Source organism: Agelaius phoeniceus, chromosome 1, assembly GCF_051311805.1.
Source record: "Agelaius phoeniceus isolate bAgePho1 chromosome 1, bAgePho1.hap1, whole genome shotgun sequence".
Taxonomy (NCBI): domain Eukaryota; kingdom Metazoa; phylum Chordata; class Aves; order Passeriformes; family Icteridae; genus Agelaius; species Agelaius phoeniceus.
The window spans coordinates 131,887,174-132,031,352 of record NC_135265.1 but is presented as its reverse complement, the minus strand read 5'-3'; the positions used below and the strand labels follow the sequence as shown (position 1 = coordinate 132,031,352).

The 144,179-nt window shown below is 40.2% G+C and overlaps 3 protein-coding genes and 1 non-coding gene across 5 annotated transcripts in view; 2 read left to right on the top strand and 2 right to left on the bottom strand.

The window, feature by feature from the left end:
* The window catches only part of LAPTM4B (lysosomal protein transmembrane 4 beta), a 59,606-nt gene extending 9,871 nt beyond the window's left edge, over positions 1 to 49,735 (top strand). Inside the window, exons 2-7 of the mRNA XM_054635671.2 lie at positions 8,013 to 8,124; positions 15,153 to 15,226; positions 15,847 to 15,969; positions 23,812 to 23,910; positions 30,472 to 30,567; positions 47,716 to 49,735. Of these exons, the coding sequence (XP_054491646.1) occupies positions 8,013 to 8,124; positions 15,153 to 15,226; positions 15,847 to 15,969; positions 23,812 to 23,910; positions 30,472 to 30,567; positions 47,716 to 47,790 (579 nt within the window). The 3' untranslated portion in view covers positions 47,791 to 49,735. The remainder of the gene's footprint in view (positions 1 to 8,012; positions 8,125 to 15,152; positions 15,227 to 15,846; positions 15,970 to 23,811; positions 23,911 to 30,471; positions 30,568 to 47,715) is intronic.
* A 14,083-nt stretch (positions 49,736 to 63,818) lies between these two features.
* On the top strand, positions 63,819 to 132,121 carry MATN2 (matrilin 2). Of its 2 annotated transcripts, XM_054636076.2 has the most exons (27): positions 63,819 to 63,932; positions 73,432 to 73,593; positions 88,546 to 89,115; positions 93,114 to 93,236; positions 96,545 to 96,667; positions 102,269 to 102,391; positions 106,352 to 106,474; positions 110,392 to 110,514; positions 112,730 to 112,852; positions 113,701 to 113,823; positions 113,983 to 114,105; positions 114,391 to 114,513; positions 114,600 to 114,722; positions 114,935 to 115,057; positions 117,237 to 117,359; positions 117,454 to 117,576; positions 117,670 to 117,792; positions 117,961 to 118,083; positions 118,282 to 118,404; positions 118,539 to 118,661; positions 118,827 to 118,949; positions 120,901 to 121,314; positions 123,802 to 123,954; positions 127,938 to 128,009; positions 128,508 to 128,612; positions 128,856 to 128,951; positions 131,784 to 132,121. In XM_054636076.2, exons 2-27 carry the CDS (start codon positions 73,467 to 73,469, stop codon positions 131,834 to 131,836), a joined length of 3,804 nt encoding a protein of 1,267 aa, XP_054492051.2. In that variant the 5' UTR covers positions 63,819 to 63,932; positions 73,432 to 73,466; the 3' UTR covers positions 131,837 to 132,121. The 2 variants fall into 2 exon arrangements, with proteins under 2 accessions (XP_054492051.2, XP_077043764.1); XM_077187649.1 differs by lacking the exons at positions 127,938 to 128,009; positions 128,508 to 128,612.
* Positions 132,122 to 133,565: 1,444 nt separating this feature from the next.
* On the bottom strand, positions 133,566 to 137,439 carry RPL30 (ribosomal protein L30). Its single transcript, XM_054636091.2, has 5 exons — positions 137,320 to 137,439; positions 137,182 to 137,231; positions 136,197 to 136,342; positions 134,976 to 135,106; positions 133,566 to 133,734 (listed from the first exon to the last, which is right to left on the bottom strand). The coding sequence occupies exons 2-5, from the start codon at positions 137,200 to 137,202 to the stop codon at positions 133,685 to 133,687; spliced, it is 348 nt and encodes a 115-aa protein (XP_054492066.1). The 5' UTR covers positions 137,203 to 137,231; positions 137,320 to 137,439; the 3' UTR covers positions 133,566 to 133,684.
* On the bottom strand, positions 133,973 to 134,107 carry LOC129131531 (small nucleolar RNA SNORA72). The gene has a single exon (XR_008535683.1). It is a non-coding gene; the product is annotated as a small nucleolar RNA SNORA72 (small nucleolar RNA).
* Positions 137,440 to 144,179: the final 6,740 nt, after the last annotated feature.

Sequence of the window (144,179 nt, the reverse complement as noted above, 5' to 3'; positions counted from 1 at the left end):
GGAGACAGAAACCTCTCATGTGCATATTGCACAATCTGTCCATCTATTTTTTAAAATAAATTTAAGCATTACCATATTTCACTAATAACAGACCTCTTGTGGTTTGGGTTTTAAGCTTATTAAAAGATTGGCAGTAGGCAGTAGTTGAGTCATTTGTATAGAAGAGTGCTGGTAAATTATTCTGGACTTCCTATATCAATTGAATCAGCATAATCTTTAAAGTTCAGTGTTGAGTGTCATAGCAATCAAAGCTGAAATTGTGTATATAAAAGCTGATTGAAATATTTTATGCAGCTTTCTATTATATGCTCTCTATAATATGGACTTTGTAATTTGCTAGTCTGAGCCTGCCTGGATGATTCTTTGCCTTCCCCTAAGTAGTATGGAAAAATAGTGACAAGAATTACAGACTCTACCCTAACTTCTCTAAATTAAAGAATATAAAATCCTAATTGCTACTTCTGATCTGACTAATGCTCTTCCTATTCCAGTGCAGTATTTCAGATAGCAGCTAGAACCATGCTTTGAGAAACCACACAGAGAGAAAGAACAGCTTGTTCAGGGACAACATTTTCTTTTATTATCCTGTAATGTTAAGGTTGGGCAGTCACCTGAAGCAGGAAGGCTTATATTTTGTTTTTCAGATCTTTTGTGATATGACTAAACGCTTGCATTTCCTTTTAGTAAATAAATCATTTTTTTCTGAATTCCTTCAACCTTTTGGCTTCAGTAATAATGCCTGATAATGAGTTTCACTGGTCAGAGGAGTGAAGGATTCCCTTTTAACCCAAGTTCAAGTGTCCCTCCCTGTTTCTGTTCAATGGAGCTGTTTTGCTCCATTGGATGAAAAGATAGGATGAAAGTTGAGGGTGTCTGGGTTTCTAACTTGGACCACTCATTAAGCTGTGCATCACTAACACATCTGCAGCTTGTCCCCAGGCACTGGAAAGTTGAAGCATTTTCATTAGCATGAGGCAGAAGGCTTACACAGCAGGAAAAAGAGAGAGATGTCTACTCTGACAGCCAGGGCTCTCCTGCTCCTCCTCTCCTGGGGTTCACACCATGGCTGTGCTGTGCTCAGATGTAGCTCCTGTGCCCCCAGAGGGAAAGGGCTTGAATCACTGCTGGGAGACTTGTCAAGAAACATGGGTACACAGAAGGGACATCTTGTCTCTTGTTCCTTATGTGCTATTTGCCTGCTCTTCATGGCACTCAGCTTAAAACCTTTATTGATGAAATTGCCTCCTTGTTTCTTCTTCAGTTGGAGCTCAGAAAAAGCCCCCAGTGAACACTTACAAACACAAAACTTTGCCTAACAGGGAGACAGAGAATGGACAGAAAAATCTTCCTATATGGGACAATAAACCCTAATTCATTATCCACACTAACAGAGAAGTTTGGGAAATGCACCCCAGATAGTGCAAATCTACCATGAGCTAGTTAAATCCTGACCCTGGTTTTTTTTTCCTTTTTGAGTTCCTTAGAGTTCTTTTGTCCTTTTGATGAACAAAAGTGTTCTTGATTTTATTAAGATCTTCTATGCCTAAAGAAAAAAATGAAAATATGCAAAGAACATGCCTAGTGAAAAGGGAAAGGTAGATAGGGAGAATTAGACATTGAGATTCTTAAATAGACATTTTCCATTCATTCTTACTTTTTCTGATAGTGATACTGACTTCAAATATCCAAGTGCTGGAAAATACTCTTCTGTTTAGTTTCAAGGAGCAAAAGTAGTTTAAGACTGATGTTTTGTTTCTATAATTTCTGTAAAGAACAGAGTTTTTTGGAGACAGAGAAGTGGGTACAGGGCTTCTGCTTGAGATTTTCTTAAGTTTTACTAAAAATCTTTAGGATTTCTTACTGCTAAAATTAATGTCCTTGGCAATTTGCTTCCTTAGTATCTCTGTAGAGGACAACAAACTAAACCATGCCAGTTTTGTGGGATACTAAAAATATGCTAGAACTCCATGTGCCAGTTCCTACATATTACAGGGCTTCCCAGTGTCATGAAAGCAGCTCTGGAACTGTAAAAAGGGGCACAGGCAAGGAGTTAGTTCACCACCAATGCTGAGATTTAAGGAGAGTGCTTAAGTGGATCTCTCTTGAGTTCAGTGAGGCTGAAAGCAGTCACAGAATTAAAACTATATAAACATCTTTCACCACTCATAACACTCAGACTGCTACATGCATGGATTCAGTTATATATTGAACCCTCAACAGAAATAAAGCTGGGGGGAGCTCTTCTTTTTTCCTGTAAATATAGGTATCTCTCTTCACTGCATTAGAAAGCCTTGGGAGAGCTGCAGTAGAACATTTGTAGAGGGGAACCTGTAGACTTCAATAGAAACATCACTCTGTTTTTAATGCAGTGTATTGATTTAAAGTGAGCATAATATTTCTTCTTCTAAACTCCTTTAACAAAGCTATTTTATTTTGACTCTTGACTGAAAGCCATTGTAGCTCCTGGCAAGCCATTGTAACTCCATTCTTTCAGTGTTTACAGACATTTGTGTAAGTTGCTGGCCAAAGCATTTCTCTGTCTGCTTGAATTAGGGATCATCAGTAGATTGGTGTTAATGGCATGCTCTTAGGAGCTACTGGAACTAATTTTATTTTAGATAAGCTGGGACAGATAGCATGCAGCTGCACTTCTACAAAAGGTCTGAAATGATAGTGATGTTTGTTTTCTGGTCACCTGTTGCTGCAGTGGTTTCTGACACTGCTCCCCTGCATTTTATTCCCGTGAGTCACCAGAGTTCACTGCTGACCTGTAACCAATGACATGGAGAAAAGATGACTTATTGACTGTAGAAGTCTGAAATTTCCATGCATTATATAATTTATAATTGCTGGGTGCTTTCTGTGGAAGACATGAGGTTGTGTCCTTGCATCCTAAACACTGGGCATCCTCTCCAGCAGAACTGCCTCACATTGTCCCTAATCTGCTGGTTCTTTGTCACAGTGCAGGTGGAAGCAGCATTGGTGGCTGGTGGTCAATCCCAGTCTCATCACCTGCTCCTGCTCATGCCTGCATGCACCTTCCTCACACAGCTGTTGTTGTTTAAAGTGGCTTCTACTCAAATCTGAAATTATGTTTTATAAGCCCACAGCAGGAACTCCAGTTACTGCTCCAATATCTGGATGTCTCTTCCACAATATTTCCTCTTTCCCCTTGGCTTCATACATTTTGTGGTTTCTATAAAGCATTATTTATTATTTTCTATAAAGCATTATTTGTTATTTTCCTCCCCTTCATTGATTAAAAAAGTGGATGTAATTCCATCTGGCTGCCAGAAAAGTAAGATTTTGGATTTTTTAAAGATAATTCTTTTATTTCCATATCAGAATAAGGGCACAGTTGGGCATTTTTAGGATTTTCTGTAGGTTCTTTGTCCAGTGTGTTGTTAGGGCACTCTGAACACCATCCTGCAGGGACTGAGCCCAGAAGTGATCTGATCACCACCAGCCCCAGCAGGGCAGGGGATAAACCAGGGGGGCCAACCAAAAGCAAAGAGGGCTGGGGCCAGGGCCACAGCTGGAGAGAAGCTGCAACCTGCCTCTGCAGGGTCCTCCCAGGGAGCATGGCTGGGCACTGGCATGTCTTGTACCACTGGCACAGAGACCCCAGGCTGCCCTGGATGGGGTCCTGGGCCATGGGCAGGGGTGTGGAGAGGCTCAGGTTGGGGCTGTGCAGGTCAGATAAGGCTGTGAGTGTCCCTGGAGCTCCTCTCCTGAGCCCCTGGCAGCACTGGGTGCTCTCAGCTGTAGGACCCTGTGGTCACAGTTCTGACTTGATAGTGCAAAGTCTTGCATTTATTCTTATTGAGCACCTGTCATGGGCAGAGTGGGAGCTTCAGATAAAGTTTATTAAAGAAACCCTCCTGTTGAGTTACAGGGTGTAGAAAGGATCCCCTTGCTTTTTAAACTCCTCCTAGAGGAGTCTTGGTGTGGCTGGATCCAGTCTTAACCCCAGACTTCATCAACAGTTTATGTCTAAAGGATTATATAGGTATAACTGATCCTTTATACAACTTTGTCCCACAGGATAAAGGACAGCAGACCAGATATGTTTAAATAAATAAATATAATGGTTTTATTATAATAATGATTAGACTAAACTATCTTAACCAGAATTATTATATACTATAACATAGTATATTATTAGATACTATAACACAGTATAGGAGATATAACAACTATTATAGTACACCATGAAGCAATATTGAAACAATTGTATTAAAGCTAGCAAGAACAATTAATTGATATTTAATTGTTATTAACAGATTGATATTACCCACCCATATCAGTGACCAAGGGCCAGTTTCTTTCACTCAGCCTTGAAAGGTAACCTTGAAGGGCATCCCCACTCAAGGGAGAGGTCCCCACACATGCACTGCAGGAAGGGGTGTGGTAGAAGGCCCTGCTGTTCAGTTTGGAGCTGGGTGATTTTCTGTCAGCCATTCTGTCTCCAGGCCAGCTGTGTCAGCTCAGAGCTTTAGATAAACTATCAGCAGTGGCACTCGTTTGTTCCTTTATCCAGGTATTTTTGCAGGTCTGCCACATTTTCATCTCACTATCAGAGTGTTTAACTTTGGGATTGAGTCAGACTTGGCTTCAGCCATTGTTCAGCACCAAAGGCAGCATGAATTCCCCCTCTTTGTTTACCACTGACAGCTTGGAAAGAGGACACTGCTCAAGTTATTTTACCCCATTCCAGGGAGAGCATCCTGCTGCTCCCACTGCTGTATGGCCATGGACACGTTTCAGTTTCTCCATCCATGAAAAGAGGACAGAGTGTCTCACTGGGAAGGTACAGGGTTTAGCAGCTTCCTGCAACTTTGCATGATTAAAATGCTTTCTAAGCATTGCTGATTGGTTGTTACACTATTTGTTGCTGAAGAAAGGTAAAACATCTTGAAGGAAATTTTGGCCCTATCAAAATTCTTTTCCTAGAATGGAGATTTCAACTCTCATACTAACTACATATACCAACAGGGAATAATTTTTTATGCTCTTGTCCTTGATTGTGTGTCCTTGGAAAACATTACATCAAGAAGTTTTTAGACAGACAGAATTTATGCATTAGAGCATTTTTCAAAATTCAACAGTCACATCACTTTCAAAGCAAAAGGAAAACCCTAATGAACACAATACACCCAACTGTGCACACATTTCTGGGAGAAAGAGGGAGCAAACAAACACATGGTGTATTTCACTTGCACTGCTGACAGCACAGCTGGAAAGTGCTCGGATGATTATGAGCATCTCAAGAGAACAAACTGATAGAACAGAAAAGTAATGCACTAAAGAGCATTAGAGAGATTCCTACTGACTGCAGCAGACTTCAGATCAGGCAAACACAATATATGTCTTATACAGAATTTAAGGCAATGCTGACAATCACATAATCTGAATCAGGACATATCCATAAGGAGAAAGTAGAGTGTGTAGGTCAGTATTTTATGAATTTTCATGGCTATATCTGTACTCAAAAATATGTCTTTAAATAGCAACACTCTATGCATTTATGGTTTCTGATTGCTTGGATATTTTGAGTAGTCTTCTTAGGTAACATATTTATTCCTGGCTTATATCTTCCAGCTTTCCACAAAGGAGTATAAAACAAGAACTAAGTTGTGATATGGAGTTATACATGATGTTAAAACCCAGTAAGATTTATGGAATGTACTTTGAATTTTGATAGTCACCTGATGTCTTCAAAACCAAGAGAAAGACAAGACCATGCTACAGCATTCCCCACACAGTTATTTAACTATTCTATGTAAAAATGCAGTAATGACAATCTCTAACCCCCTCCAGACAATCTCTATCTGCTTCTTTTCTTATTGTTCACCACACTGTCTAACTTAAATTTTCTTTTGCTATAATTCAGATCTGTTTACCCAGTGGATCTGTTGCCTTGTTCTTTTCCCCCACCTTTCTGCTCATAAAAGACTGAGAGCACCTCCCCCTACCTTTTCCTTGCTAAGCAACCCCTGGTTTTTCCCTACCTGTCCTACATTCCAGATGTCTCACTGCCCTCTGTTCTGATGCAGGATCCTCCCCAGGGTTTTTCCTTGTACGTTTTAGAAGGACTTTGAATCCTTTCTGCAGAGCCCATGGAGGGCAAGTGGGAAGATAGTTTATGCATCTAATGCCCAGGTTTCTGCAGCCCTGCCCAGCACCATGTAGCCACAAAGCTGAGCTTATGGGATTCCACTGAGTTGTGTTCAGTTAATTCACTGCCACACTCAGACTCTTTTCTGAGCAATTGTCACTTACTCAGTGTTTTTGCCTCAAATTCTTCTGAAGTTCTTCACAAATGTGTTTCTCTATGCTTTTTGGTGCTGAATTGTGCTCTGTTGTCTGAATTCTGCTCTAGTTGGTCAAAATAATTGTAATCTTATTTCACAAAGTGCTTACAACTTGTCTGCAAATTAGAGAAAGGTAGAGGTTACGAGTGACTTAACGAGTCTCTCAATGATACTGGAAAACCCCAATCAATAGATCTTTGCTGGCTGTGAGGCCTTAAATCTGTCACAGCTGTTCTTTCAGTACAGTTATCCAGCTGGCAGGGCATTCACCTTCCTGCACATCCAACCAAACCAGGTTTTCCATGCTCATTTGTGAGAATCTCAAAATGTCAAAAAGGGAGCTAAGATGCAGAGATGTTATCTACTGCTTCTGCCCTATCCATAAGACCTCTTGGTCTGTCAGAGAAGGAAAAACAGATAAATTACTTACAGTTTGTCCTTGACAAGCCCGTGGTGATTGTCACCATACAAATTTGAAGTGTTAATGGGAAGACTGCTTGATTATGTCTTGTTATTTTGTTCTCACAGTCTATCTAGCAATTCATTACATGACCTTCCTGCTTTGAAATTGCATAAACTGTGCTTGCTCTTTTCTTGTCTTCTGAACTCAATCTATTCTCAGCAGTTTTCTAAGATTGCTAACAGATCTGGTATCAGCTGGACTTGATGGAATTTACCTATCAAAAAGGATTTATCTTACCTGAGAAATTCTCTAGCCTGTTATGTCTTGAAATAACCTGTGCTACACCTACACCTTCTTGTTGCTGTTAGTAACCTGTGATCAGATTAGGATGGCTTTGAAGTGAGAACCAAAGCAATGAAATCCATCTTTCCAAGCGTACTGTTTTCAGCTTTCTTCTTTCCATTTTCTTCTTCACCAGTTATCTTCCTAGTTCTGCAGAATAAGCTTTTAGCCTGGCTGTATTATTTCATGCTGAGCAATCTTCTTTTCTGCAATTAGCTCTCTTCACTTCAAAGCAATATGAGCATTTTGTTCAGATTTGTTTTAAAATACAGCTCTTGGCTACCAATCTGTCCATAGCTGATGGTTGACAATCCGCTTCTGCTGGGTCACTTGATATTCTTGGCATTTAATTCACTTACTGCATTTCATAGCCAAGGCCTTGGTGGTTGTGAATGTCCATCTGTGCCATATGACACAGGAATGGGAGCATCAGACACGGGGCTCACATTGCCACCCCCCCAGGCCTCCTCATTTAGCAGCTCACCTGAACCAGCACCTCACTCGTGGCCTCTTAAAACACAGCCCTTTCCAGTAATTGAGCTCCTCTTTGGTCATCTAGCCGTTTTACAGGGTCTGTCCCCAATTCTGGTTCTGCCATGCTGATAGTCCTTGATTACAGCACCCATTTGTAATAATCTCAAAAGGACTGGTGGATGTGATAACATGTGTTATAGTCTGAAAGAGCAGCAGTAACTTTTCTGGTGTGGAATAGAGTGAATGAAAAGAGGCAATCTACATTTTGTTTAATTTTCATGCTGCTGCTGCTGAGGGAAGAAGTAAGTCCTGTTTACCATCTTAAAGAAATTAATTACAGTGTTAGTTAAATACTACGGTTGTACAGTTGGAAAACAGTCTCTATGAGCTGGTGTGAAACATGGTGGGTATGTGCTTCCCAGAGGTTTTTCATGGATTACTTTCACAGACTGATCCTTTTCCCATTTTCCTCTCTGTAGATTATAAATTCGGTGGTCTTGCTGATTCTGCTGAGTGCCCTGACTGATCCTGACCAGTACCACCTGACAAGTGCTGAATTAGGGGGTGAATTTGAATTTATGGATGATGCCAGTAAGTACAAATTCCCTAATTACTAGCACTCATTGCTGCAGCATTTATGTAACTGTCCTATCATTTCAGTAATTACTGTCCTTTTAATTATTGCTTCACCTCTGTATCTTGCAGATGCATTTTTATTGCGAAAGGTGTCATGATACAGTTTAAACTTGTTTCCTAGTAGTAACCTTATCTGCCACCTACCTATTAGTAATCAATCCATCTGCTCTGCTGTGTCCTGACTTGGCAGGGGCAGAGCCAGCCCTTGGCAGGGAGATGTATCCCTGAGCATGGTGCTGAAATCCCCAGGGGAATTTTGCAGGCCAGGGGGAGATATCCCCAGGGGAATTTTGCAGGCCAGAGGGAGATATGGAGTCTCTGCATCTTGCAGCACCACATCCCAAGTGCCTGCACATGCACAAGAGCCACGCTGCTGTTCAGACAGCTGAGTGTGTTCCTTCATGCTGGATGTGTTCATGCACCCCCTGTGCATCTGGCATGACTTGCACAAACCTGCTCAAATAGATGCAAATGCAAATATCAACTGTACAGTCACAGGCATATGAGCAATAACACAGAGCAATTCCTTCTCTTACTGAAAGGCATCACAGAAAATCTTTAATATGGTTTCAGAGAAGGGTAAGCTAGGCCATTTATGTCTCCTACAAAAAACTCTTGTCCTTTGAGAATGTTTCCTTGTTCCATAACTTTTCCAAATTATTTGGTGGTGTGTTGATTTAATTAATTCATATCGAGTAAAGTTTTCCCTCCACGTGATTTTGATAAAAATGTCTGTTTATTTTCATTTCTGCTCACAAGATGGTTACATTCAACATTTCTCATAGTAGTCTGAAACAAGGTCTGTTGCTAGTCACCCTGGTGTCTTTCTGCTCAGAATCCCCCCATCCACAGCTAAAGGTTCTAAGTCCTTTTCTCATTCCTACTGAAGTCAATAAAATGTCTGTAGGAGAAGCAATAGCCCCACACATGAGAAAAAAAATTGCCCATTGTTGTGTCAGAGATGCTGGGTATCATTGAAGGGATGATTATTTCCACAAGGTCTTTATGCAGATATGCATTGAGGGTCTACACTGAATTAATGATAAGGGGTGATTGCAACTTTATTGTGTCTTCATTGAAAACCCACCGACAACTTCCGACTAAAAATCTTTTTATATAACTGGATTTAAGAAAGTAAGGACCACAGTAGATACAGATGGGCTCCTAGCTGATTCTGACATATTAAAACTGACTGCCTTGTCCTAATTCTCAGAGATTAACCTTGGTAATAACTGTCTGTCAGTGTGGTTTTATATAGCTGACATCAGAGGCCTGCCAGTGCCCAAGGCTTTCAAATTGTAATTCTGTTTTGTAATGCAGTAGCTGTCAGATAAAGTACATTGGGGATTTCCATCTACACTTGAAAATTGTATTTTCTGTATATTTTTATCAAGGGTTCTGAAGTGAACCCTGCAAGACTGTGAAAGGATGGCTTATGGGCCAAGCAACCTCATTTCCATTTGGTAAAGGGAACATTTCACAGGCAGTTAAATTACGAATGAACACTTGAATTAATGTCTCCTTTTATTCTTTGACTCCCTCTGGTTTGGTGCCTTACTGAGTAAAGGCAGTTGAGTCAAGCTACTGACTTTTATGGTTACTGGAAATAGCTGGCAGGAGATAATTTCTTTTTTCTATTCTTTAAGCATGACTGTATTTGTTCAAATGTAATGAAATGTTTTATTATGAGATAAATCATCAAAAAAACTTCCACTTCCACACTTCTTCTCTTTTCCTACTTTTGTTTATCTTTTTTGAAGCAGTGCTTTCCAGGTTAGCTCTATGCACCAAAACCATGTGTATGAAATACAGGAAGATACATAATTTTTTATTCTAAAGAAGGTCCCAAAGTTGTTATCTGTATGTACTTCTGTTGACAAATAATAATGACACAAACACTGATAGCCATTTTTCTCATTCCTGTTGATCCTCCTATCAACAGCAAACAACAAAAAAATGCAGACACAGAGTTTACATGTAAAATTTGTCACTCCCTTCCTCTCTCTTCTGTAAGAGGATCCCTCATAAAAGATCTGAAAACATCATCCCAAAAAAAACTTATCAGCTGTGTCACAGTAGTCAAATGAAGTTAATGACAGGTTTCCCTTGACTTCCAAGAAACCAGGATTCCCCCAATATTCATATTCAGATTTATTTCTAGCTGTGCCTGGTTTATGGAGAATTCTCAATTTTCTGTTCCAGCAGTGGGAAAAATTCCTGCCACCTGCAGAGTCACAGCCAGTCTGGTGCAAACTGCTTGGAAATACCAGTGCAACACCAGTTCTAATCCCAGGATTTAGTGTGGTTCCAAGGGCATTACCAGAGGCTCCAAAGTACCTGTTTGATTAGTCAGAGAAAGGATTTACCTGAACACTTAGGAAAAAAAGCTCTAGGCTATTTATTTTCCCTTCTATTCTAGAAAAGGAAGCAAGGGGGAAGAAATTCTGCCAAGACGTACCCATGTGGCAGAGGAGGTACTGGAAGGAACAAGCTGCTCGAGCTGCAGCTTGCTGTGCACACCAGTGTGTGTGGTTTGTTCATCTCTGAACCTGGCAAAATGCTGGGCTTCCTCCTGTGCTGGATATTCAGCTGAGCCCATTTAGTGTCATCTTTCTTTTTATTATTTCCTGAGGGAGTTTAGAAGCTGGACTAGGAAAAATTAGAAATGTGTGAGCTGCTCTATGCAATACTGCTGCTGTTAAAAGACTAATAATCTCAGAGCAGGAGATGGAAAAGCCCTATAATTCATTTTGACTTCCCAGAGGGTTTTGCCTGAGCCTTCTGCTCAGCTTCTTCAGACACACAGATCATCATCCTGACATGTCAACAGCCCAAACAAGCAGTGGGTGTTGCTTGGTTTTATTTATGGCTGCCAAAGTGTCAGAGATGTGTGTGTGATACTTCACAGGCCAGATGACAGCAAGGATTGAAATCCTCTGCATGTCCTACAGAAACTGAGGGGAACTTTGACACTGATATCATCAACTTAGGTCAAAATCTGCCCATGTCCCTGCCCTGGGATGGGCAGACAAGACAGGCAGACATCTCAGGACAGGGGACAATAATGTGAGGGTCTCTCTGCTCAATGACATGCACCCAGGATTTGAAAATATTACTTCAAATAGAAAAACTTTATAAAGAAATCTACAGACAGCAGGCTTGGACTTCTGCTGGGGGATAAATAGAAGTGGTGGAGTAGGTACATTCCTGTCCCAGTCCATCAACACCTCTTATGTAGTCCTAGTCCCAGATATAGGGAGGGGCAAAAAGCTAAATCCCTTCCCAGTATAAGATACTCAGGGCAGCATCTTCCCCTCTAATTTTATACTCTAAAGTAAATGTGCTGGGCTCAAAGGTGCAGAATACTCTTTCCTTCTCATTGTCCTCCTCTCTTCCCAGGGAGAAAAGCTGCTGCTGTGCAGGTTGTGACCCAGGGGGCTGCCTGGTGGCTGGCAGCAGTGGCATCAAGCTTGCACAAGCAGCCTGCAGGAGAGAGCAAGGCAGTAATCCTTAGCTGGCAGTCAGGAGGCTCTTGGATAAGTAAGGCTGGGAGAGTGGACTGAGAGAGGACTGCAGGCTGCTCATCTGCAGCTTTCTGGCCCCTGCTCTCAAAGCTGAGGGACAGTGATTAACGCCAGGGCTGGGGCAGGTGATGAGGATTTGAGGTCTTCATCACTCCACACACAGGGACTGGCCTTGCTGGCTGCTCCTCCCTGTCCCTGCAGCACCCACCTCTGCAAGAGGAGAGGGGAAGGCAAGGAAATACTTTTGAGGTGATTTGAGGGAGCTCGAGCTGCAGCTTGCTGTGCACACAGGTACCCCATGGCAGCAGCTCTGCCCAGCCCCAGCAGCATCTTCTCTCCAGAGAGGCAGGAAAGTAGGATGTCACTGCAAGGTATAAGAATTAAAAAACTCAACTGGTTTCTTTAAACCCAAGGAGAAAAAAACTCAACTGGTTTCTTTAAACCCAAGGAGAAAACTCAGAAAGCCATCTAGGACAAACAGGCTGGATAACCCCTTCAGCAGTCCAAGTGCAGCCCTTCTAGCCATAGAAAGCACAGCATGGCTGGAAAAAAAAATCACACACCCCTGACAGTTTCTCATTTAATGTGCTGCATATCTAGTTTCACTCGGATTAATTGAAGCTGACACAGCTCAAAAAACCCAATGAAGCCTTAAATGAGAAAGAACTAGCTTGAGCCAACTGGGAACTTGGCATGGTGGAGCACAGTTAGGGAGACACTGGAGACAGGGAGCAGGAGTGTGTCAGAGCAGATCTTCAATGTCAAGCTCATCACAGTTTGCTGGGCTCTGGCTCTGAACCAGTACTGCCACAGTCACCAGCAAAGTGGAACCTGTGACTCCTGCATCTGCTGCAAATGACAATGACAGCAGCTTGCCCCCAGGTGCAGGGAGTAGGTGCTTGGGATCAAGAACAAATGCATAAGCAGTCCCTCCAAATGGATGGTCAGAATCAAAATATTGATCCATGAGCCTCTTTTACAAGAGGTTCAATTGAGGTTTGTGGCTACAGCAGCAATTTTCACTTCTTTTCTTTCATTACCTTAAGTGTACCTGGTCTATTCAAAATAATTTTGATTTCACAGGATCTGTGTAGGCAGCCAGAGTAAATGGCCACACAACCAGAAGTGTCTTAAGAGGCTGCAGTACCTTTTATTAGCAGAGGTATATTTTGTGGATACTTCTTCCTCTTGAGGGCAGAATTCAGATCACTTCTAACAGGCACAGCACAGCCTTTACAGCTTCTAAAAACCTAGAAACTGGTCGAGGTAATGCAGCTCAAACATTGCACTGGTTGTCTGGATTCTCTACACATTCTAAGAGGAGAAGGAGGTGCCTTTGAAGAGCAGTTTGGAATGAGTGATCTGTCATTCCCTCCTGAATGATGAGCAGGGAGCCCAGCTGCCTCCCATGGCATCGTGTAGCACCCATGAGCTGAGCTGGACCAAGCCACTGTGGAGGCAACAGGGAGGGAGCACCAGGGTGAGCTAAACTCACTGCTGAGTGCAGGCCCCTCTCCTGGGTGAGACATGCTGATTTTGACAATGAGACAAAGATTCAAGCATTTCTACTGTGAGAAAGGATGTCTGTGCTCCAGGGCCTCATCAGGCCACAGTGGTTTGAATGTGCTCCTCCAAGTGCTAGGAAAGGGCACTTTATCCTTCAAATTTAATCCATTAAATTAGGAAGTACCTGCCATAGGACTTTTTCTGTGGCATTTGAGTTCCTATGCAATCACAAGGACAAACTTTGGGGGCAAGAGGGAGAGAACAAGAACCCTGAAACCTAGGACACAGGCAGTGTTCTGAAAAAGGGGAAACCTGGGTTCTGAAGTCCTTAATCCTGCTGTTGGTAGGTGCAGTGCCCAAGGAGCCAGAGAACACAAGCAGCTCTGGACATGTCCTCACCTGCCAGCAGCAGTCTCCTCTTGCTCATTTTCCCTTCAGCTTCACAGGTCTCAGGCTCCTCTCTGCATGCAGAAATCTGGATTGGTGCCATCTAGGGCAAAGTTTGTGCTCCCTCAGGCACAGGAGGATCAAGGACTGGGTCTTTTGTTCTCTACATGGATGATCATTCTGGTAGGCTGGAAATAATGACAGACCAGACTTAGTGCCTGTCCTTCCTCCTCAGCCTTCACCTGGCTGAGCCTGCACTGCTTCCTGGTGGTGGCAGGTGAGACCTGTCCCCAGCTGCCAGATCCTCTCAGAGACTTGGGTGAAGGCTCCAGGACACGTACCCAGGATCTGATTTTGATGCATCCAGGGAGTTGAGTTGAGGACTGTTCCATGCCCCTCATCACGTGCTGGAGTTAGATATTGTGGCAGTTCTGTGGTGAAATGATGCCATCTTTACACTTTGAGTGGTTCCAAAGTCAGGGTAGTGAACATCCTGAACACTGTGGTGTGTTTGTGCATCTCAGAGCTCCTCCACGGACCTCATCAAGGCAGGTGGTTTAAACACACCTGGTGACAGCAATGTGAACAGCATGTACCTCACAGATAGCAACAGAGTGGGATCTCTAAAGCCATGTCCTATGTACCTCACCTCCTCTTTGTGCACTGGCTTAACCTCAGAAAATAGGCACAATGTTCCTCTGCACTCCCAAACTCACTGTAAGGTCAAGTTCAGAAATTCACTTCTGATCTCCTGACAGTGATCTGTAATGATACCTAGGGAGGTGCATATGAAAAGACCAAACATGTGATTTTTTTCCACCAGGATCTCCTTCCAACTGTTCATGGCTTAGGAACTTCTTAAATCAAATAAAAAGTTAATTGAAAGCTGGTCAGCAGTAGAATAAAAAGATAGGAGTCCTGTAATTCCTCCAATCAAGACTTTAAAGAATAGAATGTTTTCCTTCCTTTACTGCTTTACCTGTCCTGACAGTTATACATTTCCATTAATAAATATATCTCTGTAGTATTATTGGTTGAAATGAAATTTTTCAAGATGTTATTTCTGCTAAGATGACTTTATCTGCCAGTTTTGCTCCTTTTCCAGTACAGAGATATATGAGCAATGGTATGCAGCAGCTGTTGGTGAAGAAACAATCTGGAGTGCAGAAAAGCAGACACATTTTCACTACAGATATCAGCACCACCAGTAAAACAGTCCTGTCAAAACTGCTTCTGATTTTTGAAAACCCATATAAAAACTAGACCATTCATCTCCATTGTCTTATAGAGGCTGTAGTGGTTTGCACAGTGTCAGTGTAAGTGTCAGCACAGTGTAATGCTGCAGGCTTGAACAGATAGAAGCACTGTCTGTGCTTCTTGTATTTAGGAGGTTCCCCACAAAAGCCAGAGATTTCCTCCAGCAATGCCTGAACAATGCACCTGACCCCATCTCCACCCATCTCCCACCCTGCCCTTTGAGATGCTCTGCACAAGGGAGGTGGTAAAATAACTGAACCAAGCTCTGAATTTGCCTTCAATCATTGATGTGTCATGTTTCTTTTCCAGATATGTGCATTGCCACTGCAATTTCTCTCCTCATGATTCTGATCTGTGCAATGGCTACATATGGTGCATATAAGGTAATTCATTACATTTGGTAATTCATTACATTTGGTAATTCATTACATTTGGGGAAGATATGAATACAGTGAAACACACAACTCCATAGAAACAAAATTAAGAAAACTCTTTTCTAACAATTGCTTTTTTACTTGCTTAGCTGAAAACTGGGAGAGGGAAAAGAAGTTGAAGAGGCAGCAGAACTGATTGCTTAGATCAGTGGTTCCCCAGGGCCCCCTGCTGCAGTTGTGTTGATTGTCTGCAGTTTCAAATATGAGTGAGCTCTGGGCAAAAGGTGAATTCAGTGAACTGAATCTTGTACCTATCAAAGTTAAGGGAATTTTTTCCCATTCACCTCCCAAGCCTGTGGTTTGTTCCAACATTAATCCTATTAATTAGAAAGGAAAAGTATTGTGTGGTTTCTGAATCTCCTAATGTAATGAGTTGTGGGAGTTGCACTGCACATATGACTGCAGTAAAGCAGCCAGATTGCCTTGGCCAAACCACTTGGCTGAATGTCATATTTCTTTTAGCTGATTTAATACTCCATAATGTCAAATATTTCTTAGATTCCTCTAGAAAGACATATTCCTCTATTTTAACTTATGGCTGATGAGTTTCCCATTTATTTCCTTTTTAGCAACATGCAGCTTGGATCATCCCTTTCTTCTGTTACCAGATCTTTGACTTTGCCCTCAACACGTTGGTTGCCATCAGTGTACTCGTCTATCCCAGCACAATTCAGGACTACCTCCGCCAGCTGGTAAATCACTTGATGTTCACAGACCTTTGGGGGCTTTGGGGGGAAAAACCTTTATAAGGTGGAGTTTCTGCCCTGTATTTCTAGCCAGTGGTATCCTTCTCATACAGTCCTTGCCAGACTGAATTCAACATCCTTGCAAGGCTACATTGCTAATTACAATATTTGTGAAAAGCTCAGAAGTTTTGCAATGATGTGAAAGCTCTAGCACCATTCATTTAGAGTGAGACTCATATTGCAAGACATGGATGATGAATAATTGCTTTTGCATTCAGCGTTATTGTGTTCATATATGGCTTATTTTTGGTACTCTTTCAAGGATATTTTATTGCTCCTTTTAATTTATTCGGTAGCTATAACACATTTAATTAGGCAGGAGTTTGATTGAGTGTAGGTTTGGTTTTGCTAGAAAATATTTTGGATTCTGTCCTCGGGACATTTAGTCTCCCTTCTCATTCTGCTTTGGCCAAACATCCCTGGCCAGTATTGCATAAGTGTAGAAGATATGATCACAACCCCCAAGAGCAAAGACAAGAGCCCACCAGCCTCTGTCTCATCACAGGAGCACATCCCACATCCAGCAGGGCTCACGTGGAGTCACAGAGCTCTGGAGAAGCCAGTGCTGCAAATGTCTCTGAAAATCTGCCTTGAGAACCTGAATACAGATTAGCTTGGCTGTGAACTTTGTTGTGTGGATGGAAAGCTGGCCAGTATAAATAACAGGTAATGAGAACCAGCAGGCAGATAAGTAGCCACACAAATCTGCAGGAAGAGGCAATGTGTCATGCCAGTGAGAGCTGGGATGTATCAGGAGCCTGTTATCCTTCATCTTATTTAGCACCCACCTGCATTCACAGCTGATGGTGCATTGGAAGAGAAGCAGAGGCATAAGTCAAAAAGTTCTCGGAGATATGAGTGGAAAAGAGCAAATTACAGCCATGGTTTGGGCGTGCTGCAGCTGGCACTGCCACTGCTGGAGCCTTGCTGCCTGTCCTTTGCCTACAGACCCTTGCTGCTGCATCGGTGCCAGCCCTGCTCTTCTGGCAGCACAAGCATCTGTGTGGCTGCAGAACTCCCCCCACCTCCCAGAGCATGAGTTGTAACCAGATTTTACTCAGTCTTGGTCACTGTGCAAGAACAGGATGGGGGCAAAAACAGGCTGGTCAATGTTCACTTAAAAGCCTCTGCTCTTCTGCTGAAAATCTGGTGCTGCATTTGGAGCTGACTCACTGGAAGGGCAAAGACCGGGTGTTCCTCTTGAAAAGTGTGCTAAAAAATCCCTTTATTTCCTTGCAGATAAAAAAATAACAGGTCCTTCTGTAGCAGAAATAGAAAGAGCAGGTCTTGGAAGGGATTTGGTGCAGCAGAGCACTCTGTGATCTGTACTGCTGCTCTGGAGTGCTGAATCTTTGGTTGCACACATCTTTGTCTTGCTGCTGTAAATTATATTCTGGACTGATAATGAAATGCCACAGGTCTTCAGGAGTGCTAAACTGTCAGTGCTCCAAAGGGCAAGGGGGATTTCCAGGATAATTATAGGCTGATTAGCCTGACATTGCTACCAAGCAGAAGGGCTGGGGCTGAGAGGACAGTCAATTGATAATGGATTAGACCAGAAAAAATTTATTAATGACTGCCAGCACAGTTTCATGAGAAATCAGTCCTGCAGGCAAGCTCATTTTCCTTCACTGACAAGATTACTGACTCCATCAATAAAGATGGGCAGGGGCATAATGGGCTTTGATGAGATGTTTGGCTTTGCAGCATGATGCTCAGAGCAACAATAAAGCACCAGATCAATACAGGATGTATCACATGGCTTGGGAGAGGGTAGCTGGCACACTGCACAGGGTTGTGGTCAAGCTGATCATCTGCCAGTGAGTTTCTATTTTCAGTAGAGGAAGGTCTCCAGCAATCAGCAGTAGATTTCATGCTCCTCCTGACTTCCATTAATAATGTTGGACCCCGAGAGGCACTTCACAAAAGCTGATGTCAGCCGTGGGAGAGCTTCTCCAGGCTCATTGTCTGGAGGGACTGAGCCCTTTGGTGGGAGGCTGTGAGCAGGAATATAATCTGGCTGTTCTGTGTCATCCTCTGGATGCCCCTCCCCTGCACTGCCCAGAGTGAGCACATCTCTGCATTTCCCACTGGCAGTGCTCGTGACTTTCCCCAGCAAATTCACTTCTAATGAAGCCCGTGGCTGACACTGAGCTAGACTGCCTGAGAACTTGAGTTCAGCCACTAATTTCAGTGGCTACAGAGATAAATGCAAAGAAATGTAAAAGCCTGAGCAATACAGATGAGCATACAGTTTGCCAACTGTGCCTGGGATGCAGTGACCCTGTAAGCAGCCTAGGGATTTACATGCCAAAACTGGAGTCCCTAGGTTGTTTTGCTGTTTGCAAAAATTGCTCTTGGGATCTGTGGACAGAAAAAAGAGCAATTAATAGTAAGGGAGAGGAGACTTCCCTTCTCTGTCAGTAGTGTGGATTTCCTTCATCTGTTTATGGAGACTGGTTGTAAAAAAAACAATGCTTGAAAGTCAGAGAACAAGCAGGAAGGTTCCTAAAAAAATTTACATAAAAGCTGGATATATTGTAGTATGATGAGAGACAATCAGCTTTTCCTGCTTCATTTACTGAGAAAGAAGACCAAGAGGTAGTGCCATTAGAGCTTTCATATGCAAAATAATGAGGTATTAAAATGCTGTTTAAATTAGATGTAAGGCATAATGCTAATGAGCAGCTGGAAGCTAGTCCAAGTTAATTTAGAAACAAGGATTAGTTTGTATTTTATCATTTATGCTGGAGATTAGTGATGGGGATAAAATACCAAGAGCTGTGATGAATTTTGTACAGTTAATGTCACCTGTTCAAAAAAGTTTTGAAGCTGTTCTGCATCTGCTTTGAAGCTGATTATGCCTCCTGTGTCTTAGCTGTGGTCCCAAGCACAAGTGGCTCAACTGGAGGCCCATGTCCCTTTACCTGGAAGGGCTACATCTGTTGGCATAAGGTTGTTACATTTGGTTCAGAGTAGGTACATCTGTCTGAGTGGGCAGGAGCAGAGGGGAGATGTGAAGGGCACATCCACCCTTACCAGATACTCAGACATGTGACAAGGTGAAAATCAATGCAAGCAATTACACCATGAATGTGGTGCCATTCAGGTGTGATCCCTCCTGATGGTTTGCAAGCCCTAAACCCTGGGGTTGTCTTGCCCTCACCCCCTTTGCAGTGGTCTGCCAGGGTAGGCAGGAACAAGGATTGTGTTTCTTCCTGGCATTCTTACAGTTTCTGTTCCTCTAAAACTGCTTTGCATTTGGGAAATGATATTTTAGGGGGCACAGCTCCATAAGGTAAATAAAAAATCCCAACTGTTCTTCAAATCCATTATTGAATATCTGGAAGAAAGTTTGCATTTGGTAACAGAATACATTTAGCAGTCTCAGAAGAACTTTTTGTTTGCTCTAAGGTCAGAAAAATCCTGTTTCTTTAACCATTTCTACTTCACTATTACCTGGTATTGTTATATAGTTACTTTGGTATCATACTATGGTTACTTTTACATCTGCCAGATGTCAGTGTGTGGGGTGATGAGTTACAGCTGCTGTGAAACTCTCCATGTACTTTTAGCAAGATGATGATCACATATCAATGAGCTGGTTGGGGCCGTAGCTGAAAATGTTGCAATGGTGCTCACAGGTGTTTGGTAACATCAGTCTATGTTACTGGCTTCTTCTTTACCAGGAACGGTGTCTTTGGAAACTTCTTGTTGCCTTTTGATGCCCAGCTGCACTCAGGTGTGCTACTTAATTGCCATGGATTGCAAGAGCATCTTAGCCTGAAGGGTCATGTAAAATAAGTAAATGTTACAAGTTTTGCATTTAGTAAGTTTTGTGGTGATTGTGTGATCAAAGTTTCTGAGTTACGCTGGATATCTTGGTCATTATCATTGTCATGTAAAAAGCAAAAACTTTTGCATACAGCAAATTCAACATGTGTAAAATAAAAATCATTTTAGATCTTGCTCTAAGCAGAGGTCTAAAGCAGTTTGACCTAAAGCACATTTCTTTTGTTTAACCCCACTAAATATTTGATATATGGGCATTTTAAAGCCTTCCAATTAAACACTTTATCTTCTGTCATCTGGTAACAGCATATGAAATGATTGAAGTAGAGGTGTAGAACAGGCTGGTCTGCAACTGAGTTATGCAAACTTTTTCTAATCAAAGTGCAGGACTGTGACAGTTCATCTAAACAAAATTTCAAAGTATATTAAGTAGCTTTACTGTGGGACTGCCTGCAATGCTGCTGCCTGACAATTCAGGTGGTATCAGTCATGCTTTTAAATTTATGGAGAAATGCCTAGAGGACATAAAAGAGATTAACCTAAAGAAATTTTTCCTATAAATTAAAGCTTAAAACCAAAATATCCGTTCTGACATTTTTAATGCCATTTTATAATTCCAAAGAAGTACCACTAACTTCACAGCAGAGCTTTACAAACTCTACGGAGACGTTGCTGTTTTCTTTCAGTGTTGTAAGTTTCAATACTTGTAAGATTGTAACTTGGAATGACAATCCACATTGTATTTTAAAGTGGATTTTTTGTGATCCAAGGGGAAGTAAGATATAAAAGGTCATGAAAGCAGGCTGAGGGAATGAGAAATGGCTTTAGCCTTTGTCATTTTATTCTTTTTGTGTGTTTGTATGATACCAATGCAGCAGAAATGTACTTTCCATGGACATTTTAGAGTCTTTTAAAGTGTCTAATAGGGCTTTGATATGCATAAGAAGTATTTTTTTAAATTAGAAGTGTATCAGGTATATTATTATGCACACAGCCCTCTCCATATCCATGACAAGATTATAAATGACACTTTAATTATGACTTTAGCTTGCCAGTGCAACACCATTGCAACTACCTTTTGTTTGTATAGAAAATTTCGTCATGTTCTGCTCCAAAATCACTCCTGTATTTCCAATGATAGGCTTAGTTTTTCCCACCCAGATGTATTTCAGTCACAGCTTCATCAAGCCTTGCACAACATCTGACACTGATTATTTTCCAGAAGTTTCAGCACCGAGCGTGGTGCCTGGAACCTTCTCAGCAGCAGGATTTCAGCTATTGGTCTTCCCACAGGAGAGCAAACTCCCAAGACAGGAGCAGAATTTCTTGTCCCACCTCATTTATCCACATCAATATTTAAATTCATCATTATAGTCAGTGAAGACCAGTGGTCTGATTCATCTGAACCACTCTTGGTACCTGTTTTCTGTGGGAATTCATGAGATTTTGGGAACAGTTGCAGCCATGGGATGGGACCCCAAGGGCTGCCTCATGGCACCAGTTCCAGTGTGGTCCCTGTACCCTGTGTGACTGGAGCCAGTTGAGATGCTTACTACCGTCTTTCCTGCTTCTTTGCCAAAGGTTCAGCTGTCATAAATTGCTTTTCCTACAGCACTGGAGGGGTTTGTAGTTGAGATCAGACTGTTCATAGGCCGGCCCAGCCCAGTTAGCAAAAGAAGCCAAAGGGGTTTCTTCCATGCTGACCCAATGCTCCTGGGCTATCCATCAGAGGACTGAAAGCTTTGTCTCCCACACAGGAAACCTGGAAGTTCCAGAAGAGACTGACTTTCATTTTCACATCCTGCACCAAGATCTCCCAGGCACCTGTGTGTGGGGGTGACCATGGTGTGGGTGCAGCACCCACTGCCTCACTGGGGCTGCCTACGCCTCTCATCTCTTCAGGACAGAGTCAGAAAGCTGAGCCTGAAGGGGACAAACCTCAGTATTTGTTCCTCATGTGCTCTCCTGGCTTTGCTGAAATATTTGCTGAAACACTGGTGCTGATATAAGGGAAGGCCAGGCACTACAGGGCAGCACACCCTGCCCCAGAGTTGACCAGGGATCATGGCTCCAGCAGATGTTCCTGATTTTCAAGCAGGAAAATTTCTTGGTCATTTGCCTGCCCTCCTCTCGCCCCCATGCAAAGCCCTTTTGAGCTGATGTTCAGAAACAGCCCATTAGATTATGGTCAAAAACACAGCATGCAGTCATCCAGTCTTTGACCAGTGAGTGCTTCTCAAAAACCAGGTTCTTCTTTGGAGAACCAAAGTCTTAATAGGGATTTTTTATTATATTCACAAACTATTTTGACTGTTTTTTAAATGGTAGATCAGTACTGAAAAATCATTTGGGTACACATTTACTGTAACTGTCCTTAACTGACTTTACTTTCTACCTTCCTAACTTATGGTGTCCCTTCTGCAAACAGGAGGGCAGGTTGGGGCATTAATACTTAAATTTTATGCATATAAAGTTTTTGTTTAATTTCTCAGTGCATTGTTTCTTTGCATATACTCTTGTTTTCTTGGTCTCTGGGTGACTGCATCCACGATATTTAGAATAACCTTCTGTGGGAAAAAAAAAAGCAGTAACTTATTGAATTATAGCAAGCTAGTTCCCTACAAAAGCTCTACCTCAACAAAGAAGATAACATGATAAAAACTTCAGTCATGGAATTCAGCAGAGGAACAGAAACATTGCTGTCAAGAAGTGGAAAATGTGCTTATGTAACATCTAGCTGCAAATGGTTACAGCTGCTGTTGATGTTAACCACTCTGAACAGTTCATGGAAGCGCTAAATAAAGAGCTATTCTCAGTAGCAGCTGTCCAAAAAAAAGATAATTTCCTGGTGCACTGGGCTGAGTGCTGGAATAAGGGTTATTAAGGGGTTACTCTGGATTTACACCATCATTGCCAAGAATACAGTTATAGCTCGGTCTAGTTAATTGTCCTGACAAGGATGCAGAGCTGGCCTGGTTAAGTAATTAGACCTGTAAGGGAACAGGGAGTTGTGGGGAAGGAACTATTGCATTCAGATATAATGAGCTACTGTTGCAGTGGAGCTATCTTTTGTGGAGAACAGCTCTGTCTGTGAACAATGGTTTATTCTAACTGAAACAGGAACTTGTATCTTGCAGTATTTCAGAACTATTTGGAACATTCTTTTCAAAGGGCGTGGAGTTTTAAGCAATAAAAAGTACAGTAAAACATTTTTAGGGGCTGTTTTTCAGTCACTGATCCTAGAGTGTTTCACAGCTCTAAATCACTATCCTGTGATAGGGCCTGAGCCTGTGCTAAGTAGGAAGATTCATTTTGTCACTTCTGTTTCAGAATGTAAGCTACTTTCATGTAAGAGAAGGGCCTGGGGCAGATTTCCACATTTCAACTTGAAATCATGAGGTGGCCCTGTGTAGGACCCATGACTCCATGGGGTGCATACGTAGCAGAACTAACAAGTGCTCCTAGAGAAATAGTCCAAATTTAGCCAAAGTAAGATGGAGTAGAAGAGGTTCAAGGTATTTTGAAATGTCATAAAATATTAGGTGAAAGGATTATGCTGTCCAGTTTTTCCTGCTTTGATTTTCTGGAAAGAGCTGCCACTGTTCTTTGGCAACTAGTGCCAGTGTAATGATTACTCAGTAAGTGTGAGATTTGCTTGCCATTTCCCATGGTGGAAGATTTCCTGCTGCAAAGCTCTCAGACTTCTGCTGGTTTGTGTCACATACAAACCCAGTGTGCACAGAGGAAGAGAGAGCCCACACCACATCCAAAGCAAAAAGCAAATCCCTGAGCCCTCCAGGGAGCCTTTGGCAGCTGAGTGTTCACAGTGCCTGTTGTAGCCACACTTACTGAAACTGGTGTTCATGGGGAGAGCTCTGGATTTAGTGGATCACAGAAAGCTTTGTAAGCTATTAATTATAGGATGCACTAGTTGAATGGTTCTTAAATGACTTCTGAGATTGACTCACAGTGCTTTGCTTGTTTTTGCTTACACAGCCCAACAATTTTCCCTACAAGGAAGAGATTATGTCTGTGAACCCTACATGTCTGGTTGTGATTATCCTCCTTTTCATAAGTATCATTTTGGCTTTTAAGGTAAGTGCACTGTTGTGTATAAAGTCCACTTCTGGTCATGGGTGGAATGTCCCTTGCTGGGAGTCTGTCTTTAGAAGGGTTCTGGGTAACTACACCCCAAGCAGCCTGATACCTATAGGAAACAGGGTTGGTTGTAGACATATGAAAAAGTTGTGAAAAATCTCATCGACAAACACAAGAACATATAGTCCACAACAGGGAAGTGTGATTCTTGTTGGAGGAACTCATGGCTTATGAATCCTTTGAAGCAGTGGACAAGGGAGAGCCTGTTGAAATAGACTTCTTGTTTTTTCAGAATGTGTTTGGCAGCACGTATGCAAAAAACTTTAAAAACCACTCTAAAATGTGTAGGGAGAAGAGAAAAGTTCACATCACTGACTGTAGCTAGGGAATAAAGATAAATTATCAGTCTTTCCAACACTGTGACCCATGCAGTTCAGTGCATTCACAAGAGATCTGGGAAGGGGAAGGAACTCTAGCAACATTTTCTTGCAGTGTCATTCAAAATGGGGGAAATAATTAGTCAAGAAATCTTTGCAGGAGAATCTCATGGGATGGACTGACTGAACAAGGAAGTGGTAGAGAAACTCAGTGGTAAAAAATTCTAAGTAGTGGGCACTGAGGAAGCATGCTCTTGTTTCACAAACAGTGCTGTGGGCTCTGAAGTAAGAATGACCACCTATAAAAGGGATCTTGTAGCTGTTACAGATAGACCTGTGAAAATATTGGCTTAGCTCCTTTCTAGTCAAACAAGTAAATCAAATGCCAAGAATATTAAGAAAGGAATAAAAAACCCAAAAATATAAATTGTATCATTTCTTAGCCAGTTCTGATGCCCACCATCTCTGGAAGCATGGTTTCCCTTCTGGTGGGTGCCCTGTCTCAGAAAGAATTCTGAAGAGCAGGTAAATAAATCAAAGCCATCTCTCCTGGGAGGAGCACCATAAAGAACTGTCAGACCTGGCAACAGAAGGACACAGGGAATGAGTGGGTAAGAGGCCTGCAGGTGGCAGGTACCAGGCAAAGAGGAGATGTAGCATCTCCCAGAGCAGCTGGAAAGGGCTCATGTGAAACCACCACATCCAGGTTGACTGTCCAGTGTAGCAGATTCATCCTGCTGTGGGTCAGAAGTTCAAAAGGAGCTCAGAATAAGATCAGACAAATTAATGTAGGAAAAACAATCACCTGTGCTCCCGGAGCATTGGACCTCTTGTAAAATATGCTGGTGTGTTTGCCCTTTTCTTGCACCCTTCTAGTTTCTGTGAGTTTCTCACATCACAGTGCTGCTGGTTTTGTATTTCTTGTGTGGGACTTTATTTCAGATTAGTCTTGCTCTCTCTGCAAAGCAGTTTTGCATTGGATTAGAGAAGTCCCAAAGGGTCACAGTGACACCAAAGATGTTGCTTCCAGACAATGCATATGACATATACAGGGAATGTTACTGTGACAAAAGAGGTAGATTAGGTTATTGAAGCTACTTCAAAATTTGGAAAAGAAACCCAACAGCTAGGGTGTATTAAAGTGCTGTTGGAAGCTGTGCTCACTCTTCTGCTGTGATTTAGCAATAGAGTTCAGCTTTCTGGACTTATATGTTCACAACCATACAGCTGATTCTATTTGCACTTCTAAGAAATATGTGTGAATTTAATAAATCCATAGATTTTTGAGGTTCCACAGGGAATGTGTTCTAAAAAATTTCTCTGATGCAACAAACAGCTTGTTTTTACTCCACGTGGGTGGGGTGTTTAATTGACTAAGTATGTCAATAAAGCTTCAAGCTTATTTAAAAAAAAAGGCAACTAAAATTGGAATGGCAAAAATGCTTACTACAGAGACAAGAAACATAAGAAATTAATAGTGCCAAAGACTCATTTTGTTTTTAAGTGGTAAAACATGTTTTTTCCAAGAGTATATGTGGCTTATATAATGCTCATTCTAGCAATGTATTATCATATAAATGAGTCACAAAATATGTGACTTACACAGAAACACATGCTAAATTCCAGTTAGCATTTTCATTTGAATTTCTTATGTTTCCAGAAGAGCTGCTATGCAGATTTACAGAATCTGCTCCATCAAATAAAGCTGAACACACACAGATGCATCACATTTCATCTCTGATAGACTTAACAGATGGTACCACATTTATATATTGAAACTGTAAAGGTACTGTGTATAAAAAAATATGCCTCCTCTCCCTCTGGAGTTCAACTAGAAATAGGGAGAGGAACCAAACATTGTGACCTAGGAAAAGCTACAGTAGGAAAAGCTTCATTCAACTGGCAGGAAATACTAAACAGAATCACCTAATTCCTCAGAAATATTTGGTATTATGACACTTTTGGTTTGAGTGAAGCTACACTTGGAGAAGAACACTACTGAGCAGAAAGCAAGATTATGCATTATTATATGCTGGGTTTGTGTTTTGCAGTCATGGGTTTGTGTACAAGAGAGGGTGGTAAGAAAGCCAGCTAACACACACAAGCATTTACCTTTTTAGTCCTTATCCTTTGCTTGCATCTGAAGCACCTAATGGGAATTTCAGGTGGTTTCACACAGAACACTTCTCAGAGTAGACAAAGTACATGATTCCATTCACTGTGTTTGTCTAGAAACTGAACTGGAGTTGCATATCATGAAACATAGATGTTTCCTATCTGGCTGAGGAAGGACATCCATCAGCACAAATGTATTTTTATGCTTGTACACAAGCCTTCAAATTGCACATAGCCAACACAGTGACTTTTGAATCATGTCCTTTGCAGCTGGTTTGGAGTTTTGAATCATATCCTCTCAGCTCTCCCAGCTTCTGAGACAGAACAATTGAGGCTTCAACTTCTCCATCATGGGGGAGCTCCTTAGGCTCAAATGAGCTCAGATGAGTTCAAACATAATAAGCCAGATAAAACCTTTTCCCCAGGCTGCCCCAAGCACTCTGCAGCTTCAGAGTATGGGCTCTTCCTCGGCCTTTCTCTTTCTGAACAGTAGGTGGGAAGAGGTAGCTGCCAGTGTGATGTGTTCTCCATAATATGCCTGTAAGCTGCATCTCCAAGGTATTGAGCCCAGAGGTGAGACCACTCTGCATGTCCTGGTATCCTCAGCAGATGGGAAAGGATAAGAATGAAGTTCTGTGTTCTCCCTGAGAGATTTGGGTGAGTGCCCTCAGTCCAAGGGCATTCTTCCTGGCAGGGGGAGAGCCCTGCCCTGCAACACATCACCTGGCATCTGCTACCTTCCTGCAGGGCTGTTGGGGCAGCAGCTGGGACCATGAACACAGCCCCAAGAGCCAAGCTCTGGTCCCCACTCCCAGGAATGCCAGTACATAGGCACCAGGTTGTCACCTGTTCCACAAAAGCCTAGGACAAGTCCCAGCACTGATGATGACAGGATAGTTATGGGAGAATCATCTCTAACACAGGGATCAGTTGCTTTAAATTGCATACCTCAGTGTGTGTGACTGTGAGCCAACAGCTGATGTCCTGGCCCTGTAAAATGCCATATAAAGTGTTGCAGACCAGTGGTTTGGTTTAATACTAATTCTTTCCAATTACAGCATTTCTTTCAGTTCTAAGCAGTTGTTCTCATACAACCCTTTTAAACTCACAAGATACACATTCTAGTGTGCTGAGAAGATGGATTTAATTCCAGATTTTATCAGCACAGCAACCCGTTGTTTCTCTCTCTGTAACACCAATATGGGAAATACATGTGGTCAACTGGTCTTCCAATAATTTGAAATCTTCATATAAATTTCAGTTTGTGTAGAGATCTTTATCTCATTTTCACCAGTTACTGAAGCCCATCCCAGCTCTGTAAACAGAAAATTCAAAGCAGCTGGGGAGTCAAATGGGATTCAGTGCAGGTAGCTGCCAACCTGAGGGGGCTCTGTTGGGTCTGTGGTGCTCACCCTGCACTTGCTGCCAGTGAGGGGTTACCCAGAGGGCTGCTGGGACCAGATCAGCACAGACTTTCCCTTGCTGTGTTACAAGAAGCAGCACAATACAACAACCTCTAATTTCCACAAAGATGCTGGTCAGTCTTCTGGTCAGGCATCTGATGAGCACAAGTCTGCAGTTCATTTCTGTTGTTATGCAGCTTAACAGGTGAGTCTGCAACTGCAACAGTGAGAGACAGGGTGACAAAGTTTTGTGAGTTTCAGATCCTTAGGGTCTCAAGTAATTTCCCACCATCCAAAGGGGAGGACTAAAAGCTGGCTAGAAATAGGCACAGTGCCTGTTTCTACATTCAGCCTTTTTACTCACCTGTCCTTTCTTGTGATGGTTGCTTGGGGCTGCCTCCCCCAAAAGGTGTCACTGTCTGTCACCAGTCTGTGCTGTGGTAGGCAGGAGATCCACTCAGGGTGGATTAGGCCAAGGGAGGCCTTTAATCTTGGACCAATTTCAAATGTGAACATTAGTCTTCTGAGATAAAATTCAATATATTTATATACGGTGTGTCCAACCACACATTTTAAAGCAGTATTAGAAACCTCAGCCAAGTCTTTCAGGAAAGTAAATTGGTAACTGAATCAGGAGCCCCATTTAACAGTCCAGCAGTATTGGTAGAAAATAATTATTAGGAATGAGCTAAATAAAGTTCCAGGTTGAGGAAAACAAGTTTCTGTGAGTCATGGTTTTCAGGCCAGCAGCACATGTCCAGAGCACTTGGACAGGGACATGCTCCGAGCTGCTGCCACTCTCTGCCCTATGCTGGTCAGCGTCTCAGGGCCAATTCCTTGGTGTGAGCTGGCTGATGGCCTCCTTCATTCAAGGAACATACCTCACCCACTGAGAAACAGCCTGTGCATGCAGAGCTAGGGTTCAGAGCTGGGAAAGCTGTAGAGGTTCATTGTGGGGTTCAGTGTGTTTTATTCACCACATGGAATGAGAGCATTAAAAAATAAATCTCCCACTAGCTTCTCCTAGATAGGATTGTATTATCCAAAACAGGGCTTCCATCACTTTGGATTTTGACAGAAGGGGTAGAGAAATAATTTTGCAAATAGGTGGGCTTAATGTAAAGGGTTTCTTATAAAGACAGGCTGTGTCCCCACAGAAGTGTACTATATTCAGTCTCTGTTCTGCATTGGCTCTTATGCTATTCCCAGGTTATAGTATCTGAGCACTGAAAGCTGGTGAACTACTTATTACCACTTTAAATTAACAATGACATTTTACTTAATTCTGGAAGAGATGCAGTTCTCCATGTATGTGCCTTTACTTGTTTCAGTAGCCTGGGGTAGGTTTGCACAGCCCACAGCTTGGTCTGCAGAGCATGTCTAATCTTCCCTTGGGATTTAGCTCACTCCAGAAGCCTCTTGTTCTCTCCATTTGATGGCCAAAAGTATTGTCAAAGTCTGCAACAGCTGTAAGTCAATCCAGGGTCTGTAAGGTTCTGTGAAAAAAAGAGGAAGCAAATTTACCAGATTTTAGCCAGCTCAGCCCTGGTGGAAAAAAAAACCTTCCTGATCTGCAAGCAAGCCATCAGTGAATCACGTGGCATCCTGAAAAACACAGCTCATGTGTGTCAGCTCTGGAGACAGAGGAGGCACAGGGCAGCTCAAAGGGATAAGAGGCTTTTGGAAGGCCATCAGTGCAAGTGAGTCACAAAAGTATGACTCACTCACACATGCAAATTTAATGCTGGCAGTTTAATCTATGTGTGTTAGGTTTAAGGAAGAATTTCTGTGCAGACCTACTAAGTAAAAATATAAGTTGGGCACTATCAAAATACAAAGTTCTCCTCATCACCATCATGTGTGATTACATGGGTGTCTTGGTTTGAAAGAAAACAAAAGGAAAAGCCCTAGCCTCCAACAAGGGGAAGCAGAAAGCTCCAGAGAGAACTGCTTTAGTCCTGCCAGCTGTGATACCGACATCCTGCGGATCTGACTCCAGCTCCTCCACATCTTCCTGCCTCTCATCTTCCTTCCAGTCACTTTGCTCATCTCTGCTACTCAAGCTAAATCTCTCCTGCTCATGAAGGAGGTGGTAGCTATTTTGCCCAACCAGTTAAAAAAGTGGAGACAACTAATTGTTTGACAGGAAGCAGCACTACTCAAGCTCCAAGAACAAAAGCAGTGAAGTTTATGATCTTGCAGTAGGTTTATTGCTGCTATTACTGGAGGTTTTGTTTTACACTGGGAAAAAAACCCCACCAGTATTTTTAACGATGTTTAAAATGCCAGAAATAACTTCATATGTCAATAAAAGCTTTTGCTTTGGCAATTTTCTCTAGTCAGGCAAGAATACCAAGACTCCAGACCATTCCAGTCACATGGAATACATTGATTTAATAAGCTCCCTTTATATATTGAAAGCCACCGTAAGGTGTCCCCAGAACCTTCCCAATTCCAAAGAGCCCCAATGCTATCAGTATGGGGAATGACACTGGATTACTCACAGAGCCCCCAGGCATTCTCACAGTCACTGCAACCAGGGAAGTGACTGTCCCATGCTTCTATCGTGCTGATGTTCATATTTATAAAGAATGGAAATGCTCTATCAGAAAAGCATGCATGTTTATTTTCTGCACAGAATAATAAATCCCTTTTCTTTGCAGGGGTACTTGATAAGCTGTGTGTGGAACTGTTACCGATACATCAATGGCAGAAACAACTCGGATGTGCTGGTGTACATTACCACCAATGACACCGCGGTAAGGATGTTACATGGCAAACATTTGTGTACTATTATGCATTTAAAGGCTTTATTTTATGTTTCTGACTCTTTAGTTAACCATCTTAATTCCTTTGGCAGTCCTCATTTGTCGGTGATGTTTGGAATAGAAACTCAGGGGACTGGCGTGCAGTGGCTGCAAATTACATTTATTGCTAAAATGCTGGGTTTTGTTTTATTTTATTTTATTTTATTTTATTTTATTTTATTTTATTTTATGTTATTTTATCTGTTAAAGAATCTGTGTTAATCATAAACTACAGTTTATTTTGTGGCCCCAGTTCTGAGGAATTACCTCCAGTTCTGAGCTCTCCAGCCATGTGATGATCTGGACTGTGGAGGGACTGATTAGAACTCAAGGATGCCATGGTCTACACCTGCTGTGAAATTCTGATTTATCTATAGAAACTGTGATTTAGGACACTTAACATCTGGTGTAGTGCTTTACAAACTCACAGAGAGGAGCTAAAAGGCATCAGAAGTTCAGTGATTCATTTCCCTGTACGTGATGGGGTTTGTATGGTAAGGAGACCAAATGAAACAAAGATCGACATGAAAGAAATTAATAAACAGATTTTGACCTCAAAGTATGGAAGGAATAGGTTCACTTTATAGTAGTTTAGTGCTTACATGCACATGTGCAAGACATGATTGCTAAGCTTTTTGCAGAAGGCACTGAAGGACTATGGGAAGAAAGGGCCTCTGGAAAAGAGCCAGTTCTGTTTGCAGTGGTGTTGCCGTGGAGCTGCTCAGTTCCACCTGGGGGCTCTGTGCCAGAGCAGCCCCTGGGGTGACCCAGGGCTGATGAACAAGGCTCTTTACACCATTTACAGAATGAGAGCAGCACAAACTTGGTCCTCTGGATCATCAGGGTAAAATCCCAGGATTGCCTTGCTCAGGTTTTCCTAACTGTGGGTGGTCTCCACACACTGAGGTTTTAGACTGTCAGCTGTAGTAATCCTTTGGAATGAGTGATTCCCAGGCAGCCACAAGGGCTTAGTAAACCATCACTACTTTTACATGAAAGACATAACTCTTGCATAGTTATTTGTCTTCTATACCTGAAGCTTCAAGAAAAACATAAGAAGGTTTACAAACCATGATCACAGCTGGCAACTAGGACATTTAAGTATAAAAACATGGATTTATTGAGACCTAAGAAGTATTACTATTTTCTTTACTGGGCTCTACTTTGAATAAACCCAGGAATTTTATGTTAAATGATTTTGATAGTTCTTTTGTTCAGCCTGTAGGTAGCTGTAACTCAGCTTCAAACACTACAACCCACAGAGCCAGCTGGCTCATCAGTGAGAGAGTGTCAGCTGGATTATCTGGGAAACTAAACTTAGTTTTTGAAAGTTACATTAAAACCACCTGCTTCCCTGCTGCCTTCATAAAACAAAAGACTGTTTTTAGAGGTGCCTGGCTACCAAAGCTCTTCTCAGTACTTTTGTACTTGGTGATTACCAAATGTTTCTGTGGGAAAACGAAGCCCTTTTATCCCCTTCACAGATGACATTGTTGGACTGAGCCTTTAATTTAACTTTGCTTATCTTGCTCTTAGAAGACATCTAAAGCAAAAGCAGGTTGTGAGAAAGGTTGTGCATTCCTAGCTAGGGCTCTGACCATTGGACTCTTCTTCCTTTCCCAGTATTTACACTTCTTTAATAAGGTGAGAATCTGTTCCTGTAAGGTATGAGGCATCTTTCTAAAGAAGTTCAATAAGATGACATTAAATGAGAAAGAGCTGTGTGGGAATTTATCAGCTAACCAGAAAAAAATCACTCAAAATTTCCTCTTTGTGAGTACAGAAAGGCTCAGGAGGAAGGCAAGAGGAGAGTCACTAACAGCCTGGGTTTTGAATTATGTATTTGAGGTGGAGGCAAGCTTCATTCAAACCCATGTCTGACTACTTCTTTCTAGTCAGGGTGAGCACCTTCACCCTTAGGTGACACATTCCATATCCATCTCTTTCATATCCTTCCCTGATGAGCTCCATGGGCACCCACCAGCACAGTGCACTCAGGGTTGTGATGGAGGAGCTGATGTGCTCCTGAGCAGCCTCTTTCTTTCTTCTGCTCTTTCTGAGCTTCAGAAGGAATGACAGTGTGTGGGGTTAAATCCCCATCATTCTCCACTGTGAGTCAGAAGACAGTTGTTCCCTCTGTTCACCCCCTGGAATCACAGACTTAAGAAGATTATCTTTCTCTGCATGGATGTCTGCATTCCAAAACATATACAAACCCCTCTCCACATGACCATAAAAAAATGCAGGCACAACACTGTTGGTTTAAAATGGTTTCAAAATGAAGCATGGAAGAAAAGGGCTTTGAAAGTGAAATACTGAGGACCTCTGAGAGTTTAGAGCTCTTAAGGAAACCTTACAAAATTTTGAAATGCTGTGATGGGTCACTACAGTCTGTGTAATTGTATAATATTCTCCCAACATTCAAGTGTACTTTAGTATTAAAGTTATGTTTTTCCACTTTTATGAATGCTGGAAAAATTCTTTCAGCAGGGCTTCTTCATACCAATATGCCTTTAAATCATGAGCTACAAGTTTCTTAACAAATATGAGTCAATCTCTGCCCTCTTTATTGAAATAAATATGTCATTTTTAGAATCAAACCTGCTACCTGAATTCCAACAGAGCTGCAGGTCTTACCTGCAGGCATTCTCATCTTCAGGGATGTTTTTTGCTATGTACTTGTCATCAGTATTAGCTAAAAGAATCTGTGCAAACGGAAGTAGAAATCTAAGCTTAAATATGAGACTGGGTGTAATTGCTACAGTTTAGAGTAAAAATTTTAAGTATTATGGAATCATAGAATCACAGAGTGGTTTGGGTTGGAAGGGACCTTCAAGATCATTTAGTTCCAACCCCTCTGCCATGGGCAGTGACACCTTCCACTAGACCAGGCTGCTCAAAGCCTCATCCAACCTAGCTTGGAACACTTCTGGGAATGAGCCATCCACAGCTTCTCTGGGCAACCTGCTCCAGTGTTTTCCCACCCTCTCAGTAAAGAATTTCTTCCTAATGTCTAATTTACACCTACTCTGAGTTTAAAGCCATTCCCCCTTGTCCTATCACTCCATGCTGTCATGAAAAATCCCACTGCAGCTTTCTTGTAGACCCCCTTTAGATACTGGAAGGTGCTATAAGGTTTCCCTGGAGCCTCCTTTTCTCCATTTTTGTGGCCCTCCTTTGGATTGGCTCCTACAGGTCCATGGCCTACTTATGGTGAGACCCCCAGAGCTTTCTTCTTTATAGGAGGATTTTGTCTTAAAATCAATCCTGTAATCTGAATTGCCTCATGTTACCCATTTGCTCTGTTCTCAGCACAGAAATTTCCAGTTAGTTCCCCTGGTCAAACTGGTTCTTATAAATAATGCTCATAGATCTGATCTGTAACTAACCTTTTATCAGCTACCAGATAATCTGATTTTTGTCACTCAGTGTAAGTGGTTTAAGCCATCTTTTTGCAAGCTGCCATCTGGAGCAAACATCCCTCCTCCTGCTGCAGGCTGTGAATGGGATACTCCTGCTGCCCACTGGGTGAGAGATCCTCCTTCTGTGACCTTTGATCAAAATTTGACACCACGTGAATATGCCTGGCTTGGCTCCATCAATAGACTGTGGTCTGACATGGGAGTGCCAGCTGATGCTGGGCAGGGGAATGGCTTGGACCCCAGGCAGGGGGAAGATGTGACACCCTTATGCTCCTGAGGACCTGAGAATCCAGCTGTGTACATTAGTGACAGCAGAGTCTCTTGGGAATATGGATCTCCTTCCTCCTAAGTGTTTTTCCAGTACTTCTCTCAGTTTCTGGAGATGTCTGTAGGAGGTTTTGGCATGGCAGTAAAGTGGATTACCCTGCAGTAATCTGAGGATTGCTTGTCCCACTTTCCCAATCTATAATAACCTGAGGATTGTTTTTCCCCCTTTCCCAATCTGGGATTGCTTTCTCCTGCCACCTTCTCAAATGCACCATGGATGAGGGTTAATTTTCCACACAGGTTTAAACTTTCACAATAGTACATGGAAATGTTCATCCAGTTTGGAAAAATTGCCAGTGTAGAGGTGCAAAAGATAACCCAAAGTTAGACATTTGTTCTCTGGAGCAGTAGCAGCTCTATTGTGCTCTTGGACAGATTTCAGTCTGTCTATTTTTAACTCTCACTGAAGCCAATCAATGGAAGTTTCATCTCCGGTCATGCTGCCAGTGGGGATAAAATGTAAAGCTGTAAATCTCTCTTCAAAGTGGGATTTAGATCTTTATGTGCTTTATAAAATCGCTTCAATAGATTCTATCTTACATACACTTATCCACAATGGTTAATAAGTTACTTTTTAAAAAATGCAGATATATTCCCTCTGTGGACATGGCCTCAGCTTAGTAGCCTGCAATTAATTGGTCAACACTTTTGTTTGCTTTCCCTTTCTCAAAGCAATAGGAGACCTATTTGAGAAGTGCAGAAGTAGGTCTTTCATTCCTGCTGGATGATTTCTCTGAGCAGAGGAAGAAATTCTTTGGTAAATTTGGAAGAGCCATTCTTTGTATAATTGTGTTATTGATTTGGTGATTCATTTGGCTATGGACAGAGGGAAGGACCCTTAGACTCATGCCAGTTAAACAGACTGAAGCATGAGATGGATTCCAGAGACAGATAAACCATAGCAAGAGCTCTTATTTCTGATAGGTGCTTTGGAACCTGTGGTTTCCAGCTGCTGAGCCAGATTTGGGATGGTATGTGTCAGAGTAGAAAACAGCTCAGAGAAAAATTCTGCTTTAAAAATGTTTTCCCTAAAAGTCCTACAAACTTGTCAATGCTCACCAGGTAGCTGGTCTTGTGTGGCAGTTTGTGTGCCACAAACTGTTGCTGGGCCACTAGATCACAAATATCTTTTTGCAGTGAATGGTAACCAGGGAAATATTTCAAAATGAGCTGACACCATAAATGAATATCCCTGGCATGACTCTCTGAGTGCATTCATTCACTCCTACAATGGAGTCCAGGCAGAGGACCCTTGACCTTCCTTATTGGAAACTGTCTGGTAAAACCTGCAAGAGGAAAGGCAGGTAAAGCAGGACATAGAGAAGAGGAAGAAGAACCAGGGACAAGAAATAAAGGATATAAGTAGAACTACCCAGCGCAATAAGTAAATTCATTAGTAATACAATGTAATAGTCTACATGAGACCTAGAAATGTGGTTTAAATGCTGGAGCTGTTTTTCTTCAGAATTGCACTTTGTAAACATAATAACACAAGCAATTTCTTTAATGAGAGAATCTTCAGAGGCCTCAAGATCCCCATGGATGCCACCATTCACATCTTGGTAATATGCATGTGCCATGTGTGCAGTTCTTCCTCTTCTGTTTGATTCTGAATTGCAGAAAAGTATCATGATGGTCTGTATCTGCCAACAAACAGCTACTCAGCTGCTCCAGCATTTCATATTCTACTTGCAGTGAAGTCCCATGCCTTGTCAGCTGACCTTTAATCTTAGTGAAGAGATTGGTCATTTATTTTTCTATTTTTATTAAACTTTCCATCTAACCATCTATTCTCAGTTCTTGCTTCCACTTTTTCCCTGTTTATGGAAGATTTTTTAAATTAAAATCCAGCATTCCCTTTGGTCAGAATTACTTCATGCTGCCTGTTTTCTTTGTTGCTTAGTGCTCTAGGCTAATTGCACTTCTTGTTATGGGTGTCAACTATTATTAGGTAGCTGCTGTCAGAAGCCAGCTCTACTGTTTGGAATAGACTATTAACAACCTCAATTTGGAGCAAATACCCTCTTAAGTTCAAAAACAAGATTTCCAAAATATTTTCATTTGTCATGGCAGTTATAAATTTACCTGTGAGCTAAATTACAAGTTCAAAATATACGTTTATCTATTTTCTTCAGAAGATTTTAAATTTGTATTTATTTGCAAATTTATTTATTTGGAATTTGGAACTAATATGTGACAATTTGTGAGAGATTTACAATAAAACAGACAATTCTGTTCTCAGTGTTCATAATTAGATTAAAAAGAAGACATGAAATGGGGACATGTAATTTAAATCTTCCAAATCTTTTTGGGTTCACTAATTGGGTATGTTGCAATGTAGGAAAAAAACAGTGTTTAGAAATTTGCAGTGTTTCTTTCTTTAGTGCTTTTTATCCTAATGGGATTGATTCACTACCATCTGACAGCTGCTGCTTTTTGGGCTTCAAAACACAAGTCAAAGTCTTCAGTATAATTCCAAGGCTACATATCAGTGCAGCAAAAGTCAATGACAACTTAAATCCCCATTACCCAGGGTGTATGGGTGTTAAGCTGAGCTGTGTGTGAATTTTCCAGGTCAGGCTCAAGTCATAGTTACACTTTGCACCAAAGGACGGGGGAGGTGAGAATTTGCTCAGGCAGGTGTTGCTCAAACAGGGAGTTGCAGCAGGGTGTGAGAGGCAGAGTCCCAGCAGAAACGAGCCATGCTGGGGCTTTTTAACTGTAGAGTTGGCCTGTGCAGGAGCCCTGCCCTGCTGCAGAGCTCTCCCCAGGCGTGGTCCTGCTGCAGCTCCAGCACTACCTCATCTGGTGTCACCTCATCACATCCTCCTGCACTGCCCTGGCCTGGGCCAAGCAGAGGAGGAGCTCCTTACACATCCCAGTCCCTCCCTCCCCAGGGCTCTCTGACAAAGCTCTCCCAGCCCCACAAAGCGCCCAGATGCTGAAGAGCCCCCAGCTGGGTGGGGGGAGTGGTGGCAGCTGGTGCTCAGCGGTGGCTGTGTGCTCTCAGATGGCCTGGAGGCCACGCTCCCTGCCAGGGAGGGACACCCAGCTGCCCGTGTGTGGCAGTGGCCAGGAGGCCTGTCTGTCCTTCTGTGGCTGTTAATGGTTTCAGCTAACTTATGGGCTTTAAGTCTCATTGCTTTTCACTTTAGTGGCTCCCTTAGGGCAATTGCACTCTTCCCAAGCATCCCTTGGGACTCTTTATGGACACAGGGCCGTCCACTGTGGTCTGTTCCAAACTGCACAGCACTTGTGGCTTTGCTCCTCTGTCTTATGAGCAATGAGGAAAGCAAAGTCTGCTTTAAAATAACTCTAGGACAGACACTGAACATCAGAAAGGCCAAGGCTGAGTGGGTATTCATCCACCAATTTTAGAAAATCTGCAAAAGTTTTTGAGAGTTTCTGGCTGACAGGTGCTTTAGTTGTGATTTACTTACAGTAATAGATTTTTTTACTTACAGTAATAGATTTTTTTATATACAGACAGGAGCCTTTCCAGCAGCATCTGTAATGTAAGCATGGCTGTGATAACCACACTCTTGGGAGATCATCAGTCCTGTTAAACAATTTGGGTGTCCCATGTGAGCTATACCCAGCTTTCTGTCTTGTTAACACTTGAGTGGAATACATGATGTAATTGTAAAAGATTAGGTTAGAAAGAGAGGCAATTTAGTAATTAAAAAGTCCACTGAAAGAGTAGTGATCTCTCAGTTTTCTGCACTCAAGACATCAACCATTTGTTACACAGAGTAGATGTATGCTTCAATGTCTTCAGTACGGGTGACTTGTAAATGAATATACCCTGAGAAAGCATGTGCTTACCCAGAAAGTGCTCATTTTGAAAACAAAAAAAGGAAAAATTGAAAAAATAATGCTGTTCTGCCCGTACAAAATCACGATGTACAGCTAGAGATGCAGCAGTATGAGGCTGACCAAGATGTAGGAAAGGTGTCTGTGACCTGAAGAGGGCTGTTGCTCCATGCCTCTGAATGGAGAGGGTAATTACACCATTATTCTGCATGACTTTTATGAGACTGCACATGATGAAACAAGACAATAGCTTCCTCAGTTCAATTTTCTTCCCACGCAAGGGTAATCACAGTCTGTCCCTAAATATTGTTGTATCCTAGAAATATATACATTTATTCATCTATCTGGAGTACTGAAAACATTGTGCTGCTTCATTACAGAATTTCATAAACTCATGTAAAGTTTCCTAAATAGTGTCTTGGAGAGCTGGTGGCTTGGAATAAACAAGCAGTTTTTCCAAAGAAAAGCCATACCAGCTCTAACTTTGCATAGATAATTTTGGAGCACTGAATCCTACTTCTTTGCTGAATGGGGTTATAAATTATCTCTGAGCTATTCTGCTTCCAGTTACTCCATCTGTAATCATTCTAGTGTGGTTTCTAAAGGAAATACATACATATAAACATGAAAATACTTCCTGTCCACGTTGAGAGGAAGATTTCTTGGGATTTATTTGAAAGACAACATGTAATGAAATCCTTAAATAGTAATTAACTAGCATACTTTGGACAGATTTTGCAAACAAAAGCATCCAAATGAAACCATAACAGCATCTGTGTATGAAGCAAAGTCAAAAATTTCTCATTTAATATTAAATAAGACTTGACTCAGATATGAAGCTTTGGTTTTGGCCCTATACCCAGGGCTCTTCTTATCCAGGGGCAAGGAGAAAGAAGAAGAGAAAGATGCGAACATTTTTTAAGACATTGATGTGTTACTTCCTTAGAAACATCTGCTTTGACTGGACTCATTTGACCAAAGCATCCATTTACATTGTAAACAAGCACATTTGAAGCAGATATTTATAAGTATTTACTTATAAGAATTGCTTCTAAAGGGCAGTTGATTTCATTGGAAGACCCTCTGACCAGGTCAGGTGGGTGAAAGTGGCTGCCACTTCCCTGAGCTCAAATGTAGGTCAGCTCCCTCCCCAGAATTATGTGCAGCACATACCTTTCACAAACCTGGTCTTGGAGCTCTCCCTTCAGCCTGGACCCAAACCTGTCAAGTGGGTTTCTTGGTGTGAAGAAAGTAAGTGGGGACTGCCCTGCAGGGGAGCAAGGATCCTTAGTGAGATGAAAGAGGGCAGAACAAGAGAGGACCTAACAGAGGTCTTTAGAGTCATGAGTGGCAGAGGGGGGGCTCACTGACTTAGAAAGGAGCTAGGGGACACTCAGTGGAACAGCTACTGGCAGGTTTCATAGCAAACCAAAGGCATTTCTTCATGAAACACCTAGATGAGCTGTGGGTCTGCTGACCAGGGGACACTGCAGTGCTAGACATCAGCATGGATTGAAATACAGGCTAGAAAAATCAATGAAAGAAAAATTGATTTAATGAACAGTAACCCAAGTCCTTGACAATCACATTTCTGACAGTTTAGAGAATATTCTGGGCAGGTTGTAACTACATATGCTTGCACCGGTCTTTCTAAATTTCTTTATTGTTCTGTCTTGCACTTCTGTTTCTTTATCATCCACCACTTATTACTGTATCTGGATGGACCTTTAAACTTAGCCAGGAGAGCTGTTCCTACATGCAAGTGCTTAACTGCAGCATTCTGAAAGCTAATCCCCACTTCTGTCTCCAGTGCTTGCCTTGTATGCAACATCTGACTGCTTCTCACCACATAATAATAATAACAACAGTAATAATAATAATAATAATAATAATAATAATAATAATAATAATAATAATAATAATAATAGTTATTGTTAGTCCTCTTTCTTCACTACTGGAAGAAAGCTCCCTCTTCTCCTGAAGGCTGTCAGCCTTTTCATACAGTCAATGAAAAATGTGAATTTGTGTTAAGGGATTAAATAGAAAACTGAATTCTCAGTGGATTTAGTTTTAGTACTTCTTGTTTCTCCACTGGTGGGTGCTGTGTGCAGTTTTGGGCACCACAATATAAGAAAGATATAAAGCTATTAGGGAGTGTCCAAAGGAGGGCCACAAGCATGGTGAAGGGTCTGGAGGGGAAGCTGTATGAGGAGTGGCTGAGGTCACTTGGTCTGTTCAGCCTGGAGGAGAGGAGACTGAGGGGAGACCTCATAGAGGTTTATAGCTTGCTCACAAGGGGAAGTGTAGTGGCAGACATTGATCTCTTCTCTCTGGTGACCGGTGGGAATGGCCTGAAATTGTGTCAGGGGAAGTTAAGATTGGATATCAGGAAAAGGTTCTTCACCCAGAGGCTGGTTGGGCACTGGAACAGGCTCCCCTGGGAAGTGATCACAGCATCAGCCTGACAGAGCCCAAGAAGCATTTGGACAATGTTCTAAAGCACATGGTGTGACTCTTGGGGATGGTCCTGTCCAGGGCAAGGAGTTGGGCTTCAATGATCCTTGTGGGTCCCTTCCAACTCAGGATATTCTATGATTCTGTGAACTCTTGGAAACTCTTTATAGAAAAAACATATTTCTTCAGATACTCTTGATAAATGCTACTTCTTTTACCCCTACACAGAGAAATGTTGAAAACTTCTGAGGGTCAGCCTCAATAAAATCACCGTATTTAGTAGCTTCCAGTAAATCTTGTACAGGAAGTAAAACAAGTGCTACATTAATAGGCTTATTTACTTTCAAATAACATACAAAATTGATTAAATAATCAGTGATATTTACATATAGTGCAGACCTCATTGTCACACAAAGTACTAAAGGAAATAGCTACCACTTTGTGGCTCGAGTCTCCACAACAGAGCTTAAATTGAGGAGATTTGGATTTCAGAAATTTTTAAGAAAAAAAAATATACCTTAATTTTACATTTTCCTTTGTAAGCTCAGACTGCTCAGAAAAAAACCCACATTGTCAAACTTGACAGGGAAACATTGCAAAGGGAGAATTATCCTAAGCCTTTCCTGCCTACAGAGTGAAGCAATCAGCTGGCTATAGCTGTGTATGCACACAGACGTCTGCTGTTTTCCCCAGGTGATCTTCATAACATCTGTGTAGTCAAGAGCCCAACAATACATTTGGGACTATCTTGAATGGGACAGGTGGTCTTGATGGCAGCCTTCCCTCTAGAGCTGTTTGTAGGCTGGATGCTGCTTCACTGCAGCTGAACGTGCTTTAAGTTGCAGTTAATGGCTCCTCAAAGCACCACAGCTGTGGGAGGAAATTCCACTGCTCTTGGCTGGGTAAATGACAGGACAGCAGGGAAGTAAACATGAAATTAGTAAATGTGATTGCACACCATTAAACCCTCTCCAAAGCACACAGTGGTGTCAGATTGGTGCAAGGCAGTTGTTGGTCATGGCTGGAATCACTGAGGTGAAATGAGCCCAAAGCAGAGGGCTGGTGCAGTTAGGCTTGTGCTGCTTAAAACCTCTTCTTTCCATTCAGTTGTTTCTGAACCTGATGCATCAGCCTTGTGCTCTATCAAGGGGAGAATGTACCCTGCATTAGGAAAGGCACGTGGTGACTGTATTTCAGCACTGCATTCAGCACTGGCATATTCTGGCATATTCTTCCCATCTGTCTAACACTATTCACCCTGTGGTTACACTCTCCCTCCTCTTTTTAATAAACAGGGAATACAGTCTGAGCCTGCTGACACTTTGTATTTGACCTGGGGCTCCTTTTGCCCTCTCTTCTTTTCCTCCCCACACACTCACATTGGCCTTCCCCAAGGATTTAGGTGTCTAAAATGTAAAAGTCACTCCTGCAGAAGAATTATGTGCAGCACATACAGAGCTGTGGTGAAGAGCTTGGGATAAACATTTTCAGGCATAGGCTGAAATTTCTGCAAATACATATTTAGTTTGTAAATATTTCCACAATTTAGCACCTGTGTCATACAGTCAAATCCAAGTGTCATCCAAGGGAGTTTTGACTCTGTCTTGATGTTTCCAACATCTTTCAAGATGTAACAAATAATACACCTGTTTTACAAACAGGTGAGATCCTTCTAAGGCAAAGTTAAACGATTTGTCAGAGATCCAAACAACAGCAACAGACCAGGACAAGACCAGGAGTAAATTGCAGTAGTAATGACCCTAGTTCCACACAATTATTTATTGTCACCTGTTACTGTCATCTGTGTGATGCAACCTGAAGTCCTTCAGCATAAAGCAAAGGTGTTTTTACTGAAAAGCTAAAGTTTGAGAAAACATCATGAATGCTCACTCTAACCATCAGTACTTATCACAGACCTTTTTAATCTATAGCCTTTTTTTGGCATTTAAGAAGGTGTTGGATAAAAGTATAATAGAGCTGTGTGTGTTTCTAACAAGACATCAACAAGGTTTTTTGTCATGGGAACTCCCAAATGTTTCATACAGCAGCCAAACAGAATGCTGTTAAAACTCAAAACTTCTGTGCAGCAACAGTACCCTTCCATCCAATGGAGAATGCAAATGGCTGTTGGAAAAAGCAATCCAAAGCTCTCTGGAGACACTTAAAGTTTTCTGTTGAGTTCAGTGAGGTTTGGGTAAGAATGCAGAAATAGTCAATTGATCAAAATTTTATTTTACTCATACAGAACTGAGCACATTTTCTCCTTTAGAAAGAAGAGATCTAAGAGCTTGAGTTCAAACAGGAATCACTGCAGCAATATGAGAAAACTTATACATGTGCTGAAGAAAGAAAATTTTCTCCTGAAAGTTCAAGTAAATGTGGAATCAGCAGCAAAGATAAGGAGTGATTATTGAAATAATGCAATATGCCCCCCAAAGCAGGCAAACAAAGAAAGAAAGAAACAAAACACTGTTGGGACAAGATTAGCTACAAACTGTTTGAATATACAAGTATTTACCTGTGTTTCTCCTCAGATATATTTTTAAGCAATGCCTTAAAAAACTTATTCTCCAAAACCAGATTAACCAGGATGTAAAAAATATGAAATGACATATGCTTATATTAACTGAATATGTTATAGCCATTGGCAAACTTGTTTGGTAATTATTTCTTTTAGAGAAGGTCATCCTGTATCATGTGCTTTATAAAAGAGATGCTTATGTAATACAATTAACCAAACCACTCAGATGACACCAGCTAAGTCAGGAACAGGATTTCTTATGGGACAGTTACGGATTCCTTCTGCATATTATACAAGACTGCTTATCACAAAATGCTTAAATGCTATTGGGAACGAAGCCCAGCACTCAGCATTCCCCGTCCCACTTGAGCATAGGGCTACCTAGCCCCAGTTTCCCTCCCTCCCCAACTGAAAACCCCATATCTGGAGCATGCATATGGCAGATTGGAGCTGTGGGTTTGAACCCTCTTGGTTTGAGACCCCTAGTGCTCTGATTTCAGAGTCTCTCTGTGATGCTTTTACACCAGACTATTGTACAAACAGCGAGTAATGTTACGTCTGGCTGCATTTTAAAGGATGGTGTTAAAATGGTACTTGCTTCTTAAATAAAAATAATGCAGTTATAGGGCTTGTGAAATAAGCTAGGAGCTTCTGTCCTTTAGATTTTAGGCATGCTATAAGACTGAACTCTGCAACTATTTAATCTTCCAAACTTGCTTGCTGGTCTACTGAAAAAAGCCAGAATGTCTTCACATAGGGATCACTGAGTACCAAAAAATGGGTGTCCTTCATAATTTTTATAGTAACTTGTGAGTGACAATGTCAAACACTCTGCAAACATGATTCCCACAGCGCTCAGGCAACTATCATACAATTTTCAATTCACAACAAAGAAATGCAAAAATGTAATGCCTGTGAAACAAAATGTGTCAGTTGTCTGAGTGGAGGTTCGGCCTTGGGTACTATATACCTAAAAAATATGCACATATCTTTTGTACTTTGTCAATCAATTTAGACTGTATCCATTCCAATCAGATTCACAGATAAGACTGAATAGTGAGTTTCTATTTTTCCAGTTTCTGAATTCACCCTTTGGCTCAGTGACTGGCTTCCATTTTCTGTCTCTGGAGAGCATAATCTACTGCCTGAATATCTATGCTGATTAATATTCACAGCACTTATCTGCTTCCATTAGCCATCATATAATGTTTTCAGTTAGGTTTGAAGGACCATTATGGATGGATGGATGGATGGTTAAGAGCAGATAGTGGAGAGGAAAGACATAACCACCTGTGGATCCAGTGACAAGACCTGACAGTTGTAATGTCAGTGTCTGTGGTCAAAATAATGGCTACAGTTGTGTTCCATTGAGGGTGGGGACCCACAAACCAAAAAGGTTTGTCAGGTTATGTACCTGCAAGTTAGAAGAGGAGCGCCCAGATCCCTTACAGGGAGGAGTTTCTTTGTGTCTGATGCAACACTATGGAGCATGCAGTTTCTGATGGAGAGTTCCCAAAAAGAGTCAGGGGGTGTTTGGGATCCTTGGTGGTCCACAGTCCTCTCTAGGAATATAACCACTGTTCAACCCTGCTTCTGCACTTGTGCTGTGTGTTGTATGGTCACCACAGAACAGGAAAATTGGCTCCAGAATGGGACTGCGCTACCTTTGTATGGTCCCACCTTTCCAGGAATGTTCTGTTCCAACTTGCCCACTTGAATGGCCATTAGTGTTTGAGGCATAGCAATGCATTATCTCCTTGCTGTCTGTCACAGCTGAGACAGCCATGATACACAGAATGTCACCATACAACTTCAGAAGGCTTTAATCTTTCACCCACACAGAGTGGCACCATACCACTTCAGAAAGCTGCAAGCAGCTGCCCTTCTTGTTCTTTAGCTCAACCTTTTATATTCTTCCTCTTACATGCATTGCCCCTTTGTGCCTTCTCTTCCCTTTGGTGATTGCTCAGTGCACCTGGCACTCCATGGCTCACTGCTTTCAATGCTGCTCACCTGCTTTTCACAGCTGTACCCTTTGGGGATGAGGCTCCCCCACAGCCCCACTCCCAATTGCTACAAACTGTGTGCCTACAGCTGCCCAGACTTCTATGGGCATTCCTATCTCCTCTCACTTCTTGTTGAACTGCTGGTAAGTGAGACAGTGTCTTCTGAGGGCCCTTAGGGCCATTGACCCATATATGAGGTTTGGGTCTGCAGAATGAAGAGTGCTTACTCCCAAGATGTAAAAGCCTCACCAGGAGGTGAGGCATTTCTCCTACCAGACAGATTTTGTTTCATAAAAGAGTGAAGGGAATGGAGAAGTTCACTCATATCACTAATTCTCCAGGGCAGGAGACCTGCTGGAAATGACAGCAACCTCAATGCTGAAGTAATAATATTGATGTAGCCTTAGGACACATGGATTTAAAAGAGGATCAGAGCACAAGAAGAGGTCTCATCCATTATTTATCAGCTCATCTTTATTAGCTGGAAGATGGACAGGTCTTTGGATGACAGGGCCTGCTGTCACTTCTTGTCACACCTGATGAAACAGACTCTGAACCTGAAAGAAATGGATCACAGGTTGGGGCTTAGCATTACAAAAGTGCAGTAAGACAGCTAAATCTTCACAAGGGGAACTTCATTCATTTTCAGAGTAATCTCTAGGTCAGATTTAATTCCTAATTATATTGTGTCATAATAAACGAATGAACATGTTTCAGGATATTTGAGAAACTTTTTTTAGTAACATGAGGATTTTACTAGAAATCCTGTTATTAAACTAGTGATCAGTGCTAGGGAGGGGATTTCATCTGTAGTGCTTTTCACAGTTAACATGCTTTAGCATTGTGATTCACTGAGGTTACATTGCAAAATATGTTTATGATTTTTATCATAATATATATTTGAAATTCTAAATCTTGTTCTGATTTCACTAGATAAATAGTCATAAGATGCTTGCAGCCTTTAAGGGTGACATAATTTATTAAATGCTTTTCAAATATGAGGGTTTTTAGATTGTGTAGTGCATAAAATACTGCATTTGCAAGCTCAAACATATGGTATTAATGAAGAGCAACAGCTCTGACAATTTCCTTTTCTAAGTAATGAAACTTTTCTGATTAAGGGCTGAAGATGCCAAGGTAGCCATTCTGTAATCTTAACAACATGCACAGATGTACTTGAACACATGGTCATCAATGCATGTTTGTAAACTCACATGAGTATAATGTGAATCACACTTGGAACTATCCCACAAAAGCCTGTTCCAAAGTCTATTTAAATCTACAGAACAATTCCTACTGATTTTGTATGTTGTGGTTGAGGTCCAAAAGGAATGATTATGGATGTTTCTTTGCAGAAGTCAGGTTATCAACTTCTATAGGAATTGGTGAAATCCTCTCATGGCAGAAGTCCCTATAGATATTCCCGATGTACATTTTGACAATCAGCTTTACATGCTCTTTAATGACCAAGAAGCAATGCTGATAAATCTGGAAATTCCATTATGAATAGTTTATCATCAGCTGCATAAAGTATCTCAGACAGTGCACTTCAGTGATATTCTTACTTGTTATTGAGATATTTTAGGAAATGTACACTCATTCTTCATTCAGACATCTATTTTATCCTCAGTCCCTGCTGGGGTTCACAGACCAACTCTTCCTTTGTCTTTTCACATGCAAGCTAACTAATGTCAGTGCAGGTGCCATTAAAAAATGCATATGGCTGGCATGCTTTCCTAAACAAGTAGGAGTCTTGGTTCAAATCTCTCCTCTGCCCTGTGTGGCCTGAACTTACATCTCCCATGTCCTAGAAAGGTGCCTGGACTGCAGTGAATGGGGTTGATATATGACTAAACCTGTCCTAATTTCCTAATTGCTGTCAGATGTTTGAAGGATTCACTGAAATGCTTCTGGGAGTATAGATCTTCTTCTCATGGCTGAACACTCCAGAAGTATAAAACTGGATATTTATTTAGACATTGGGTAATTTGTTCTCCATTTACTTTCTTTTTCCCCACTCCAAAATAATTATTAGCTATTCCAGGGAGGGCTCAGAAGGAGAGGTTTTCTGGACTTTCCTCACTCTGGAAGTTTGAGCACTCCTCCAGGAGATAAGGTTTAGCACTCTTGACAGAGGAGAGCTGCAGAAGAAGCAGCCACTATCATTGCCATGCCAGATTGAGCAAATTCAGCTACCTGCAGTGAATTGATGAAATCAAGCAAATCAAGCTTTTACTGGGGTTACTATGAAATGAGAAGCAATCTGTTTTCTTTCATAATGAAAACAGATTATGAATATACATATTGAAAAGGAGGAACTTCATGCTAATATTATTTCTTTTCCTAACTATTCTGCTCCTGCTTAATAATTTACTCTTTTTTTTTTTTTGGTTTGGGGTTTTGTCTTGGGGTTTTTTTTTCTTGGTTTGTTTGAGGTTTTTTGTTGTTTTGGGGTTTGATTGATTGGTTGTGGACAAGGCCTTAGGGGTTATGTTTTCTGTAAATTTTCTCATCTGACTTCTTTTTTAAAAATAAAAACTTTTTTCCTTTCCTGCAGGTCCTGTTACCACCATATGATGATCCTGTGAATGGAGCTGCTAAAGATCCACCACCACCTTATGTGTCAGCATAAGTGAGAGTGCTGTGTCCCTAGGGAGGATAGCTTTACTTTACAGACATTGAAGCAATAGTTTGATAATTTCACTTCCAGGATATAACCTCTGTGGGTTACACTTTGCTGTTTTGCTGACATATTGAAACTTAAATTGTATGACTCATATTCTGTAGATAGTTTTAATAATTTGCTGCAACTACAGTAGTTTCAGAAACTAGTGAACTGTTTTCAGAATAATTCTGGTTAGCATTAGGGTTACAGTAGTCACTAAATAGCTTTTTCCACCATGTCTGACATACAGTGCTAGTAGAACTTTGCATTCTCAATCAGGTTCAGAGTGTAACTTCATTTTTTAATTTGTAAAACTTCCAAAGTATTACAAATATGTTTCTCAGATGCCCACATTCAACTTCAGAATACAGACCAAGTCAAAAAAAGTGACATTCCAATTCATTCCTCTTCTGCAAGTATTTTTGAAGTTACTTTGCTATGAGTGATGATGATGATTGCAAGAAGAAGAATTAGTCTTATGCAGTATTCTCATCAACCTGGCTAATGGGAAACATATTTAATTGGGAAGGATAAGTATGGAAAATGAGAATAGACAAAACACTCTATGTGTAACAAGCCAGAACCTGTGGTCTACAGAGACTCACTTCATCCCAGCCTGAAACCATTCTAATGCTCAAAAAAAAAAAGTTAGCAAATTCTGATTACTTTCTTTACCGCCTACCCACCTTGTTCCTCTCCACTAACTTCACAAATAGTATTTTGAGGTCACAAAATCCCTGCTTTAAAGTCCCATGATTAGGTGACAAAGCTGTGTCTTTCACACTCAACATGCAAATGTTTTCCCATTGGAATGTGCCTGTAAATATTGCAGTGTTCTGCTGAGTGTTAACTAAATTATGCAGATTCTAAGATACATGTTTCCAACCTGTGGGGAACTTAAGCATGTAATTTCCTTGAGCATCAGCAGATATGTTTTGTCTGTTTCTCATATACATCAATGTGAAGGTATAGATTCCTTTTATGACTGAACTGGTTGTACTGAGAATCTTTCTCATGGGACTCATCCACCCGTGAATGTTTGTGTGAGGTATTTATTTCTTCTCTAGAGAAGTGCCTCCTGCACATGTAACTTTTTGTTTTGATGAAGTTTCTACTTTTAATTGAAAAGAAACATGAAAAGGGAATATAATGTGTGTCTCTACCTCTCCTTGTTTCCCTCTGCATTTGGGGTGATTGTACAGGCTGAAGCTCAGCTGGTGCCATTGCACAGCACCCCAGGTAAAGGGCAGTGCAGAGCTGAGTGGCAGTTTGGAGGGGCACCAGAAGACACCAAGGTGCCATCTCTGCTGTGGCTGGGCTGGTGTGGGAGTGCTCACCCTCCTGAGCAGGACACCTGTCCTCACCCTTAGTGCATTGACTCCATTCTACCTACTGAAGAAATGTGCAACTTTTCCTGACTTTTTCTGGAAAAGAGCTTTCCAGGGGAACACAGGACCAACAAATTCTTTTCAGAGATTGCAACTGTGAGCTGTTCTTGCAGATGCCAGGGAAGGAAAGGACAGATGCTTTCTGCCTGTCTCTCCCACATCCCTGGCAAAAGGCAGGTCCCCATCTGCTTGTTGAAATTTTAGTTCATGGTTTATCTACTCTGAGATCAAGCTAAGCAATGCATTTGAATGAACCAATCCTGAAAACCATCCACTGATCTTTGTCACAGTCCTATTTTTTTCCTTTCTGAATAATACCATCTACTCTCATTACAGGTGTCTTTGGGAATTAATCTGAATGTGGGTGTTGTGCTGGCTGGCTGGGCTTCTGAGCTTCATTTTCTTTCATTCTTGACAGATTTGTGAAGGATGTTAAGCAGTCATCTGTTTCAGAAAAGCTGGTTGTAAATACATTGCATCTGTGTATACAAACTTCTCTACAATAAAAGGGATTGTTTCCTCAAGACTATGGAAATAATTTTTTTATTGTCTTCCAAGCACAAACATACATAAATTCCTGTCCAATCAGTCTGTCACCATAGAATTTTCTCTGTAGAGGACTAAAAGATATATTTTTAGTCCACTCACCAGTCAATTAATCATCTTTCCCATCATACTGTATAAATGGAGGAGAAGACAGTAAATTCTATAATTTATTGCACAGTAAGACCAAAAGATAATTCAAGGTTTTAGTTCATTGTCCAAAACCACAGGCATTTTTTTTCGGGTCTGATGAAGTGTGTAATACAGAACAGGGCTAAACTGAGCTACTCTGAAAGCTGGGACTTCTTTTTCTCCACACCATAATAGGGATAATGTGCTAATTCACATGAAATTTCTTAAGACTTTAGGTTGTCTCACTAAGGAATCAAGACTTCTTCACACACCCCATGCATGCATAAATGTGAGTACAGTGTGTCCTGCCAGAACTCCCCTTGGATTTAGTCCAATTTGAGTCAAAGAGGGCAGGAAGGTTGTGGTATCAAATCCATTACATTCTTGCACACAGAGTAAATAGCTGGGTAGGAGGTAACAGATAATGTAATATAAGTTTAGTTCTGGTGACATATCAGAGAATCCCCATGAGAGATGGGTTCTACTCCTCATAAACAAAAATGAGATTCTGTGGTTTACATGAAGAGACATAAACTCCAGCTGAAGGGTTTTTATCCTCACATGCTGAATTCATTCTCCATTTCCATGTATAATTCTGGGGAATTTAGACCACAGCTTTTCTGTAATTCATTTTTTAACAGTCATCTGCAACACAACCTATAAAAAAGCTGGCTTCTTAAAGTTCTGTGTTTTGGGAGCTGCTTACTTCCAACAGTTTTTTCCAATATTCCTTGCATTTTTTCCTTTCTCACAGATATAAGAGCATCTGTTTACTCAGATGGTCTCCTGGTTTTCTGTCTGAAACTCTAATATAGCTGCTTTTTATTAATAATTTTTAGCAACTTAGGAGTGTAAAGAAAATACTTAGAGGAAATGTTGACGTGAAACATAAATATAAAGCCAAAACCAGCAAACAGGAATCTAAACTTTGTTAGTACCAGAAATATAAGTAGATCTTTTGCTGAAATCTCTTCTGGGGTTTTGGTTGCTTCCTTTTGGTTTTGTTTGTTTGGGAGTTTTTTTGTTTGTTTGTTTGTTTTTGGGGTTTTTTTTTTATGTGAGCTACAAGACATTGCAGGCTTCACAAATCCTACACATGCTAAGGCACAAATCCAACTTTTCTCATATGTGCCTGATGCTTTTATTCCTGATTCAGCAATGCAGCAATGCAGCTTTCCTTTATTCTACATTCCATGCTTTATATTTGAGAAAGCAACAAGGAATTTGTAGTGGTGACCCAACAATATGGCACTCATGTTTGTAAGTACATGAAGTTTTCTAAAACAATTGCTAATGACCATCATTTTAGGTGTTAGTCTGTCTGTACTTCTTTGGGAAAACCTCTGGTTGGTAAAAACAATCCAGTCTTGATATGTTAGCAAAGGCCACATCGAATCAATATACAGCCAGATAAAGTCTTGGCAAGGAAGCAGAGCAAATGATAACCAGTTCCAAACAAATTCCAAAGTCTTTCAAATTAGGGCATTCCTCACCACTACCCTGTTGGCTGGGGATACCATGGACAGTTTAAAAATTGTTGCTAATAACAAGTCTGTGCACAGTGGTGCTTGGAATGTGCAAAATGGAAGACTTGGCTACTGCTAAGGGCAGAAGGGGAAAAAAAAGGAGCAGGAGCAGAAACAGAACATGGGAGGGCAACATTCATGTACATCTCTTAAACAGCACAGAAACAAGGTTCACTGCTGCAATATTGCTTGACTTATGTGCCCTTTCTTTCTCCTCTGCTGTGGTCATGAGGAAATATAACTGCTTGTGTAACCTCTTATATTAGCTGTTAGACAAGCTCTGTTCCAGAATTCTATCACTGAAGGAGGTGATACCTGTGTCTTACTTGTTTTAATGCAAGGAAGTCTACAGATTAATATTTCTAAACCAAAAGGAGGATTGGTTTAATGCCTGCCAAACTGTCTAGTCAGATTCTAAACTGCTCCTCTGGAGCTAAGTTTTATCCTTAGAGACTTCTTAGATGTTCTCTCCATAGAGGCTGGTCTCCTTAGATGCTGCTTCTCTGGAGCCAGGTTGTATCTTTCCCATTTACCCATCTCTATTAGCTGTAGAAACTGCAGTCAAATACCACAAAAAAGCATTTCTTGCAAATTCATGATGGAGATATTTCAACACTATCTCAGTTCCCAGCTCTGAGAAATCCAAAACAGCAGCTATAACTATCTAAAGGGAGGCTTGGCTCTGATAAATCAGGAGTAGTGTTCTTTCAGAGAAAGACTCTGGTATTTGTAAATGATGTCTCCACGCCCATGGGTTTGACCTGGAATCATTCTGCACTGTGGCCAGTTTTCCAGCTGAATAGCTCAGCAGGGTGTGGAATACAGATCTGTGACCTTCTGCCTGCAGCCTGTGTCTACCTCCAGCAGAAGAGGATACTCAAGCATTGGGAGTGAAAGCCTCATTGTCACCCAGCCAGCAGACACAAAGCTATTTCAAAGCAAAGAGGCAGTTCTACAGCTATATCCTGGACAATGAGCTACAACAGTAGTTTATTTTAGAGAAGAACCTCAGTGAAGTTTAATGCAGTAAATTATTTTCTTTTTCTTTAGAGGAATTAACTCTATCATAGCTGAAACCAGGACACAGATTATTCAAAGGTTTCAGATAGGAGAGTTTTCAGGAAATAATGAAATGTTTTCATTGGTAGCCAGAGCTGGACTTAACTAATTAGTCTGAGTGGAGGACACAGGGTCACTTGGAAAGCTGAATAAACAACAAGGAGATGAATCAGGCTGCAGCAGGGCTGGCTACTTGGCTTACATGAGAAGCTTTGCTAGACAAAAGAGCTGTGAAGCTACTCTGAGGGAGGGAGCTGCAGCACTGCAGAGGCTCTGCAGGCATTCCAGAAGACTTCTGTTTGCTCTTTGAGGTTGACATGACCAGCAATAGCAGGGATGAGCCATATAAAGCTTTTTAGCCTATAACCCCTGAGCTCTATCACAGTACCTATGTGCATCCTAACTCTATAACTCTAACAGGCTTCTGTTTCATATAAACTTTCCCTAAGTATATAAATGCTTCTGGTTTTGAAAGAGTTGGGGTTTTTTTCAGATTCTTTTTTTTTTTTTCATGTAATATTGAATCTGTTTCCCTCTCCAAAACTCCCCATTTCATGAACCTTCATGACAGTACAGGCAAGCATGAAATTAGAGGTCCAACATAGGTAAATTTTTAGCATCAAATCTTCTGATCCCATTCAAGGCCAGGATGGGCAAGGTGCTCTTCAAATTTCAGATACCATCCTAATAAGATGAGATATGTTCTACTTTATGGGTGGAAGATATTTCAGCCTTCATTCTATGCCAGAGGCAAGCACAAAACAGGCACCCTCTCTCTTATGGAGGGAGAAAAGGTATAGTGCTTTTATAGTTTTATTTTGTGTATCACCAGTACACCAGTTTAAGATCAACAGATGAAAAATAAATCAATGGGGCACTCCAGGAGATTGATACTATTTATATGAATGTGTTCATTCTTGGCAATATCAGATACACTCACCTGGGGCAGCAAGGACAATGGAAGTAAAAGAACAAAGGCAAGAGCTGGTAATTATTTAAAAATATTTATCTTTTGGGAATTTATAAAGTCTTCTGCCCATTTAATCATTAGAAAAATGGGATGACTTTTTTTTCTTTCATTGCATTAGAACAGAGGATGAAATTAGCTTTGTCAGTTGGACAGAACAGCTTAAATTTCCTGCTATTGTGTGATCCTGCTGATTTGCTTCTCATTAAAAAACAGCTAAAGAAGTTCAAAAGGCTCTTGAAAACAGACTATTTGATCCACTAGTTTTGAGTGGTTTTTTCTTTAAAAAAATTGACTTTGCTTGTTTTTTAATGTAAATCTTTTCCTTTTAAATACATAGATATTAGTCACAGTATCTGTGGCCATATGTTCATCTAGAACTGACTGGTTTCTGTTTCAATGTATTTTTTCTTTGTGGTTTTTTATCTTGTGAATTGTCAGCAAAAAAAAGCCCAAAGCACAACATAATATATTGTTACCTTTTGGTTACTTATTCCTCTCTGCAATTCAAAATTTCAGCCTGGATAAAAAGTCCTGACATAGTAATTTGGACAAATAAGTTTCAAATAAAGGTAATGTATCATTGCACTCAACAGACACTGTATGAGCACTCCAGGGGTCTAGGAAAGTAGCTCTGGTTAAAAAGGGAAGCTCAGAAAAACTCTTCTGTCAACTGTTGCACTCCTATTAGCACCAAGCAACAGAACATGCATGGTTCCAGAATTGCCACTATGCAGGTGTAGAGCAGCAACATTTAGATGTGAGCTGCCTTATCTGTGGCTTTTACAAGAGGCTGCACCAGCAGCACAGTCCCAGCTGAGCCCAGACCAGTTCATTTTTCATGATCAGCCTGAGGATGAGCTAAAAAAAGGGATGTCTAAGAAAAAAGGGAGGTGGATGTTTGAGAAAACAAACAAACATCTGCCAAAGAGCTTTTTCTCAGGGGTTCTGAGACCAGATAGAGTCACAAGCTGGGAAAGTTTTAGGATGTGATCTCTGGTTGTACTCATGGTGTCTACATGCACCATGCAAGAATGTCTTTCCTGGCCATGAGCTAGGTCCATACTTAGCTCACATTCCTTCTGCTTGTTCCTTTTTCAGTTATAAATCACCTCTGTGGCAATGCTTTTCTGAAATGCAGGCAGATTAGATCTACTACATTTCCTTTGCCTCAAAAAAACCCACAACAGATTGGATGAGCACACCCTTATGTTGAGAAACTAATTCTGTATTTAACCTGTTCATGGTTTGAAACATCTATAATTTCTTTTTCCTTTGAATTTTGTTCTGAAGTGTTTAGTATTATTTGGATTAGAATGGAAGTTGAGATGGCATTTGTACAAATCATGATGGTCTGAGGTATTTATTGCTTTTAAATTTGATATACCTGTGCTGGGATGGAAATTGTCTCCTCCCCTTGATGTGAATGTGTTTTAAGGTTCATGTCTCCCTTGTTTGTAGTTGCTGCAGCTCTCATTCATTATCCTGCCTTTGTCTGTGTTGACTGTAATAAAATATTTATAGATAGCAAAGTCTTTAGCATTGCATAGACAAACAGAAGCAAGACAGATTTCTCAAGGACCTAGATAAAATTTTTGTTAGTTTCTATTGCAAACAGGAAAAATTGAGATCTTAGTAAAAAGTCGTTTGAAATAAATAAATAAATTAAAATGGTTTTTAGTGCAATAAAAAGTCTATGGCTTTTGCCAGTTGAGGAATTCAGCTTCTTATTTATTGACATGCAAGGTTTGAAATGCTTATCAACAAGATCATAATGTTGTTGTACTATTAACTGTCTTTATTAGTCTACAGAGAGATCAAACCATAGTTTTTAAATAATTTAAAACATTTGTATCTGACAGCCTTATGATTGGAAATGTAGAATGTATGTGTAATACTAGGTCATTGATTTTATAAATCACACTGTACTGCAATTAATCAAAAAGAATTTGCAATGCCCATGCAAATTTGAGTTTATCAGTGGAAGTATCAGTCTTAATTGTTTAATTAGAAGAGACACACTTTCCTGGGTCCAGTGCTGACTGAAATCAAACTGTCTCAGTTGACTCCTGAAGTGCCAGGTCAGCAGGTGTTTGGTATCTTAAAATAAAGAATGCAAGTTCCTGCTAGTTACAGTGAATTTTCTTAAATTCCTACAGTATCTTGAGAGGAAAACTTCACCAATCTTTTCTTTCTCTACTATTCTTCCTAAATAAAGACAAGACTTTCTTCTTTTCTCTTTCTTTTCTCTTTTCATTTCTCTTTCTTTTCTCTTTTCTCTTTTCTCTTTTCTCTTTTCTCTTTTCTCTTTTCTCTTTTCTCTTTTCTCTTTTCATTTCCCTTTCCTTTCCTTTCCTTTCCTTTCCTTTCCTTTCCTTTCCTTTCCTTTCCTTTCCTTTCCTTTCCTTTCCTTTCCTTTCCTTTCCTTTCCTTTCCTTTCCTTTCCTTTCCTTTCCTTTCCTTTCCTTTCCTTTCCTTTCCTTCCCTTCCCTTCCCTTCCCTTCCCTTCCCTTCCCTTCCCTTCCCTTCCCTTCCCTTCCCTTCCCTTCCCTTCCCTTCCCTTCCCTTCCCTTCCCTTCTTTTCCCTAGACATCTACTGTGGTTCACACTACTGTCATGTAAAGCAGGTACATTACAGATGGTCAGTAACACTCTGACCAACCATTACTGGTTATTTGTCAGTTAGCATATGATTCTCCATTTCTTATCACATAAAAATCACTTTAAAGATAAGGATATAGAGTTTGAGGCTAAATTTAATCTGTTTTCCTGAAGAAGTAAGTAGATAATTTTCTCTATCTCATCATCCCTCTGAAAACATCGTCCTTTTGCTACATCCACAGGTTCTACTTTGGATGTGCACTCCAGTTTTTTCTTTGCTGTTTTGAGCATCTCTTCCTATAGCTAGCCACCTGCTTGACACTTACATGATTCTAATTTGTACGTGGTACATTATACCACCTCTAAAGGGAAATGAAGAGACAGATATTTTGCAAACCCATACTGTTTTCTTACTTGAATCCTCTGCCTTGAGCTAACATTTTCTATAATTCCAGGAACATGCTGCCAGTTAAAAACAAATTTGGTAAAGACTCAAACACAGATGTAATGAAAAGTGTTTATTTCTCAATTATGGTAAAAAGGACTATCCTGAGTGTTATTGATAGATCAATAATACATGAATTACACAGTTCTGTTCATAATTCATGGTTTGTAGACTTCATTATATACATGTAAAAACAGGGGAACTGAAACGATCAAAGGGTATGAATAAGTAAAGAGCTTGCACATCTCTCCCACACTTCTGTGGTCATCTTGCTGTGGTTTATTTCTAGATGATTGAGGATTAGAATCTTGATGAGATGTACTTGAATCTAAGAATCATTTCACATTCTTAAAGTAAATGAAAAAGGCAAGTAACTCCCTGGTGTGCATGGCTGGACATACAGGCTCAGGCCCCTTTTGCCTTGCTGTCTCTGTCCCCCTGCAGACTTCCATCTTTCTGAGTGCCATGGATAGCAGCTGAGGTCAGCCACAGGGGCTCAGAGAAATGGGCACAAGGCAAAATTTGATTGTTGAGGCCCATGTATTGCAATTAACTAAGGTTGTCCTACTGAAATTCTCTTGGAAATGCCATTTGACTGTTCAAAATCTTTTGGAACAAGAAAATCAGAACTCTTGCAGATGGTAACTGAAAAGCAAGTATTTCTTATGCATAGGTTACATATTTTCTTAATTTTCTTCAGAACTATGTGGCAGCTTATGATTACCATCCAGGCTGGATAATATTTACTGTGAAAAAAAATTTATATATGATCAAAGAGGGAGGACTCAATGAAGTTACATACTCTTGGTAAAATATATACTGAATTCATCCACAGAGAGCACTCACCTACTTTATCTAGCTGAAAAATCATCCAGGGATTGCTACTCTGCCAAGTATATTCACAGGTTTTACTTCTGCTGTAACTTTGAACATGTGAGCAGGAAAACTGCATTTTCAGCATTTCCCTTGGCAATTTAAGCCATGCCATGCTTAAATGCAACTCTCCTTCAGAATCCAAGACAAGGTTTTCTTACTCAATTCTGGGACAAAATTGACATCACACACACAAGAAGCCCAACTTAGATCTTACAACATGATCCAGAAAGCATGCAAATTGCTAGCTCTAAATCAGTCCTTGCACAATGAAGAATATTCTAAATGTAATAATGTCTTTGGATTATTATGTGTGTCTAGATCTTAAATGAAATAACAAGGTTCTTCAAGAATCTTATGTAATGTCTGTGTGGTGCTCAAATAAGCCCCCAAATATCATCTGAACTACATCTCTGGCAGAATTTAGGCAGTGTGGCTCTTGACCTAATGGTGTTCATACAAAGAATAAAAAAAGAAAATTATATCAACACTTAAAATGTGGTGTTTCAGATGCCCAACAGCCAAAGGGTAACCAGTCCATTCAGATTCCTGGGGGCTTTTGTGGTAACATTTGCAGGAGAAATACCAGCCTGATCTGCCATTGCTGTGGCTCCTGGCTTGAGATTTCCTCTGATTTCCTCTTTAGTGATGATATTACTACTTTAAAAAGGAAAGAGACTTTCTTATAGCACATATCAACAGGACCATGGTACTTAATCTCATAAGTACATCTTTAAAAGAAAAAGTTAAAAGAATGCTGCCTGACTCTGCATATCTCAGATGAAATATGTTCTGTTAAAAGGCCATTATGATAATTTATTAATATATATTATATATGTATTATATACATCATAGGTATTCATATATATAGTAGATGTGTATATCTACTATGTGGATGTGTATATCTACTATGTAGATGTGTATATCTACTATTCTAATCTACTATTCTAATCTACTATTCATATATATAGTAGATGTGTACATATATATGCATATATACAAAAGCTTTGGTGTTGATTTCATGTTGTGTACTGGAAGCATCTTTTCTTTTGGCTATGGTAGAGTTGTGACGCTGAGCCACAGTTAAGTCTGACTCATGGACCATCTTGAGGAGATAACAGGAGGCACCAAACCCTGCACTGAATTTAGATTTAAAAGAGATTACTCACAATCTTCAAATTAAGTATATGTTCAGAGGTTTTGGTGTTTTTTTTTTTTTTAATCAAAACCTTAAAAAATTTTGGCTCCTGGAAGTTTGGTCCTGCAATGCCTAGGTTTGTGGAAATCGCCCCAGAAACTTGGTTCTTCATGAAGTTCATAAAGAAATGTAAATGTTAATCCCTTTGTTGCCAATCCTATTCTAACATCCAGAAGACAAGGAGTCTGGGTTTTGCTGCCAGGGCTGTGTAGAGGACCTTGGGAGCCACGGAGGATTGGCAGGTCTGTCCAGCTCTCTGTGAGACCTTGTGCCGGTCACCCTGTGCTCGCTCTCAGGCACTCTTCCAGGACAGATGCTCCAAGCCTCTGTGCAAACAGCAGTTAGCAGCAGCCAAGTCACACCTGAATCTCAGACTGTCCTGCAAAAAACACTAGGAGGCAGCTTTGCTTTCTGTGAGGTATAGATCTCTGCTGGTTTGTGCTGGTTGTGATGTAAGAGCACACAGGGGAACTCAGGCGGCCAAACAGCTGCAGGGGGGAGCTTGTAGATGAGCTGGGCACCAGCCTGCTCAACCTTGTACAAACTGGTGTCTTTCTCCATACCAGATCCCTCTGGGCCAAGGCAGGAGGTGAATGCCCAGCTCCACAGCTGGGGAAAACGTGGTCTGCAACGCAGAACTGCAGGCACCAAGGGAGCAGTGAAACTGAGCAAGCTGAAGGTTGGGCAATCATTGAATATGCCCTCTATGCATCCCTTTTGGAATTAAAATACAAGATCTTTTTCGAGTCTTCAGTATACAAAAAGATAAAGAATTACCCCAAACTGGTTATTTTCTGTATTAATTTATGGATTGCCTTACAACAGCAGTTCTTTATTAGTCAAAAAATTGCAAAGGAGAAAAAAAATTCCCTTACAAAATGTTATAAAATATGAAGGACGGAGATGTAGATAAACCAGCCTGTTTCTGATTTTTCTGTCTGCAGGTTTCTATCATTAAGTGCTATTACATTTCTGTTGGCTGCACTGAAGACACCTTTTATTGAAGTTTTGTCCTTTATATACTTACTTATATGGTGTCCTTAAGTCACCTCCTAAATCTGAGTTATTAAAGGCATTGCATTTTCTGAGCTTTTCACTGGATGGCATATTTTCCAGTTCTCTAATGGTTCTTTCAGTTCTTTGCTATCCCACTCCAAGATTTTTTAAACATTCTGCTTGAATTCAGAGCTTTAAGGTGTAGCCAAAATAGAATATGTTCTCTGCTGTGGATAAAGAATTTAAAGCACTATGGAGTAAAAAATTTATCCTTGCAGAGTTTGTCTTGAAACACACTCACTTAATGAGTATTCTTTGCTCACATACAGCTGAGATTTATCATCTGTTTTGAAATCTATTTCATATGTGCAAAGCTGTTGCTGCAGCATTATAGCTCCCTAGTCAAAATATTGTGTTATGTGAGTGCCTAAGAAATATCCAAGTGTATAATACTTATATATATAATAATATATATATAATATATTATAATTAATAAGTAATATAATAATTTACACTCAACCCCATATTGGTCCTTTCATAGCCCATTAAAAAGAAAGAAAAAAGGGATATTTTGACAAAATCTGTTTCCTTAAGCAGTCCTGTGTTTTATTACCATAAAAATAATGCACTGAATGACAGTATTATGGAAAAATTTAGGTAGGTGGTGACCAAAAAAATGCCCAAGGATGGTGTCCAGCATCTGTAAGTTATAGCCTCATATGATGAATCTTCTGTTTTACCTGTAGTCAAGAAACTTTACCTTAGGAACTCTCCAAAATATGATTGTTTTTAGTACACTCACTGGTGGTGGTGGTGGCATTTGCCAATATTTTGGCTCTGCACCAATCACTGTGTTTCAAAAGACTGAAGAGGAAGAAAACTTTAAAAAGAAGTTGTAGTGAAAGGATGAATGATTAAAGGCTTCTTGAAAATACTACTAGATAGAAGTAGAGATGATATTGTTGGTATAGAATAGCTTAATTTAATGTGTACCTGGTAATGGTGGGGAAAAAAATCAACTCTCCCTGCCCCTAAATATCTGGAAAATCCATTCAAATGTAAGATGATATTTCACAGGAAAATGCATAAAAGCAAAGCTGCAGTAAAAAAAAAAGGTATGAGATGCTACAGAAGATCTGTCGTAATCTTAGTATGGTTTGTAGCTAAGTTAAAACTAGTTAACTAGTGAAAAGATACTTCTAAAACTGCCACTGAACACAACCCAAAGGAAAAGTTTCACTCACAGTCAGATAAATAAAACATTTTCTTCAAAAGACAGAAAAATCAATAATCTACTTTGATATCTACAATAAGTACAATTAGGAATTCTAGTTGGAAGCAAAAAAAAAAAAAAAAAAAAAGAACTAGAAGAGAGATGAAATACCATAGTATAAAATCACAGAATTACTGAATCATCAAGGCTGGAAGAGACCCTCAAGATCGTACATTAGAGAGGATTAATCCACCAGCAAACAGGTGCAGCTGCATACACAAACCAAACACAAAGGTGACCATCAGTCATCAGTGGGGCTGTGGCCATGGAAAATGATAAATCCTTGAGCACATCAGGAGAAGTGGAGAGGGCTTGCGTGGTGCATCGTCTTTAGTTTTGCCAAACACCTTCTCAGGAACCACATACACAGCAAGAACTTGCTGAGTGAAACAAGAGTGAAAGCTGAAAATTATTGCTGTCATTAAATGCCCTAGGCAAGCCTTGGAGATCAAAATGAGTTCTTTAGGTTTATAGACAATGTTGATATTAGGAAACAAATACAAAATTACCATGAATACTTTTAGACTGGAAATTAGTAGGAGGTGTCCTACTACCATGAAGGTCTGACACAGTCCTCTAACAGCAGGAGGAAAATCAATTCATTGCTGTTTTACTTAAAGCACCTGCTTATAATGTAAAACCTACTTTCTGAAATGTGGTTTCTGTATTAAGTGATTGCCTATGATAACTGAGAAGCAGCCTACATCACTTCTTCCAGACTGAGAGTAATCCTTCTAGGCACTAAGAGAAGACAGGAAAGGAACAAATGGACTCAAAGTCTCAGGTATCTAGTTAGCAATCTTAATGAAGCTTAAGAATTGCCTGACTTTTTTTTTGCCAGATTTTTGATTCTTTGCATATCAAAGCATGGCTTGATAGAAGCCTACAGCTTTTTCTTACTTAACATCTTCCAATCTTCCTCTACCCATTGTATCAAATGTTGACAGACTTGAACAAAGGCTCTCCCAAATCCAAAAGAAGTCACACAATGGGAGTGGAGGACAGAAGCTCATCATTTGAGAAAGGACAAGCAGCAAAGAGACTGGGACTTTGAAATGTGGGGATTACACAGTACTTCCGGTGTGGTATAAATAAATACCAAAGTCAAATAAAGTCAAATAAAAGTCCCCTATCTTCTATGCTGTCTCTTGTGAAACAAAGAGATGCTTTATGTTGACTTGCTATCATCCTTTCCTCCAATCACCCTCTGGGATACCTTCCCTGTGTTCATCCTGCCAACAGCAGCAGGCTGCACAGCCTCTGGGATGAGCACTAGTGATGGGCTCTCTTATGTGTAAACTGGAGCTAAAGCCACCAGAGTTACTCTGGGCTCTCACATGATCTTGTCACTACAACATTTTCTCCTGACTTTCGTCTTCCTCCAGCAACTCAGCTGATGCCTCAAGCCACAGCACAGGGAAATGGAAGTATGGTTTCTGTATTTTCAGACAACAGAACATTAATTAGGACTGTGACTGGGCCTCATCCTATGCTACATTGCAAGGAGAAACAGAATGGGAGAATTGTTCTGCACTTGGCTCTGCTGGGTTTGCTATAATGTCTATCAGTGCTCAGTTGCATTTTTATTTTTTCCCTTTTCTCTGGCTACAGAAAAGGTTCAGGAACCAGTGCTCAGAATTAAAGATAAGGTGAATCCAACCACTTTCAGTTTTAGATTTGCTTGTTATCTGTATGCTTCCTTTTAGAGATTAGATTTTGTACACCCACATCACAGGCAATTAATTGTGCCTTACAAAACTTACACAAAGTAGCTCTGCTGATTGCCAGAGTTACTCATTATTCCAGCAGCTAAAAGTCTCCTCTGTGAGACTCCTCTGGCACCTGATGTACTGCAATTGGCATGGCTTGACGATTTATGTCTTTATGTTGGACAGTGACAGTGGGTCCTGCTCACCTCTGCCATTTAAATGGCTTTCACTGGGTTTTTGTTTGTTTGTTTGTTTGCCAGGAAACAGAAATCACAATTGCTTAGGAACAAAGCAGGAGTTTTATTTTTTCTTCTTCATACATAATACCGTAATTGTTGATATAAACCCCACACTTAGTTTTTCCACCTGGACTACTGACCGCGTCGCTGCTGTGTCAGCTAAGAAACGACGGTCCCTGCCACTTGGGCAACTTATTTCAAGCTTCCCTCAGCGTTTTCCCCGACGGAGACTCCCACCGGTTCGCCGCGGTGGCAGACACCGCATGAATCACCAGGGACTGTTTGCCTTGGCCCGCGGGGAATGGGATTTCCATTCCCCGACGTTTCCTTTGGTCGGCTGCCCTGGAAGGCTGCGGCCCGGGGAGCACGGCGCTGGCCGGGGAAGGATGCTCTGAGCCGCCAGACAGAAACCACACCACTTTTCTCTAGCGGGAACCCACGGCCCCCTCCGGGAGAGCCCGCTCGGCCGGAGCAGGCGCTGCTCCTGGGGCTGCGGGAGCTCCCCTCGCCGCCCACTGCAGCTCTGGAAGGAAGGAACAGCAGCGGGGCCGAGGTGCACGGGGCGGCGGGGCCGGGCCAGGGCCACCGCGGCCGGGAGTCCAGAGGGGCCGGCAGCCCATGTTCCTGACGGGGCTGGCGGGAGGGAGCGGGCCCCGCGTCCCTCGGACCAGGCGGGAACGCCTGGGGCCGACAGCCCGTGTCCCGCAAGAGCCGTCGATTCCCTCTCTTTCCTCCCGGCAGGCGTGAGGGAGCGGGAGAACAGCCCGGGTCCCATACACGGGGCAGGCGGGAAGGAGTGGGACGGCAGGTCGTACCCCTCAGGGGGGCAGGAGTGAAGAACCGCGTCCCTGACGGCACAGGCGGCTGAGGAGCGAGGAACGCGGCTCTCCGCGGCTCCTCCCGCGGCCTCCCGGTGCCGCGCTGGCTCTGGAGGTCTGGGCAGGGCAGCCGGTGTCTCCATAGCGGGACTCCCCGCTTTCCCTCCCCTCAATTCTGAGCCGGGCTCTTGCCGCCGGGGACGGGGCTGGCGGGAGGCGGCTGCTCCCGGGGGGCGGGCGGGGGAGCGCCGTCTGGGGCCGCGCCGAGGGGAGGAGGCTCCGCGCTCGCTCCCGGCCGCCGCTGCTGCCGCGCCGAGCGGAGCGGCCCCGCCAGCCCCTCAGGTAAGCCCGGCTCTGCCGCCTGCCCTGCCCCGCCTCGTCTCGCCTCTCCCGCCCGCCAGGCGGGTCCGCTGCGCTCCGCCCGGGGACACCGCACCCCGCCGCGTCCCGCGCCGCCCGGCGGGGCTCGGCATCGCTGCCATCCCGAGTCTCTGCACTGCCGGCGGCCACCCCCGCCCCAGGGCCCCGGCTCGGCGGAGGGACGGCCCTTCCCCGGGGGCCCCTCCGGGTGGGGGGTGGCCGGGAAGGCCCCGCGGGCGGCGGGGGCCCGGCGGGGAGCGGGAGGCCGAGGCGAGGGGCCGCGGCGGCGTCGGGGGCTGGGCTGGATGTTCGCTTGCTGGGTCCCGCTGGAGCGGTTTGCTGCTCGTGGTGCAGTCCGCAGGAGAAGGGTTTCCCTTTCCTTTGGACTGCGTGGGTCCGAGCAAACTTGTCATTTATCCTCCTCCCCGTGCATGCCGCGGTAACTCATTTAACAGTATCTGCTGTAAGGAAACGCCCCCGGTGTATTGTTAAGATCAGTGTAGCATCGGAACTGAACTTGGCTTAGAAACGTGTTCGAGAGCAGCCTGCAGGTGTCTTTACCAGCTTGCAGCAGCGCGGGCTGCGGCTTCTCCCCGTGCCAGGGAACAGCTCACAGGTAGCTCAGGGCTCACCTGGGACGTGCAGGGCTTCCTGAGAGCCCTGCGTTTGCTGGAGTGAGGGGCGGTTTGCTGAATGTAATATACTTACACTGGAAACTCTCCTGACATGGTGCTCCTTAATCTGGCAAAAATTGTCATGGCATCTTTTATGACCATGTATTCCTGCTTCAGAAGACAGTCCTTTCTGTGTCAAACTGGTCTCTATCACTGCTAAACTGTAGAATATTGTTGACTGAGAGAGAAGAATGCAACCTGCTGATTTATGTAATAGTTCCTAAGTGCTTGGGTTTGCTTGTGGGACCATTGTTCTAAAGGTGAATGATCCTGACTGAGGTCTGAAAAGGTGACGTGTTACATGTTACAGCTGCGCTTCTGTCAAACAGCTGACAACAAGAAATCATCAAACTGTATCCCATCAAAAATTCACCTTAAATCAAGAGCTAAATAAAATACTCATATGGCTTTTCCATTAAATCCTACAAAATCTACAAAATAGTTTTGGAGTATTACACTTTTCATGTAGATGTCTCAGCTTTAAGCATGAGATTTTCTAAACTTTTCCTCATGTAACGTGTATCATCTGATATTCATCAGATTAAATTTGATTTGTTTTATATCTTCAGAAACTGCAGCACTCAGTTACACAAAGCTGCAGTTAAGATCCTTAATCCTGCACTCAATATTCACACCTAATTACTTTATGTGAGTGTCTCCATTGACTTCACTGGGATTTCTCACGAACAAGAGAATGCACATTCTACTTTTTATGAGCTGGGGCTCAGGGACCCAGCTGTGATGGTAAAAGATGTTTTAGTCAGTCCAGGCAAACTACAGAAAGGCTAATCAGATCTAAATACTCTCTCATGACTTATAAACCATCTCCATCGGAAGGTAAAACAGTAAACACTATTTAATTGTATTGTGGGTATCATTAACAAGCTCTTTTTATACAGTGTACCCATTGTTAGTGTTTTCATTATGAGCAAAGAGTATTTGGAATGGAGTGGGCTTAATCCCCAAATTATTGGTTTACAGTGGTGCTGGTGCTGGGATCAGTGTGACTTCGCAAATAAATTTCAGAACCGTTATATCCTTTTCTTCTCCCAAACCTTTCTGTTTGCAATGACTATTTTCTGTTGTGGCTTGTGACAACTTCAGAGACAAAACGAAGCAGCTTACATGTGTATAATATGTCATATAATATATACTTTCATTTAAATACTTACTGTGCATGGTAAAAGTTTTTTCAGTGAAAAAAGAATTTTCTCAGTTTTCCCATGCTACTTTTCTGGGCATGTTGTGGAAACTCTGATGTCTAGATGAGATTCAGTACCAGAAAGTGCAAATGAGTCTTTCTCAAAAGAACAAGATAATGAAAAGGTCTATTGTCCAAGTGGCAACTGAAGAAAATCATGGCATGGGGATTGATGCTGTCATAAAATAAGAATTCCCACTGCTAGAGCTTGCTGTCTGACCACTGGAAACTATGCAGAGTAAACCATACTATGGGTGTACTGTTCTATAGCACCACCATTAACTTTTATGTGATGAGAAGTTACTGAAACGGTCCTCAACTTCACCTCAGGGGTTGGACCTGATGGCTTACAGAGGTCCTTTCTGACCTAAATATTTTATCATTATATGATTTAGAGGTTATTAATTTTACAACAGTGATATCAGGAAGTCTGTATGTCATTGAGACAGATGACTTTAAATTAAGCAACAGGTCCCTTAGTCTTCTTCATTTCATTAGAGCTGTAGAAAATTAAATTATATATGTAGTACATATACTCTAAGCCCATTAAATAACAAAATCTGTTGTGTAGAAGTCCCACTATGATATTTATGTCTGATAATAAAATTGAATGCTGATCTCTGCTCTTTCTGATATGCTGTATATTTCGGTGTCTGAACTCATCAATTCCTGTGTGTGCTTATCTGGCCTTTGTGCTTGGATAGGCAAGTTGTCCTTTCCCCATCCCCAGCACTCTTTGGGCAGCTTCCAGAATGTGGTTGCCCTCCTGTGTCCTGTAGCACCTTTGGTTATGCTCTGCACATGGGTGTCCTATACAGGGTTGGGTTTCTGGGCATATTTGGCTGATTACCAACTGTCATTCACCTCTCCTTCTAGGAACTGCTCTGTAATGCATTTTGGGTCTTCCCTGTACTGTTTCAAAATCGAAGTTAATTTACTCCACTGTCACATTTGATTTTATTAGTCCAAGTTACAGCTGCACTGTGGGATTTTTTAGCAGCAGCTAGAATAAATAGCTGCTGGTGGAGATTCAGCCACAGCCCAATTCCTATACAAGGCAGGGGCATCTCTCAGTACAGAAAGCACTGGAATATCCTTTTAGTTGCCAAGGTAGGGATATGTGCTGGATGAGGAGGACTGTATGGAAGCATAGGAGACAAAGGTGGAAGACTTTGTGAGTGTCTGGTTGTCACCCTGTCCCCATCACTATGCAGACATGTCTGGAGCAGACATTGCTCTCACATGCTAGGATCGTGTCCCACTCAGACACAAAACAACTTGTGACCATGAAGCTTCATGGACCCATCCAAAGAATTTGTCCCAGTCTTCTCACATTGGAGTACACAACTTCTGGTCCTAAATCCACTGCAGGTTCAGGTTACTCATACTGTCTGGACGCTCATTATTTCAGATTGATACAAGACTGGTGTTGCCAAGTCAAGAGTTCCTTTTGTTATTGTGGTGGCTTGCTGTGCTACTGTGAAAGCTGTAATTGGGTTGGCTGTCTCAGAATACACCACAATTACTAATTGACTTTCAGATAATGAGTTCCCCAGATTTATCTCATACTACTGACAGCACAAATGGCCCAAGGTAGCCTCTTAAAAAGAGCTAAAAAATGTTTTAACAAGTGAGTACTGCTCTGATGCTTTGCAGGACATGGTGCAGTTGTGGGTTCGCAGGCATCCAGTGCTCCTTTGTAATGGTGAAGGCAAGATGGTGCTTCTTGCTGGTGTGCTAAATATCACCCTCCCAGCTGTGGCCAACTGCCCCCACACAACACCTGCATGGCTAGGGACATGATATATATATATATACAATGATGATTTGTGATGTTGGACTCTGTGGGCCTCTATAGGTCTTTTTTAGAACTGGAAAATGCATGTGTCAGCAACTGGTCCAGACAGACAGAGGAAATTACTAATACTCTGTGTCCTGATGCCCATGCTACACAGTGCTTTTAATGAGTAGTGAACTAGTAATGCATGTGCTGGCTTGTGGATAGTGAAGTACTTTGGAATATATTGTAACTGATAGTTAAAAGGGCTTTACAGTGCCTGCAGCCTTTTTTTATTTTTTTTTAATTTCTGAGATGGTGGGATTGAGAAAGAGGTATTTTGTGGCTTTCATGTAATAAGACCTCATTTATTTTTCCAAGTAACTCACCATGTTTGCTAAACTGGGGAAACAGACTGATTTTATTGACTCACATAGATTGCTTGCAGTTCATTTACATTCAGTGAAAGTTTTTGATTTGGTCACAGTTTCCTGTTACCTTAAAAATGGGGAGATAATAAGGAATGCTGAAAGAACTTCAGAATGGTTCTCTTCTATGAATTTATGTTCTTTGTAACTTAGAAACACTGAAGTTATGTCTGTTGGAAGCTTAATGAGAGTACATGGCTGTGTCTTTTAACTAGGGAACAAGAAAAGCCAAAGGCAACCTCGGTAGTGCTAAAAACTGTTGCCTCTGGTGCCTTTTTGTCTTCTCTTTCCCTCCCATCTATGATGAGAAATTATACAAGGTTCAAGAGGGGGATACTATTTGCAGGTGTTGGTGTTCCACGTAACTATTGAGCATTTCCCCTTCTGTGTATTGTGCCAGTTTTGTTGGTAGCTGGAAAAGGTAGAGAGGCAGGGATCTGGGGAGTTTATGTTTCTGATTTAGCCTTGGAAAGAAACTTGTACTACAAGACAAGGAGGGAGACCATCCAGAGGAGCAGAAGGTATGAGCTGAAACATATTACTTGTTTTCCAATTTGTTTTTCAGCATGATCTGCTCAGCAAAGACAGGTACATTGTAAGGTACTTGAGTGAAAAAAAAGGTGATCTTACAGGCCAGTGGAGGGGTTTTCTGCTTCTCTGTAAAAGAAATTTTCCTGAAGTGTGGTAAGAGGTGGAAGGACACTGACTTTGGCATAAGCCACAGAGCATCTCTTTTCCCTTGATATTATTTAAGAGGTATCACAGCGAAGAGGACAAATATTAATACCCTGCAACAGGCAGTGGAGAAGGTCACTGATTTATTACCACTGACACTGAATATTCAGTAATGTCTCTGCCCAAAGCAGCCATCAATCCCTTACAAGGAGACTTCTATGGAAAGATATTTGAAAGCAGAGAAACAGGCTTGTATTGTTTCAGTGCTGTCCAACAAAGGAAATAGCTATTTTAAAGATGAAATCTCAATTTTATTTTTTAGTATTCCTACACTGTTGTTCATAAAAGTCCATAACAGTGCATCAGAAAAATTACTCTGGTGCATGGGTATATGGCTAAGCTAGCACAGGTAAAATTGATAAGAACACACCATGGCAATATTCAGCTCTTGATTAGCAGCTAGTTAGGGAATGAGGGAAGCCTTAAAAGAACAGAGAGCCTGTCTGTTTATTTGCCATCTTCTGGGAAAATCTCCTCTTTTATACTAAGCTTCTTCTAGACAGCTGCAGATATGGCCAGCAGCCCTCACCAGACTGTACCTCTGTGAACAGCAGTTGTCTCTTCTCTGTTAGCAGCTTCCTTATGTGTCCAGCACAGCACTGTGCTGCACTGAGTGCTCCAAGGCTGCTGTGAGAGCCCCACTCTTCTTCCTTTCACTGTGGCTAGAGGAGTGGAGCAGTGAAAGCTGGTGAATCTGGTCCTCAACCTGGTAAAGCCCCATGGACTGGCAAACCTCCTCTTGCTGGGTATTTTTTGGTTTTGGGGTTTTTTTGTTGGTGGTGGTGTTTTTGTTCTTGTTGGTTTTTTGGGTTTTTTTGTGTTTTTGTTTTGTTTTGTTTTTGGTTTTTGGGTTTTTGTTTTTTGGGGTTTTTTTGTTGCTGTTGTTTTTGGTTTTGGTTTTTTGAGCTGTTCAGGATGTTTGTCTTGCAGTGACTTGGTCTTGCGGCTGCCATGGGAACTTGGTTCCCAATGATATAGTGCTGACAGCTGGAATCAAAGTACCTGAAATACATTCACCAGGTAGCCACAAAAATATGACTTTTCAACTTTGGTACTTTGGGAATGTGTTCTCAGCTGGTAGAGCAAGGGTTAACCAGCCCCAGAGGGCTATGGCAGAAGAGCTTAGCCTGCTGGAAAAATGAGGTGTTAAATATCAAACGTGGTGCAGTAAATACCATCGAGCTTCTAGAGTGTAGACAGGAGACCTTGCAGAAGGCCCAGAGGATAAACAGAGAACCTTGGGAGGACTGTACGAGGAGCAGCCATGCAACCACAATACAGACTGATCATGTAAAAGCAGCAGTGGACACAAATGTGTACCTGGAGCTAGAGCCAAGCACACAAGTCCAGGCTGTCATCACCCCAGGAAAGCAGCACAGAAGCTTTCAGTGTGGATGAAGAGGTGACAGCAGGCTTGGATCAGTGTATGTTATCACACATACAGCCTTTGGCTTTGGGGTTTTTTGGTTTTTCCTTCTCACTGAAAATGAATGAAATTTTTCTTACATTTTTATTTTAGATTATATGTAGTTTTTTTGGTTTTTTTTTTTTTTTGAAGATGAGTCAACTGAACCTCTTTGCTGTTAAGTATAGCTTTTGTTTAAAACAGTATTTTAAAACACTGTTGGTGAAGGTAGGAGTGTGTTCATAGTAGATTTTATTTTAGCAAGAGCTGGATCCTTTTTGGTGGATCTCTAAGTAGATTTATTTTCTGATTGTCAGACTAGAGATATTGAGATATTGAGATCTGAGGATCTAAAGTTTCTGAATTCAAAGTAAGTACTATTGAACAGTATGTTATTCAGTGGTTCTGTTTCTTTAGTATTCCAACCTTACTTTTCAAAGAGATTGCTAAAAATTACACTAAATTGAAAATATTTAATGTATTCCAGAATTCAGTGACAGCTAATGAATGATTATGGAGACAACTCAGTTTATATGGTCAGCTAATCATATATTTGTATGCTATGTAAACATTTTCCTCACAGAATTCAAAGACTTCAAATCACAACAAACGCTCATTTTTCTTGTTTCTGGAGTTGCTTATGGACAGCTATGAGTCTAGTGAATTTGTAACTATGACCAAATATCAAAAATTGCTACAAAGGTATAAAATATTTTAAGTGTCAGAATATAGGAGAGTTTATTTTGGGGTGGGACTGTCCTGAGTCACTGCTTTACCACCATTTCCTTTGGCATCATGCTGTTACTGGGTTGTTTAGCAATGTCTTGTGAAGGCTCTGCTGCATTGTATTTGGTTCTTTAACGTGCCATCAGCCACAGCTAAAATGGATTTATTAGAGTTTTGTTCCCTTTTCACAGCTGTTTAGGGTGAATAGAAAGGAGGGATGAGTTAGGCCTCTGATAAGTAGTTAAGAGCCAGAAAGCCCTCTTGAGCATTCTGTTCATACCCAGTTCCTGTAACAGCCTTGCAACAAGGATATTTCTCTATTCTCTTTAACCCTGATCTTGTATTTGCAGGGTGCCCCGTGGCAGGAAGGAATGATGAATCTGACTCCATGTTCTTAGAAGGCTAATTTATTATTTTATGATACTATATTATGTTAAAGAATATTATACTAAACTATACTAAAGAATACAGAAAGGATCTTAAAGAAGGCTAGAAAGATAATAATGAAAACTCGTGACTCCTTCCAGAGTCCTGACACAGCTTGCCTGTGATTGGTCATTAAGTCAAAACAAATCACATGAAACCAATCAAACAACCACCTGTTGGATAAAGAATCTCCAAACACATTCCAAAGCAGCAAAACACAGGAGAAGCAAATGAGATAATATTGTTTTCCTTTTTCTCTGAGGCTTCTCAGCTTCCCAGGAGAAGAATCCTGGGCAAGGGGATTTTTGCAGAAAATATGATGGTGACACCCTGACAGCATGGCTTCTGATTTTCTAAACCATCAGTGCTAGAACTGGCATGTGCCCTTGGGGTCCATTTGCCTCGTGTGCTGAATGAGCAGGCCTGAGCAAGAGGAGACCCCTGGCACAGCCCTGTCTGTGTTGATGTTCTGAGGAGTGAAGCAATACCTGGGATTGGTGATCTGCAGATGTAACAACTGTTACCTCCAGGGAAACATAGTCCCATTTCCAGTGGTGTGTGCGCTGTTTCCAGTGTTCATCTGTTTCTAAGTAGTACACTGGAAAAACTCTAGCAATACCATCCAGATGCCCAGAAATCTAATTATTTTGTGGCCATTTTTATAAACACCAGCTATTTCCATTTGTTTCCTAGTTCAAATGTCCTTAAATCATGTATCAGCCATTACTGGATAATATTGAACATTGAAGCAAGGCTGGGCATTTTGAGTGCAAAGACTCATGTTGGCATATGCACCAGAATGTTGTGTCTGCATTTGGAGCTGCTGAGTAGGATACACAAAAGGAAAAATAGATTGATAGTCAGAAAAATACATTATGTGTAATGGTTGCATGGGAAAGACTGAAAAATAATGAACAAAATATCTTTATTAGAGAGAAAATATTTGTTCAGAATTTTCCTTTCTGTCAGTGAATAGCTCATGGTGGGAAACAAAATGAATTGTCTTTCAGAAGTGAAGCATTTAGTTGCCTTCTGTTACATAACTGCTTGTTAGGTTTAGGGCCCTGTTAAAATTGTTTTCAAATCTTAGTTACTTCACCAAGAATAACTGTTAAAATTTGCACTGCTTCAGAAGTTCCACTCAGATTCAGTTAAAACAGTTCTTTGTTATGAAAGTGGGTAGTTCTATCCATCTCTTGCACACCTAGGGGAGCTCTTTACTAAGTTTCATCCTATCACCCACTCCAAGACTGAATCCAGCTCCTGTGGGATGCTCTCAACCACAACAGGCTTTGGGGGAGCATAGAAGGAGCCTCTGTCTGAGGAAGCCACCAGTGGGGAACACAGCCAGAAAATGAATCTCTAGCATGTCAGTTTTTGTATTCTGTTTGTGGCAGAGTTAGCCATGGCTTTTTATAATGCATTAACAAGCTCCTGGTCAGGAATAATCTCGTAATGTAGGAATTTTGGCTGTCAATTTGTTCTTCTGTATGATAAAATTGCTCCAGAACCTATGGCAAGCTCCTTGCCAGTCCTCAGGAGTCTGTTCCTGCAAGATATCTTGCACTGATATCTTCATGTTAGCAACCATGGACTGTCTTCTGAAAAGTAAGCATGAGTTGTTGCCAGTTCACATTTATATTTGCTGTTTCTGAAATATATTTTCTTCTTTCTATTTTAATTCTCCAAGATTTTCTGCAGCAAGAATCCCTCAGACTACAGGAACCATTAAACTTCTAAAAAAAATTGCAAAGGAGCACGGAGTGGAATAATAAAAATATATTTGTGTTCTCCTGAAATGTGTTTATGCTGACAGGCTGAGTGAAACAAACTTCCTTTTCTTACTTTAAAAATACTTGATTTTTATAAATTGTTGTCAATGTTGATGATGGACTTCGACTAACAATACTTAGAAATGCTACACAGGGACTGCCAACTGCTGTATTATTGTGTAAACCTTATTTCTTGAAGTTGTAGGTAATGTTTGGTGCCCATGTGTCTGCATGTTTGTATGTGATGGAAGGGAAGCAATGCTGCTGGGTGACTGATGTGGTTGGAATGCATCTTTTTATGTAATCAAAGAACTTATCTCATTTCCTCCTCTTGCAGTTTTACATCCTTGTGTGTCCCTCTGTTTCATAAAGATGAAGAAAATGATTGCATGTTTCCTTCTGCTATTTGCACACACTCTGCTGTCCACTGTCATGGCAAAGGATCTCCCTGGAAGACATTTTACTCGAAGAAGGGATGTTAACGCACAATCTCTGCTGGGTAAGTTACACACAAAATACCCCAAACACCACTACCAAAAACTGTCTCAAATACAAATGATAAAAGGCATAAGCAGCTGGCCAAACCTTGGCTGAGTTAGTCTATACCAAAAAGGAGATTTTCATTTGCCAGCAGATATGTGATAGTTTGTTGACCAGGTAGCAGCTGTTGAAAGAAGGTATTTACTTTTGGGGTACCAGATTTACTTTATGTAAGTGGTATTAAATAAATATTTGCTACCAGACTGTTGGCTTGAAAAAAAAAAGAAACAACTCTGTTTTCAGTATTTAGAGGAAATACATGTTGGTCCATGGAGGTTCTGTCAAATGAACCTTTTACCATGCTGGAAAGTTTTTCCTGTCTACATGTGTGTAATGTGCATAAAGATGATTGAATAGAAATCTATGGCTATTGAAATGAGGCTTGTCATTACATTATTGATGATAATCCTTTTATTTTTTCAGATTTATTTATAATGAGTAGCTTATTTTATAATGAGTATTTTTTTATAATTTTCCTCCTTTGCCAAAAATCTTAGGACAGGGTGTATCAGTTTCAGCTTATGGGCTGTCATGTTTTAAAACATAAGGTTCATCTCTCTATCATTGGTCATCACCTGTGCATCACCAAGCAGTCAACTTTTTCATTTCCTAACAGTTTGTGACTTAGAATAACTGTCTTTTGCTAATTGTTTAAAGTAATTGTCGGGTTATGAGAATACAGCATAGATGGGGTTTGGACACAGCCTGTCATTAGGGATTAATGATTCACATCAGTAGTAGATCTCATCAGATACCTCTCTCCAGCCACTGGGGGATGGTAAGTGGGCTCCATAAAGGTCACCTAACCCAAGTGAACATGAGGAATGTGAAATGTCCTGCAGAAGATACATCAGGAAGAAAGAAAGAATATGGGGGAATAGAGAGAAGAGCACCAAATTTTATCGGCGAAATGCTTGTCTAAGTAAAATGTAATCCTTTACATGATGTAAGACTCCATAAAGTACCATTTACAATCTATTACTTTAAAATGTTGATTTTCAATTCAACATTCAAATTGGACAAATTTAAAACAACAGATAACAGATTTCCATTTCTTATTCATCTTTCTCAAAACTAATAGATGCAGTGCTGAAACACTTGGGGTTCTGCTACTGAATGCTGAAAGCCACAGCTCTGGAGATCTAATTCACAAAAAACCATGGATATAGAACAACAAAAAGAAATACCCACATTCACAGCTTACTTAACAAGAATCCCAAACTTTCTAAAATCCTAAATTCTAAAATGTGATTATATAGGAGCTCTTCCCAAATATTTTAGGATTCCTAGCAAATTCCCTAAGGGAACTCATTACTTTAAGAAATAAACTGCCCATCTCTAGAAAATGATTGCAGAGACAAGGTGTTATGTGGAGAAACAGAAAGTGTCACATTCCTCAGCTGACATTTTCCCTGTGATTTTTTAAAAATTCCTTTTATAGCCTCTTTCAAATTTAAATAGTGGAAAATATATGAAAGGGTTACCCAACCAAAACATGTAGATTAAATTATTTATTTCTTCTTTCAAAAACCAAGAGATTTCTGGTCCCTCCATTTGGAAACAACTGGATCCGTACTCAGTTTGGCATGTGCAGGATGCAAACAGTTTTGGCTAAAGGAACCTCTTCAAGACATGAAATGATGCAAAAAACTTGGAACATTCTCTGAGCCAGCCCATAAAACTACGTGGCATTTTGGAGTCAGACTCTTGGGCCTTGCTCACTGTTTCAAGAAATTAGGTCACCTGCTTATGTGCAGCAACGTATACAAACAGTGGCATGGTAAAAACATGCCTCTCTGTAAAGAACAGAATATGTAAAGTGCCACTGTGCTGGAAAGTTGAGTGTTCCTTAAATGCCATGAGAGAGAACAGGGCCAAAACATGATCTCAGTGACATCAAGTAATAGACTTAATTAAATCACTCCAGAATTCCAGCAACTTAACAGGGATTAGAAGTTGTCACATTCTATGTAGTGTGCATATTATAAGTAGTGGTGGTGATGACAATTGCTGCTGTTGTGTAAAGACTTGCTTGGCAGGCAAAGTGGAGCGAAATAGCTGCAAGGAACCAACAGGTACCTGGAAAAGTAATAAAAATTAAGGTTGGGGATTGGATATTTTTTGGATGGAAGTCTCTTTTTCAGGACAAAAATTAAAGTTTATGCTATGTAAGTATAGCAGTATTAAAATAATTTTATTCCTTTTATCTTCTTTTCACCATTTTTAAAACAAAAGTGTACTGCTGTGATAACTATTTACTGGTAAAATAACAGCAGTTTCCAAGTACAGAAGTAAAAGTCATTGTTCTAGGAGACTGAGAAGTTAAATAAGTAAAATGGAATGGATGAAAAATTCTGTGGGATTGTCCATATAGAGAGAAAAGTACTTTGAGATCCAGGTTTAGGAGGATTTAATTTTTCATCAGCCATGCACTAATACTTCATAGATTTCTTAACAGTCTTGTTAGGTCTAATTGCCTATACATTTTAACAAAGTCTTATGGAGGAATGAGCTGTGTCTAAAAAGATATTTATTTTTCTTATTCCTCAATTTTTCAACTAAATCTCAATGCATGTTGTTTTAATTTGGCAGGTCTTTGCATTGCTTATTGCAGTTTAAAATGATTATTGCTATAGCTAGTAATTTCTGTGAAAGAGCTAAAATATCTTGTTCAAGGACATATAGGAAAGAGAGTTTTTGGAACTCTCATTATGTGGCCCTTGAAAGCCAAACTCCTTTGCAGATTTTTCTTTTATGAAACACCGAGTCAGACTTCCAAATATTAAAAACTTGTCAATTGTGCCAAATTAATTAACTTTTAACATTTTCTTAAGTCTTTCTTGCAGCATATTCGATATGCAAGTAATAAAAATTTGTATGATATTGCTCGAAGATGCTGTTTTCATGCAGCTGTATTTATGTTTTAAAGAATTGTTTCCATAGTTGTGCAAGGTCTTGTGAAACAACAGAAAGATGTAGGATGGTCAGTTTCTCTTTTCTGTAGTAGATAACAGTCACCTTTCCCCTTTTCTGACATAAGAACTAAGTTTTGCCTTCTTTTTCCCCTCATCAGTACTTTCATCCAGAGTTTGGATCAAATTTGGCTTATCCTGATTTGTGAAAGAAAAATAATATTTTGGTTTTTTCTAAAGAAAAGCAGTGATATGCTTGCTACATGGTTATAAAGATAAAATTCTGTCTGTTAGATTAGCTGATTCCCTTCAGACATAATGAAATGGCCTTGTGCACCTAAACAGACTGATGAAGAGCAAGGTCATTTGTCCAGATTGATGATTTCCATACCGTGTTTGCAAGGCCAATGAGAGGTCCACAGCACCCTTCAGCAGGTTTCATGTCTAGAAGCAACATGCATCCAGTCTTTGTAGATCCAAGATGTAGTGCCTTTTTGGTGTTTGAAGTTGTGAGGTTTTTTTTCTGAAGCAGATTTGGGACTTAGGCCCTACTGCATCTTAATAATATATGACAAAACAAAGCAAATTAAAATTCCCACATTGTAAAAAAAAAACCACAAGTGTTTGTGTTTGCTTTTTTTCTTGATTAACTCTGTTCTAGTAAACTGGGCGTGTATTTCATTTCTTATGGGCATACTTCTTTGGAAAGATCTGAAGTGAATGCATGAAAGCTGTAGTGAATACAGTGAAAGCTAGAATGTAGAATACTCTTCTAAGCAATAACATTCTTTCTGTTCCTTAGGAATATGAAACATGCAGCTACATGATTTTGAAAATAACTGTGTAAGGAGAAAAGCTAATTTAGGGGGCATTCCTTTAGATATTTCATGATACCAGAAGAAACAACAAAAAATTAACAGATACTGCACAAAATTAAAACAGAAAGGAAAGGAGGCCAAGAAGGAAATGTACTTGGCTCCTGTTCAATGGAAGCTGCTGCAAAACACAAATGCCTCTGTCTGCGTTAAATTATATTTTGCAACAAAATATACCATGATTTGTCTTGTGCTTGTATATGAATGATTCCACTAATAATATGAAGTAATAGGAACTATGTGGAACACTCACTAAGTTTATGAATCACTTGCTACATACAGTTAAAATTAATCCAAGGATTATTATCTCCAACCCAGTTCTTAAACTTGAGTGTATGTAACTTTAGGGCTGAAGACATTATCAGGTTAAACATTCTGAGTTATTTTAGCAGCAGATTAGAAGGAAAAGTATGTGACAAAAGTGAGCCCAACCCATCATGCTTCTGTAGAGTGCAGATAAGATTCCTGTTTAATTTTGGTTTAATTCATTGTATATTTATACAGTAAGAGCTGACCAGAGATCTCTAAATTCTGCTAATGTGCTCTTTTGAGCCAATGTGGGATGCTTTCTGCTGTAAGGAGCTAATTCACAGCCTCAACGTATGGATGTGTTATTTCTTCACATAAATGCAAGCCTGAGAAGTTTTATGTCCTCAGATATAATCCTGTCAGAAAGTAAAGTTATTGTAACTGAAATCTGTACTGCAATTGAAATGAGAATTATGTCACAGTAACTACATCATCTGCTAGACATACTGTACTAGTATGGTACTGGGGGAGATGAAAACTCTTCCATGCAGCAGATGAAGGTAGGAAGTGACTGCAAATTACATCTTTTGAATTACCACATAAGTAGTTAAAATACAAGCAAAATCCTAGCCAAGCTTTTGTAAGGATACTGAATAATCAAATACCTATCCATTTATTTACCTATCAGTTTTCTCTTCAAAGCATGATATCGTCATATAAATTTGAACACCTTATATTTGGAAAGAGAGCAAGCAAAGCATTTTAGAGATGACAAAATCTCCTGGTTTTTCCTTCTGAGATGTGTAGATAGATACTGCAATCATTGTGTCTCAAGGCAATATTAGCAATGGTGTGTTTTGCTTCCCAGTAGTGCTTGTTTCAATAGCTGAGAGGTCACCCATGAACTTTATGCTGACTCTCAAAATTTCAACTTTCATCCTTATCTCTCAGCTGTTGGCCTCTCCCCCCCAGTAGCTGCTTTTTCAGATTCTGGGGTTTATCCACAGTAGAACACCCTCTCTCTGTGGCTTTGAGGCTTGATAGCCTGGTTTGTGCTAAGGCTGTGCCTCCCCAGCCCCTCACAGAGGTCCCAGAGTCTCAGAAAGAGAGATCTGATCAGCAACCACATCCCTGTCCAGCCAGTTGTTCCTACAGCAGCTGTTATCCCTTAAACAGCCCCAGCTAATGAAGGACTAGCTGGGGACCGTGACAGACCTCAGGGATTTATGTTCTGATCTGAGTATGCTCATCTGTAGCCAATTATCATGGAGATCAGAAAGCTTGGATTTTGGTCTGTGCTAGCAGTTTTTAACCACAGAACAACATTCTGCTTGCCAACTCTTGTATTTAGTATTCATTATTAATTTTCATGTGTCAAAATCACATTCACTTTTAAGTCACCTATGGGGTATTTCTGTAATTTAAATTATATGGAGTATAATTTCATTTCCAGCATCACAAGAAATTGTATTGTATTTCTTTAATGTGTATTTCCTCTATCAAAGCCTTTTCCCTCCTTCCTCTCGTCTTTCTTTGTTTTCTTATTTTTAATTTGCCCCTCCCCCACCCATTTTTCTTCTTTTCCCTTTTTTTATTAAGGTAATTTGTAATATTTCCACAGGATGAAAGAATATCTGCTGTTATAGAAAAAAAACTTGAGTCATGAACTAAACATCAAATGATCTTTGTATTTCTGAATTTGTTTGTTACAACCCCCACAAATTACTGTGAAATACCATTTCTGTTTGAAAAAGAGTTTGCCTTGACAATAATTCAGTGAGGAACATTACTGTGAGTAAAAAAACTGTTGTTATGAGTATACACTCAAGGAGCTCAAAGCCTCCTCTGTGTATTATGTCTTGAAGAAAAATCAGGCCAAAAGAAAAAACACTGATATTCAGCATTGTGCTGGCTTTGACTTCATTTTGAGCACTTTGCTTTCTTAATTTAAAAGGTACATATGTGCAAAATTAATTTTAAATGCATGGAAATAGTATTTGCACGACTTCAAGAACATCTCATTTTATAGGCATGAGTGGGTGATCAGACCCTATTGTGGATGAGGACAACATACTCTAAATTGCTTTGGAACCTTGAAGACACCATCTTATTTAAGTACTGCTGAAGCAGAAGAACAGCTGGTTCACCAGTGGACATGATGTCCCACATGTTTTGGGAGACAGGGGGAATGGTATACAGCATTATCTCCTCATGCTGTTTCTGAATTTGTTCTGGAAAAGAATCTAATACTTAGACCGTTACCAATAGATAGAAATATGTGGTTTCAGGTCAGCTGATCAATGAGTAATGTTGAGGTTGCTAACAGCTTTCCCCGTAAACAAATACATGGACAACTTTAAAAAACAGTATCTATAAGAGTTTTTGAAAGGTTAAGCTAATGTCCTGAAAGCAAGATACCACAAACTCAGTAAGGTCACATTTTTTCTCTACATTGTCTGTGCTGCTACTAACAATTGTTTACTTTCTGTTTCCTTTCTTTCTCTAATAATTTCTGTGTCACCAACAGCACCCTGAGTAGCTGAGGTGAGATAGGAGTCTCAGATCTTCAAGCCGAAAGATACAAAGATCACCTTCTCCCATACAATCACCTTTTTCATGTTGGTTGTGATTTGATGTTTTACAGGTGAGCGCAGGAAAAGACAGTCACAGAGTAAGTGCTTCCAGGCTGGCTGTGGGAACAGGATACAAAGTAGCATTACTTTGTGTACCACGAGTTTCTTCATCGTGGCTCAGAAAATGAATTCCTCATCTCTCCTGGGTGTAAGCTATCCTTAGCTGAGAGCACATAACATTTGTTTCTGTCAGAGAGTGGTGGGTAGATTTTCATGTTGCCATATGCATGGGGATATCAGGATACTTTATCCTTCTGTGCAGGTGTTCCACTGCCTGCAAGGAAAACAACCTGCTCCCTGCTCCTCCTGACCATGAAAGCAGGTTTGGCTCCTGTCAGGAAACCCAACAGTTTCTGTCTCAGAGAAGCTGAAATATGCAGAAAGAACTAAGAAACTTGAGACTGTCCTTACACCATACTTTGGCTTCATACCAGAGAAGCACCAGTATAGGTAAAGAAATGAAGAAATACTATGAGTCAGTTCTGGTTCTTTGGATTTAGAGAGACTTAGTGTTAATAATGACCTTGTTATTTTGAAAAGCGTGACAGGGAAGGAATAGAAATAGTGAGGTGAAATGAGAACAAAATAATATACTACTTTAGTCACTGTAGTGACTAATAATGAAGCATTTGCATGTAGAAGGAAATGGAAATCTCTGGACAAGAGCCTCTTGCTGTATAGTTGTCCCAGAAATTTTGGAAGTTCAGAAAAGATTTTGTCAGAGGCAATAAAGAAATGTCTGGAGGCTGTGTTCCATTTAGAGATTGTTCCCAGATGAAGAAATTTGTAAGGAAAAATGGGTGAGCTGCCAAACTCATAATGAATGTTTGGGTTACGGCCATAGGCCTGTGTGTTTGGGGAAAGATTCCCAGCAAGGATGGGGCCAGAAAGTACAGGGGCAGGTCTTGGATCCATGGCCTGTCCCAGAACTGGGAAGAGGTGGCATCACTTGCAGAACCAAGAGCAGCATGTATGTGTGCTAGGGAAGGGATATTGGGCAGTTTCTAATGTTTACTTCAGGAACTAGGTATGATTATATGTAATATAATATGTATATTATACATATGAATATGTATATATAAAATATACATATGAATATATATATATATTTTTTTTTTTTTGGTATATGAAATGTACCATACCATACTTTGTCTGTCTTTGAATTAAAATGAAAATTCCAAAAGGAGTGGAAGCTAACTTGCTCAAAATGTCTCACTAGAGACAAGAAGTGCTTGGAAGCTTGGAATAAGTGCTCTTCTTCATTTATTCTTTGCAACAATCACAATCACAAAATGTGTTTCCCAAAGCATTTTGGACTTGGTATGTTTATGTATGAATTGGAAATTTGGCTGTTATTTACCTGTATAATTTTATGACAAGAAGATTAAACCTTCTTGATGACCTAGAAAATCTTTTAGAATTATCTGAGAACATGTCAAACACAATCTTTCTGGCTGGATATTTAGCTAGGGAAAACCAGAATTATAGACTTCAATAAAAAATATTTGACACCCAGGAAGTTCATACATCTTTTAACAAATTTTGTAGGAGTTATGGAGAGATTTATAAGGATAGAGGTTGTAAAAAGAAGACGGGCAGGGAAAATGAAATAATAAAATGGTAAAGAAAGAAGAGACATTTAGAAAGAAGTTGTAAAATATGCTAACAGGGAGAATAGTTTTCTCCCCCTTTTATTTACTTTTCAGTAAAGCCTTGTTCTGTTACTCAAAGATAAAATCTAAAAATAAACCTGGTGTTACTGCTGGCAGTGTCACAGGACATGGAATTATTGTATCTGCATTACAGGGGAGTGAGCTAAGAAACAAAAAATATTAAAATTACCATTAAAGTCTGCTCATGCAGTAATTATTCTATGATCTTATTTTTTCTTAACTCTTTTTGCTTGAATTATCATACTCTATAACATCTTCATGGAGCTAATATTTACTTGTTATAAATTACTTTTTCAATGTGTAAACTTGGTTGTAGTGTTTACCAAACTGAGCTGACCTCCCTTTGCTTTGCATACAACAATAGCCTTCTTTAACATTTATCCATTCTCATCTATTAGGATAAAGCCAAATAAGTAATATTTAGATTAAGAGAAAGGAAAACAATTATTAAGGAGTCATAAAGATGTAGGACAATACCTGTAGCCACGATATTTTCTGAAAAATCCTTTCCTTAGGATTTTTTCTCCTGAGAAGCTGAGAGGCCTCAGGAACAAAATATAAACAATGGTTATCTGCTGCTGTGGAATGCAACAGGTGGATCTGCGATTGGTCTCATGTGATTGTTTCTAATTAATGGCCAATCACAGTCAGCTGGCTCAGACTCTCTGTCCGAGACAGAAGCCTTCGTCATTCATTCTTTCTTTTTCTATTCTTAGCTAGCCTTCTGATGAAATCCTTTCTTCTATTCTTTTAGTATATTTTAAATATAATATATATCATAAAATAATAAATCAAGCCTTCTGAAAGATGCAGTCAGATCTTTGTCTCTTCCCTCATCCTAAGACCCCTGTGAACACCATCACAAATACCAGAAAATAACTAATTCATTTTTAAATGAGCATTTTTTCAAGACAACCAACTTGCAAACACTTTTGAAAAATGACCATCTAAAACTTGTGTCTTTGAATGTGTTCAGTTTGAATATCCACAGATGGAAATGTTTGAGGAAATGAAACAGTGATGGGCACATTCTTGCGCATTGGAACCTCCACCATTATTGTTGCTGTTAGATGGCTGGAGCTGTCTCTGGCCCACAGAAACTAGGAATCACCATGCGTGGTTCAGAAGGCACAGAGAATAATCCCTACAGGGGATTATTCCCAGGAGGCCTCTTGCATACAGCCACTCTGAGCAGGACAGTGAGTTTAACACTGTGGGTGGAGCCAGGTGGCCTCTGAGCTTAGCTGGTGCCTTAGACTGCTCTCTGGCACTGAGACCAGTGTTGCAACATGGCCTGCTTCTGTGCTGGGGAATACCCTGAGCTCACAAGACCAGTTCTGTCCACAAAGAATGGATCCCTGGTTCATGCTGTTTCCTGTATCATGCCTGAGGACTGCTTGAGAAAATATGAACTGTCCTTAGACAAGAGTATCAGGAACTGTTCTAGTGATTTAACAGTCTAGAGGAGTCAATTCGAATACCCGAGAAAGCTCCTCAGTGCTACTTTAGTTGTATTAAGGGAATGTAACATTAGTGAAAAATGAGAGGATAGAAACATGCTCTCAAGACACAGACCCTAGATGGGTGAGCAAAATCAAAGCACTGTGAGCTTTGTCAAAGCCAAAACAGGCTCAGCATAATTTGCCTTGAGAAAGGAATAGAAGGAAACCTGCAGTCATCAGATAAAATTATTTGACTAAATTTTCAGCTTTAGAGGAAATTAAGATGCTCAATATTATTTTTTGAGCTTTGTTTTATGAATCTCTCAGTAATTGGATCCTAGCTGGATTCTTCCCAGTAGAACTGAAATTTCTTTGCATTGTTAGTTTTCCAAAGGTGGCATCACTGTAGCTGTCATTTACGAAGGAGATATTTAGTAGAGAAGGAGAACATATTTACTACTGACTTGATCTTTCCTTCTGTCTTTGTCTTCCCTCTCGTGGCTTCCCCTTTGGATAATACAACCCACACTGAGGGTTTTTTTAACTTTTGTGTTGGCAATAAAAGACCTCTGCTGACTTAGAAGTAGGTTTATGGATGAGTAGCTCTTTTCAGTGAGTAAATTTTCGTAAGAGTGAAAGGGAATTACTTTTGGTTATGAAGATGTTTGCCAAAGTTGTGAGAAAGTTCACTGTTGAAAATGAGAGCTGGTCAGAGGAAGAGATTATAGTTTACAGGACAAACAGAGAAACATGTAACTGCTAAAAAACTATGACTGAAAATTTATCTGAGGGGATGAGTGTTTAGATCTGTCAGTCATTACTACTGATTGTCACTCCTCAAAATACCACCAAGCTGGATTTTTTATCTGTAGAAGAGTTACATAATATTTTTCACTGAGCCCAAGTTAAATCAACTTTAATAATTACAGAGTTTTTAAAAAAATTCATACCAAATCAGAAGACAAATATTTTAAATACATCTTTATTTGGAAATGTTTGGTATTTCTATTGACAGAACTTTGCTGGTTGAAGTTGTTTTGAAAAATGCTGTGTTTCATTCAGCTTAATAGATTTTTCCAAAGTAATTCAGCACAGTGTGATGTCTTTCTGTCCACCCAAACTCTCTGGGCTTTTTCCTACCAAGATTCATTCCAGACTTCAGAATAGACAAATGAGTTTCTTCAGACTGGGATCCAAATCTCTATATTCCAATTAAAAGGATTCAACACCATGGCTGTAGGTCTGATTTGTTTTCACAGAATCACAGAATGGACAAGGTTGGAAGGGAGTGCAGTGGGTCATCTGGTCCCATCTCCCGGCTCAAGCAGGGCCATCCCAGAGCACATGGCACAGGATTGTGTTCAGATGGTTCTTGCATATCTCCAATGAGAGAGACTCCACCACCTCTCTGGGCAGCCTGATCAAGTGCACCCACACAAATAAAGATTTTCCTTATGGTCAGGTGGAACTTCCTGTGCATCAGTTTCTGCCCATTGCCTCTTGTCCTATTGCTTGGCACCACCGTGAAGAGCTTGGTCCATCCTCTTGACACCCTCTCTTCAGAGACTGATAGACATTGATGAGGTCCCTTCTGTGTTGTCTCTTCTCAAGGCTGAACAGGCCCAACTCTCTCAGCCTTTCCTCATATGAGAGATGCTGCAGTCCCCTCATGATCTTTGTAGCCCTCCTCTGGACCCACTGCAGCAGCTCCATGTCTCTCTTGTGCTGTGGAGCCCAGAACTGGGCACAGCACTCCAGGCAGTGCCTCACTTGGGCTGAGTAGAGGGGCAGGGTCACCTCCCTGGACCTGCTGGCAATGCTCTTCCTAGTGCACCCCAGAATAACTTTGGCCTTATTGGCCACAAGAACGCAGTGGCAGCTCATGGACATTTCATTGTCCTCCAGGACCCCCAGGTCCTTCTCTGCAGAGCTGTTTCTAGCAGGTCAGCCCCCATCCTGTCCTGGTGCAGGTTGTTCTTCCCCAGGTGCAGGACCCTGCATTCACCTCTGTTGAGTTTCAGATGGTTTTCTCTGCCCATCTCTCCAGCCTGCCAAGGTCATTCTGAAGAGCTGCTCAGCACTCTGGGGTATCGGCCGCTCCTCCCAGCTTTGTGTTATTGGGGAACTTGCTGAGGAGGCCTCTGCCCCTTCACCCAAGTTATTGGTGAAAAGCTAAACAATACTGGGACCAGTACTGAACCTTGGGGGACACCACCAGTGACAGGCCTCCAACCAGACCCTGTGCCACTGATTACTGTCCCACCCTCTGGGGTCTGTCATTTAGCCTGTAATTACAGACCTTGTGCCAAACCAAACCAAACTACCTCTCTGTCCACTCAAACAGTCCACACTTCCTGAGTTTGCCTGTGAGGATTTTGTAAAGAGACAGCATTGAAAGCCTTGCTGATCTCTAGGTGGACAATTTCCACTGCTCTCCTCTCATCCATCCAGGCAGTCATTTCATCATAGAAGGCAATCAGACTGGTCAATTATGATTTACCTTTAGTGAATCAATGCTGAAATGTTTTAAGGAAAATAAAATAGCATCCATTTCCCCCTTCTTTCTTATCTGTCCTTCCCCTCATATGCACACTAATATTCTTAACCTTTTTTTCTGTAATTATCCTTCTTTCCTCTTGGTCTGCTCCCACAATTCATAACTTAGCATTATCTTCATGTTGCTGGAATCGTTCATGTTATATTAGTAAAGATAAGTTGTAATTTTTTATATATAAGGTAATTAAGATAATAAGGTGGAAAATAGTTATGTCAGTATCCCATTAGAACTGGAATTTTGTTTCTGCTCAGCTTGGCTTCTATTCAGCCTGCTCTGATTTTGAAAGAATAAGCAACCCAAGCATATTCCTACGCTTATGAATAAAGCTGTACTGTAGACTGCACATGAATAAATCCAGGCAGTCATTTTTATTGTCATTAAAGAGCATTTTTATTCTATGCCAAAAAAGTTCTTGGTAATCTATGAAAGAGGCTTCTGAATTAACGAGTGAAAACAGGCATCTTTCTCACCCCCTGCCTTGGCAGAAGTGCATGGTGAGTGTTCGTCAGCAGTCACAAGTGGATTTGTTTAAAGGACAATCTACAGAGAGATGTTTTTCCAATTGAGTCCTTGATTGGCCCACTTGTACTAGTGCAGTATGGCATGTCCTTTGATTGTACAGTCAGACACTGCTTTTCCACCAAACATTCCCTAGTGCCTCATTCACTGTACACGATGGATGACAGTGTGCTGGGAATTGAATTGGGTTTGGCAATACAGGAAACTACTGATTAGGGGAGTCTCATCTTAGTAAAATAAGGATTCCACTGCAGTCTGATGAGCATTCTTCCCATCTTTAATCTTTCAAGCCAGGTATACAAACACAAGTAAGAACCTCACAGGTTTATTCATAGCCACAGGAATTTAAGATGAGCAGACACAATGATTGAAGCCATAGGTATATCTGACCCTATGTTCTGACTGACAGAGGTCAAAAGTAGATGCATGTGGAATAATTTAAGGGCAAGAAAATGCCACCTGAAGTTATTCCCTGAACTGCAATGCTTTTATGATGCAGGGATTTCCTAATTTGGAGGAGTCTTTAGTATACACATTAAACCTCTGTTGGTTTCTTTTCATCAGCATCCCATCAAAGTCCTTTTTCCACATGCTGTCTTTTTCTGTGGCAAGTTTGGCAGCTCAACTCACAGGCTTGCCTCAAGCCTGTCATGTGCTGGCTTCCTGTGAATGGTCAGTCTTGACGCATTCGCATCATGCAATTCATGCATGTATCTCATATTTCTCATATTCTTTCAGAAAAGTATGCTCAGCAGAAGCCAGAGGACGTACCCACAGTCCCAGAAAGCTCTTAGTATTCCTAGAAGACAGTCAACCTTCATTTCTGCTGCTATCCCTAATGGCTTGGCCTGCCCATCTGTGCCATAGTCAGATATAGACATGCTCTGTCTGTAATATTTCTGCTTCAGTGACTCTTGGAAAAAAAGGTTTCTGATAGCTGACAAAGATTTCAGGGAGTGTTCAGTATGAGTGGTTTTTTGGCTAAGTGGAGTGCCACTGCAGACAACAGGATTTTCTCTCTGATGCAACCATATAATTTCTCTGTGGTGCTGAGCTAGTCCAATACATGAAACTTTCCCCAGATGGGTATTAATTACATGCTTGAAATCATGACATTTGATTTGTAGAACTGCTGAGCATTCACAGCTGCAGTTGACATCATTGAGAACAGTACTTTCTACATGCAGAGTACTGCTTAGTGCCAACTTCCTTGAAAAATCAGTCCCTTCACTTCTCTTATCAGTCAGTGCAATTAACAGATGTTTTTGACCTGTATTTATGACCAGTGTTCTGTTTTCTCTGATTTTAATGAAACGCTTATATCCTCCTGACTTGTCACAGTATTAGATTGCTAAATTTTCAGGCTCTGCCACATAAAGCATCACAGTGCAGCCACTTAAATAGTTAAGTGTCATTCAGAGAGGATTTCCGCCCTTGCATGGGGAATGAGGTCAAAATGTCAACAGTGACACAACAGGGTAACGCAAAATACCTGAAGAGTGACATTTGACAAGGGCATGTAGTGGTAGGACAGGAAGGAATGAACTGATAATAAACTAAAAGAGGCCAGGTTTAGATTAGGTATAGGGACTTGAACAGATTGCTCAAAGAAGTTGTGAATGTCCCATCCCTGGCAGTGTTTAAGGCCAGGTTGGATGGGGCTTTGAGAAACCCAGTCTAGTGGAAGGTGTCCCTGCTTATGGCAGGGAGGATTGGACTACATGATCTTTAATGTCCTTTTCAACCCAAGCTCTGTGTGATTATTTCTCACCATTCCACTGCCATTCTGGGCACTTACCTCACACACACACACACACACACACACACACACACACACACACACACACACACAGATACATATAATGATCAATTATCAGGCCATTTTTATTATATACTGGAGAACAAATTTATATTGCCCAAGTATTCTTGATTGTGCTTTGTCCTATTTTTCCTGAATTTTCACAGCACTTGTCAGAGTTTGTTTAGACAGTAAACCTGAACCTATTTGCCTTTTGAAATTGTAAAATATTGGTTTTGCATTTTCCTTTTAGAAAACTCTTGCAACAACAAACCTCTGGACCTTGTTTTCATCATTGACAGCTCTCGCAGTGTGAGTCATTATGACTTTGAAAAAGTGAAGGAGTTCATTTTGACCATCTTGCAGTTTCTGGACATCAGCCCTGATGCCACGCACGTGGGTCTGCTTCAGTACGGCAGCACTGTCAAGCAGGAGTTTTCACTGAAGACCTTCAGGCGGAAGCAGGACATCGAAAGAGCAGTGAAGAGGATGATGCACCTCTCCACTGGCACCATGACTGGACTGGCTCTGCAGTATGCAGTGAACATTGCATTTTCAGAGACAGAGGGGGCTCGACCCCTGAGGCAGAATGTGCCCCGAATTATCATGATAGTGACAGATGGGAGACCTCAGGATCCTGTGGCAGAGATTGCTGCTAAAGCACGCAACTCAGGAATCCTAATTTTTGCTATTGGAGTCGGAAGAGTGGATATGAACACTCTGAAGTCCATTGGGAGTGAACCACATGAAGAACATGTGTTTCTGGTTGCTAATTTCAGTCAGATTGAAACATTGACCTCTGCCTTCCAGACTAAACTTTGTGGTAAGATTTTTATCTATAGATTTGAATATATAGATGAAACAGAAAAAATAAGCATTATCATTAAACTTTTCTTTTACATGAAACCTTATCTGTTAGAACATATGCATTGAAGGGAGATTAGCCAAACAATATCCAGAACAGCAGTCACACACGTAGGGAAAACTCATGCTACTTTTAAGTGCCATAAAAAATTATTTCATTTCTCATGGTCATAAGCAGTTGGGCAAACACACATATAATGATTTTCCTATTTATTGCATAATAGCAATAAATTTATTATTTCTGATATTTGAATATTAGATAAGGTTTTTCATCTCTTCATTTTAAGAGTGGTCTCCCTTAGTAGTGAAACTTTTAACTGCTGGACAGCCTTTCAGTAATTTAAATAGTCTTGAGAGTCCATGAATTCCTCTTCCAAAGCTTACATACGAATTCTATGCAAAGAATAATTTCTGTATATGTCTTGTGACTGGAAGTGAAACACAGACTTAGCAGGTTTTGTATTCCATCTGTTTTAAATACAGGAAATTAGGAAAAACCTTTACAGTGACATTATTTATTCATACAATAAGGTAAATATTTAAATAAGCATTAACTTACAATAGAGATATCACTTCCATCTGTAATTCCCTGATAAGGAATTAGCTTTTGCAAATATCATGGCATTTGTAATTAATTTTATTTTAATCTATGTGCTTAGTAGACTTTTTTATTTATTCCTGAGATAAATGTGAAAATAGTTCCTACAACTTTGGCCTTTAGCTGATGTCTTTTCATTAGAATCCAGAAAAAGAATGCAGGCTAAGATTAAATGGTCACTCATGTCTAGGGATGCTTTTGCCAGAAAAAAACTGCAGCTTATTGTAAGGATAGTCTGGAGGATTTTCCTTACTTGATCTTTTCCAAAATTGTTTCAAAGAGCAGCTGAACTGTCTCAGCACAAAACACCAACACAGACATGAATCAGATAATAGATTTTTTCCCATTTCTTCCTTGCTGTATTATTATCTGGCATAGTGGGATATATTTAAAAACCAAGAAAGAGTAAACTAATCATGGATTCAGAGTTTAAATGGAATGTGCAGCAAATGCTGATTTTTTAGATTGTGTTTTAGAAACAAATCTCGTACAAATACCATTTACTTAGTTGGGATTTTTTTCTCACTGGGCCATATCCAATAAATTTATTAGAGTTTTTAGCTCACTTTTAATCAAAATTTTGTGTTCCTCAGTGAAGCCACCCCCCACTGCTGATGGAGGACTATGGAGGTGACAAGGATAGCAGTTGCCTCCTGCTCCCAGGGAATGCCTCCACAGGATTTGCTGTGCTGAGAATTCAAAGTGAGATCCTAAGACATGTTTAAAAACTCAGACCCAGGTTCAACAGAGAGTTTAAACTGTTAGATTCATATGGATTTCAACATAAGGTACTACATTGGAGATAGGATCCATAACATTTTATTTGCTCTCGATTGTGAAGCAGCATTCAGCTTGATGAATTTCAAGAGAGTAATCATAGCCTCTGCTTCCTAGAGCACCTACATTCCTCCAAGATATGTGATTAGTTTAAGTCCTCCCAGGTGTGGACCCAGAGGCAGTATCATTTTAGCTGAGTGGAACATCTGGACACCTTGTTTCTTTGCTAAAGCAATTGAAGGCACCCCTCTGGTCAAGTCTTCTGGAATGCTGTCTGCTGGGCTTCGTGCTATGGGAAAAGACCTTGTCCCCTGAGCTGTCCTTGTGTCTGAATCACCCTTGTGTCTGTGGGAATGTCTCTTCATGGTTCCTGTGACGACAAGAGAAAACCATGGCTAAATGGTGAAGCTTTGTGGGGAAAACAAGAAGTAAGCCAAATTAGCCACTACTTACTACTGGATGGGGGAGACTACTAAGTACCCAGGACCTATATTCTCAGAAGAATCCCTGTGAACTGGATGTGCTCTATTCTATTAAGTCAGAAGTTCCCTACAGTTGCTGCCCCTGACTATTAAAGATTTGGGGATGTCAGAAACACCAGATGAAGCCAGGACCCCTTTTTATTACTAGTCAGCAAGGTAAAACAGAAGCAAAGAGTATCCTGGGGGATCAGAGGCATGAAGAATAAGACAAGAGTTGAAAACTCAGAAAAATGTCACTGGAAATGGGAACAGAATCCAGGAAAGGAGATGGAGGTCAGATGAAGTGTGAGAAAGACAGGACTTGGGATGGAGCAATCAGGAGCAGATGAAGTCTTTATTATATTCCTGTAAAGTAAATAGCGATGTCATCCCCATTTTACACCGGAGGAATGGAGGAACAGAAACAGGGTTAAGTTTGTCAAAACCACCCACTAACTTTAAATATTTGACTCAGTGCAATCCCTGATGTGATTTTCAGGCATGTAACATATTTGGACTAATACAACATGTTATTCACAGCTCTACAGCCATCACTTGTATTCTTGCAAATCCAGATTCAGGTGTCTATCTGAACAGTTACAGTGTGAAGGCTGATGTTTCCTTGAAGATACTGATACTATTGTCTTGCCCAAAATCAAGTAAGGACCCTGTGATATAGAGATAAGATCTAATTCACAACAAGGCTCATGTTCAGATTACTTAACTATGAGATCATCCTTTCTATTACCTTCCTGTGATCACCAAACACCTCCTGCAAAAGATGAGGTTGCAGAAATCATTCAGAGAGCAGACTCTACCACAGGAATCAGACTAATGACCAGAGTATCGCTGCTTTGAAATGGGAGCAACAGAAACACTTCAGAATATATACACTGAACTTGTGTGGTAGATGGGAAGATTGGTAACAGACAGCAACAATGTACTCTCAGAAGAAACTGAGTTATTGGACTCCTGTCATTGAACGCTTTCATTTTCAGAATGACAGAAAGATGACAAGACAAGAAGTCAAAGTAGATCTGTGTTCACATAAATAAAAGTACTTGAGAAGATTTATTATGGGAAAATATTTGTGAGATCCAAGAAGCTGATTAATAAATTAGGGAACTGTGGTGGTTTGTGTGTTAGCAATAAATACCTAACTCTAGTAACCATGCCAAAGAGCAGATACATAATATATATCTTAAAATCACATGTGGGTTTTTTCCACCAGTACCACACCTACCAGGTTAAGGTACTTTGCAGGCTTCTGTTCTGGTATCCAGAAGATTACTGTCAATATCTATTCCATAATTTTTACTAGGGTTTTGTCGAACTAGCACATTAAGGAACACACCAATCCCTGATTGCTGTTGAGCAAAATAGATATTTTTCCACACAAAGTTCTCTGAGAAGTAATTCACCTATATATTATAGAGATTACATACAAGCAATGCTGCAGTGGAAAAAAAAAATCAAGATTTTCTTAATCCCCAAATACTGCTCTGGAGAAAAATAGTTCAACAATTAATTTGATTGAATGGGCCTTCATTCTTTTTCTCTTTCATTGGCTGTCTGCTGCATTTTAATACCTGCTATTAGAGACATAAAATACAAACAGAACAAAAATAGACTCAGAAAGACTTACAATCTGGAGGGTAGCTCAACTCAGCTCCTGCATAATGAATCTTGGAGATACATATCCTCAGTGTCATCATGTATTATTTGCACATTCCTCAACATTACTAACTAAGCAAGCAAAACAGTATCTTCATCAAGTTGTTTTTTAATAATTCTTCTTTATTATTGGGTACTCAGTGGTGATTTTCTTCATGTGTGAAATTGAATGTCCTCTATATCAGCTTACACTTAAATTTGACTTACTTTCTAAAGTTGATTATAATAGGTTTGTTTCATTGTCTTCATAGGGCCACCAAATGATTAGCTTTTTCAAATACTCCTTTGTGTATTTTTTTTCAAGATCTCATTTTTGTCTTTACTAGCAACACTTAATTTGAAATTTCTAAGTTACTTCACTACAGTTTTCAACATCAGTTTTTTTTCAGTTGTGACCACAAGTAATTAGGACCAGCAGCTAATAATGCTTTCCTTTTTTTCTTTCAGTGCCTCATATGTGCAGTATAGTTGAGCATCACTGTGATCACTTCTGCATAAACACCCCTGGCTCCTACCTGTGCAGATGTAAACAAGGATACATTCTGAATGCTGACCAGAAGACTTGCAGCAGTATGTTATCTTTCTTTTCTCTTTCATACTCCCAAAAAGTGTTTAACATCACTTACCCTTTCTGTTGGGCTCATAAAGAACTGAGGTCAGTACATATTTAATGATAATCATCAGAAAGTGTCTAGAAAGATGAAGTTGTAATTCTTTTTCTTGCTTTAAGTGATGTTCTCTCTGAAATACATCCAGCTGAATTTTATACAGAGGTCTGCAGAGGTACACTGTAACTATATGAAATTACATTTGAATTTTATTGGTATTTTAAATTCAACAATTAAAAACAACCAAATCAAAAACTTTATAATTTCAAATGAAGTGAATTTATATTCTTCACTAACTTGTTCAGCTAGCAACAGTACTAAAAGGTACAGAATGGTGCAATAAACCCCATACTAGAAAATTGTGAAATAACCTGCCATTCTGAAAAGTTCTTTATAACTGCTGGTGGAAATACAAAGGTTTGCAACCTTTTAAAGAATGGTTTTAGAAGTCTTGCTTATGCTCTCATTCTTCTCTTTAAAAGTGTTGACTTTTTTCAGTTTTGAGTAATTGGCTGTATAGTTTATAATAACAAAATTTATTTCGCTTTAATTTTGATTTTTGTCATCAGTATTTTCTTAGTCCATCTTAACATATTTCCAAGTAATTAACAGCAATTTACATCAGGGAGATATGCCAAATTTATTTCTGTATCCACCTTATTTTAAAGAAATTATGTAACGCTATATTTAATTACTTGTGGAAAATGTACGTGCTAAAAATTCAAGTTTTTATTACACAGCAGTGTACAGATTCAGATGAAAGTGCATGGATTCAAATTAAAACTGCTAAACTGATTTTAGCCAGAAGAAAAATTTTGGAAAACATCTTTTCAAGAAACTGTGGGAGGCAGCCATCATGAGAGCATAGGATGTACCTCTTACAGTCGATAATTTAGAACGAAGGTGAAGACTGCAGGCTTAAATCCCATCATTGTATTTGATGTTCTGTATCTCAGGAGAGTGCCATAAAACTACCAGGTATCTTGAGATTAGTGGATTCTTAGTCTCTCTTGCTTAGAGTTGTTTTATATCAAATACACCAATGAAAATGTGGAAGTATGTCGATAAATTAAAAAAAAATTAATTACAAATATGAAAAAATCTTTCTTTATTGTCTCTTCATTTTACTCTGTTACATTTCCATAGTTTTCTCAGCCAGCAGTTCAACATTTGGGCACTGCACTGCTTCAAATACAGGTTAATTTCCAAGAGTTTTGGAATTGTATGTAATTTTCCTGCTGGTGGCCCATGCACAGTAGCCCTTAATATGCTCCCTCTCTACCATTTTTCAAAGCCCTTTGCTGCATTGCTTTACCTTGTTTATTAGCTATGATATCTATTAGTGTTCCCCACTTACCTCTCACATTATTTTTTTGATTGAGCTGCTTTGATCATCAATCAGATGATACCAGATTGCAGTTTGATCAACATGAAAGGGAAATTAGTCCTTCAATGTGTTTGCAGCCTTTGGGTTTTTTACATCACCAAATTATAAATTACATTTAGCAATTAGCGCTGGAAATCTGAGAGTCATCAAACTGGCCTTAAATGTGCTAGGATGGTGCAAATCACTGGTGAAGGAGAGAGATGATGCACTATCAGTCTAGAGGAGGTCAAACAATTAAGTCTAAAACCCCCACAGAGATGTAACAGAATTCATGAGGATGGGGAGTCAAGCCTGGACAAAGGGGACAGCTTAGTTCTGGAGGTAGGAGAACAACAGTGCAAGAAAAATGCACAGTATGGGAGTATTTTAGTTACCTTCACTAGCTGTTAATTGCCCACAAGTGCACAGAGACAATGGATTCCTCACTTGACATCTAAGTAAAATAAATCTTCATCATGTTTATGTTAAGTACAATACATGATCAACATCAAGCAGATGTATTTATCTAAGTTTGGGTTATATTGGCACCTCTTCAATGAACAAATAATTTCTTTACATACAAAATTTAACACTTTCTGAATTAGTGCAGAAAAGATGAATGCTTTGTAGCTAATGTTATACTCTCTTTTCATTCTTTTGTTAGACTCTGTTTTTATTGTTCTGTTCCCTTTTTTTTAATGTTGTGAGAGTATATGCTATCAGTACTCAGTTCTTTAAAGCCCTTAACCAAATGGCTTCAATCAGCAATGAACTGGCAACTTCACTTCATGCTAGGAGATGTTTTTTGTTTTTTTTTTTAAACTAAAAATACTCTTACATTTGTTTAATTATAATAGTTTCGCATCCCTGAAAGGATGCTCCTTTCATGTACTGTGGTCTAACTTTTCTAGAGAAGAGTGTTTGTGTCAGATAATGGGTATTCTTTACTTATTACACTGTATTTGTTTGTTTAACTAATCTCTCCCATTCTTCTCTAGAGATGCTCAAATCTTACATTAATAAACAAAATGATACAAAAGAGGAATGTAGCTGAAACAAGCTGGAAAATTATCTATTTGTGGGTATTTACACTGGAACAAAAGAGTTAAGCGACTGTTTATGCTGTTCATCATGCCGCTTGATATGAAGCAGACAGCTATAAAAGAAAATTTGTTTTTGCTTGGCTGATTTCCTCAAACATGTTCCAAAAGCCTATTTTGTAGCTGTAAATGACCATTATGTGTTGAGCAGTCTTTGAGCAACACAAAGTACTCTGCTTTCCAGAGCTTTCGCTAGGGAAACTTGGGGTTCTCATAAAGCTTTAGTCTGTTGAAAAGAAAGCCCAGTGTGCTTTATTTGGCTAGGTGCTGAACTGACCTCATTTGTCATGGTCATTTTTTTGAGATCATTTGCATGGGAGGGGTAACTTGCTATGGTATTTTGCATAAAAATGAAAAATTCTAAAACTCAGAAAATAAATTATCCCCAAGTTTTTTGCTGTTGTGTTTTCCTTTTCTTTCTCTTTCCAACCTCATCATCATGTATCAGGTTATGCAAAATAAAGCCCCAAAAACACACAAATAAACACAATTATTTTTCTTTAAAAAAAAATCCCTGAAAAATGCGCTTTGAACATTTTAGGGAAACATACCTCAAGGAACTCTACTAGGCACCATTGGTCCATCAATAGTCTTTGCCATCAACTGAAGGAATGAGCGCCTCAGCTTTGAGTGACTGATCCTATTGTCTTTCACTGTTTGACAGAACACTGGCATGATCTGTGTTAAAATGAGCTCATCTCTAAAGAGCTGTCCATAGTTTCCTGAAATTTATTTTGATCTATGGTCTACCTGTGCATTGTAGAAGGTCAAAGAATGTCATACTCATGCAATTATGTGTTGCAGCTCAGGACCTTTGTGCTGTGGAGAAACATGCCTGTGAGCAGATTTGTGTGAACACACCTGGGTCCTACGTCTGTCAGTGCTATGAAGGATATGAACTTGATGCAAATGGAAAGGGTTGTGTTGGTGAGTATGAATTCAGCAATTCACATCTATCTCTTGACAAAACCAAAGCAAAACTCATTATAAATGAGTATCCACTTTAGCTATAGACAATTATGTTCTCCTGTATGAGTGGTAGATGAGAAGGCACACATAATTGACATGTTTGTAGGCCTTTACTGATAATGAATGGTGTCTTGGGAAAATTGTTCCAACCAATTTCACACAGAAAGTTATTTTCCATTTTGACAACACACCCGATGTTTTAGTCAAGATCCGTGTAGGTGGCCAGCAATGTGCTGGCATGACATATGTGGCCATTAAAAAAACAAGGGTGGACAAAGTCGGTAGCTGCTCTTCAGACAGAAGTTATGCACAGAAAAACTTAAAAAGAGGACAATTTCTTGATGTTTTTCCACTTGATTTTATGGTGATATGAGGAGAGATTTCAACTTGTTTTTGGAAAGGTGACTTTAAGGACAGTTTAGCCACTTGAGGAACCCATCCACTATGTGCCTTTAATTTTCACTATGGGCAATGCAGAAGTAAATATCACTTCCAAGAATTACAGCTCAAAAGAGAGAGTGTGGAAATATGGTACAATAATTCTTTAGCACAAAACATACTTCCCTCTCTATTACTCTGTAAATATCTGTCATCTTCTCTGTTCATATGGGGTAAATACTTCTATTACCATCTCTTTTACAATCCTATGTACCTATTCTTGTACACCTTTCATTCCATGCTCCATTCTGAGAAAATACTGTCTTCTGGTTTCCGCTGCAAAAAGCCCTAGTGAGATCTGGATACAAAATTACATTATTTGTTAAGTATTCTCTTCAGGCAAGCACTTAGATGCATGCTTAATTTCAAACACAAATTGAAGTCCCATGGAAATGAATCCAAGTCAGTCCTTGGCCCCAAAGCTGCCACAGGCTGCCACAATGCTTTTCTCCAACAGCCTACTCTTTCTTGTCGTTTTAAGACAGCTCTAGCCTATCTTCCTCTTATTACCTTCAAAAAGCTATTGGCTTCCAGGGTAACCCTGTTTTGAGATGCAAAATAGGTGAAAATTTATGGAACTTTCTTCATGTAGCTTCATGCAAGACACACAAAAAAGGTTTTGAGATCTTTTAGGCCTGGGATAACATGAGGTTTTGAAGAATATTCACTCTGTGCTTACTCTTCAGAAATATTTCCTTTACTTGTGGCTTCATGATTTCAGTATAGTAGTATTTGAAGGTCTCAATATAATTTGTCTCCAGCATAATTTGGCCACTCATATACCATTTTAAGAACCTGTTTTTTGAAACCAAATCATTTTGAAAATGCAGATAGTACTGGTTATTTAGGTAAGTTTTTATGTTCTGGCCCAGATTTCTATATCTAACATTCACCTAATAACCTTAGCTGACCCTCTTGACTTTTACTTGTGTTAGAATAAAGGATATACTTCTCTGCTATTTATTTGACTATATCCTGAGACAGAAAATCCGTGACTTCTGGTAACTTCTTTCATCCCTGATTCTTTCCTACTGTGTATTCTAATCCAAAACATCCATGCTTAGTGTCATCAGCTGTTGTTACTATTTTCTATTAAGCTGAAGTTCCTTGACAGCCCAAGATATTCTTACCAGGAAAGTAGCTACCAGAGCTTTCATTGTGGTGAAATTCTTCATATGTCAAGTCTAATACTATATTTTGTAATAAATGCGAAATCTATTTTTGTTATTTAAAACTTCAGAATATTTCTATGCCACTTATTAAATTTCTTGCATTGGTGTTTGGGATTTTTGTCTGTTAATAACTTATCTGCAAAGTCTGGGGCAATTGCTGTTTGGAGGCATGATACATCTTTGACATTTTTTTTCCTACCTCCTCACTGACTCTCTTTGGCTTGAAGAGATACACATTTATTATGAGCACTATTGTTGACATTTAAAGATTTCATATTCTCTCTTCAATTATTTTCAAAATAGAGCATGCATGGCTTCACTGTCTTGTCTTTTATAGGAGTTTTTCTTCTCCACTTGATTTCTATTAATTTGTACCTTTTAGTAACAAAACAAGAATACATGCTATTCATACCGCTGCAATAATTAGCAGTATTAATTGGAATTTTAAAGCACATTATTAACATTTCTATTTTTTATTTTTCTTTTTCAGTTGCATATTTGGCACTTTTAAATTTGTTATTGATGTACAAGAGTGGTTCAATGTATATTAATTATATGTGGTCTATGCAGAACTTAGTTTCTCTACATTTCTTGAACAGGAAAAGGTTGTCTGGGTAATTTAGGAATTTGATGCTAATTTGTCTGCAAATCCTATTGTCAGCCTTTAGAATTTGACTTTTCAGGTTTGAACAATTTGAGATTTTTGAGGAATATGCTACTACAAAGAATGTACAGCTTCTGCAGATGTGATCATCAATGAATAATCATCCTTGCTGGAAAATTTTTTAAGGGAGACTATGTGTAGTACTGAATCAGTAGTGATAACTCTCAGTTTTCATTACTCCTAAGCTAGTTAACCCTTCCTTTCTGTGAAGTATTTATCATCAAATGAGCAGGATCTGAAGAAAGATCTTGATGCACACATATACTAGAGATCACTGAGAATAATAACAATTTTGCAAAAAGCAGTGACTTCATTAAGATTAGTCACTCCTCCCCTTCCAGAGAATGAAAAGAGAATTTCAGTAGGAAATACACATTGTGATATTCTTGGAAAGAGTCAAAGGTTTCCATCTCAGATCTCTGTGGCTTCTAAAGTTTTAACTCCAGCAAAAGCAAATTAGAAAGTACCAAAACTTCATTTCATGGGCATGTTTATTAAATTTTTCTGATGGGTTAATTTAAGGATCAGTGGTGGATTAATTGCTTTATTGACATGTGCCAGCCAGTTACCTGAATGGCAATAATTACATGAAATCTCACAGCCAGAACTCACAAGTATCCATTCAAACTGACCACTGAACAACCAACCAATCTGAGAGTTTGCAATGCAGTTTATGAACAAATTTGTAGAATAAACAGTACTTGGAACTGTCTGCTCAGAAGTAAATCTGGCTGGCAGGGCACTATCACTTTGCCTTTTTTGAACTGTTTTTCACATGGACAAAGCCCTGTCAGCTGATATTTGCTGGTAATGAGCTACCCTTTCTCCATCATGCTGCTGGACACTCAGTCTCTCCACCTTGGTGTTGCTGGACATGCTGTCCTCTCTTTCCTGGCACTAGTGCTAGACCGTATCCATCTTGCTGCAGTTGCTGGGCTTGGATCCCCTTTTCCTGGCAGTGGTTTGGCTGCTGGCACCTCTCTGCAGTCCTGGCACTGCTGGATTTTTTTGGCTGCTTCTTAGGTTTTTATGAGTCTTCTCTGAGTGTGATTTGTTCTTCCCTCCCATTCTTTTTCATCCTCCTTATGCCTTTACTTGCTTTACGCCTTTTCCTCCTACCCTTCTCCTTAACTTCCTTCATCATCCCACACCTGAATAATCTCTATAAACATCATAGGGCTAAACAACTCCTTATGAGAAAGGTGACCCATGCAGTCCATGGTTCAGAGAGGGCAATGTAAGCACCCAGAGTGCAGAACTGCTAACTGGAAGTCAAAGATAGTTTTCATCACTTACTAATACCAAGTGAGAAAAACAAAGTGGAACAAATATGCAGAGATGACAACTGAATTAATAGTTTGCTCACTAAAAAGGATACTAATAAATCATCTAGAAAAAATTCTTATTTAAATAGACATGAGATAGAATTCAGAACAGTGAAATCACAAGTTTTCACATTCTCATGTATATCTCATGACTTAGCATAAAATATGCTCTTCTCCCAGGGATGGGGCATGTGGGAATGGTTCAAAGCTGTGCCAGGGGAGGTTTAGACTGGACATTAAGAAGCATTTCTTTACCAAGAAGATGGTCAAACACTGGAACAAGCTTCCTACACAAGGTGGATGGTCCAAGCCTGTCAGTGTGTGAGAGGCATTTGGACAAAGCCAACTCTGAATTGGTCAAGCAGTTGAACTAAATGGTCATTGTGTATCTCTTCCAACTGAATATTCTATTTTCACTGTTATAATAATTAGTTGGGCAGTTGTAGATATTGCAATAGAAATTAATTTTGTTAAGGTTTAAATGCAGAGGAGAAGATAACTTTACAAAGACATCCATATGGGCTATTTCCCAGGCATGATGCTAAATTGCATGTATTCTTTGGCCTACCTATTTCTTAGCGTGCCTTTTAAACACTTGAAAGTGTGCATGTTAGAATTAATTTAAGAGGAAAGCTAATTGTATGACACATTATATCCTTGAAATATGTATTCAGTAAATAAATTTTAATATGAGTTGATTCAGTCTGGAAACAGGAAGGTTCCTGCCAGGAAAATGGTATCACATGGTCACCAGTAAGTAATTTGACTTATTCAACACAAATATTCTGAAGGGTTAAAAGAAACTCTTTCAAAGTAGCTGAATAGGTTATCTGTTTTCCTGACTAGATGATCTTGACTAAATATAGTAGCACACCTGAGTGTACATGATTTACATAGGTGAGGCAATTGAAGAAAAAAATTTATTGCATTAAAACAAATTACTGCCTCTTAAAGAAATTTATGAGGCTCAGCAGTATAAAGCTGTGAAAAAATTTACTTAGTTGGCAAAGAGGAACCTGTCTTGGTATGAAGCTAAGTACTGTCATCTGCAGAAAGAATCAGATATGCTTTTGTAATGTAGGCCTGGCAGCTCTTTGCGGGCAGAGCACCAGCTTTGTGACTTATCTTTAATTTCTTCTAAGACTTGTTGTGAAGATGAAGCTTAACCTGCAAAGAAATTTTAAAAATCCTTTAATTTCTTTAGCAACTTTGAATGGGCTTGACAGCATAAACCTAGAATTATTACTTTATTATCCTTTGGCAATCTAACTTTTAAATATAGATTTGTGTAATAAATGACCAGACTTATGAAATAGGTGACAGGACTGCCTGTGACTTTTTTTCCCCCCTGCATTATATAAGCAGAATATCCATGGTGAATATCAGCCTGAAACTCTCAGGCTTTGCAGTTGTAGCTGCTTTGTACAGAACAAATCTGGAGCACATTAGAAGAAATGAATGTACTGTGACAGTCCTCAGTGTAGAAGATAATGCCAAGATTCTCCTATAAACTTGGGCTACATGAACAGCTCTTGAGAATTAACACAGCTGGGAGGGAACTAAAGAAAAGTAGAGCAATTCCAGGACTGGGACTTGAGAGACAGAAGACAGAACTAAATCAAACAAACTTTTCTATGCCCTGGCCTACAGTGTGAACATCTGGACAGAGATACTCACTGTTGCATGGTTTCCAGATCTGAGAAAACATGTTGAGAAGGCTCCTGACAGTCTGATAGCTGATAAATGTTCAAAGTTGAGAAATGATTCAGGACTCATTTGAAATCTGATTTACCAACTGTTGTTGTGAGTGCACTACTTTTTGCAGACAAGCTTTTCAAGACAGCAATTACATCAGCTTTTCCTTTTTTTATAGCTACTGTGTATCTCTAGACCCATAATATCCATGCATAATAGTTTTATTTTTTTTTCCTAATTGCACGTTTGTCTTGTTCTTTTTCAGTTGTGGACTACTGTGCTTTGGATAACCATGGTTGCCAACACGAATGTGTTAACACCAAGGACTCCTATTACTGTAGATGCCACCCAGGCTTCATTTTAAATCCAGACAAAAGAACTTGTGGAAGTAAGTTGTGATAAAGTTTAATTATGAACAGTGTATACTTTTTCTGTCTTCCAGCTGCCAGCAGTAATCCTCCCACTAGTCCTGGGAATGCTGACTAATGCATCAGGTATAGAAATGCATCAGGTTGGAGTGCCCTGGAAGCCAAAGGTCTTGAAAGCAAAGCAAGTTGTTTTGAGGGGAGGGTCTAAGGGTAGAGGTCCCTCCTATGAACAGGAAGCTTTTAACATGAAACCCAGCTCTTTTTCAAAAGTAAAAAAGCTGAAGCTTTGCCTTGTATTTCTCTTTGATTATTCTTTTTTTTTTTTTTTTTGTTAGAAAAAAAAACAACTTACTCCCTATCTGGGTAAACAAACAAGTCTGTGCAAGACAATTTATAATCAGTTTGCTTTGTAAGATGATCTGAAATAATGAGTAGTTTCACAATCAGAAGAAACACTGCAGTCTGTTTTTCTGTGGATTTTTCTCCAGAGTGAGTTCTCTGATGGTGTGGCAAAGCTCTGTCAGTATCAGTGTCTTCTACCAGGCTTCCACGTTTCCACCAGCTTATAATAACTTCATGGCTTTCCTTATTTGTTGTTTGTCAAATTTCATAACAGGCTAAAAAGATCAAAAATTACTGGAGTTAGGAATGGACATGAAGTGGAGGAGATCTGACAGACCAGAAAATATTCATGCCAAGGCCTCCCATAATTGGGAAAACAAGCTAAAACCTCCACAGTTTTTAAAGTTCATAACTCCCTTTAAGGAAATGTCAAGGGAAAACCTTAATGTACCTTCCTGGTTACCTTTCTTCAAAAATGTGGGCTTGGATAAAGAAATATTACTATTGTGCCTGTAAGCAGGAAAGCTCCATTAGTTTTAGACTGTTGCTGCTGCCAGTGATGAATTTAGCCCATATCATTGAATAATATGTTCAAACATTATTTCTGAAAAAATGCATCAATATACGACTGCATTTCTGTGTGAGGGGCATTTCAGTCCTTCTGGTGAGAGATTTGGTTAGCCCATAGGTTGTATTTATATTGTGTATTATGGTTGATATCTATTCCATTTAAATTTAACATTTAGGGAGAAAACATGTAATCCAGTCTGTATATGTGTTCTTACCATCAAGGGAAAGAGACATACACTTCTCAAAGGTGAACCCTTCCAGTTCAGGCACAAATTAATGGAAGTGCCTGTATTTTCCTTGAATATACAGGGGGTCTCGATGACTTGCCAGACTGGACACATAATTTTTAGATGGTCAGAGTCAGGGAAGATGAAATTTCTGCTTCCCAAGGGCCAGAGTATTTGTAGTGGTTAACATCATTTGTAGATCGTATTAACATTCCCATTTGTCAAGTATCTATCAGCTAAGGGCTGGCTAATTATACTTCCACATCCATACCTATTTGAAATCTTATTTTAGTTGCCCAAGCACAAGTTTTTGTTAATTTCTTTGTTTTAAGAATTTGGATTTTGAGCAGTGTTTTCTCCTCCAGTTTGAACCAAAGAAAGTCCTTAAAACTGCATAAACATTTCATATTCCTTGACTGATTTTTAGTTTATGGCCTAACTGTATGCATTATTTTAACATACTTAAATTGATGATTCACAGCATGTTGACATCTGAGGGAGTATTCTGGGAAAGTAGTATTTCAGGCTTGACCTGTCTCTATCCTTTATCTGTTGCTTGAGACAGTATATTAGGCATAAATAAGCACAAATAAGACTTACTAAGCCACTATTCCTTACACTTGATATCCTCTGAGCTTTGTGGATAAATTAAAGCATGAATGAAAGAACTGTGTAGCTCTTAACGCTGCAAAAGTCAAGATAGCACGGGAGCTCTTCAGAGCAAAAGTGTCCCCTAGTTCCCATATGTTATAGATCACACTGAGTTTGAGTCTGCATAAACAATGCCAACTACAGATCACTGGATTTAAAATGTTTGTGACTTTAAAAATTTAACATAAATTTCTACATATTTGGCTTATGTACTGAGTCTCAGGGAACATGGCCAACTAGTCAAGACTCACACATGCCAGAGCAGTTCTCTGCATCAGCAAGCAGGCCTGAGGCACCCACTCCTGACATCTCGTGATTGTCTCACAAGCCTGACTTCCCTTTCAAAAACAGAAAGTAAGCCTTTATGCTCATGGCAACAAAGAAATGCATGGAAATACAAGTGTTGTCAGTATGGTCATGCATATCTAACAAATGTTTTCTCTGGGAGCTATTCCTAAGTTCTTAGAATGAAACACAAGGAGCAGTGCTCATGAAGCCAACCTTGCCAACACCATCAGAGTGCTCTATTGCTGGAATAGTACAAGTTTGGTTTATCAGTGAGGTAGGTGGAGGACATTCTCCACTATTAAGGAGACTCCTGCCACTCTTGCTGATCCCCTCAAGAGGACAGATGGCAGCTTCTGCTTATACTGGGTGCTGCTGAGCCTCAACTGTTCTTTACAAAAGATCTGTTTCAGTTCTGGGTTCACATAATTTGTAGCTGGGCAAGGCTCTGTTAATATCCTTAACCTGGGCTGTGTTGATAAACACACTAGAAGAGTGTTTTTAGTGTCCCAAACAGAATAGCCTCAAGGTTTCAACAAAGATAATACATATTTTTCAGCCCTTGTGGTCATCTTCAGAATCAGTTATCCAGGAAAAGTCTCTCCTTGAGTGAGCAAGGATTTGAGCAGGTAAATGCACCACAGCACTGCTTAGGTCCAGAAGGCATACAGCTGCATTCCTCTGGTGCACACACAAGGCTTTGTGGGTTCTGTCTCTTCAGTGCCCTCTTAAACAAAAATATATTTTCTAATTTTCATTTTAGTAAACAGATATCTCCATGTTATGTATAAATGTATGTGCATATGCTGTCAGAAAAAGCTTTGGTAAAGGAAATGTTAATTAATGTTATCAATATTAATTAATATACAGAGTGATGTACAGAAATTATAACATAGTCCTTACGAGTTTTCTTAGGAAGTCACATTCCACTTCATTTATTCTGAAAATATAGGTGCTTTATTATCACAAAGGGCTTTCATCATATATAAACACTCGATTCCATTAACCTTCCACAAATCCAAAGAAAGAACTGTCCATGCCTCTGAAAGCAAATCACCTCTGGGAATAATAATTAGTTAACTTCTGGGAATAATAAAACCCCCTGAGTTTTCAGGTTGTATAATGAGGTGTTCAAAAGTGCCTGGACGTTTTTTGAAGTGTGATTTATGTAGTTTTGACTTGTTTATCTACTTTTGGCAGTGATAAGGGGTTAGGAGCATTTTTCACTAATGTAAATTAACTACACTGACACAAAACTAAGTGATGGGCAGACACTGCATCTAAGTGAATGTCAGGTTCATTGACTTCATCAATAATGATAAACTCTATAGGGGAAATATCTCAGTGCTTAGTGCACAATTGCTGTCCTTTTTAAGTTACTTTATCCACAATGGTAGCTGTTTCTAGACTGTTCATCTTCTCTTCCATGGGCATTTCAAGTGGAAGGACTGTGAAGCAAGCACTCATATTTGTTAAAAACACCCACACTCCTGATGACCTGTTTGTCCTGCTATGATCTAATAAACAGCATTCAAAAGCATGTTTGTGTGTTTATTACACATCATGTCTAACATGCTCTGAGTGAGTAGAGGCAATTTTGATGAGCAAATGTATAAGGCTTAGCTGCAAAATGTTAAGAAATATTTAAGGTTCTAACTTCTCTAATGCATGAACTATTTGTGTTCTGTAATAATTCTTTGTAGTATATGTCAGGTGTACATCAGTATAGCAGATATTTGGAAAAAAGGAAGCATTTTATTTTCATGGTTTGAAACAATATGGTAAAATGCCAAAATGGTGCCTAAGGGGGAAAAAAAGGCAAAAGAAAAGAAAATAACTCATTTTTACCTAGTTTATTTCCAAGAAATTGTATTACTCACTGGCACAAATGTTTTTGTTGTTTAGAACCAGACTATTGTTCTCTTCAGGACCATGGTTGCGAACAGGAATGTGTTAATACAGATGATTCCTATTTTTGTCAATGCCAAGAAGGGTTTAGACTTAATCCAGATACGAAAACATGCAAAAGTGAGTAATCCTTTGGACATAATAAAGTTCATCTGCTTTTATTTCTTGAACCTGAGTGAATTGTTTCCCTTCTGAAAGGATGGAAGTTTTCTCTGTAATTAAGGTTGAAACAAATGTTTCTTTATAAACTTGAATTTTAACTGAATGAATCATGTTGAGAATGTATACATTTCTCTGTTTTGTAGATTACTTTGTATATTAGACATTTTTTGAAGACTTTTATGAAAACCTGAGGATTAATGGAGGAACAAAAATTACTTAAAGTTCATTACTTTTCTGAAACTTTCTGGCCTTGGCTTGTAAAGACATGAGCAGCTTTGAAATTAAAAAAAAATAACTTTGTTTTATCCAGTTGATTTAGCCAAGGACAGATGCATTTCATCAGCTTGGAAATGTATTGAACAGACAACACAGGTACCAAAATCATCTTAGAGTCACACACGAAAGTTTCCTAAAAAAATTGTAAAAACAGCATGAGCAATGTCAGTGTTATAAACCAGTCACACATGCCATTTACTTTAGAATGACTTAGTGTTACAGCTCTTTTTGATTGGAGGCCTGGAATCACAGCAGATTTTTACTGTGATGTGTTAAAGTTTAGAGAGAAGATATTCAGCAAAATGGAATAGCTGATCTCGTGACTCAGTTGTTGGGGGGAGAAAATTGTACTACTGATATTTTATGAATAATAAACTTGTTTGGAGCAATCTAATTCTATTTCTAGGCACTCATAAAATGTATCTGGTTTTGAAACTGTAGTTTTGTTCAGTCCTAAAGATATGTTCTTACAAAGCATTTCTGTCTACACAATGCTGCTTTTAAAGTAATCCATGCTATTCTGCTTTTTATTATCTATATGGTATTTTAATACATTCAGGTTTTTATAGATTCAATAGCCTTGGTAGAGCAAATAGAGCCAATAGAGCAAAAGAACAGAATCGTATAAAATATTTATTGCCAAGGACGTAATTGCAACTTCAAGGCAAATTGTAATTCCCATTTGGGGTATTTTTCCTTATGGGGCTTTGGATTTGGCTGCAAATCTGGTGATGCTTCCAGGATTAGGCTTCTATTCCAAATCTTGTTGTAACAAGGGTCATGTTAGCTAAGCTTGTGAAATAAAGCAGAATGTTTGCCTATATGCCCTTTTCAGAAATCAGGGACAGCAGGTGAGTGGTGACAAGCACCAGGCATTCCTCCTTCACCACCACATGTGACTTCTGATGACTACAGGAGGAGATCTGTGGGGTTCAGAGTGAAGCCTTACATAGCTGAGTGTTTGCAGTCTGCTCGCAGATCCTCATCTCATTGTCAGCTTTAGTAGGTGTCCAGAGCACAGAATCCAGTATTGTTTGAGAAAAGTGAGTTTTTCTAAGCCACTCTACTTTAGAAGCCCTTATGGCTGGCTTCAGTTTTTCTCTCCACAGAAGTAAACTTCTTAAACTTCTGTGCTTTAGGTCAGCATGACTGTGAACACGAATGTGTTAACATGGAAGAGTTGTTTGTGTGCAAATGTAATCCCAGATACACCCAAGAACACCATGGTGATACATGCAGCATTGTGTGTCTCATGAACTGCATGTATCTGTAGTTTGCTGCAAGGGAGAGGTGTGAACAGAGTGAGAAAACACTCCTGGGTCCCTTTTGAGATGCTTCTGAGTCATGCAAACCTCTGTTACTGCAAAGTTCACCAGAAGCCAGGCCTAGTGAAGTAATGCTATAGTGAGATCCCTGATCCAACAGAGAACTAAAGCATCATTTTCTCCAATCCGAGTAACTGGGGAAATGTGTTCAGCCTTTCACTCAAAGGCACTGTGCAACACGAAGGCAGTGCTTGCTGCTGAACACCCATATCATTGCTATGGGCTGTGTAACCTGCACACCTCCTGCTGCTCTATGCTGCTATGTGGGGATGTGAAGAGACCCATCTCTTCTCTGTGTTTGCACCTTCAGTGATCCATTCAATGAAGTGTCCTTTTCAGAAGAAAGTTGCTGAATGAAGGATTGGTATTTCCCCAGAGAAACCCATAGCACTGCCCACTTGGCATCACCCAGTTTTAGAAGATAGTTTTATTGCAGAGAACCATTTTGCATACATATCACCTAAAGCATTGGCAGCATTTTTCCCCGATGTAGTTACAACCTACTTTTCCAAAGGAATACTCAGTCACTGAAGTTTTTTAAAACACTTGGTAGGACAGGGAATAATCACTTTTAAAGAAACTGTGATAAAGGCATATTTAAGGTAACCTGGATGAGTTGCAACTTTTGACAATTATACTTTTAGACTCTCTCAAGTTGAATTTCTAAAAATTAATATATCCAAAGACATTCCTTGTTTGTAAAAACACTGAGCCTTCCTCATCCTTTCCCCAGCTTTTTTTTACACATGTAATAAAGCACATATGATTACAACATTTACAGTTATAATGATTTCCAAAGCCTGGTAATTAGCACCTTTGTGATTACTGCACTCTTCAAAAGAGTGTGTTACAAAATTCTGCAGGAGACCCCCAAATATTTAAACGTTAAAAATTCATATTGGTGTGGGTGTTTGTATTGAAAAGATGGAGCCAAACAGATGTAATTTTTCACAGAGAATATGGGTATTTTCTTTTTTTTTGTTTCCACATTTTTTGTGTGCTCTGAGAAGTTACACAAGCCTCTTCATGATGATGTGAACTCTTGGAAAAAGGAGGAGGTTCCAGCTGGAACTTGCTTTAGCTAGTAGAAACTGACACCTCAGCTTCATTTGTTCAAGTCTACATTGTCTCTCTGTGCATAATGGCAAATCTGGACCAATTACTGCAAACTCGTTGCTTAGTGAAATAAACCAATAAACAGAAATATTTAAAATAAGTGATTTAATATTAAGTACAGATTTTTTTTAATGTAAACAAATTGTTGAAGACTTGTCTGTTCACATCTGTAAATGATTTGCAAAGGAGACATGCGAGACTATGTGTGTGTGTCTGAGGGAACTCCACTACTTTTGATCAATTCAAGCTAAAGTGATTTGGGCCTATATAACTAAAACTAGCCATTAACAAACCAGCAGTAAAACACTATGAGGAAGCTCAAAGCTTTTTTCCTAAAATGTCCTTTTTCTAAACTCACAGAGACAGCAAATTGTATAGTACATGTGCAAGTGCATGTATTTCACCCTACAGCTTTGCTGTCCACTGTGAGGACATGTATTTTTTAAACCCCCAGTTCACACCTTTCTCCCTTCCCCCACCTTTTGTCTTTCACACAACTAGTTGCATACAAGACTTAAAAGACATATTCCATTTTATCTTACTTGGAATAGGAATAGGAAAATCAAAGAAATGGAACATGTTAAGACACTCTCTCACTCATAATTTCTCTCTGTCCCCCATGAGTCTTTAATTACTTGAACCTGTTGGCTGGTTAAAGTTTTAAATTGGTGATTTCTTATCCTGTTGAGAAAAGAATTTATGAAACAATCTGAAAGCCATAATTTCTATTTCAAAAATTACTAATACTCATATTTGCTGTGAAAATTTAATGGTGAACAGAGGAGAGAGGCCTGCTTTTTAAAGAAGGAAAGCATGATTCTGTGGGTGAGACCAAACTGGGCTTCAGAATTCTCCCTTCTCTCCACTTTGTGTTAGTTCAATCACGTTGTGATTTTTGGCAAAGGAAATCTGCACTTCACCAAGTTTGCTATATGCCACGTGTATTTTAGACTACTCATTGTAGTATTGTATTAATTCCACTTAGGTGTTGTTAATTAACTCAGGTTACTCAAGTAGGTGGGGATACTTGCATAAATAAAAAGCTGTACTAATCTTTTTGCCTTGCTCTGCAAAGGCATCATGTGCTAACTACAGTGTCATAGTTTATGTATCTAAGACACCAATGTGATTTTTTCAATCATTAACACAAATCAATAGGAGTGGACCACTGTGTTGAAAGCAACCATGGCTGCGAGCAACTGTGCCTAAATACAGGTGACTCCTATGTCTGTCAGTGCACTGAAGGATTTGTCATCAATGAGGACCTAAAAACCTGCTCACGTGAGTCTTGCAAGAACATCCTTTACTTCAACTCCCTTGGGAAAGGATTTTGTTTTCATACAGGGAAAAAGACTCACCTTCAATTTATTCTTACTGTCTGCATTTCAGTAATACTTTAGTAATTATTTGAAAGCAGAAACAGAAAAAGTATTTAGGAAAGAATATTTGTCAAGATAACTGTTAGTCCTCATATATTCAGAAAAGCTTTGGGAGACCTATTCATCCCCAGGTTTGAGGACAGTTTTTCAGTCACATGACAAATGTATCTGACAGGTCATCTGGACAGCAGTGTCCCCAAGGCAAAGTGCCCCACCTTACCTGGGGCAGGAGGAGAACTGAGAGCCCACACTGAGCTTTACATTTAGCATGGAAACCCTTAAAAAGTGAGCAGTTGTCCTGGCAGCCCTCCACTCTTAATAAATCAAATGATCATTGAGAATTTATACAATTTCACACACAGTTGAATGGCCTCCTTCGCTGAAAAAATAATGTATTGAAAGTGCCAAAAAAAAAAAAAAGAATATGACTGCATTTTACCTGTTGACTTTTTATGGAGCTCTTTGGTGAGAGTGCTCTGTCCACTTTTTCCAGATTTTGGAGGTACATTATCTTTCAACCTTGTAGAGCTGGAGGAGCTCCAGAGTTCACCCTTTTTCTTGCTCTCAGGCACAAAGTTTTAAGAGAAGTCAAACTTCAAGTCCTCAGTCACAAAAAATATCTAGAGAGAAGTGAGGCAAAGCAGCAAAGGCAATTTGCCTTTGTATTTGTCCTTGTGTTTGCCTCCACACTAACCTCTTTAGCCCCATCCAATACCTTGACAGACTTTGCTTCTGTCTGCCACTGCAACTCTCTAGAAAGGGGCCGACAGTAACACAAAAGTATGATTAGTGCACATGTAACAACAATAGGGTCTACCAAAAACAATTTTTTTAGATATTCATCTGTAGTACCACTGAAAATTTAGAAGCAGCCAAATAATGGAGGATTATCAACTTGCAAACGGAAAATCCGTTTTCCTTCCTAGTAACAAGAGACTATTTTTCATTCCTGAGTTATTTTTCTCCAGGCTGTACTTGGAAACCTATCAGCAGCAGAGTACAAGAAGCATTTGGACAACATTCTCAGGCAGATGGTGTGAGTTTTGGGGCTGTCCTGTGCAAGGCCAGTAGTAGGACTTTGATTGGTCCTAGCAAGTCCCTCCCAAATCAGGATATTCTATGATTCTATGAAAATGGTGTTGAGTGCAATAAACTATTTTTTGAATAGCTAACCCTATAACACTATCCTCATATATATTTAGGAAAGATTTGTTCTATTCCTGAGCTCTAGATGAGATGTTGAAACCTCATGAAAATTTTAAGGCTACCATGAAGAGAGTTTTGGCACTTTGCAATTTCCTGAAAGATAAATTGAAAGGAAGGGATTAGCATTTAATATACACCAGTCCTAGTGAGAAAACATCTGGGATGTTCTAGTATTATATACACTGGCTCAAGGATCTTAAGAAAGCTAAGGGAACACCTGAATGGTAACCAAATCTGTACTCTGAGTACTCATTACAAAAAAATGTGTGTAGCCAATAGACAGAAGCAAGTCCTGTTTGCCCTGTGGGGAGGAGCCCTATGTCTTTACATGACATAGAAACACTTGGGAAATTTGAGATGAAAAGTGGACCACATTTGATAGTACTTGTCATTTGCAATTCTTTGTAAAATCTTGAATAGTCCAAGCCAAATCCCACTGACATCTGAGAGATAGTTTTCTTCTTGCTGACACAGGAACTGGGTCAGGTCCACAAGTGAGTTCTGGGGACTGCCACCTTCACTTCAGGCCATTTAGAGACTATTTAAAGAATGTTCACAAGGTAGCTTTTATGTCTTTGCCAGTGTCTTATATAAATCATTGCCAAAATATTTTGGTTTTTTTTAATCCACTTTAATCCAATCCAGACATGGACTCTGTTTAGTTATGTTAAACACAGAAAAGTATGAGTTCTCAACTCTGCTTAAAGTAAATGAGAAGTAGGACCCCTAGGACCTCACTAGGACCTCTTACATTTTATTGAAGCTTTATAATTGGATGAGAAATTGAATTCCTGTTTAGGCAATTCAGTGTATTTATATTTACTTGCTTATATGGAATGCAAATACTAGAGATGAAAAATAATTGAGTAATTATTGGTTAAATTTTTAAATAACTTTGATTGCTCCTGCAGGAGTTGACCATTGTGCTCTAAGTGATCATGGCTGTGAACATTTGTGTGTAAATGGTGACAGATCTTATACTTGTCAGTGTTTTGAAGGATACAGGCTCCGTAACGATGGGAAAACATGTAAACGTAAGTTATTATTCAGCAACTCAGAGTCTAATATTACACACACAGAAGAAATCTGTAAGGTAGGATTGGATTGCCTAAATGTTCAAGGATTTCTAGAGGTCATATTTCCCCTTTGGTGTCATATTTGCCAGCAGTATGGTGATATCTTGAATATGCAGAGGCATCTGAAATAGTACTGAATGCCTACTTTTAGGCACCTGAATCACATCCTAAACATCAGTGACATTTAAAAAATAGCCCTGAAATTGGACAGTTGTGGATCCAAAACTATCCAGAGCTGGGACAACTGTGATTTTCTTCTAAAATTTCAAGGCAAAAATATATAATGTTTATAAAGTCTTACCCAGTATGACGCTTGCAACATTAATGGAAAGTTCATTTTGTCCAGCATAGGATAAAGATGATTGCAACAGAAATATCATAATTGGGTTACAAATTTGACTGTATTACACAGTTGTGATGATTGTCAGATATCAAGGAAAAAAACTAATAGCAAATTTTTCTCAACTTTTATAGCATAAGTCACCAAGTGAAGAAGAATCATGGATAAGTCTCAGAAAAACTCACAGGCATTCAGTATTTTCTAGCAGCAATCCCTATAATATCTAATATCAACATCTGCTGTTAAAAAATGCTTACAGAAAAAAAGTAAAGGCATCTAGGTATTACCATGATGAATTAAAAGCTTCTTATTCTTAGCTGCTCTTTCACAACATCACCCTCTTTTGTTATTCTGTGCACAGACAGATTCTGCCTGTCTCAAAAAGTTAGGATACACTAAAAGCAAGCTAACTTTGAACTTACTCCCCTTAACTGACAGAATTTTTTATATATTAAATTATTTCCAGGTAAAAATGTCTGCAAATCAGTCAACCATGGCTGTGAGCATATTTGTGTTAATGCTGACAATTCCTACATCTGCAAGTGTCGTGAAGGATTCGTACTGAGAGAAGATGGCAAGACCTGCAGAAGTGAGTGACTGGTATCTGTTGAACACTTTTGCATGTACAAGGAAGGAAAGGGGTATTTTTTACTTCCTACTGGAAAAGAAGCAACAAACTTCCTTTTGACAGCTGCATTTCTCTAACATGTTTTCATTCAAAACCTACATTGATATCAATCATTCCCAGGACAGGACATCTGCAAATCAGTCAGCCATGGCTGTGAGCATATTTGTGTTAATGAAGATGACTCCTATGTTTGCAAGTGTCATGAGGGTTTTCTGCTGAGAGAAGATGGGAAAACATGCAGAAGTAAGTACTCTGAGAATTACTCATAGAATTTTATTTACAGTATGTACATCTGAGAAGCATTCAAACAAATACAAGAGTTTATTGTCATGATAAAGGAGTAGTCTTCATATGTATAATATAGGAATAGTATTTATATATTTATACATTTAGACCTTCCAAATGCTTGTAAGAGACTCTATGGACAAAAATAGTGTCTTTTAATAGATCAACTAACAAACTGGAAACAGAAAATATGATCCATTTGCTGTAGATGTTCTTCAACCAAATATCATCAACTGTTCTCAGATAAAGACATTTGCAGTTCAGTTCACCATGGCTGTGAACATGTTTGTGTTAATGCTGATGAGTCCTACATCTGCCAGTGTTATGAGGGATTTGCACTGAGGGAAGATGGAAGAACATGCAGAAGTAAGTTTCCTTCTTTTTAGTAGATTTCTTTATAATCTGTGCATTTGGAGATATATTTTAAATATGGAAATCTTATTTTTTAACAGATAAAGATGTTTGCAATTCTGTTGACCATGGCTGTGAGCATATTTGTGTGAATACTGATGGTTCATACCTTTGCCAGTGCTATGAGGGTTTTGTACTGAGGGACGATAAGAAAACATGTAAAAGTAAGTTATTTTAATGTTACTATATTTATTATATTCAGACATCTACAGAAAAAACATATTATTTAGAGGCAGTTATTTTTATAGGAGATTTTTCCTTGCAAAAAGAAGAATAAATTCTTTGTTTACTAGGGGTTTACTACTTTTAGTCTTTAAAGTTTTGGAAGTGTTCTTATTCATCAAACTGTAGTAAATAAAATCTAAATTATTTCTAGATAAAGACATCTGCAAATCAGTCAGTCATGGCTGTGAACATCTTTGTGTTAATAGTGATGATTCATACACTTGCCAATGCCATGATGGATTCGTACTAAGGCAAGATGGGAAAACATGCCGAAGTAAGTAGTTTATTAATTAAAGAAGAAATGTATTTTTTGTCTTGTTAGAATATTATTCACTGGTTCATAGTAGCCAGAATAGAATATTTTTATCTATAGACCATAAGACTTGTATGAATTAAGGATTGTTTGAATTAAAGATACATTTCAGAAAAATCAGCCAAGTTTAAGGTTGGAATGTAGGTTTTAAAATGTGAAATCTGGACATTCATTTCCAAATTAAGTATATTGAGTTTTAATCTTGAGCATAGGATGTTGCTACATTTTACTGTACTGTGTTCTTCTGTCTATATTCATGCAGATCATGACTTAACTTGTTCTGTAACCTCTTAGCATGTTTGTGGGTTTTTTTGTAAATTATAAGCAAATGAAACTCCTTCAGGCTTTTTATGTCTTCTAATCTTTTTATAACTCTCTTCTTGCTCCCCTAAAACGTCTGCTGTTTATCAGCATCCTTGTGGATGCACCACAGTGAAAGAAAGTCTTCTAATAGGAGACTCAGCAGGATCCACCACAGAGGAACAATAACCCATCTAATTCTTATTTGAATCTACCTATCATTTTAAAAATAATTTATCTTTTGTTTAATCTTTTTTTCTTGACAAAAGACAGTGTTAGTCTCTGACCAAAATATTCTGCTAGTACTCACATGCAATTAGTTATCTACCATGATCAAAAGTTATTTAAGATTCTCAGAATTACAGGTGTCCCATGTCCTTAAGGCTGTAAGTACAGCCTTCATTCTTTGTTTCTAAATGTATATCCTTAATTCTGGCTATTTTAAAATACATATGATTTGCTGTTATCCAAAAAGATTCATGTTACCTTTTATCAGCAGCTGCTTTATATTTATTTGCTATTCTCTCAGAAGTAATCTACAAACTTTATTATTTTGTGCTTATTCTGGGTTGTCCATAAAAATATTAAGTAGTATAGAAGCAAAGCGAATTCTCAGAAAGAAAGTTACTTGATAGTTGCCCATCTAGAATTGGTTCTGAAGCCTTTTCTAGCCAGTGTTAATCCAAGCCAAGCCAGTGTAGGTGGCTTTTTGGGGGTGTCTAGTAAAATAACCTTAAATAGTGCAATCATTGACAGTTTTTATTATTGTTATTATTTCCCTCTTGCATCCCAAAATAGTCTGGCTCATACTTACTTTCAGCTATGTAAAATTTATCCTTCTGAAGTAATAGTCATGTCTGCTGCTGGTCTGTATTTTATTCTGTTTATAAACAAATGTTTCTGAGTTGTGCACAGCTGTGTATAAGCAGATGCTAATTTTTACTTATGTTGTAATTTCTCCCTTATCTACTGTGACCAGATCTAGTTTAGATTGCCATATCTTAAATATAATTATTTTTGAGTTAGAATATTGTCTTATGTAGTAGCTTTTGGAATTTTTCTTTTGGTAGCAGGAGACCCCCAAGAAATTTGGCTCAGGTTGAAGTTCTTCTAAAAACACAAACCTCAAGAGTCAAATTGAACTTGGCTCTCAGGAGGCCACTTTTTGTGTAAAGGTAGTTCTCCATTAGAAACTGATATTTCTTTTGTGTGGCATGAAGAAGAAAAAGGGAATGCTGGTAGATGGCTCCACTTTCTTCTGCACTTTCTCCCCATCTATCCTTTTTGAAGAGGTTTTAACCAAGTGGTTTAACATCGCAGTCATACAAGTCCTCGCATCAATTTTCAGCAATCCAGTTAGATTTTGTTTATTGTCTTATATAAGTAGTTCCTGTTCTTTCAGGTTTTGTTTATGCAGACTCTTGGCACTGATATAAGGATGTCAAGAATTATGGTTAAATCATGTCCTGTGGTGTTTTTCTTAGTTTTGTTTTTACCAGCATGCATTTATGCTAAATGACTGTACTAAATTACTCCCTCATTTCACTCTTAGTGCTCTTAATGTAAACTCCTCCTCCTTAATCTAGTCAGATTAATCCTAAAATGGTTTATTTTCAGTTGGAGGTCATCCGAACCATGACGTTCTGGTCAGATGATAAAGAATAGATACTCAATGTAAGCTAAGATGTCCATCATTTAACTAGTGTGAGAGAGATTTGCTTTCAATTTTCAAGCTTCCATCTCTTTTTGCTCATGGGATTGATACCCCAGTCATTGTATTTATTTAAAAAAAAAAAAATTTAACTAACAAGCCATGTAAATATTATCTAACTATTCCCAGGCAAGGATATTTGCAAATCAGTCAACCATGGCTGTGAACATGTGTGTGCTAGTGCTGGTGATTCATTTGTTTGTAAGTGCCAGGAGGGATTCCAGCTAAGAGAAGATGGAAAAACTTGCAGAAGTAAGTAGTCTGATATTTATCAACATACTCTTTATCTACAGCTCGTGCTCATGTAGAAATGGGCTAACCAGCAAAAGCTGTCATCTGTTTTCAGATAAAGATCTTTGCAAATCAGTCAACCATGGCTGTGAACATGTTTGTGTTAATTCTGGTGATTCATATACCTGCAAATGCCATGATGGGTTCCTACTGAGAGAAGATGGGAAAACCTGCAGAAGTAAGTAGCACAGGAACTTAATTGGATGAATTACGCATTCAGTAATCAAGGCCTCTGCTGGTGTGTGCTGACTACCAACTCTCCTGTTTGCAGACAAGGACATTTGCAACTCAGTTGACCATGGCTGTGAACAAGTTTGTGTGAATACTGAGGATTCCTACACCTGCCAGTGTCATGAAGAATTCATACTGAAGGAAGATGGAAAGACATGTAGATGTGAGTAGCCTGAGCTATAAAAGTATGCTTTTATTTGAGGCCTTTAAGTGTTGTGGGTGTGAGTGCACACGTGTATGTTTGTGATTTCCAACTATTTGGGCTGGTTTAAAAAAGATACCGTCTCTCCCTAAGAAGCCTCACCTCACAAACCCCATCCACTTTTCTCAGATAAGGATGTTTGCAACTCAGTCGACCACAGCTGTGAGCATATTTGTGTTAATACCGGTGATTCCTATGTCTGCAAGTGTCATGAAGACTTCATACTGAGGGAAGATGGAAGAACTTGCAGGAGTAAGTTATTTAATCTTGTTTTGTACTTCCTGATCTGTTAATGAAACACACTACGCAACATAGTGTGCCATTTGTGTCCTTGTTATAGAATCAGCTTAATGTGAGCTCCTTCATAGAAAATCATAGCCAAATTTTTTATATTTTGTGAAATTTATTTACTTAGCTAACTGTGCTAAATACAATTTTCATTATTCCAAGGTAAAAATGTCTGCAAAACAGTCACCCATGGTTGTGAACATGTCTGTGTTCCAACTGGCGATTCATACATGTGTCAGTGTCACAAGGGATTTATATTGAGGCGAGACAGGAAAACATGCAGGAGTGAGTAGCTGAAACTTCTATGGGGAATATGTTTTTCAGTCTTAAAAGAAATGACATACTTACTTTCACTCAAAGCTTGACAGTTTTGTATTAGAGAAATAGTCTAATAAGGGGATTCTCTTAACAATTCTCAGATAAAGACCTGTGTAAATCCATTGACCATGGCTGTGAACATGTGTGCATTAATAATAACAACTCATACAGCTGTCAGTGCCATGAGGGCTTTGTCCTGCGACAAGATGGGAGGACATGTCGAAGTAAGTAACTCATTATGTCTGTCAGCCCCTCTTCTCTGGCATTGCTACATAAATTAGCAAAGATATTGTACTCCTTTATCATATGTTCTTCAGATATCCTGTTTGGGGTCTTTGGATTTATAAAATGTTAAATAGAATACAGATAAATACTTCAATTTTTCGTAGGTAAAGATGTCTGTAAATCAGTTGACCATGGTTGTGAATATGCGTGTGTTAATAATGGCGATTCCTATATCTGCAAATGCCAGGAGGGGTATGTACTAAAAGAGGATCAGAAAACATGCAGAAGTAAGTATATTTTATTTTGAAAGCATTTGTTTCTTTTATTTCTAAAATTAATTTACCTCCCTTCAAAAAAATTATAGAATCATAGAATGGTCTGGGTTGGAGGAACCTTATTAAAGATCACTTAGTTCAATCTCCCTGCTGATGGCAAGGGCACCTTCTACTAGACCAGGTGTCTCCAAGCCAAATACAGCTTGGCTTTGAACACTGCCACAACCTCTCATTTCAAAGATGATATAATATTTGAAATCCCAGGGCATATGTGTGTGGCAGAAAATGTCACAAACAATTAGCTTGATGCTCACATAAGCAAAAATCTATCAAATTGGAAGAGTTGTTTTAGTACAATAATAATTCTTTTGAAACATCAGGGAAAAGCCAAAAGGGAATCTTATTATCAAGGAATGTACATTTTAATCAGGTCCATATACTGTGGGTCTTTTATCTTTATGTACTACATTTTAAAATCTCATTAATTTTATTTGCTTATCTTCCAACATAACATGTATTTATCTCATCATCTTTTAATACTTGGAGGAGAAATTCTACTGGAATTCAATAAAAACATTTATTCTGCCAAAAATGGATGCCTTAGTTGAGGAGACTGTGATTAGGATGGTAACAAGTTCTGGCTGTTCTCGATCCTAACTGACACCATGCACGATGCTGTCCTTTCTTGACTTATGCAGTGGTATTGAGGTGGTTCTGATATGTACATTAATTTCATTTTCATCACCTTAGTACATGTGAGGTGTCTTTTTCTCAGATGACTGCAAGAAGGATTTCTTGAGCAGTTTTAAAATAGATATTTCCTAAGAAGAGAAGTCCAGGCTTTAAAGCTGAAAATCTGTTATTTGTACTTTGACTTGGTAACAAATATCTCCAATAATTTCTACAGAGTGATTTCTGCTGAATAATTCTCTTTTGTGTAGTGCTTACAGCATTCTGCCTGTACAAAGATCAGAGATGAGTGGAGGTCAAAGTTTATTTGGTCCAGACTAAGAAGCAAATCTTACATTCCTTAGTATGGCATATTTTCCCTGGAAGCTACATTGATCCAATAGGAACTAGCTCCAATAGGAGTCCTGCAACTAGCCTTTGCACAAAACACACTAATCTCTGCCTGCTGAAGGCAATTCCTCTCCAGAATTTAAAACAAAACAAAGCAAAACAAGACAACCCACCTGGCAGAAGCAGTCTGCAGCTTGGAAGACATTCTGCAATCTCTAAAATCCCTAACCTTGTTATTGATGCCCTACAAACTACTTTGATTTTTGCATGTGCATTTGCAAAAAAGTATGAGAAATACAAATTTTACAAATTTGCCTGTCTTCTGACAAACTCCCAGCTCTAATGGGTCAACCAGAAATACAGCAGCAATACGTAAGTCTTCTACATAATTACAAAATTGGTAGACACTTACAAGCAAAAAAACCCTTAGCTCGCCAATACTGATTCTCTCAATAATTAAATAGTTTTAAAACTATTTTATAACGCCTGCAACACTAATGCAACTTCAGTGATTCTCTTCCATGTCTCTTAGTGCTGACAAATTTGACAAATGCAAGCTTAGTATACAGGCTTATCTCTGGAAGAAAATTATGGCAACTCTGTCTATGTGCTAGCTATGTTCTTCAGTTCTCTTCACTGAAGAGTAATTCTAAACATTTCCTGATTGTTGAAGCATTTTTAACAGATGTAGTATTCTGCAAAGCAGAATATGTCTCAGTAAATATTTGCTGTGGTTATAATTTTGTTAAATTCTCAGTCATTGGACCACTCTTAGCTTTTGAGACAGACTGTACACAACATCTTCAGACACATTGTGACAGTAGGAACAGCCAGGAACAGGGTACTTTAAATGATCCCTGAATTTTTGCCAGGGTATCTGGATCCCTTTCCCAGTCTTGTGGACTTTTTTCTTGATCTGTACACTCTGTTGCTCTTTTCACAGGATGCACTGAAGGCCCAATTGACCTGGTGTTTGTGATTGATGGATCAAAAAGTCTTGGAGAGGACAATTTTGAAATTGTAAAACAATTTGTCTCAGGAGTCTTGGATACACTTGAGATTTCACCCAAAGCTGCTCGAGTTGGTTTGCTTCAGTATTCCACTGAGGTTCGTACAGAGTTTACATTAAAGCAGTTCAGCTCAGCCAAAGACATGAAGAAAGCTGTGTCACAAATGAAATACATGGGCAGAGGTTCCATGACAGGACTGGCACTGAGGCAAATGTCTGAGAGAAGCTTCACAGAGACAGAAGGAGCAAGACCATTCTCAGCAAATGTGCCTCGAATCTCCATTGTGTTTACGGACGGACGGGCCCAGGATGAAGTGTCTGAGTGGGCTACCAGAGCAAAGCAACGTGGTAAGTGGATGTTTGGTGTCAGTGTTTTTATTGTCTCATTCTAAAAGGCAAATATTGTTAGGAATAAGATGCAGTAGCAGTTTGGATGTCTAATCAAGAGAGTGTTTGCCAAAGCAGTCTGGCCAGTACAGTGACAGTGGCCACTGTCCTGCACATCAGATCTTTGTGTTCACAAGGGCCTTTGCTGCCAGACACGTGCATTCTCCCCACAGCAGGACTCTTGGGGAATGCCTCACCACGGGTAGTGGTGCCACCCACCTGGTGTGCCCTGAGTGTATCCTCTGTACCCTCTGTACCCTACCCTGTATCCTCTAAGGGTAGACATTAGATTCAGAGACATGGGAACACTGGGAACTTCATCAAAAATTTTAGGAAAACAAGAAAAGAAACCCCAAGCTGTCTCTTCAAAATACAGCAATCTATTCTTGTGAGAAATACTATGGTAATAATTTTCTATATTTATGTTTATAGGGTATATTATTTATTTTTAACCAGTTTTATAGCACTAATGGTGTTCTGGAAGGAAGAGGACTCTTTTGGAAAGAATATAGCTGTAGTGCTGTCTATCTTACTGTTTCTACATGCCTATATGCTGAAATGTGACTGAAAACTGGTGATTTTTATTTCTAATATGTTTGGGCAGACATCCACCCTTCAGAACACCTGTACCACAAATCAGAATCTTTTCATCTGTTTAGCAGAGTGAACTGAAAATTTTCAAAACTTGTCAAGAAAATAAACAATCTCTTTTTTCTTTGCTAAACCTTTTTTTTTTTTTAATTTTATGAGAAACTGCATTAAGAACTATGGCTGATAGTCCACAACACAGAGAAAATAGCCAGACTTCAAAAGATTTTCCACATCTTTTTTTCTGTGCTTGTTTTATTGATTTGACATATTAATCAGAATTTGATACATGATTAGTAGAGCATTGATCAGGATCAATACCTCTCTATAAGGAGAAAAGGGGAAAACACCCAAGGATATGAGAAGGGCACATGCTAACAAGAGTGGCATTCCAAAGAAAGATAAAGTGATTTTAAAAACTTTAAAACCCCCAAACATTTACAGGCTTGCTAGTGAGATGACACTACATGGAGGATTTACAGAAGGAAAGAAGTACAAACCAACTTCTTACTTGCTGAATGAAACCTCAGCTCTGGACTGCTTACACTGACTCTGCAATGCTACAAACCAAACCCACTCCCTGTGTAATTGCAGCAAAACCAATAGAGTAATGCTCGATATGAAATGGACCTTGAATACTTTATCACTGATATCCCCAAGTCTTTAAATAGCAATAACTTCAGCAATAACTGGTGCATCCATTAAATTGAGATAGCTTCTGGTGGACAATTTCCTTTCCTGGATAAAGTGCAGTGGTAGGCAGATTCATGAAGAAAAGTAAGGAGATACATTAAAAGTTAAAAACTTGGAAAATGCATATTTTGAGGTGTTAAAAAGTTGCAATTCAGTGAGTGTGCAGCAGTTATCATCTCATGTTAAATAAAGATATCAAACCTCCTCATCTCAAGTTTTATCTGAAACCAACCAGAGAAGGCAGCTTCTTCTCTTGAATCATGTAAGAGCTATGAAGCTCATAGCTGTACTATGAATCACAAAATCAGTACTTGTTGTGGACACTTTCTAAGCCAGAACTGATATAAAGAGAAATGTTCTATCAGATCATATGCTCATGAGCATAAAAACATAACTACTGGAAAAGAGATTATTGAAGATCTCTATGTTTTGTAGTTATTGCTTGTTTAAAATCTATCTGCTGAGAGGGCTCTGAATCACTCCCTCCTTCCCTGCTTCCAGAGTTAAGAAAACTACACATCCTCACTTACCTTCTCCCTAGCACATCTGCTGTGGAAATACTTGTCCTTAGCATCACTGTTGTACGGCTTTTTCTTTCCTAGCCCCATAAATTTCTGGTTTCCCATTCTTACCCTCCTGCATGGGCCTTCCAGCCTGTTAGTGCCCCTCAGAGAGCAAGAATCAAGTCTCATTGTGCTCTGAGGATTTCAATGAAGCACTTAGGTATATTTCTGAAAAATTACTGCCATCTTTCAGGATTCTGCCCCATTTGCTAATATGCAACAGTTTTTCCCATCAACCCTGCACTGCATATACCCTACAGACACACACAAACCAGGGACTTGCAGTGCAATTGTGAGGCTGAACTGTGTGATTCTCTTGGATTGTTTGTAATACTCTTTCTGGGACCATTTGCTATCAGTAGTGGCCAGGTAAGTGTCATCTCTTTAACACAAAAACTGTATATCAAATTACAGCAAACAAGAGAGTTTCTGCAAATCTCCCAGTAATTACAACATATTAAGCCTCTTCACTGATTTTAAAGTTATAGATAATATACATTTCTTGGGCTCTCCCTTTCTCTCTTATTTTCCTTTCATGGACGAACAAGTGCTTTGAGTTAGAACTGCTGAAATAATAAGTATGTGCAATTTCTTTTGAATCCAGGTATAATCATCTATGCCATTGGAATAGGGAAAGCAATTGAGGAAGAACTGCTGGAAATTGCCTCTGAGCCATCATATAAACATCTCTTTTATGCTGAGGATTTCACAGCTCTGGAGGACATAAGTGAAGAGCTAAGAGCCCAAATCTGTGAAGGTAAAAAAAATTCCATTTTCCTTATAGAAGTGAATGTTTTCAGGTGTTTTGCTTTTTTGGATTTTTCTGCCCTTGAATCCATGAAGAATATATACTGTTAATCCATCACTGGGTAAATTATCTTCCCTTTATTTTCATGAAAGTTGCATAAAATGTACAATTCTATGCCTAGAAGAATTAATCACTTCTTCTCTTTTCTATTTCTCTGGTTAAGTCAGCCATGCAATGAACCCCACTCCACCAAATAAACATTATATATTTCATTAGGAATGTGGGATAATAATCAGGGATTTGTAGTACCTTAATGAGAATTAAAAAAAAAATCCTAAGACCAGCAGCAAAAACCGAAACCACAGCAAAATAAATCATCAAGACCTGTTGTGTGTATTTATAGACTAAAAATAGTACATTGAACATACATTCATAGCTACATACATCCAAGAGTGGATGTCAGTTTTGCATAAGCTCTGAGTTTTGCTACACAAATGTGGAAGATTTGTTTCAGAAAGCACCCTTCTTCATTCTGGAACAAACAGCTTTTATATAAACATTCCCAGATGAAGTTTTGCAAGGGGAAGGGGGAATCTGAGCTGACATGAAAGCTATGGAACCAGAGAGAGGACAGCGTATCGCTCCCACTCACACATTTCCAAGACTCAGTATTTTTTTGCACATTCAAACTGGTACCTGAAGCAAAATTCAGAAACAACACATGGAATGATGTTTGTCATAAGATTAGAATTGTGCAAGATTAATTAATTTTCACTAGATTTTATCTGGTTGTTTTTCTTGGAATTAAATCCAAACAGAAGTTGCCTTTTTTTTTTCTTTTCTTTTACATTATTGTATAAAATTAGCTGCAGGACATTTCTTTATACAGATCTCAAGAAAGAATCTGTAAAAAAGACTTTGAGGATGTTTCTTAGCTTGCATACTCTTTGTCCTTCAGTCCTAAGAAGTCCTAGTTTCATCTTTCTGAAATACTAAATGATAACATAAAACCAAGTCAGTTCAATTAACCTTATTAGGCAGACAATCTTCCAATGACAGCATGTCATCTTAAAAGCTTTTGGAGAAGCCAAACCCAAAACTATCTGGCAGCCCGAACAATAATTCTCACTCATTAGCAAACCCCAGTATAATAACTCTCACTGACCAGCAAACCCCAGAGCTCAGGGATGGAAATGCATCCTTCAGGTACCCACAACAGTGGTTAGCAACCACATTTTTTTTTCCTTTTAACTACATTATTTAAAATATGAAAAAAGAAGTAAATCCTGCCCCTTTGTGGCAGTTTCTTGTCTACACCTCCAGTAACTGGGCAGCACTGGTGCTTCAGCTTCTGTCCTACCCCTCTCTCAACAACAGGCAATGAATGCCTCACACCTGTGAACTGAGGACTGACCAGCCTTGTTTTTCTGGACACTCCAGAACTACCTATTACTCATCAACTCACTCCACCAGAAATTCTGCTTCCAAACCTGTTACACAATCTAAAAGTTCTTTTTTTTTATTCCCTCTGTTGTATACAGCACAGTTTTTCTCCTCCTTTGCAATAGCAATGACTTTTATCTTTACTCCAGCTTTGGTCCTTAGCTGAGGTCTTCTGAGGCTCCACCTTGTGAGAACAGTAGGAGATCCTGTCCTCATGGACTCCACTGACAGAGCCTCTCATCCCTAATCCCAGCTGTGGATGCACTGCATGTTTCCAACTAAAGTAGAAGTTCTCCAAATGTTTTTTTGAGGGTTAGGCTTTTTTCTTTTATTCTGCAAGAAAGCATCTGCCTTGTAAAATAGCTCCTGATTATTATTAATTATTCTTGATGACTAGTAGTAAAGGCAAAAAAGGAGGGGCTTTTTTTCCTCTTGCCTCTTATTAAAAGGAATTCAGTTGGAAGGTTCCCATTCAGTGCCTTGGTTAATGTTAATTTCTCATCTGACTGGAAGCACTAACGAGGCTCCAGCAATGTCATACATAATACACACTCAATATGATTGCAGCTTCAGCCCTGGGCATGTGCATTGTGGGAGCTTTTAATTACATGGTCATATACTATTTTTGTCACAAGACCCCAGCCCTGATCAGATGACAGTACTCAGCAGCCAGCTGGTTAACATTCTGTTCTCCTTCCAAATTGTGGATCGTTATCAGTTCAGCAAATATTCAGACACTGCTTTTGATGGTACTCTCACAGGCTCCTCCTAACAATTCAGTGTTTTTTTTACAAAACAGAACGCTAAAAACCAACATTCAACTTCAGCATTGTTCCCCAACAAATTTATTCATTGCATTGACTTCACCAAGGGATTCAGGGTGATCAGCCTCTGTCACTACTTGTGTGTTTATTCAGCTTCACAGAGGCAATGAAATCAGAAATCTTAGAGCCCCAACTACTCTTCAAGCCTGAAGAGGAGTTTCTTAAATGCCCAACTGCTATTCCAAAATGGAGACCTCCTGCCACACCTCTACCAGTGCATCTGTCATTTTTCTGTCCCTAATTACATGTCCATACCAGCCCAGTGTCCAAAGCTCAAACATTTCAGGTCAGTTCCTCTGCCCTTCCTAAACAAGCCCCTCATTAGCTTGCAGCTCCTGAACAACTTCTAGAGCAAGTCATTACCCAGGGTCAAACACTCAAAATTCATCTTACCTGCTCTATTGCTCCTACAACAGAAATCTTCACCATCCTTGTTCCCATTTGATCATTCTTCAGCTAGACTCTATTTCTCATTGGTTTCATTCCCTTGTGATCTCATCCCACGCCTGTCTGCCCTGAACTCTTCACCAAATTCTGAGTTCCTTCCAGCAGCTGGTTCCCATGCAGACTGAGATATCTATAGCTCTCTATATAATATTGTAGTTCTGCTGCTTGGTCTCTGGTCTCCTTATTGAACCACTCATCTGTTCTTCCCTGATATTCATGCTCAGTAATTTCAACCTCCACTCAAAAGGGCCTCATCTCCTTCCCAGTGCAATTTAGCACAGCTGTATATTATTATGCATCTGTCAAAACTGACTAAACCAGCAGGGACTCCAATAGTTATAGCAAACCTGGATGTCACAGAAGCATCTTCCACCTCCCTACTGCATCTTCATGGCATCATCATCATGCGAGTTTGCACTGTCACCTTTTACCGCCACGCATTCACTTTTAGGGAAGGAGCTCTGGGTTCCAGAGGAGGGGCTGTGTCCCAGATGCTCCATCACCCTGGCATCATGGGTCACGTGCAGTTGTTAAACACCTGCTCTTCAGCTCATCTGGGCCGTGAAGGGCCCCGGAGTCAGTGGACTGTGTTTAATTTCCTAGGGAAGGACCCACGCCTAAGGAACCGCAGCCGCCTCCACGCTGCCCTCTGGCGGCAAGAAAGGGGCAGGGCACACAATGGCTGCGGTTCCGCCTCCCAACAGGTTTCTGTTTCCATCTCTTGACTGAAAAGATCGGGGTGCGGACTCTGAAATAAATCCTTACATTTTAAAGGCTGTGCTTCATGAATTAAAAAATGTGTATTTTTTCCCTGTAGTGTATCAAATAGACTCTGCTGCACCCTTCTCACCTAAAAACTCCCAACTCCCTGATCAATGTTTCCCATTATAAAGAAGAAAACTGAAGGACAGGAAAAAACTTTTTCTTTCTCCAAGCAATGTTCTTATTCAGTTCACCCCAAAGGATGATGGATGATAATGAAACATGAAAGAATTTTCACTGTAGGACACAAAGTAGATTGCTGTCACTTCAGATTGCTTCACTATTATTAAATAATCACTTTGGTTTTGGAGGAATTATTCTGATAGTCTGAGTTGAAGGGCAAATTGTGGAGTTTCAACACTGGACCTCTTCTAAATTACACAGGTATGAGGCATTCTCTGTGTGTTATGAAAGACAAATATCAAGCTACTGGCAAGAAACATCAATTATAGGGAATGTGAACATTTTTATTGCTCTTTTGTGATATCATTTCCTTTGGAAATTTCTATCTACCAGCCTTGAGAGAGTCACCTCACCAGCAGGATGCATCATCTGGGAGGCTTCATAGGACTGGTCCACAGCCTTCAGGTTGGCTGTTTTAACTCAAGTGTCCTCACCTGCTGCCTTTTTATGCTGCCTTCTGTAGAGAACTCTCACAATTCAGCTAAAATGGTTTATCCCATGTCCCTGCCTCCTCGTCCCTCTGAGTCACCCTGCAATGTGAAAAATGGAGATTCACTATAAGAAAAGCATGGCTGCATGCTTCTTACATCATCTGAATGAAATACTTCATGGGGAGGCTTGTATTTCAACACTGGGCTTCATACTTAAAGCATGTTCAACTTTCAATCACTTCTGTTTTTCACAGGAACCTTCACAATTCCCTTTCAGTTTTGCAACCCACAACTTATATCATGCATATAGTAAATACAGCCTAACAGCCTGATTCCTTCATAGCTTTGTATCCCTAATCCTTTCCTTGAATGAGATTACTTACTAATTAAGGAGAACTCGGTGCATGCAAGTAGGAAAAAAATTATAATTTAGTGGGTCTGATTTTTAGAGTGTTGGGGGGGTTTCCTGCAGGACCTGAATCAACCACAATAGCCATCACAGATGTCATTGACTGTCCACATCTTGCAGTACACCACAAGTATCTTTTTGAAGACAGTCACATCCACTCAACAACAGGTAACTGGGTTCCTTTGTTTAGAACAACCCAGACTGTTCTTTGAACATGGAGGAGTACACATTGTGTACTGTTTTCCAGTACCAACAGAATCTGCCTCAGGGTGTTCCTTGGGATGTTGACCTGTTTTGAGAACAGGCAGCTGTAATAAACCTGCTCTGCATTTATAATGCCTTGTCATTTCCTCCCCATCCTATTCAATTTATTCAGCATTTAGCCTATACTTAAGTGTTTCTGTTTTTCAGCAAAAGCCTCAAAAGACAATGACCAGTGCAAATGTGAAAACCTTGTGACATTCCAGAACTATGCAACCAGTGAAGTAAGAAAACTCACCCAGCGATATATCCTTTCTGAGTAACTGCTCCTTACAGGTAAGGTAAGAAAGGCAGGTTAAAACAAACTACATGTTCTTGGATCAAGGCTAAACTGCCTCCATAGCTATAAACAGTTTATTGTTATGAAAATCTAAACTACGTAATAGTTGCCAATAAGCAAGGCCTTTAACTTTTGATCTGCTTCTCCTTCATAGAAGGAACCAAAATATTAACAAGGATCTTGAATTTTAATAACTCCTTACAGTAAACACCTTCAGGAACAGCAAAGAAACAACTGGTCAAATTCAAGACAAACATGCTTTGCTTTGGGTTACTTCTTCAGATGCTACTGAAATAGTATTTACTGGCTACAGGGGTACAAGAGATGTTTCCCTGCTGAACTCCTTGGTAAGGCACATATGCAGAGAGTCATTTAAAACCATACTCTAGATAAGGAGGAAATCAGAGGACTCAGGTTTGGTTAATCTTGCATTAAAAGAAATGCAGATAAAAGTTAGCAAAGTGCAGATCACTAGCTTCTGCCACTCAGTCTATTTCAAGGGAGCTGCTAGTGCAGCAGCCTTTACCCAGCCTGCAATATCCACGTCTCAGGAAACAGCAGCAAACTGGCAATACAACTCATTGTGCACTATTTATGCAGCAAATTCCTGTCTTCTTCATGAAAGCTGCTTCTGATCAAATAAACGCTAACAAGACATCACATCTTGTACTTGAGTTGTGTAACTGTGTGCAAGAGCAGTAAGCACTTTTCCTCTGCACAGAGGAGTGCAGTGATACCAACAGCTCATCACTGCTTCCCAGACAGAACAGCTTCAGACTGTGAACAGGCAGTCCAGAGGGAGGCAAGCAGAGCCCTCGGTGGCTGGTAACCTGATGCAGAACATTGCCTACCTGCAACAGCCAGCCTATCTCTCACCTTCCCAAGTAAATCCTTTGGCAGACATTTAAGGAATTATGTTCTAATCACTTTATTAAATAACTCCATGCAAAGCAGATTTCATAAAAGAGGAGAAAGCCATCATGTAAGGTTATTGCTAGGTGCTTCAAATGCTCATCAACACACATACTGCTCTGACAGGACTTCTTCCAACAACTTTGGAGAAAAATTTCTAGGTTATTTCCCACATCCTTAAGTGTTACATGACATGCAGCATTCCAGCCTGCGTGCTGACAAGACCAATTCTTGCCCCTTCAGAAGCTCTTCACCATAATCTCCTGCAGCTGAGCTGCGAGGAGGTCTGAGCTTACTCAAAGAACTTAGTTACTAAGCTTAGAAGCTTAGCAACGTGTGCTTTTTTGCTTTACCATTTGAGCAGGCAACTATGATTTTTACTCCAATGGCTCAAGGTAATGGAAAACCTGTCAATACCAAACCAGAGACTAGAAATTTTGATAGAAATAGTGCTAAGCACTTCCTCAGAGCACTGTGCAGTTGCTGCTTTGAAGAGTATGAACAATCCAGTTTCCTCTTTATTACAAACCTAATTTCTCTGCCTTATCTCAAGAGCAAGCTCAGGTATGAGGTGCTACACTAGTCCTTGGTAACTGCAGACTGCTGGCTAGTCCTCATCCAGAGATCTGGGGGGTGGGGGAGGGAGAACTGGCTACAAAAGTAGCTCCACTTACACAATAAAAATTCAGAGAGACCAGTCCAAACTGTTTTGTGTCCAGCTACATTAACTTCTATCAGTAAGTTGAGTGCAGTTTCACTGTTTCAACTTTGCCTCTGTGAACACTTGAGAAATATGGCTGTTGAAGAAAATGCAGTTCACATGGTGCTCCTATGCAGAGTAACCTTGCCACAGCAGACAGATGAGCAATTACCAAACCCAATGTCCAGGCAGACCGAACACCCACAGAAGCAAGATACACACCCTTGCTCCTAACTAGCAAGAGATTTTCCTGCTGACAATGAGGGGGACAGTACACGTAGCTGTTCTGGCCAACCTCTAGAGGCAAAATTCTATTTGCCTGTCTGCCCTAAAAAATTCCTAACAGCAATGTGTCAAAGATCCCAATCTATATGCCCAGTTCTCCATTTTCCCTTGTGCAAGACGTTAAAATGTTGAAATCAAGACTCTAGTCAAACAAGCAAGGAGTGGGGTGCAGCAAATTCTTCCTTCTGAGGTAGATCTCAGTGACTTCAGATCTCACTTGATGCTAGGCCTCCTCTTCCTCTCAGCTTCCCCTGGCTGCAGCCTTTCCATGGCACTCAGAGAGTGAAGTAAACAGTACTGGTCCAACATCTTCCTGCAGGAGACAGCATTCCTGCCAACTGGAAGTGCTTATCAGGAAAGGGATACTGTACACTACTTTGTATTGCTACAGCTTTTTACTGCAACTGGAACCAGCCCTAGATCCCATGGACTTGTTGTGCTCTTTTCCACATTTGTCTGGAAACCACTGTCACAACTGTGGACAGGAACAGATCATGAGGAGCAGACATTCTTACTGGGGTCTCAGAGCCCCATAGTTCTATAATCTATTACTAGTTATGTGCAGTTTTCCACATGATTAAGTGAAACATCTTTAAACAGCATTAACTAGATAAATATTTACCTTCACTTTAAAATAAGAGAAAAACAATCAATTTGTAGAACCAGCCTTTTTAATAAGCTACAGTCTGAACTCCATGTCAAGGTAAACCTGTTAAATAATGGGGCTTCACACAGCTTTCTCAACTCAGCTGATCAAATCAAAAGAAAATAAAGGAATATTGTATGAGAAACTACTGGGATTCTAAGAGGAGAAACGAGAATGTTTATGGACCATAGCGATCAGGTAGCTGACTTTTTAATGCATTTTATCAGTAGCTCTCTTTCCTTAACTTTTATCTACTGGAAGAAATGACAAAGAGAATGGAAGACTTGGAAAACAGACTAAAATACTGATCAGAATTTGAAGTGTACACTACACTGTATATTTATACATACAAACTTGTCAGAGCTATTTTCTTAAACTGATTTGAAGTAAAATAACATCTTTGTGTCTGAAGTTGAAAAGAATATTCTGGATCCTTGCATTTATATGCCATGTGTTGTCTTGCATTGATTGCAGATAAGAAATGTTGATAATTTTATATAAACAATTTAGTAACTAGCAGAAGTTCTAATTAAGCAGAACAACTGAAATAAGCTATGCAAAATAATAAAATGGTGTTATTTTTTGAAATGAAACCTCCATGTTTTGAAGTATTTTTAGGGTATGAATTTGACTTGCTTTTCTGTATTTCCCTCCTCCACTCCTAGTATTTTAAGCACACAGATTGTGTGTGTATATATATAGTTCTATGTACAGACATACACTGAACAAGTGAGACAGCATTCACAGCCATTAGGCTTGACTTGGATTCTTCAAAAAAGTTACTACTGGAATCAGTAGGAAGTAAAAATGTAGTTACACATTTGTGTTTAAACTATGATGGAATTAAATTATCAAAGTGGGAAGTCTGCTGGGTTGTCAGGGCATCACAACTTGGCAGTTTCAAAAACTTTTCCTTATGTCTAGACTACTCAACTTCTCCCTGCTGTCCTTTGGTCAGTATTCACTGATTCTCTAACTTTCCTGAATGCAAGTAGTATATTAATTCTGAAAATATTACTTGGTCAATTCAGCTAGCTGCACACCTGTCAAACACTAAAACACAAACAAAACCACGCAAACTGCTTCTATTCTGGTCACCTGAAGTGTCTTCAAGTCTCACTCTCTTCCCTTAACTGCAACGCATCCAGATCTGTGCTTTAATAGGTAAATATACCAGCACTTACTCCTTTGCTCTGACACACCTCAGAGTTTGCCTCTTGACTATCTCCAAATGGAAACACCAAACTTCATTCACTTTATAACAGTAGTAGTTGCAGCAAAACTCAAGTGATTAAGTGATGTCAGACAAGCTGGTGAGTGTGCATGGATATACAATAGCAAGCTTTGAAAGATCCCTCATACTTTGGCATATTCTGGAATTCTGAGAGGTTACAGGTACATCCTGATTTTCATTAAGTGTTTGCTTTTACCATGTCAGAAAATCACTGCCACCTCAATTCACAATCCCTAGTAATAAGGAAGATCCTGCAGCCATGGTCTCAAACAAAACAGGCACAAATCTCTAAGATACTGACATTCTCAGCAACTGACTTGAGAACACCAGCTCATCTGTCTCCAATATCTTCAGAAAACTAAAAAAGAAAAAGGCTACTGATTTAAAAACAGCTTTGTGAAGTTAACTGGTATCTTACTGAAAGCCTATACTACACATCTAGAAGCTATATCCTGTTTGTCCTTTTACAGGTATGTACTCTTGGATGGAAAAGACAAAGGAACTGATGCACATTAGTACTTGATTCACTTGGTAAAAACAGTGTGAAATATTTATCATAAGTAAACCCTTAGGGTTCCCCACCAACATCCCAAATTTGCTATTGTCCCTTATGTTACAGCTTGTGTTTGCATTAACACTCCAAAAGCAAACACTAAGGGAGCCTCAGCCTGTTGGGATTTAGCACCATACTTGCCATGATCAAGCCTTCCTTCACTTACCTCTTAAGATCCACAATGCCTACAGACAGAACGGCAAATTTTGCCATGTGGAGGTTATTTCTAACAGAACAAGAAGCACAGCAGTGGTAATGAATCTTCGTTTATATAGTTTGTTCCCTAAAACCAACAAAAGTATAATACAAATTTTTCTTTAAAAGAGATCTGTAACCAGTTTTATTGTAGAAATAACACCTTTACAGCATTTACTTCTCACTGGTTTGTTCTGGCATGCTTCTAATGATGTCAGAGTCACCTGTAAAACAAAAATGTATTGTTAGAAGAGGACCCATGGAAAGATGATTTTAGGAATAAAAGTAAGAAAAACACCCCCTACTCATAAAATCACCACAGTGATTCTAGAAAAAGAAAACAACCTAAAAGAACAGACAGTCTGCTTAGGAAAAAAGCAAATAATTTTGATAAAATTGATGATAAGAATACTTGTAACTGTGTTTTTCTAATCCAAGTACAGTACTTTCCAATAATTACACACCTGTCACCAGCATTTACAAAGCCAGGACTAAAACAAGAATCTAGTCCTGGAGGACACAATGCATAGTTTTACTCTAGCGAATGTCTAGCCTCCCCTGATCACAGAGATATCAGGACAGCGAGAATATTCGCATTGTCAGCTCCAGAGCATTAGGATTGACTTACAGCTCCCACCCCACCCAAAACCAAACCTGAAAGTGACATTTTGACAATTAAGTTTACAGCTACTATTTGAATACAAGGAAGATAAATAAAGTTTCCTGAAGCAGTAGGAAATTCAAATCATTGTGACTTGGGGAACAGCTGGTTAAAGTCATTACAGAAATCATTAAATCTATGTGTATGCATTCCGGTGAACAAACAGAACAAGGGATTGACTCTTCTCTTAAAACATTCTGGAAAGAGGATGGGAAGTCACCTACTTAGCATTCTATAAGGAATTTGAGCAACTCTCTGGGGCAAAGACTGTTACCAAACCATAGTAATTACATACAAATGTAGCTTTAAAATGAAGCATTTAACACTATTTTCATTCCCTTGATGAATATCCACCTGCCTATTGGTTATTTTTCCATATACTATTCTGAGAAGCAGGACAAGTCACAACCCTTTGTCTCAGACTAAGAACAGTCAAACAGGGCTGTTGTAAACAGTATGTTGTGCAAGCTCATGTCCTAGCTGATGGGTTCAGAAACAGGTCCCATACAGTTGCTTCCCAGACACCAAAACCTCCCTACAGACAGACAAAATGCTCACAAGGGCTCAGCAGTAAAAGAGCTATGTGCAAGAGAAGCAGCAGTGCTTCCAGGTTCTGACAACCTTGGACTCACAAAAGAACAGGATCTTGGTCAGAGAAAATTTTAAGTGTTAAACCTGATGGAAAAATGCAGTGAAGTGTGTCATCACTCCTGCTCATTCCTTGCTCAGTGCTGCTACTCACAGGAGAAGGGAGGATCCACAGACACCTCCTCATTTGGCCCCTACACTGCAGGAGGGAATTACCTGGGTCAATGATGGCCAGTGTGCACACTCTGTAGTATTTTCCACACGCTGTGCCCAACTCAATGTTGTTCCCACTATAATGATGGACACCAGTCTTAGCAAGCATAGCATAGTACTCGATCTCTGATTTTCTGAAATCCAAAAACAGGGTGTTAACAGGACCACAAACAATTCTGACCAACTGCAATACAGAGAGAGCAGCTTTAACTCCTACCACACTTAACCCTTAACTTTTCCTTCTCACCCAGAGAAACACAGCTGTTTCTTGTGAGGCAGCATCACTCCACACTTGTGGCTCAGGAACCTTTACTTAAGTGTCTGCTGAAGGTTTGTAACAACAAACCCTTCAGGCTGCTCCTACTCAGGCTCTTTTTTACATGGTAGAAGGATTCAGCACTTGCAGACCTCTGGAAGGCCTTTCTTTATGTACCAAAGTGCATAAACTAAGAGTTAATGTTGATGGCCAGTGGTGACCAGATGCTGAACAGAGAGACACAGGTATTGCAGCTGAGAAAGGAACCATGTATTTTAATTTAAAACTAAAAGTCCATCTATGCTGCCCTCTCTTTTGACTTCCACTAGGAGAGTCTAGCAGTCAATACTGTTTCCCAACCATTTTCAGATCCCCACTAATATTGGGGATTGCTGCCCACTGCAACAATCTTGCTATTTCTCAAGTATCTAATTTCTGGGTTGTGCATTGACATTGTCTTGAGCCTGTCAATATCCCTCAACAACAGAAAGGGCCCAGGTATTCAATGAGGAAAACATCATGATACTAGTACAAATTACATTCTCAAAAAATCAGTTTCACTGGCCAGGACCCCAAATTTATAACTAACTTTGACAAAGTGCTTCAAATATTTTAAATCTGTTATCAGTTTTTCTAGCTATAAAATTATTTTCCAATATACTACTTTGGAAAAACATAGGAATTCAGCCCCGTAACACTCTTAGTGAACGCTATCAAGTGTAAAAAGCTTCCAAGACTTTCTCTAGTGCAAACTCCTTGAATCAGAAAGCCAGAAAAACACCAGGAAGCATTTCAACACTTCTAGACTTGAAATCATTACACAGCAAACTACCAGACAAATTTCAGAGCATCCTAGAATATGCCAGCAAAACCCTCTGTATTAAGTCTCTGGAGCAATTAGCATGAAGCACACACTGCATTTGTACAAAGAGCCCATCTCAGAATTGTTTTCTCCCACATCTGCTTACCTCAAAGCAGGACAGTTGTTGGCGAGGATGACCAACTTGGCTTTGCCCTGACGAATCATTTTCAGAGTTTGTTTGTACCCAAGCACATATTTGCCACTTTTCATAACCAGCTGAAGCCTGGAGTTGATGGACTCCAGGGACTTTTTCTGAAAAAGACGTAGAGAAGTGTTATTGTGTTACTTCACGCTTTTCAAAATAATGGAAAACACATTAGAGAAATTTCAAATATGAGCACTTTTCATAATCTCCCTATAATCTGAAACATGGAATAGGAAAGGCCAGTCAGTCACCAGAGTATAAGAAAGCTTATGGACAGGGGCATTGCTGATATTGTGTTTTCCCAAGTTCAGAAAGTTCTTTCTTATCCCCACATCTCTCAATAGAAAAATACATCTCAAAGCACTGTTGCTGCTATCTACATAAATCAGTGACATCTGCATGTATCTGACAAGCTCTTGTCAAGCTCTGCTGGTCAAGGCCTTGCAAATCTAAGCCAGGTTCTCTCCCCAGGGCACACACTGACAACGTTACATGGAGAAGCAGAAAGAAAGAGTTCTGTGCGATATCGAACTGATATTACAACACAGGAGCGTGATGCTCATGACAACAGGTTAGGCGTATCTGACGGACAAAATCACCACCTCTGACCAAGAAACTCAGATCTGTCAGAACCTCTGTAAAAGAAAGGCCAGAACATGGCAGGAAAGGCAAAACCTGAACTCCACCCGCACTAGGACCCCCTCGGCACCACCTCTCCCTTCCTGCAGCCATCTCAGGAGCCCTGCAAGCCCCCGGGACATCGCGGGGGCGCGGCCAGTGGCAGTAGGCCACGGTCCGAGCTCTGAGGGCCGCGATGGGCTGTGCCCAAGGGCTCCCCAGCACCCCCGGCTCCAACGCAGGCCACGCCAGGGTCCCCCCGCGCACCAGGGCGCTGCCCGGCCGCTCCGCCACCACGTGCGCCCGGCGCGGCCCCGCTCTCACTCACCGTCTTCTTGGCGGCCACCATGTTGCTGCCTCGCGCGGCTCGGGCGGTACCTGGAACACAGGGAGATGGAGGGGAGCGGTCAAAACCCGGCAGCAGCGCCCGCAGCGGCCCCCGCGCCCCCGGCCCGGCCCCGCTCACCGCAGACGCGCCGCCAAGATGGCCGGGCCGCCAGAAAGGAAAGAGCGCCCGGCAAGCACCGCGCGATGACCGCGGCAGCTCTCGCGAGAGCCGCGCACAGCGCACCCCGCCCCACGGCTCCCAATGCGCCCGTATCACGGCGGCGGCCCCGGGAGGGGCGGGGCCTTGTCTGGAGTGGGCGGGGCTACACTGAGTGGGGGCGGATCTTGAGTTAATGTACGCGCGGCCTGGCTGAACGAGAGACGGCGTTTGGGGTGTGTGGGCGGGGCTTGTGTGAGGGGCTCGGCGGCGGGGCCGGCTCGGCGGCGGGGCCGGCTCGGCGGCGGGGCCGGCTCGGCGGCGGGGCCGGCTCGGCGGCGGGGCCGGCTCGGCGGCGGGGCCGGCTCGGCGGCGGGGCCGGCTCGGCGGCGGGGCCGGCTCGGCGGCGGGGCCGGCCCCGCTGCCTCCGTCGTTCCGCAGAGGGGCATTAACGCACGTTACACATCACAACCTCGCGGAAGGCTTCAGGAGCTGATCCGGAAGAGCCGTAGCGGCCTGAGCCTCCCATCATGGAATCACGGAATGGCCTGGATTGCTAGGGACCTTGAAGCTGACCTAGTTCCAGCCCCGCTGCCATGCCATCTTCTGCTAAACCAGCTTGCTCAGAGCCCCATGCCACTGGCCTTGAATACCTCACAGGGTTGGGCTGTATCCATAGCACCTGTACCAGTGTCTTCACCATCCTCACAGTAAAGGGCTTCTTCCCAGTATCTAATGTAAACCTACTCTCTCTGTTTGAAGCCATTCCCCTTTCTCCTGTCACTAGCAGTACATGCTCTTGAAAAAAAAAACTCTCTCCATCTTTTCTGTGGGCTCCCTTCAGGTCCTGGAAGGCCACAATCACGTCATCCCAAAGGCCACAATCAGGTCATCCCAAAGCCTTCTCTTTTCCAGATGGAGCAATCCCAACTCTCAGCCTTTCCTCATAGCTCCACCCCTCTAATCATCTTGGTGGCTTCCTCTGGACTCGGTCTGACAGGTCAATGTCCTTCCTGTGCTGGGGACCCCAGAGCTGAGCACGGTACTCCAGCTGGGATGTCACCAGAACAGTGTCCCTGGGGACTGTCACTTCTGACACAGGGCTGATGGGGGAAATGGTGGGATGGAGAAGGTAAATCTCTTGGGCAATGCAAGGTACCAGCACAGGGGACATGTGGTGGTCTGCCCCATGTCCCTGCTGTCCGCACTGCCTCGCTGAAGCAGCCCTGCACGACAGCCCCTGGCAAGCCCCAGTCCTGCATGACTGGCCTGTCCCAATGGGACACAGCTGCGGGATGAGCCCGAGCCCAAGCCCACAGACAGGTTTCTTTCATGAAACCAGCCACTGAGCCTGGGAATAGACTTGGGCCTGACGCTGCCTGTGTTAGAGGTTCAGCTCTGGGTGCCCTCAGTGCAGCTCCCGGGTTTGCCGGGGCGATGGCTCTGCACTCCCACCAGCTGTGCAGTGTCTGTGCAGTGTCCTTAGCCCATCCTCAAGCAGCTCACTCCCTGGCTGTGCCAGAGTGATGGTGCAGGGAAACTTCCTCCTGTCCTCCATGCACTCTGGAAACCACAGCTTGAAAATGATCTCACTGAGCACACACACACTGCAATGTCTAGGACCAGGGCCGCGACATGAGGCTACCATTTTCAGGCCGAGAACATTTGTTCTCAATCCCACAGTGCTGTCCATCCTAGAACAAGCAGGCCAGGCTGGCACAGGGAGGAGAGGGAGCAGCAGCAGCTCAGCTGGTGCCTGCAGGGATGAGCAGTGTGGATGCTCTGAGTGTGAGCAGCGGGGGTTGCCTATGACATCCCCCTAGAGGATCCTCAGGGATCCAGCCTGGGGACAGGACAACAGGTCAGAAGGTTTGCTGCTGGTGTGATTTGATGCTCTTGAGACACTGCCCCAGAAAGGCATCACAGTGTGTACATCTCTTATGAAATTACAAAATCAGCATAGGAGCTTTGCTACACTCACCCAGGTTAGCACAAGTATGGCAAAGTGGTGGGCTTGTTGGCCTTAGGAAGTGTGACACATTTATCAATATGGAATATGGAGCATCAAACTAAAAAGCCAAAAGAAAATATGTTGCATTCAGTTATTCTAGTATGCTTTTATTAACAGGTATTATTTCAAATGAGGGAAATAATTTATAGCAATATACTGTATGCCCTTCTCCTGTTATGGCTACCACCATGGTAACTTTTTCTTCTGTATGATCACAGACCTAACAAAAATATTGCCAACAGGATATCCTTCTCAGTGACAGGCAGCCTTTGGTCAAAATGCAAACCATCACCCCAAACATTTTTTTCTGGGTAACAACCTAGGGTTTTGACAGATCAGTTTAAGCATCTAAATTAAGACCTAAAGTCTAAACACTGAGACAAAGGTATGTTGGAAAAAATGTCACTAAACTTAAATGGAGCTGAAATATCACAAGTGAAACTGACATTTGTCCATCTCTAAAGGTAAAGTTCTTCAGGAATAATGTCTATGTTAAGCACATAAATTATACATGTGGTATATTAATAATAATATGAACATGTTACATTTTGACGTGTCTCTATAGTCCAATATCTTTTATTGAAGAAAAACCACATTTCTATCCCATACTTTACAGAGTATGATTAAATAAATTTTGAAGTATACTTCAAACTTTTCTTTGGCAACTGAAAAGTAAACTCCATTCTATGTCTCTTTCTTTTCCTGCTCCACTTTTTGCCCTTGTCTCAGCACTCAGGTGCATTGCTGTTATTCCCTATCAAACTGTGACTTTGCTTTTAACTCTTTATACTTTTACTCGATTGGTTATGGTCTGGTGAAACATTCATCTTTCATCCTTGTTGAAATTCCTGGCAAGGGAATATAAAGCTCAGTGGGCCTCCTGAAGTCCTCGGTGCCATTCCTTTGGACTACTCCAGGTTTTACATCGCCTTGCAAGATGCGGGAGCCATGCATGGCTCCGGGAGAGGGAGCTGTTTCCAAGGATACCCTTACAGCCTCCACTCAGGTTAGGAGAGCGACTTCCTTTAGCTGTTTATATAACTACTTCTTTCTAGTAACATGCTTTTAAAAAACCTCCGCATTTCCAAAGGAACTTTCTGATAGACACTTTTGTCATTAGACCCCAAATTCTGTTCTAAATCTAGGTGGAATAAGGATTGGGCTGGGGGTGGTGGGAATCCATGCAGAAATGGGCACTATTGTCTCTCTCAGCCCCCAGATCTCCCTTCTGTGAAGGCCTCTCCTGGGGGTCTATGGCCCATAAAATGTCCTTCATAAAGACAAGGGGCTAGTCCAAATCAGATGAAAATTACACTAGAAGAAAGAAAAGGCTTTGGCCCCACTAAAATTCCTTAAATGGTATTATACAGCCACTGTCTAATGTTGGAATATTGCAGCTGGGAGTGCATGGGCCTTGACAGCAGCTGTTTGAGGATTAAGGAATGGGGGAAGGCACATCAGAGGGAGTTTGGCACCCAGGCACCCTCAGCACCCTCAGGGATCTTGAGCTCCCCTCCACAACGGGGCTGTGATACAGCAGAAATAGAAGAAAGGCAAGGAAGCAGCAGACAATGTCTCTCTCTCCAACAAACAAGTCTCAAGATGGAGTGACCCAGGGAGCAGCTCAGGAAAAGCAGTGTTACTCTCCCAGCACCAGCAGCAGGCACTGTGGTCTCATCCAGCCGCCCTGCCTGCCCCACCATGCTCAGCCAGGGAGGTCAGCTCCTTCTGAGGCTGAGCCAGGTGTTCCCCTGGCTCTGGGGCTCAGTTTGGCAGGGAAGATGAGCATGCAGAGAATGCAGAGTACTTGGGGAAAGCAGGACCACTCCTCACCCTGGCCTAACTAATCTCTGGTGAGAGGCCAGAAGCAGGGTTTCCAACACAGAGGGAGAACTTAATCCAGAGAGCAGTGGTCTTGAAGTTCTTTCACCACTTTTCCCCACTAAAATGCTGACAAGGTTGTGTAAGAAAGCACCAGTTGGAGGAGTGAAGAGGTAGAAGAGTGAGAGCACTACAAGAAAAGTCAGTAGTGGAACACTGATCTATCCCCAAAATTGGAAAGCAACTTCATTTTGGATAAATGAAACCATCTCAGTGTATCTAAAAAAGGGAAGTCAGGGTGATGCCTTGTTTGGATTAATTAAAAACAGAGGCCAGACAAAATTAAGGGTATAAAAAGTGGTTATATTTATTGAAAAGCCTTCAGGTACACTTTAGGCAGATAAAGTCCACCCAGTCCATCCCCACCCAAAAAAATTAATGACTTGTCATGGTTTCCATGCTTTTATAAGTTTCTCCCATTTGCATATTGGGGGTTAATCTTCCAATTACAACTTCAGGTAATGAAGTCATTTACCCCACGTTTGCTCCCCTCCCAACTCACTTTTGTTTTACATTTCCTGGGGCCTGAGACAGAAAGGTGTCCTTGATTCCCAGGCCTACAGAGGAATTGTTTTGTCTGACCAAAATGAGGAAGACAGTTGCTGACACTCTATATAGAGTTTAAAGTTATACACTAAAGAATTGCAGGATTAGAAATATATGAAAAATATAAAAGCTAAAATCCTAAAGCATCAAGGCAATCTCCTGCAGCAGCACTGACACCAATGCCAGTGCATCAGCAAACAAGCCATGGTGGCAGGGGTACACACACCTGGGGACAGATAAGCAAGTTCATGGAGCTGGTCAGCATCACCCATGGAGTCTTTTGCAGCAATTTGGTTGCAAGGAATCGGCACTGGACATAGTGCATATGTGGGTTCATCCAAGCAGCATGCCTTTCTGCAGAGAAATCCCAAAGCTACTTCTTCTCTGTGTTATAGAACCCCAAGCACTGCCCCCACAAATGCAGTGGTAATAATATCATCAGCTTTTCTCACTACTCATTGGAAAATTCAATGAACAGTAAAATGAGGTACTAAGAAAACAGGTTTGTGTGCTAATTATGTGTGCTGTTGTAGACAGTGTATAGTTAACTGAGAGAAAAGGTTAGAAAGAAGAGAAAGAGAAGAATGAGAAAAATTCATTCTGAAGTCTGAAAGATGAGCAGTACATGGGCACCCTCTGGTACAGTCTGGGATGGATCATTCTGTTAAATTCTCTGAACTTCTGAGGTCTTTATAAAGCTGAAGTGGCAGCACTGCTGATCCTCGGAGAAAGTGGGGATCACTCTGGCAGCCAGTGATGCAGAGGAACATCTGAAGCTGTACCCCTGCTTAGCCCCTTCCCCTGAGTGTCAGTAGGCAATGTGTAGAACTCAGCACTTGCTCCTTGTCAGAGCTGCCAGGTGTCTGGGATGGTAACAGGTACTGTTATGTTACTGTTATGTGCAAACACACATACTTGGCATGCTTTTTCTGGCTGAAAATCTATCCAGGTCTGCAGATATCCAGGTATTGACAATAGACAGTATTTAACCTCAAGGTTTAATAATAATACTGATCTGTTACCAGGAATCTCCAGTAAATGTGTGGTGTGACTGGGGGGATTTCAGATTGTAACCTCTGCTAAAGCCACTGCAAAAGAGACAGCATGTCCATAGCCATCCTTCAGGTGCCACAGGTCACATGCTAACCCTGAATAAGGAGATTCAATTCAAAAAAGAAAACTGATCTTCTGACAAGCTAGGCCTATATCTTCATTTTACCAATATGAACAGAACATATTTTTTTCAATAGGATGAAAATATGCAAAAAATACAGTCCTGCTTTGATTTATAGTCTGGTCAAGTCTCTGCACAATTACACACCAATGCTGTGTGAACACCTGCAGCCATTATTTTCTAGTTTTGCACATCAGAGCTATTAAAAGTGACAGATTGTGTTCTCTGATAATCATTGCATTTACAGCAAATGCAAACATGTTCATCTGATTTTCACAGGGCCATGCACTGAACTATCCCCTGTATTGTCAGGCAGACAAATGCAGCTCTCTGTTTCAGATTACTGGGAATTTAGAATCACAGTAAGGCACAGGTCCACTAGATCTGAATTAAAACCTTTCTTCAGCCACTCTTGAAGCAGCTTTACTACGAGAAAGGAAAGGAAAGGAAAGGAAAGGAAAGGAAAGGAAAGGAAAGGAAAGGAAAGGAAAGGAAAGGAAAGGAAAGGAAAGGAAAGGAAAGGAAAGGAAAGGAAAGGAAAGGAAAGGAAAGGAAAGGAAAGGAAAGGAAAGGAAAGGAAAGGAAAGGAAAGGAAAGGAAAGGAAAAGAAAGGAAAAGGAAAGGAGCTGTGGAGGAAAATGGGTCAGGTGGAGAAAGGCTATCTCATTAGGGAACAGGGAAAACCTTGAGGTTAAATACTGTCTGTTGCAAATACTGGGATATCTGCAGACCTGGATAGATTTTCAGCCAATAAACACATGCTAAGGATGTGTGTGTGCACATACATAAAAATATACATGTATAAATACATACATTTTTATACCTCTATGTGTAGCCAGCTTAAATCCAGTGCCAGTACAATGAGAAACTGCATTTTCTAAGGGTCAAATTGTGCAGAAATCCACAGGTGCAGATTTCTAAAGACAGTAATTAGTTTGATGAGAAAATCTTCAGATTGCCTCCTTTCCAGAAAATTACAAGGCATGTACTAGGAGCTAAGTTTCAAGGTCAGGCAAAACAGAAATAGCTGTTTCAGAAGGCAGCTCTCTGCAGTTCATAAATCAGCATCACAGAACAGCCTTCAATGGACCTACAAATATTTGAAACAATGAAACATTTGGCCTGAATTACTTGACACAATAAACAATTTAGAATATTTTATTACTTGTTTAGGTACTGGTCGTCCTGTACCCAAAGAGTCGAGAAAAGAAGTCATCAAAAAGAAAACTT

What these genes read in the sequence shown, in the direction of transcription:
- RPL30 (XM_054636091.2), bottom strand. Translation starts at nt 137,202, where the DNA reads ATGGTGGCCGCCAAGAAGACG. An exon ending in AACAACTGTCCTGCTTTGAG is followed by an intron (nt 135,107 to 136,196) that starts GTAAGCAGATGT and finishes TTTGGATTTCAG; the next exon opens with AAAATCAGAGATCGAGTACT. An exon ending in ACTGGCCATCATTGACCCAG is followed by an intron (nt 133,735 to 134,975) that starts GTAATTCCCTCC and finishes TTTGTTTTACAG; the next exon opens with GTGACTCTGACATCATTAGA.
- MATN2 (XM_054636076.2), top strand. Translation starts at nt 73,467, where the DNA reads ATGAAGAAAATGATTGCATGTTTCCTTCTGCTATTTGCACACACTCTG. An exon ending in CTTCCAGACTAAACTTTGTG is followed by an intron (nt 89,116 to 93,113) that starts GTAAGATTTTTA and finishes TTTTTCTTTCAG; the next exon opens with TGCCTCATATGTGCAGTATA. An exon ending in AGACAAAAGAACTTGTGGAA is followed by an intron (nt 102,392 to 106,351) that starts GTAAGTTGTGAT and finishes TTTGTTGTTTAG; the next exon opens with AACCAGACTATTGTTCTCTT.